Source organism: Toxorhynchites rutilus, chromosome 2, assembly GCF_029784135.1.
Source record: "Toxorhynchites rutilus septentrionalis strain SRP chromosome 2, ASM2978413v1, whole genome shotgun sequence".
Taxonomy (NCBI): Eukaryota; Metazoa; Arthropoda; class Insecta; order Diptera; family Culicidae; genus Toxorhynchites; species Toxorhynchites rutilus.
The window spans coordinates 39943541-40087719 of record NC_073745.1 but is presented as its reverse complement, the minus strand read 5'-3'; the positions used below and the strand labels follow the sequence as shown (position 1 = coordinate 40087719).

The 144179-nt window shown below is 39.8% G+C and overlaps 4 protein-coding genes across 5 annotated transcripts; 1 reads left to right on the top strand and 3 right to left on the bottom strand.

The window, feature by feature from the left end:
• The first annotated feature begins 8548 nt into the window (after window positions 1–8548).
• LOC129765684 (uncharacterized) lies at window positions 8549–12094 on the top strand. Its single transcript, XM_055766096.1, has one exon. The coding sequence runs from the start codon at window positions 8549–8551 to the stop codon at window positions 12092–12094; it is 3546 nt and encodes a 1181-aa protein (XP_055622071.1).
• A 40470-nt stretch (window positions 12095–52564) lies between these two features.
• On the bottom strand, window positions 52565–53235 carry LOC129765683 (ataxin-8-like). Its single transcript, XM_055766095.1, has 4 exons — window positions 53227–53235; window positions 53024–53170; window positions 52892–52945; window positions 52565–52738 (listed from the first exon to the last, which is right to left on the bottom strand). Exons 1-4 carry the CDS (start codon window positions 53233–53235, stop codon window positions 52565–52567), a joined length of 384 nt encoding a protein of 127 aa, XP_055622070.1.
• Window positions 52890–111954, bottom strand: LOC129771800 (uncharacterized). Of its 2 annotated transcripts, XR_008742477.1 has the most exons (3): window positions 105514–111954; window positions 53096–53366; window positions 52890–53023 (listed from the first exon to the last, which is right to left on the bottom strand). XR_008742477.1 is itself a non-coding variant. In XM_055775842.1 (1 exon), exon 1 carries the CDS (start codon window positions 110937–110939, stop codon window positions 105510–105512), a length of 5430 nt encoding a protein of 1809 aa, XP_055631817.1. In that variant the 5' UTR covers window positions 110940–111954. The 2 variants fall into 2 exon arrangements, 1 of the variants encoding a protein (XP_055631817.1); XM_055775842.1 differs by lacking the exons at window positions 52890–53023; window positions 53096–53366 and having other exon boundaries at window positions 105510–111954.
• Window positions 111955–138068: 26114 nt separating this feature from the next.
• On the bottom strand, window positions 138069–138968 carry LOC129765682 (THO complex subunit 4-like). The gene has a single exon (XM_055766094.1). It carries the CDS (start codon window positions 138966–138968, stop codon window positions 138069–138071), a length of 900 nt encoding a protein of 299 aa, XP_055622069.1.
• Between the last annotated feature and the right edge of the window lie 5211 nt (window positions 138969–144179).

Sequence of the window (144179 nt, the reverse complement as noted above, 5' to 3'; positions counted from 1 at the left end):
AAGATGGAAGTGAAAGAGTTTCACAACGTGAAAGTTAAGTGAATGTTTCATAAATCCGAAACTCAATCCGACCGCATCAATGAATAGCCTTCAAAAAGGAAAACCTCTTGAAGAATAGTATGATCATTGTAATAAAATTCTTTCATTAATTGCGAAGTCTTCAAATTCAAAATTTGAAATTTTCACATCCCAAAGTCACTAAGGTTATGATTTATATCTACAATAGAGAAGCTATTGATTCATTTATCCGTGGTTTAGATGGCGATATAGGCAGAGTTTTAAAAAACTGCCAAACAGAATCCTTGGCTCATGCTTGTTCATACTGTATCACATTTCAGAACACAGAGTAAAGAAAGAATATTACAGGTATCAAACTTCCGGATCCAACTATCAGACCAAGGACTTTCTAGTCTACCGCCCAAACCGACCGTCCGTCTACTTCCTTCGATAAATAGAAATTTACCATACATATAATCATATAATCAAAATTTTAGGAACCAATATTTTCAGAACCCGCCAGTTTCTCCTAGAGATCCAACAGCAATCCGCAATGATCCTAAGTTTTAAGGAAGAAATCAGTCACACCTACCACCAAGAAATCCAGCAACAGAAACGACCGGAACCAACGGATGTTGTCTCGCCCATTCCAACAAGACAGGTAAATTACGGTAATAGGCTCTCAAACTTTCATCAACACGCTGTCAAACGCCCAAGGTTCAACATCAACATCAAGACAACGAAGCAATACGAATATAGAGTCACGTTAGCATATCAGCCAAGTCAGCCCAGAAACGGACACCGCACGCGGCTACAGACTGCCAGATAAGCGCATCTTCACCAATGTGCACGATCAGCAGTTTTAGTCAATAAATAAGACCGATCGTGCTAGACCGAGTTAGTTAGTAAGAAGTACAGAGCGTAACCGGTAGTTGTAAAGTGAATAATTGTGAATAAAAGTGATTTAAAATAAACATTTCCCGTTTTTAAAAAGGCGATCACGGCCCGGGTAATGTGATTATAGTTAACAACAATATCAACACAACTTATTATCACTAGGTTACATCATTGCACACGCTAATTGCGAAACATTTTTCTTATCACACAAGTGTTGAAACCTTTACTAGAACACTTGTATTCCCAAGCGTCGAAGAACTGACCCAATAGTCGATTTCATATAACATATTAATATTTTGTTTACCATCCATTTCTACTGATTGGATCATTCGAATCGAAATACTAGAATGAAGAAGTTACTCTGTATCGAAGAAATAAAATAAATTGATTCGTGTGACAACGCTCATAAAAGCAACACGGTGTTTTACTGATATGAAAGAAAAGTTCAGAATGGTTGTCAGTTAAAACGGCCCAAATGTTTACTTTGTTCAAATGCCGTCTATTGCTGAAAGTGTCCTTGATTGCCCAATGTGTAAAACGTTCCAAGTGTTCAAACGAAATGTTCACATATATTAAACGATTCATTTGGCGTTCAAATGGCGACCGTGACAGGACTCGGTGAGATGAAATGGAGCAAACTTCAGAAAAACAGATATCCTTAAAAATAAAAAAATAAGAAGAAATATCTGAGTTAACGACGAAACTGCAAACCCAACTTGGAAACAAACGCCAACCGCCCCAAGCGTGTATCTCGCTTCATCAGCAGCATCAAACCTCCCACGAATAAACATCCCGTCAGCAACGCGGCCAGCCAGCCAGCCAGCCGTTCAACTATCAACGAATAACGCACAATCAGATATTCCGTCAACAAGGTGTCATATTCCGCCAGCTACCCAACTATCGATGGAATGCGCAGCGAGACCGTTGTATGCTTAGTTTAGTAAACAAGATTAGGGAAGTTATAAAAAGGCTTCAACAATTTGAATAAAGAGCATTATAGTAGTAAACGTCGAGGAACGTAGTCGAGTAGTTTTTTTAAAAACCCCGAAAGGCCATCGAAGGTCTTGATTGGCGCAGTCGTTCGGATTAATCTCGTGTTTTCGAATCGCAATCGAGCGCCCGCGAGTGAATATCGTGGACTTGAATTCGTTACAGAGAAAAATCCGCGAACCGAAAGATAACTTTAGTGAACCCCGAAGTGAAGTGTATTTCCAAAACGGACATTGAAACAGCAATATAAGTGTACTGGAGCTCTTGGATCCGAGCGAACATCGGAAATCAGGTAAGCTTTTCCTATTTTTTAGAAAACTAACACAAAATCAACTGTGAAAATATTAAAAATAAAAAAAAATTAATGAAAAAAGTGATTAAGCGTTGTTAACAAGTGTCAAAATATATATTCAAATTATACAAAGCGAGAAAAAAAAAATTATTGATTGTGTTCTAGTGCTAAGGAAAAATTAAAAATAATTAAAATGAGCCATCTTCACCAACAAGTTGCCGATTTGCAACAAGAGTTGGCAAATCGAGATGAATTAATTCATCAATTAAGAGTTGAAGCGCAAGGCGCTGCCGAAGCTGTTAACGCAGCTCGAGCAGCACAAGCCGAACACGCAGCGCAAGCAGAACAAGCTGAACAAGCAGCGCAAGCCGCGAACGAAGCCGCCGCCGCCCAGGCAGCAGCAGCAAACAATGTAATTAGAGGACAACAAATTGAAAGTGTCCTCAAATCCCTACAAACACCGCAAATTCTCCGGGACCTACCGTCTTTTGACGGCAATCCCGTAAAACTTCACTCCTTCATACGATCAATCGAAAATCTCATCCCAATAATTGATTCTGTGCGAGGAACAAATATGCACACTATTTGGACCCAAGCCATTAGATCAAAAATTGTCGGTGATGCCGATAACGTTTTAGAATTATACGGCACAAATTTAGAATGGAGAGAAATTAAATCGAATTTAATTACTCATTACAGCGACCGAAGAGATGAAATTTCTCTTACTAGAGATCTCTTTGGAATCAGTCAAATTGGATCAGTTGAGGATTTTTATGGGAAAATATCTCACATTGTATCATTGTTAGTAAATTTGCTGAATATAAACGAACTGAACGTGCAAGTAAAAACTGCCAAAAATTTATTTTACCAACAAATGGGTTTGAAAGTCTTTTTGTCAGGCTTGAAAGATCCATTAGGTCCAATTATACGTGCGCAAGCTCCCCGAAATATGAAAGAAGCTTTACGGCTATGCTTAGAAGAAAAGAATTATCATTTTGGGAAATATACTCCTAAACCTCAACCTCCACCAATTCCCTCGAAACCTAATTCACAATATCCACCAAACCATAATGCAAAATCTTTCCCTTCATATCCAATCCAATACAGAAAACCGTTCCCACAATTTCCCCCGAGACAAAACCATAACCCCTTCCAACAATACACACCGCGACCACAGCAGCAAAATTTCCAATACAAACCCAATCCATTTAACATTCAAAAACCCCAGAACACACTTCAATTTCCCCAAAATCAATTTGTAAACAAAAATGCATTTGCTCCAAGACATATACCACAACCAAGGCCAATACCTATGGAAGTTGATCCATCGATAAGATCGCGGCGAGTAAATTATATAAACAGGCCGAATTACCAAATTCCAGAAGAAAACGCTGAAAATAAAAATTATCCACTCGAGTTCAATGATCATGAATATGATCAGCAGCAATATTATTACGAACATACAGAAGAAGAAAATATGCCAGGGTCACAACAAAATCAAACTGATGATACTGCAGAAATGACGAACGAGCCGATAGCTGAACAACAAGACGATAACGAAACTGATGATTTGAATTTTCAGACCGTCGAATATTCACGGCCACCAACATAAATAATTTCATCCCATATATCGTACTTGAAACAACAAAAGGTCCCCTACGGTTCCTTATCGATACGGGAGCCAATAAAAATTACATCGATCCCAAGTACGTTAATATTGACAAATGCAAAATCACAGCACCAATGCGCATCCGAAATGTAAGCGGTACGCACAAAATAAATCGATATGCCAAACTTAATCCTTTCCCACAAATTAAGGGAATAGAAAAACAAACATTTTTCGTATTTCGGTTCCATTCATTTTTCGATGGACTAATTGGATATGAAACCTTGTGTAACAGGATCACTGGACCACCTACAACCCGATACACATGCCCTTATGGCAACAAAATTCTAGCAAGTGCGTCACGCTGTGCAACCAAAATAAACATGCGAACCATGTCGTAAATTCAGGCCAAGGTTCCGATGGTTATTTATTGCATAATATGACGCGCTGACCATTAACTTCCTTTGTTTACTTTTGCACTTCTTCGCTAGCTTCGCTAGCGTGAATTTAATGACAAACACATGCTTGCGCAAATGCGCAAACGTTTCCTATTTATGCTTTCGATTCCGGTTGACATCTTTTCGGACACATGTGTTATGTGTTTTACTACAATTCGCCTGACCACGCATAATAATAGAATTTAGGTTGTAGCTAGTTGTAAGAAATAAACGAATTGAATAAAAGGGAGTCTGACCCAGTTGGGCGGACTCAGTATGAACGCGTACGTGAAAGTCTTTTCATATAACCGAAAGAAACTACTGGGTGTCCACATGGCGATCCTGCGATCTCCTTTTTTCAAAGGAGATAAAGTACCTTAGGTGTTTAATTAAAGCAACCCATTTGATATACCGATGTGGATCCTGGGGGGGTAGGGACTCTCCATCTGCTATTGACGTCCAGTTACTCAGAGTGAACAAGGATGATTGTAAAACCTTGGTTGATAGGAACTTTATCGAGATACCTCAATTCGGAAACAGACGATTTGAATTTGGAGAACCAGGCAAGCAGACCATCAGCTTTACCAGCCATGGCTCTTATTCGGACTCAAAGGGATGTGTAGGAGGAGCTGATTTTGAAGTGAATGGAAAATCGTACGAGCAGTCAGTCCGCTTGACATCCTTGGAGGTGACATATACAACTGGAGATGCTATTGCCCAATTCGAAGAAAAGACTATTATGTTCCCAAATGGAATGCGATGTAGTTTACAAGCAGAGATGTGTGAGCTGGCAGATTGGGGGTATGTGTTCTGGTCGACAGAGAAACCAAAATGTCAATCCGAACAAGGACGTCAATCTGTCATTTTTAAAGGTGTGGCCGACCTTGTTACGACTGAGGTGGATGGGAAGAACGTATCTTACGTACAAATGTCTAATTCAGGCTATGATTTTCAAATAAAACTTGAAGATAGGGCAACAGTCATCTGCGGATACACATCAAGGTATACAGAACATCCTAGGTTATTTGTTACTGGAAGTACACGAAATCAGATTGGGTGACGACCCTATGAAAAAATTGACAATGCAAATTTCCGCTGATAATAGCGAGACCCGAAATTCCAAACGAAGTGGTTTCACACGCTCGAGTGCTTGGGTCAGCGATTAAGACCCTCCTCGATGCAATAAAATGCGCCACAATGTAGGGAACATTACGAGTTCCAAGAAAACGCGACAATTAAAAACAAGTATAATGTTCGGCAGCGATAAGATCGAGAATACCATATCGATGCACGACGTCGCATCATATTCCATAGACGGGGCATTCATCGTGGCGATGGTGATCGCCATCATTTACTACCATTGGAGGAGAAACACGAAACGACTGCGCGAACTGGAAGGGGCGCAGCGGAGGATCCGACTCGATAGTGTGAATGCTGTATAATCAAAATAATGCGAACGCTGTATAATCAAACGCACATTTTGTGCTGACATGGAGAAACAAGAAACACCCAAGTGACCTAAGCAATGTAAAATTTAAGGAAATACAGTTCAGTCTAAAACCGACCGTGAAGGAGTTAGTACTTAGTCCGAAAGCCGTATTGGGCCACTATGGCCCAATACTAACATCTTAATTTTAACGAACAACATTTGGTGACCCCGACGTGATCGCACTTCGAGCGATCACGGACTCGCGAAAGTAATCGATTCTGATAAGTGAAGTGACATTCTCTCCGCGCGCGAAAAAGTGATGCCATTGCATGGCTGTATAATCGGAAAGTGAAGTGACATTGTCTCAGCGCACGGAAGATGTTGCGCCATTAAGTGGCTGAAACCAAGAAAATGAATCTCCCATTCGCGGGAAGTATGGTGTGCCACTGCGTGGCTAAAAATTAACAAAGTGAACTTCCTACTCGCGGGAAGTATGCTGCGCCACTGCATAGTTATTACAATGCGCCACTGTGTGGCTGAAAATTGACAACGTGAATTTCCCATTCGCGGGAATCATAACATGACACTGCGTGACTGTGTGATCAATAAGTAAACTTCGCCCGTGAGCGAAGCACGGTGTGCAACTGCGTGGAAGATGTGTGATAAACACGAATTATTGTGACTGATGTGAAAAATTTGTAAAGATGAATTCTCGACATTCCAACGACCTACTGTATTCCATGTGCTACATGTATATGAGGGATACGGAGGAGAATTTGAAACAGGACCCGCGTCGTACGCGGGAAGAAGCTGCAGCGATAAAACTGATAATATCGCACATGTTCAACTTGGCGGCAGGAGCCGCGGTTATAAACAGATACGAAAGCAGATTTACCACTGAACTAAATAGATCGGCCGAAGCCATAGCCGACTATTTAGACTGGAGCATAATCAATGACCCAGCTAAGTATTTGAGTCAATCAAACAAGTAAAGCGGTTAGTAATTATCAAATCAAATAAACATGACGACAAACGAGGACGATGCCGTTGAAAGCTGGAAAAAGCAGCTAACGGCACTGGAGCAAAGCATTGCTCCGATTATCAAAGACGCATGCAAATTAGCAGAAGACGACGACGAAGTCGAAACATTACTAGTGCAACAAGAAGTACTAACAAGCTTGTACGATCAAGCTTGTGCAGTGATACTGAAAATTGAGGGCCAAACGGGGCCCTCCAAGAGACGGGATGCTCTCCTCCCCGCATATATCAAGTCCAGAGCCAGTTTGGCAAAGAGAATACGGCATGCGCAATCACAGACGAATGAACCGAGTCAGGATGAAGGTTCAAGGCAAGTACTGGATCAAACAATGATCACCGGCAATAGCAAGGCCGATTATTTACCCCGATTGGAGCTCCCGAAGTTCCGTGGGTCAGCCACCGAGTGGCTATCGTTTAAAGCCCGCTTTGAGAAGCGGATTGCGACCCTAAACGAGGATGCAAGCAAATACGCTTTCCTGGCGAAATGTTTAGAATACGAGCCCGCTCGTAACTCCTGCGAAGCACTCGAGAATTCAGGAGTGCCTTTCACTGAAGCCTGGGCCAAACTGGAAGCAAGATTCTACAAGAAACGAATCGCATATGAAGGTTACTTTTACACTCTGCTGAAAATTAAAAGGATACATAAGGCATCGCAAAGAGCGATACTAGGACTGATCGACGCTGTCGATACACTATTGTCCGCCACTCGACAAATAGCAAATGAACAACCTGGCGAACCAGATTGCATCGCCAATGGGTTACTAATATGCTTAGTGAAAGAACGATTGGATGAATCAACACTTTCTAAGATTGAAGAAAAGTTGGACCTCCAGCGCATTTATGTTTGGAGCGAATTCAAAATAGAATTAGAGCGGCTGGCTAACCAGATGACTTGCAAAGTGGCTGCCGAAACGGCACACTCTAGTCATCGACCCCAGCCGAAAGTCGTAGCAGCAATCGAAGGCAAAGCTGCGACCACCAAAGACAAAAGGGAAGCACAGCGGTGCTACGTTTGTCACAATGAAGGACACACAGCATTTACGTGTCCTAAATTCACGAAAATGAGCATCCCAGAACGATGGGAAACTATCAAAGCAGGGAGGCACTGCTTTAATTGCCTCATACCTGGGCACTCAACGAAGGAGTGCAAATCACAACGGAAATGCCAAATATGCAGCACGAAGCATCATACACTACTTCATCGTGGAGACTCTCCCAAGGGGGACGAGATCCAACAATTGCATCCCGAGAAGGATGTCAATCAAGCACAAGCAAGTTCAACGAAATGACTAGCTCAGGAAGAATACGTCTTTCTGGGCACAGCCATAATTCATGTTAAGGGTGAGCAGAAATGGCACCCTCTTCGATGTCTACTTGATTCAGGGAGTCAAGTAGAAACAATCACAGAAAAGGCTGCTCGAAGCCTAGGAATTCCGCAACACTCGGTAAACGTAACCATTAAAGGAGTTAGCGGACAAGCACATGTTAAAAGGGGTATCAAAACTGTGATAGCCTCTCACGCAAGCAACTACAATGAAAGTTTAGAATTGATCATAGTGCCAAAGATATTGGACGATCAACCAAGCACAGCTATTGATGAAAAGGGTATACGGATACCAGAACAATTGCACCTTGCCGATCCCCAGTTTTACAGATCGAATGAAATCGACATTCTCCTCGGAGCGAGAATATTTTTCAAAATTCTAATGCCAGGCCGGCTTAGCGTAGCCAACGGTCTTACGTATCAAGAGTCCAGCTTGGGCTGGATTGCATGTGGGACGCTACGTCACAGCAGCCCATCAACCACTGTATTGTCTGCTACAAGGTGTAGCAGAAATGAATTCGAATTCCCACAGGACGAAATGGCCAAACTCATAGAGAAGTTTTGGCGTCTTGAAGAAGCGTGCTTTCAAGACTGGGAACCAAAGCAACATGACGAATGCGAGGCGGAAAGTCACTTCCGCACAACGTTAGAGATCGCTCCCGACGGGAGATACATTACACGAATGCCCCTACGGGGGGAGCCGTCATCGTTAGGCGACTCTTATCAACAAGCATATAGAAGATTCACATCGCTTGAGCAAAGGCTCAAGCGGAATGCAGACCTGTACAAAGAGTACAGGGCATTCATGAATGAATATGAAACACTGGGACATATGGTACCAGTCACCACAGAAGACTTTCACAAAGTAAAGTATTTCATCCCTCACTCGTGTGTGGTGAAACCAGATTCAACATCCACCAAGGTTAGGGTGGTGTTCGACGCAAGTGCAAAGACGTCAACCGGAGTATCCCTGAACGATATACAAATCGTGGGACCAACCATTCAAAAGGACTTATTTGATCTGCTAATTGATTTCAAGACGCACAACGACGTGCTAGTAGCAGATATTGCAAAGATGTACAGACAAATTCACATCGCATACACAGACACTTGGTTACAATGTATTTTGTGGCGCGACAGCCCCAATGATCAATTGAAAGCGTATAGACTGACGACTGTCACATATGGTGAAGCGTCTTCATCATTCTTGGCCTGTAGGGCACTACACGAAGCAGCTGAAGATTATCGGTCGGTAAATCCGAGAATTGCCGACACCATTCAACGATCGTTCTATGTTGACAATCTAATGATTGGAGCGTCCAACGCAGATGAACTGACGGAGACGAAACGAGAAATAGAGCATGCATTGTCACTTCATGGATTTCCACTTCGAAAGTGGGCATCAAACAACGCAAGCGTACTGGAAGGAATTCCAGAGAAAGACTTGGAACCATTGATCCAAGTTGGTGACCAAGAGGTTATAAAGACATTGGGGATAGCCTGGAACCCCAAAACAGACGTGTTCCAGTTCATCAGTACGAAAAACATAGGTGAAACATACGAAGCGCTCACAAAGCGACAGATGGTCTCGAAGATTTTGAGACTGTATGACCCAATCGGATTGATACAACCTGTAATCATTACAGCTAAAATATTGATGCAAGAATTGTGGACTTATAACGTCAGCTGGGACGATGATGTTCCAGATCAAGCACTAAGCTCATGGAAGAAGTTCGAAGCTTCATTAGTGGAGCTCAGCAAGATAGAAATACCTCGGATGTCGACTCCGAGTCATACGATCGCACTAGATTTACACGGATTCAGTGACGCCTCCGAAAAGGCTTATGGATGCGTCATTTACTTACATGCAATCAACTTAAAAGGAGAAGAGAGTACGAATCTCTTATGTTCGAAATCGAGAGTGGCGCCTTTGAAGAAGGTCACTCTGCCCCGTCTGGAACTCTTGGCGGCGGCACTTCTAGCAGAACTAACTGCTAAAATAAAGAGCATTCTGGCCGGTCGAATCTCGTCGGAATATTACTACAGTGATTCACAAGTAGCGCTAAGTTGGATCAAATCTTCAAATACACGTTGGGGAACCTTCATTAGAAATAGAGTGCAGAAGATACACTCCACCACGAATCCAGAGCATTGGAAATATATATCTACGAAAGAAAATCCGGCTGATATGGTTTCGAGAGGAATTCCAGTCAGAAAATTACGCGAAGCAAAACTAGAATTTTGGTTACACGGACCGGAATGTATACGAAGAAGACAATATTATCTGCAGAGCGGCTACGAATACACTGCTGCTGCAGAACAGGAAGAGATTAAAGAACCAATAACACGATTGGTAGCAGCAACAGGAAAGGCATGCGAAGACTTAATCGCAAAATACCCGCACCATCACACTCATGACAAAACAGTAAGACACTTTGCATGGCTGTGTAGAGCCATAAACAATATGAAGAAGGTCAATAAAGACACAGGCATCAGAAACGAAAAGAGATCGGGCCCACTCACCACCACTGAATTGAATGAAGGACTAACACTCGTAGTCCGAATTATGCAAGCCACTATTTATCCAAATGAAGTAGCGGAATTACGAAAAACTGGGAAGGTGCCTACGAAAGGACCTTTCCAGCATCTCAACGCAATCGTCAGAAATGGAGTCATACATGTCACAGGGAGACTCCACAATGCAGAAATGCCCATCTCACAAAAGAATCCAATATTGATTCCCAAATCGCACCCATTTTCGAGGGTAATAATTCAAAAAATACATGAGGATAGATTTCACGCCGGAACAGATCTGGTAATAAACGAATTTCGACAAAGATTTTGGATGAGGGATCTCCGAAGGACCGTACAAGGAGTCATTCAACGATGCATCTTATGTGCCAAAGCGCGGCCCAGACGTTTACAGCAACGAATGGGACAACTGCCCTCGCCCAGGGTAAATGAATCAGTAGCGTTCACTCACACGGGAGTGGACTTATGTGGGCCATTCGAAGTATATCTCAATCAAAAATCGAAATGCAAGACCACAGCATATGCTTGCATCTTCATATGTTTTGCGACCAAAGCAGTTCACCTAGAAGTCGTCGAAGATCAGTCGACGGCAGCGTTCATATCAGCACTTCTCCGTTTCACATCAGTGAGGGGAATACCCGAGGTTATTTACTCCGACAATGGGCGGAACTTTGTCGGGGCCAGCAGAGAACTCAATCGTTTACGAAGAATATATAACAATGAAGTTTTTCAAAACAAATTAGTTGATATTGCGGCAACTCACAGAATAAGATTTTCATTCATTCCACCCCGAAGCCCCAGCTTTGGAGGACTTTGGGAAGCGAACATAAAGGTAGCCAAGCGGCTCTTTAGTGCAGCGGCCAGAGGAGCACAGCTAAACATCATGGAATTGCAGACACTGTTCTACCAAGTGGCCGCAATAATGAATTCGCGACCACTCACACCTGTTTACACGACGCCAGATTCACCGACCGCGATCACACCCGGTCATTTTTTGATAGCACGCCCAATGCTAGCCGTGCCCATCCCTACGCAGAGTGAGGATGGAAGCAATCTCACAACCAGATGGAAACGAGTACAATCGCAGCTCGAACAATTTTGGAGAAGATGGAGAGACGAGTATCTCCACCAGTTACGTGATTATGCAAAATGGACCAAGCAACAAGCCAACGTTAAGGTAGGCCAAATCGTATTGATCGGAGACGATCACCTTCCCGTAGCAAGGTGGCCTATGGGAATTGTCACACAAATACACCCTGGAGATGATGGAGTAGTCCGAGTGGCAGTAGTGCGAACCGCTACCGGAATTTACAAACGCAACGTGCGAACACTTGCTCCTCTACCAGTCGAGGAGCACACCATTCAACCCATTATAGAAGAGTATGACAACACAGCTGATAACGAACAGCAATCTCAAGCCGAAGCAATCGAACTAGAAGACGATCCCCCTCCCCAAGCACCCCAAATGATTTGGGACGGTAGACTACGCCCTCGTCCCAAAGGGGGGAGAAAATGGAAGTACACGAAATCAGATTGGGTGACGACCCTATGAAAAAATTGACAATGCAAATTTCCGCTGATAATAGCGAGACCCGAAATTCCAAACGAAGTGGTTTCACACGCTCGAGTGCTTGGGTCAGCGATTAAGACCCTCCTCGATGCAATAAAATGCGCCACAATGTAGGGAACATTACGAGTTCCAAGAAAACGCGACAATTAAAAACAAGTATAATGTTCGGCAGCGATAAGATCGAGAATACCATATCGATGCACGACGTCGCATCATATTCCATAGACGGGGCATTCATCGTGGCGATGGTGATCGCCATCATTTACTACCATTGGAGGAGAAACACGAAACGACTGCGCGAACTGGAAGGGGCGCAGCGGAGGATCCGACTCGATAGTGTGAATGCTGTATAATCAAAATAATGCGAACGCTGTATAATCAAACGCACATTTTGTGCTGACATGGAGAAACAAGAAACACCCAAGTGACCTAAGCAATGTAAAATTTAAGGAAATACAGTTCAGTCTAAAACCGACCGTGAAGGAGTTAGTACTTAGTCCGAAAGCCGTATTGGGCCACTATGGCCCAATACTAACATCTTAATTTTAACGAACAACAGTTACATTAATGCCATCAAATGTGATAAACTTCCCAGAACTAGACGCCGTTGCATCTCGGGATGTCAATATGCTCAACTATATTAACTCAAAAATTGTGTACTCCATGCAACATACGAAAGTTCAAGTAGAGAAATTATTCAGACTGTTTGAGAATGAACGGTGTAAAATCCAGAACAGGATCACGGAGAACATGATGACTTTGGCAATTTTATCTCCACGCGATTTTGCATTCCAATACTTTCATGAAGCGGGATATACAGCTGTTACGAGGGGAGAGGCTGTTCATGTCTCTAAATGTCAGCCAGTTGATGTTGTCCCCCTGAAACTCAAGGAAGGAGTGTGTTATGATGAATTGGTGGTCTCCTTTAAAAATCTTACATATTTCATGATGGGACGATCAAGGATCCTAACCAATGTTGGAACAATCGTGCAGTGCTCCGGGGATCTCGGATCGCTGTTTAATTTGAATGGTGTGTGGGTAACACAGACATCACTTGGTTTGACTAAAGTCCCTCCTCCAGCAATTATTAATCCTGATCCCCTAACTTACACCTTTGACACACTGGAGGACCTTGCATCCGGGGGATTATACACCTCGGAAACAATTCAAGAGTACCAGAAGATACTTACCTCGCCTCTAGAGGAGAAAATAGTCTCTTCTCGGATTCAAACTGCTATGAGGGGAGGGGGAGACTTGCCTGGAAACTATAGATTCACAAATGGCATCTTAGAAACTGAGATTGATACCCTGAGAGCCAAAGTGGGGGGAGTTTTCTCGGCCTTCTCAAGCAGAATGATGTCCATAGCTCTCAGCGGACTACCTCCCCAATGTGCATTTCTTTATATTGACGACATAATCGTTGTTGGATGTTCTGTAACTCATCACCTCAACAATTTAGAAAATGTATTTCAACAACTACAAAAGTATAACCTAAAATTAAATCCCCAAAAGTGCTTATTTTTTAGACCCGACGTGACATACCTAGGACACAATATTTCAGCTGTCGGCATACAGCCCGACCAAACAAAATTTTCAGCAATATTAAATTACCCCACACCTTCGACTCCCGATGAAGTCAGGCGTTTTGTAGCCTTCTGTAATTATTATCGAAGGTTTATACCGAATTTCGCAGAAATAGCACACCCATTGAACAAACTGCTAAGAAAAAACGTAAAATTTGACTGGACCCCCGAATGTCAAATAGCATTTAATAAATTAAAGAATGAACTCATTTCACCAACGTTACTTCAATTTCCTGATTTTACACGAGAATTCAAACTAATAACTGACGCCTCGCAAGTGGCATGTGGCGCAGTATTAACCCAAGAACAAGACGGAATAGAACTTCCAATAGCCTATGCGAGCAAAGCCTTCACGAAAGGTGAGGCAAATAAATCAACGATTGAACAGGAATTGACTGCAATTCACTGGGCAATAACGTATTTTAAACCCTATCTTTATGGTAGAAAATTCACTGTGAAGACAGATCATAGACCTTTAGTTTACCTATTTTCTATGAAAGACCCCTCATCAAAACTCACTAGAATGAGGCTGGATCTAGAGGAATTTAATTTCGACGTAGAATACTTACAAGGAAAACTAAATGTAACGGCTGATGCCCTATCAAGAATAAAAATTGACTCTGAAACACTGAAAACAGTGATGGCCATGCAAACTAGAGCCATGACTAGGAAAACACAAAGAATTGAAAATAACCCCGAAAAAGCGAATTTCACTGCACTCGACAACACCGAGTCTGATCAACTTAAAGTGTACGAGGCAGTCGAACCTAGAGAATGGGAGAGTCTACCCAAACTTCAATGCGGACGCGCATTTGAAAGTAATGAAATCACTTGTGAAAATGAAACTGAAATAATAAAATGCGCAATAACAAACAAAACAGGATATAGAGAAAAAATGTCGACATACACTGAAATTGCAAGCAATGACGAAAAATCCCTAGGAAACTTATTACAAAAAATTGAAAATATGACCAAGAAACTGAGAATAAGCGTGATAGCTCTAGCGTTATCGAGCGCAATATTCCAATTATGCAGCGTTCAACTCTTCAAGAAGACTTGTAACGACTCACTAAAAGACTTGCAAATAGTGCTCTACACACCCAAGCGTGTGATAGAAAGCAGTGAAGAAAAACTAAGTATCCTAAAAAATTTTCACAACACACCAATAGGCGGACACGTTGGTGCCAGCCGACTATACAAAAAACTCAGTAGACTCTATTCGTGGACAAAAATGAAACAAGAAATTTATGATTACGTCAGAAATTGCATACAGTGCAAACAGAACAAATACTTAACGACATCTAACGAAAATTATATACAAACCAAAACCCCTCAAAAACCCTTCGACCATATATCCATGGACACGATTGGCCCCTTCAATAAATCAAATTCCGGAAACAGATACGCCCTAACTATCCAATGTAACCTTTCCAAATATGTAATAATAAAACCAACCTCCGACAAACAAGCATCTACAATAGCAAGAGCTTTCGTCGAAAACTGCATCCTTGTTTACGGCACTCCTTCTGTTATCCAAACAGATCAAGGAACCGAATACAAGAATGAATTATTCGAGAACATATCTAGACTATTACAGATAAAACAAAATTTTTCGACACCCTATCACCCCCAATCCATAGGAGGACTAGAAAGGAATCACCGTTGTCTGAATGAATACGTAAGACAATTTGTCAACCCTACACAAAGTGATTGGGATGACTGGCTGCCTTACTACACATTCTGTTACAACACGACTCCTCACACAGACTTTTCCTACACACCTTTCGAACTCGTTTTTGGCAGAAACGCCATACTACCCTTCAATATCCAAAATCCTACACATATAGAACCAATATACAATCTCGAAGACTACCACAAAGAGCTACAGTTCAAACTAAAAGTTACAGCAAAGACTACTAAAGAGTTAATTGATAAAATAAAAAAGAAGCGTACTGATAAACAAAGTGAACTTGCCAAACCAATACAAATAAAAATAGGAGATTCAGTCCTGTTAACGAATGAGAACAGAAGAAAACTAGATAAAATATACCTTGGACCATTCCAAATAATATCAATTGAGCATCCCAATGTCACAATTGTAGACATTAAAACTAAAAACAAACAGACTATACATAAAAATCGCATAATAAAATGCAACTAATGAGCAACCCATCTCCATTAGGGGGAAGGGAATGCATAACTAAATTAAATTCCCAGACGATCACGAGTTTATAATATTACCTATTCAAATACCTATGTTGTATTGTATACTACAACAGTTTACCAAGTTAGTAATTAGTTAGTTAATTAACTCGAATACAAAAAAAAAAATGTACATATTCCAAATATTAAACAAACATGTTTATACATACAAAAACCAGAATAATTGTAAGGTCAGACGAATTCTAGGCGAAATTTACTGAACACGAATGATTCCATTAGATTACATCATTCTCAAAAAGAGGGAAAGTGTAACAGGATCACTGGACCACCTACAACCCGATACACATGCCCTTATGGCAACAAAATTCTAGCAAGTGCGTCACGCTGTGCAACCAAAATAAACATGCGAACCATGTCGTAAATTCAGGCCAAGGTTCCGATGGTTATTTATTGCATAATATGACGCGCTGACCATTAACTTCCTTTGTTTACTTTTGCACTTCTTCGCTAGCTTCGCTAGCGTGAATTTAATGACAAACACATGCTTGCGCAAATGCGCAAACGTTTCCTATTTATGCTTTCGATTCCGGTTGACATCTTTTCGGACACATGTGTTATGTGTTTTACTACAATTCGCCTGACCACGCATAATAATAGAATTTAGGTTGTAGCTAGTTGTAAGAAATAAACGAATTGAATAAAAGGGAGTCTGACCCAGTTGGGCGGACTCAGTATGAACGCGTACGTGAAAGTCTTTTCATATAACCGAAAGAAACTACTGGGTGTCCACACTTGGAAAATGTAAAAGCAAATATTCTGACCGAAACTAACGAACTACAATTTCCCGATGGAAAAATTAAAATGTTTCGAAAATATCCAGATATCAAGAAGGTCCATCTAAATTCAAATGAAACTAAAATAATTAATCTCACAATAGATACCGAAAACGGAGACTTTTTTCTCGAAAGTGATTATTTCATTCAACCATAAGCAGTAATTCATTCCGGATTATACAGTATATCAGACAAAAACGCTCGTGTTGTGATTACAAATTATTCAAACGAGCCATGCTCGATTAATCTAGACAAAACATTGTTGACACCAGAGATCAACAATTTTGAAACAGGGCACAGAAGTGCATGTCCATCAGGCGAAGTCATGAAAAAATCCCTTTTTGAGCAACTTAGAGTTTCGCACTTAAATGATGAGGAGCGAAACAAACTTTTAAAATTAATTCATAAAAATGAGGATGTATTTTTCATTGAAGGCGAGAATCTTACTTTTACTAGTGCCATTAAGCATGAAATAAAAACAAAGGATGATTTGCCTATACATTCTAAATCATACCGTTACCCATTTTGTCATAGGGAAGAGGTACAGCGACAGATTTGCAAAATGCTTGAGCAGGGCATCATCCAACATTCCAGTAGTCCGTGGACGTCACCTGTGTGGATAGTCCCGAAAAAAATGGATGCTTCCGGACACAAAAAGTGGCGCCTAGTAATAGATTACAGAAAATTGAATGAAAAAACGGTTGATGACCGTTATCCGATACCCAATATCACAGATGTTCTCGACAAGTTGGGACGTTGTATGTATTTCTCAACTTTAGATCTTGCTTCCGGCTTTCATCAAGTCGAAGTAGAGAAAAAGGATATTCCTAAAACTGCATTTAGTGTCGAAAACGGGCACTATGAGTTTTTGAGAATGCCGTTCGGGTTGAAAAATGCACCTTCCACGTTCCAGCGCGTAATGGACAACGTGCTAAGGGAACATATTGGTGTCATCTGCCTCGTATACATGGATGACATCATCGTTTTTTCAACTAGCCTCACAGAGCATCTTGACAATTTGGCGAAAATATTTGCAACTCTTCAGAGACATAATTTGAAAATACAATTGGACAAGAGTGAGTTCCTTCATAAGGAAGTTGCTTTCTTGGGCCATATTGTAACGTCCGATGGAGTTAAACCAAATCCGGATAAAATTGATATCATTCGGAAATGGCCTATCCCAAAAAATGAAAAGGAACTTCGAGGTTTCCTAGGTATACTAGGTTACTACAGAAAATTTATTCGAGATTTCGCTAAAATAGCAAAACCCCTCACAAATGCTTTAAGAAAAGGAGAATCGATTACACACTCAAAAGAATTTGTTACTACTTTTGAGAAATGTAAAACAATTCTCTCTGGAAGTGATATTTTACAATATCCTGATTTTTCAAAACCATTCATATTGACAACAGACGCTTCTAATTTCGCCATTGGAGCCGTTTTATCGCAAGGTCCTATTGGAAGCGATAAACCAGTAGCCTTTGCTTCCAGAACATTGAATAAGTCTGAAGAAAAGTACTCCACAATTGAAAAGGAGCTTCTAGCAGTGGTATGGGCGTGTAAATATTTCCGGCCATATCTTTATGGACGCAAATTCATTTTGTACACCGATCATAAACCCCTTACTTATGGTTTGAATTTAAAGGACACCAACAACAGATTAGTTCATTGGCGTCTCTCTTTAAGTGAATTTGATTACGAAATTAAGTATCGACCAGGAAAACAGAACACTGTTGCTGACAGTCTTTCTCGAATACGAAACGAATTGAATGTAAACGAAAATGATTCCTCTGATGACATAAGCATGCACTCAGCTGATACGGACGACTCTGAATTTATCAAATGTACAGAACTACCACTGAACACATTTAGTAACCAGATTGTTCTTAAAATTGGTCCAGATGAACCTGACAAATATGAACAAATTTTTCCAAAAGTATTCCGAAGAACAATAACTAAGGTTGGTTTTGGAGTCCCAATACTAATTAGGATATTCAAAGATTACATGGATCTAAGGCGCGTTAATTGCATACTTTGTCCAGAAAATTTGATAAACAGTATACAGATAGTATATAAAAATTATTTCAGCAGATGCAAATCATTCAAAATAGTTATTACCCAAAAATTTTTAATCGATTTAAAAACGCCGGAAGAACAAAATCTAGTGATTGAACAAACACACGAATCAGCTCACAGAGGTGTTTGGGAAAATAAAACACAAATTTCGAAACGTTATTTCTTTCCAAAAATGAAATTCAAAATTCAACAATTCATTAAAGTTTGTGAAGTATGCAATGTCAATAAATATGATAGACATCCATATAAAATTCATCTTGGTTCTACACCACACACTAAAAAACCCTTTGAAATAGTGCATATTGACATTTTTTTGAGTCAACCCTTTATATTCTTATCAGCAATTGACAAATTTTCCAGGTTTGGAACATTAATTCCTATAAAATCAAGAACAATTACAGATATAAGGAAAGCCTTGCTCAAATTGTTCTCCACATATGGTACACCTGGATTGATAGTAAGTAATAATGAACCGGCTTTACGTTCCGCAGAAATTAGAGGATTAGCTAGTAATTTGAATGTCCAGATGCATTTCGTGCCCGCGAATCATAGTGAAAGCAACGGACTGGTCGAAAGGTTTCACTCAACCATAGCTGAAATCTTTCGATGCATTAAACCTCAATACACAAATCTAAACAATAAAGAAATTTTCCTAATAGCTTGTACTCTTTACAACAATACAATACATTCAGCTACAAGATTGAAACCTAAAGAAATATTTTACGGTTTGAAAGATGGACACGAACGGCCTCTCGACATTGATTTAATGCTAGAAGAAAAGAACAAATTCTATGATGAGGTTATTTTGGCGAATGAAAGAACGCAAAATAAAAATCTAACCTACCATAATAAAGGTAGAGAAATACAACCTCCCATAGAAGAAAATAAAACAGTTTATAAACTGATTCAAGGAATTAAAGGAAAAACTAAAGAAAAATATCACCTGACCAAAGCTATTGAGGACAAAGGAAGAGTAATTCTCGATAGGTCTGGACGGGAAATTCATAAAGAGAATATTAAAAGAATATGAACTAATATCTTTTTCTATTTTCAGGATGGACGTTTCATTAATCATTATCCTACTGTTCCTTCCCTTTTCCCACAATAAATTTATCCAATTACACGATATCACAAATAATCCTGGAGCGCTAACTTTAAGCGCGGGAGAGGGCAGAATTCAAGAAGGATACAATAGATTACTTCACACAGTAGATTTGCAAGAATTAGGAGTCACAATTGAAATACTGGAAAATTTAATACTGAAGGTTAATAGTTCAACAGGTGATTTTTCTAGGCTTATTTATATCAAGTTTAAGGAAATTAATAATACATACAAAGCCCTTCTCCCAAACATTCAAAGAAACAAAAGATCAATCGAAACATTAGGCAGTGTTTTAAAATTTGTTACAGGCAATTTAGACGCTGAAGATTTACGACACATTAATTCAAACATAGATGCTATTAAAAGATCTGAAAACAAACTAATGGAACAAAATAATAAACAGATTGTAATGAACCAAGAATTCAAAAATCGTATACAAACATTGACAAATGTAATAAAACAGCATGAAAATGTCATATTAAAATTGAATACACAAAAAGGATATGTAATTACAGAAAACACCAAAATTTCCATACTTTTTCAGTTAGACATGGTGTTACAAACACTAAGAACAATAGAAAATACGATAGCACTTGCCAAATTAAATATTGTAACCAGACAGTTATTAACAATCAATGAACTTAAAATTGTAGCCGAACAATTAAAACAAGCAAATGTTAAATTAGACAGTTTAGAAGATGCATACAACTACCTCTCGATAACTGTGCTTTACCATGGACGCCATCTCATCATTAGCATCGACATCCCAAGGGTATCACCCATAATTTACGAAAGAATGATTATCGAAGAACTCCCAATCTTAAATAAAACCGTCAATATTGATCACCAAACAGTTCTAGTGCATTCCAACGAAACAATGGCAGTCTTAGCAGAGTTTGAACAAATAGCCAAAATCCATATTTATAAACGAAACCAATTGTTGAATATTACCAACGACTTGTGTGTTGCACCTTTAGTTCGAGGACGAAGTGGGAAATGCCCCTTCAAAGAAACACCACCCACAACAGAATATAAACTTCTGACTTATGGAACATTAGTAGTCAAAGCTACGCTAGAAAACGTTGTGATGAGCAGTACTTGTGGTATAAACCGAAAAGAACTCAAAGGCAACTACCTTATCATATTTCAAAATTGCTCTGTAATTATTCAGGACAGGCTATTCGAAAATCTAGAATTGCACTTCAACCACCCGATTATTTCACCTCTCGAAATAAATCAAATAGAAGAAACCTCATTAGAAAAATACTACAACACTTCATACTTACATGAAATGCACATTGAAAACAGAAAGCATTTGGATTCGCTGAAAATACACAATTTTTCATCGATTGGAGCAATGTTTGCCTTAACCATGATAATCATCCTTGTTACAATCTACAGAAGACGCAACGCGATAGCAACATTTTTTATAAGACGCACGGGACGTGCTTCTCTTGGGGATGGAGTAGTTAACGACGAAACTGCAAACCCAACTTGGAAACAAACGCCAACCGCCCCAAGCGTGTATCTCGCTTCATCAGCAGCATCAAACCTCCCACGAATAAACATCCCGTCAGCAACGCGGCCAGCCAGCCAGCCAGCCGTTCAACTATCAACGAATAACGCACAATCAGATATTCCGTCAACAAGGTGTCATATTCCGCCAGCTACCCAACTATCGATGGAATGCGCAGCGAGACCGTTGTATGCTTAGTTTAGTAAACAAGATTAGGGAAGTTATAAAAAGGCTTCAACAATTTGAATAAAGAGCATTATAGTAGTAAACGTCGAGGAACGTAGTCGAGTAGTTTTTTTAAAAACCCCGAAAGGCCATCGAAGGTCTTGATTTCTGTACTCCAAAAGTTTAGTATATAGTTACGGCACACCTGGATGCCTAATCATCACCCAAACTGCATGGTCAGCATTCCTCGCCACATCAGGCGACAAGCAATGCACCAATCAGCAGACGACACCCTACAAATTCGGAAATCACTTAAGTCAGCAATTAGTAGGGCATAAAAGACCTTCAATTGATATCAATTAGTCAGTTGTTATCCAAACACCGTGCGATAAACAAGTGTACCAGTTCTATAATTTAAATAAAGTTTTTTTTTAAAAGGTGGTCACGGCCTAACAAATGTGATTGGCGCAGCCATGCGGTGTTCGCGTAAAAGTTGATAGACAAACAGTGCTACCAGTGATTTACAAATCATAGGAAAATGTTCCCGCGTAAACATTCAGAAGTACTTACGAAGTGCCCTGGAGTTGTGGAGCCGCCACTAGCAACTGGACCGCGAACGGATCACCAGACACGACAAGCAAGGTGAGTGATATTTTTGTTTTCTGTTTCTGGTGTAGTAGACCAGTGAAGTGAAACGTGAGAATAAAAAACACTGACCGATCCAAGCGCAACGCGAACGACACACAGTTTTAATTGTATTTGCTGGAGGTAGAAACAGTTCCAAGTGAAGTTTTATTCTTCAACGAAATTTGCGACGATCCAAGAGAGACCGCAGTTTCACCCCCGAATTTACGAGATCCTAGAGAACGCGAATTCGAAATTCCATTTAAAATCATTCGTAGGGCAACCTCTGCACTGAAAAAAGCGAGGAAAGCTATTTTCAACGCAATAACGTAAGTGACACAGAGTCTAGTGATTGCACTGACGAGTCACAAGAATACAGCCACGTCCCTCTGCGGAAAGAATTACCATCTCTAGCCAATCTCTTTTTAGAAGAAGTGAAAAAATGGAACAAATATCAGCTCAGTTGCAACAGATTTCTCAACAATTGCAAAGTTTAACTACTACGAAAACTCATTGTGAACAGCAAATCAAACCAATTAGCCAACCTAACAACCCAGAAACAAGCGTTTCGGAAGATGAATTTATAAAATTGGGACCCGTGAATACACAACACATTATGGAATCTCTGTCAAGGATCCCGGATCCTGTAAAGTGCATTCCATCGTTTGATGGCAACCCCAAACAACTTAATAATTGGATAACGTCAGCGAAAAATTTATTAAAAAATTTTAAACCACTTGTCCCTGCCAATGTTTATGCGATTTACGAACAATCAGTCATCCACAAACTACAGGGCAAGGCGAAGGACGCCATTTGTATGGCACAATATCTCATAACATTTTCAGAAAAAAAGAAAAAAATGATATCAGCATATGCAAATAAAAACCGAAACCACACACGAACCTAACAAAATCAATTAGGAATAATATTACGGAGGAAACGCTCCATAAAAAGCGAGATCTAAATGAAAAATTATTCAAAACAATTGAAACGTTTTTGAGTAAAAATATTGATTATATTGACAATAATAAATTCAACAAAATGTGTAATCACGCTAGAAATTGAATTGGCATTTTGGAATTGAGTCGATAATAAAACAAAAGCTAGCAGAGAACCAAGTAAAAGGTAGGTTTAAATCTATTGACCTAAAAAATATAGTCACAACAACTTTGTCTGGAGCGCCTGCAAGAAGAAAATCAAATACAAAAACGAGTATGCAACAATCAAAAAGCAAAGTGACTTCCAATAATAACTTAACGTGTAGTTTTAGATTAGCGGTATTGGCTAAAAAGTTTTGCGTGAAAATGAAAAGAACCATGCCAACAGTCGAGATTGGCAGCTGGGGACAGCATTGGTTAACATCTATGACGGTTCACCAGAGAAACTCGATTCATTCCTAAATGCAGTCCTGCTATTTGCGGACACCGTTGACACAGACTCTACAAATGCAACAGCAGCGCAAAACGAAACGGCGCAAAAGACACTGATTCGTTTTGCGATCAAACAATCAAATATGGTCAACCTTATATACGATGCCAGAAAAAAATGCACACCCCTGGAAAAAAAACACATTAGATTAGTCGTGTATCTTTTGTTTTGTAAACATCCAACAGAAATAAAGTTGTCCAACAAAGCCAACTTCTTTGGCTATAAACGTAACAGATCTGAAGCAGTACCAGGTTGTTGTTACCTGTTAGGAAACGTTGAGATAGAAGGTTGGGTGAACACCCGAAACGCCAACTACACCATGATAGGCAATTTTAGTCCACGAGGAGGACGACGTGAAGCAGGAGATCTTCGCACCGTTAAACACGTCGAGGCGTATGGAGAAAAAATAGACTGCACGCTGAGACAACTTGCAGACGATGGAGTTATTTCCATCACGGGTACTAATCCCGTCGTTCTGCAAAAGTCGTTGCAAGATACCCTGAACAATCTGTTCACGTGGGCCCTCAAGCTGGGTATCGAATTCTCTACGGAGAAAACTGAAATGGTCGTTTTTTCTAGGAAGCACGAACCCGCCCAATTCCAGCTTCACTTATCCGGCAAAACGATCCAACACTCTATGTTTTTCAAATACCTGGGTGTATATTTTGATTCTAAGTGTACCTGGGGGAGACACATTGCGTATTTGAAACAGAAATGCCAGCAAAGAATCAATTTTCTCCAAACAATTACCGGAACATGGTGGGGTGCCCATCCAGGAGACCTCATTCAGTTGTACAAAACAACGATATTATCAGTGTTAGAATATGGCAGTTTTTGCTTCCGATCAGCTGCCAGGATTCATATTCTCAAGCTGGAGAGAATACAATATCGTTGCTTGCGTATAGCCATGGGGTGTTTGCATTCGACACATACGATGAGTCTCGAAGTTTTGGCAGGAGTACCCCCGCTTACTCTTCGGTTCACAGAATTATCCTACAGATTTCTCATCCGTTGCAAGATCATGAATCCATTGGTGATTGATAACTTCGAAAATCTACTCCAACTGACTCCTCAGTCAAGTTTTATGTCTATATACCATGAGTACCTTACCCACGACGTGCACCCTTCACCAGGCATCTCCAACCAAGTTTGCTTCCCATACTTCTGCAATTCCTCTGTCATTTTTGATCTGTCCATGCGACAAAAAATCCATGGAATCCCAGATCACCTACGCTCCGATTCTATTCCGCCGATATTTTCGGCAGAATATGGGAAAGTTAGATCTGATAAAATGTTCTTTACTGACGGTTCATTCATAAACGGGTCCACTGGCTTCGGCATCTTCAATGAAAATTCCAGTGCCTCTTTCAAACTCAAAGATCCTTGTTCCGTGTTTGTCGCTGAACTGGGTGCGATATATTACGCATTAGGGATCATTGAAACATTGCCCATCGACCATTATTTTATTTTTTCAGACAGTCTCAGCTCAATAGAGGCAATCTGCTCAATGAAGGTTGATAAACGCTCATCTTATTTCCTAACTAGAATAAGACAACTATTGAGTGTTTTGGTCGAAAAATTATTCAAGATTACCTTAGTATGGGTTCCCTCTCATTGCTCGATTCCGGGGAATGAGAAAGCGGACTCGCTAGCTAAGGTGGGCGCTTCAGAAGGCACACTTTTTGAAAGGCAAATTGCTTATAATGAATTTTTCCACATTCCTCGTCAGTATACGCTCGTAAGTTGGCAGCGCATGTGGAGTGGTGATGAGTTCGGTCGTTGGTTACACACGATTATCCCTAAGGTCTCGACGAGTGCATGGTTCAAGGGATTGAATGTAGGTCGTGATTTCATTCGCGTGATATCTCGGCTTATGTCCAATCACTACAACCTAAACGCGCATCTCTATCGCATTGGGCTCGCAGCAAACAATCTTTGTGATTGTGGCGATGGCTACCACGACATCGAGCATGTTGTCTGGTCGTGTATCCGGTTCCATGCTGCTCGCTCTCAGCTCTCTAGAGCACTGAGAGCACAAGGCAGACAATCGGATATCCCCGTCCGGGATATCTTAGGTAGCCGGGATCCTGATCTTCTGCTTCATCTATACCTGTTCCTCAGAAACGCCGATGTCAACGTTTAATGATGTTTCCTTCGTTGTGTCCCCGTTTCATATCCCTCCTATCCGATCGATAAACTTCTACTTAGTCGCGGCAATACATACACACACTCTTTACAGATGCACGGGCCGAAGGTTGTGCAGTCCACTGATTATTCAACAAGAGCCAAAGGTTGTACCGCTCATGACAACTCTACACGAGCTGATGATTGCGCCGCCATTCTATCCTGGATTCCTCGAGTCGAGAAAGACGCACCACGCTAGATATGGGGTACAGACTAGGGGGGCGTTGCTGATTAATGGTCAGCTGCATCCCAATAGGAAGTATCCCGTGTCGGGCACACGTACAGAGCATCGAAGACTGCGACATACCAATTATGAGAACACTTGTAATACTAACCTCGAGTCAACCGCGAGTAATCGGTTACATATTACTAACATAGTCTAAGCAAACATTGTCAAAATATTGAACTCCCGGCCCCGTTAGGCTGACGCCATATGAGCCTTAATAAAATATATATTTTGGATAAAAAAAAAAAGTTGAAAGTGAGAGTCGCGTTCAATTTCTTTTGTGTGCTGTGGTGGATGCCACCCGCTAGCTACGGCCCTGCAGCTAATCGGACGCTACGCGAAGGTTCAGCCTTTTGTGCTATCGCAAGCAAAAAGGAACTGTACCTCGATCGTACGATGTTCGTTTATGCTGACTTAGCGTATATTACGGGTTGATCGCCTCCCGTCACGCTGAAAGAGTAAGCTAAATAAAATAAATTACAATCGAACATTCAACTGAGGAGGTTGTGCTTTCAAATAGTAATATCACCTCCAATGCATGGCGATCCTGCCAGTGTTGTTCGTGTTGAAAGTGTTGTGCGCAGGAGTTCTACGGAAGTTCTATCGAATAGTTAGTTCGAAAACAAGTGTTGCTTCAACTCCATTCACTTGATAAACGGTGGAATGAAACACTTCGCTACAGGAGCGAAAAACTGATGCCGCCAGCAGCAGCAGATTCTTGCCATGGTGAAATAAGTAACAATTAATTGGTACGCTGTCGAAAGCCATACTCCCTTCAGTGGAGAACACAGTGGAGACAGGTGTCGCGTGTTGAAAAACAGCTCGTGAGCTCGTGACTATCCGGAATTTTTGAATGAATTGTGCATATTGTGCAGTGATTGAAGAACTTGTAACGTATATTGAACAAATAAAAACGAGAAGGCTGAAAATGGTGTGAGAATTTGTACGAACTGGAAACAACCAAAACCCACACACACAGTAAAGAGTGAAAATTAGATCGCGAGGTGAACATGAAACACAAGTGAACGAAACTAGCCCTCAATAAGGATAGTGCATTTAACAGCAGATTGACTATCAGCAGTGTGGAATGTTGCGTGTGTTCGGACTAAACACTGAATAAATAGTGATAGTGATAAACACTGAACAAATAGTGATAATCACTGAAAAAAAAACAAAATTATAATTAGAAGATCCTGCCGTGTTTCGTCATCATGGGGTGGTTCTCCGCCGATGAGACGGTGGTCACCGCGCCCGCTTCACAGGGCAGCTCATCGCAACATTGTAGCATGATTTCAAATCCGATTCCTAACCCATTTCAAAACCCATTCTAAATCCCATACCAAATTCCATTGTCAACTCATTCCCATAAGCAGTTAATTGTTTTCTAACAAATGACTCATGCGCAAGCACTTCAATGTTTACCATTCCCACAAGCATAACTGCATAACTTCGTTAATTACTTTTCTCCCACAAATATCCATCACCCATAAAAACTAGCCACATGCGCTAGCGGTATGAATGCATTCTTACATCATATCGCGCGCAGTTGATGGCGATAAACTTAAAACCAAAACAGATCTAGTTCTGTTCCGATGAAATATGCGACAGTTTACAAAGTCGTAACACTTTACGATTTCCCATGAAATCGATATGCACTAGGCGATATGCGCGCTTACGCGAGTTAGCAACGGAGGTACCCGGGCGGCGACAGCAACAATTTGCTGACAACAACATTGGCGGTCGTTGGCAATCGAGCCAGCAGAACGGGGTCATCGAAGTATGCTGACGACAACTTTGGATCAATAAACTTTGGCAGTTTTCGGCGTGGATAAGCAGAGGCACGAAACTGCAACTTTGCATTATGAACTGTAGAAAAATTTAAATAATCAAATAAAAGTTAGTTAGTGCTAGGCTATCGACAAGTGTGGTCGCGTTTTTTAAAAAGATTATCACGTCCGTGAAATCTTAACTGGAGGCTCCGGCGAGATCCTCTAAAGCGGGAATTGTATAAAGTGTTTAGTGTAGTGCAAAACTCTTAAGAAAAAATTAGTGCAACCAAAATCTTGATTAAAGTGTTTTTATTGGTTCAAAGAGCCAGGTTGTGTTCGAATATTACTGGTTCAAAGAGCCAGGTACTACACATCGCAAAAGCGAACTACAAGACACCGAGGACCTGATCCCGATCGGCACCGCTGGCCCGGAGTAGCGGAAGTAAAACGGATACCCAAACGTGCCTGCTTGTAGATCCCCCGTTTACAGAGGACAGCCACCGAAAAGTCCAACGTGTGATGTTGGCCATATTCAGGACTAGGTCCTTTATGTAAGTTATTCTTCTATTTTCTATTTTTTTAGAAACCTAAGTGTAGTGATTTTTCAAGAAAAAGTGAAATTTGTAATTCATTTCTCAACCAAAAATAGTGAACAGAGTGATTTAGTTCTTCAAGAGTGAAAACAAAAAAGCTAATTGCGTTTCCAAAAAATAGTTATTAAATCGTTTTGTAAAAATTAGTCGAAAAAAGAGTAGACTCAATTTTTATTTCGACAGAATAATGTCAAATCCAGGAGGTGTACCAATCCCTGCACCAGCTGTTGCACCTTTAACGATGCAACAGTTTATAGATTTAGGTAGGTTGCCAGATTTTATCCGTGATCTGCAACCATTCGACGGAAAGGCAACCGAGCTTTTAGCTTGGTTGATGGATGTCGAAGGCGTTTTTGGTATGTACCGAGACGCCGGGGCAACCGCAGGCCAAATAAATTTAATTGAACGTTCCGTGCGTAGAAAAATAAGAGGCGAAGCCGCCGATATTTTAAACGCAAATAATATTAAACACGATTGGGCTGACACTAAAAAGACCCTTCTGCTATATTATAGAGATAAACGTGATCTCAAAACGTTAGATTACGAACTGACCTCCATTAAGAAGTCAGGCAATGAAAGTTTGGGAAGTTATTATTCAAGAGTTAATGAACTCTTATCTTCGATTATAGCTCAAATTCAAACAGAAGAGAAATATTTTCTACACATTGATTCGCATATAGATTTTTTCAGAGAAAAATCTGTAGATGCATTTATTAGAGGGTTGGAGAAACCATTGTGCCAACTCCTCAAAACATTTAATCCACAAACCATGAACCAAGCATATCAATTCTGCTTGGATTATTATAATATGGATTCCCGATCAGCTCCATTTCGCAATGAACATCCCATACATATCCCCAAGCCGAGAGACTTTGATGTTTCAAAAATCCCCCCTAGACCACCTCCCAGGAAGTTTGCTCCAATTCCGACTCCCAGAAATTTTCAACCGTTCCAACACTTCCCATTTGACAGGCAAAATTTCCAAGGATTTAGACCTCAATTCCCAACTTCTCCTCAAAATCTTCAACCACCTCCTAGGCCCTGGTTTCCAAAACCACTACCTAGACCCGAACCAATGGAGGTTGATCACAGCATCCGATCTCGCAACATAAACTACGGTAACAGACCTCCTATAGACAACAAAAGACCGCACCCACATTCAAATCAGATACACAATTTCAAGCGTGTTGCACATCCGCTTGAATACACGGACGATCAACACTATTATGATTATGAACCTGAATATGACCATTATTACAATCATTATAAAATGGAAGAGGAACAAATTCTAACTGATGCTCATTGTTCTGGTGAGCCAAGTTCAGAGGAAACCGCAGCTGAGCAGGAAAGTGAACCTCAACCCTCTTCATCACAGACTAATTTTTTAGAATGGAAGCCGAGTTGGTAAAGCCAACTCTTCCGTATATTAATTTGAAAACTAACATTGGAGAATTCCCATTCTTGATAGATACTGGAGCGAACATTAATATAATTGAACCAAAATTAGCCTATTCGTATAAAATTTCTAAGCCATACAATTTTGAAGCAGATAACATTTCCAGTGCAAATGGTACGTTCAGAGCAACATCCGCAATTGATATAATATTCTTTTACCCGAAAATAAACCATTCCGCTCAATTTTTACTTCATAAATTTCACCCATTTTTTAAAGGTATTATTGGAACAGGTATTTTGAAATCTTTGAATGCAAAAATTGATCTTGGAAATAGTGTCATACATTTGAAAAAAGGTAACGAGACATTGGAAGCCCCACTTTTGCAGTACAGCTCAATAAATTCAACATCAAATCATTTATTCAGAACTGACCACTTGTCAGCAAATGAAAGCAGTAGACTTCTGAAAGTACTTGATGCACATAACGAAGTTTTTCATCAACCAAATTCCAAACTTACATGTGGAACAACCGTTGAATGTTTGATCAATACCACTGATAACATACCTGTTCATCAGAAGGTATACCCTTATCCTGCAGCCTATGCAGAAGAGGTTAAAAAACAAGTGGATAAATTATTAGCTGACGGTATAATTAGACCCTCCCGGTCAGCCTGGACATCTCCAGTATGGATCGTGCCGAAAAAGGCAGATGCTTCCGGTGAAAAAAAATTTAGAATGGTGATTGACTATCGGAAACTTAATGAAAAAACCGTTTCCGATCGTTATCCAATGCCTGAAATTGGTTATGTGATTGACCAATTGAAAGGACATAAATATTTCTCAACATTAGACTTGGCATCGGGTTTTCATCAAATAAGAATGAAAGAATCCGACATTGAAAAAACGGCATTTTCAATCAATAATGGCAAGTATGAATTTACTAGAATGCCATTTGGTTTAAAGAATGCGCCCGCAACCTTTCAAAGGGCAATCGATGATGTTTTAAGAGAACATATAGGAAAGATATGTTACGTCTACATCGATGATGTAATAGTTTTCGGTAGAGACTTAGAAGATCATCTTAAAAATCTTGATATTGTTTGCAAAACTCTGAATGAAGCAGGATTTAAAATCCAATTAGATAAATCTGAATTCCTCCATCAAGAGGTTGAATTTCTTGGCTACATAATAAGTTCTGAAGGAATTAAGCCGAATCAGAAAAAAATTGAAACTATCAATCTTTATCCAGAACCCAAAAACCTAAAAGAACTTCGTGGATTTTTAGGAATGATGGGTTATTATCGTAGATTTGTCAAAGATTTTGCAAAAATTGCAAAACCCTTGACAAACCTTCTAAGGGGGGAGAGTGTACCCTCATCTAACAAGAAAATTTCATTGAATGACAAGGAAAAGCAATGCTTTCACAAAATGAAAAGCTTACTTTCCTCTTCTGATATTCTCATTTACCCGGATTTCAATAAACCATTCATTCTCACGACTGACGCTTCTGATTTTGCAATCGGCGCAGTCTTGTCTCAAGGAGAGATGGGAAAGGATAAACCCATACATTTTGCTTCCAGGACCTTATCTAAAACAGAAGAGAATTGCTCAGTTCCAGAAAAAGAAATGTTAGCGATTTTCTGGGCACTTCAAACTTTTAGAAACTATCTTTACGGTGCAAAATTCAAGATTCTAACGGACCATCAGCCTCTCACTTTTGCTTTATCGCCTAAAAATACAAACGCAAAGCTTAAGAGATGGAAGGCTTATTTAGAAGAGCACGACTTCGAAATCATTTATAAACCGGGAAAAACAAACGTAGTCGCTGATGCTCTAAGCAGAATGGTATGTTCTATGACAGGAACTCAGCACTCTGCCGAGAATAGCGATGATTTTTACATTATTTCGACTGAAGCTCCGCTCAACTCCTTCAAGCATCAAGTAATACTGAAGAAAGGTCCAGATAAAACAACTGTCACGCATCCATTTCCAAACTATACTAGGGTAGATATATCATTATCCAATATTAATGAAGCTTCTATTTTACAGGTACTCAAAAATCACTTTAATATCTCCAAAGTAAACGGATTGTCAGCCGATGAACCCTTTATGGGACAAATACAGGAAGTTTACAAAAAACACTTTGGTAATAAGAGATCGTTAAAAATTCGTTTTTGTCAAAAAATACTTCAAGATGTTCAACAAGAAGACGACCAATGGGACGTTATCCGAAGCGAGCATTATCGTGCACATCGTGGTGCTGAAGAAAATAAGTTACAACTTTTGAGGAAGTTTTATTTTCCAAAAATTTTTCAAAAGTTAAAAGATTTTGTTACCAATTGTCAGATTTGTAACGAAAACAAATATGACCGAAAACCAATCAAATATCCACTTCAAGAAACCCCAATTCCAAATGCTCCTTTTAAAATCGCCCACATAGATATCCTATTCCTTGAAAACGGCCACTTCCTAACCTATGTCGACAAATTCTCTAAATTCGCCCAAATCAAACCCATAGATTCAAGAGCCGCAGTTGACATAGTTCCTGCAGTTAAAGAAATCCTTTTAAAATACAATCCTCCGGAAATATTAGTCATGGACGGTGAAAAATCCTTCATGACTGGAGATCTGGTAAACTTCTATAATACCCATCATATCGAACCGTATGTCACAGCTACAGGACGGAGCGAAATGAACGGAATTGTCGAACGTTTCCACTCCACTCTTTTAGAAATTTACAGAATAACCAAGCACGAGAATCCAGAAAAATCCGTTACTGACCTACTTTTCCTATCACTGAATAAATACAATTCCACCATCCATAGTTCCACTGAACATACCCCCTACGAAGTTATACTTCCTTCCTCAAGAACTCCAGAAATTATAGAAAAAGTTTACAAGAACATTTCAGAAAAACAAAAGAAAGATTTAAAATACCATAATAAGTTCAAGAAAGCCGTGGTGATAGAACCTAATCAAGAGATCTATGAAAATGCCAGACAGAGAATGAAACATAAAAAACGTTACAAGAAAAATAAAGTTAAACAAGTTAACAAAAGCACCGTAACTATGGACGATGGAAGAAGGATACATAAAGATGATGTTAAGATTAGGAAAATATAATCTTGTTTTATTATTTTTTCTCGTTACAGAATTCTAATGTTCTTAAAAATAGTAATAACTGAAAAGATAGACGTTAAGAGGATAGACCATCTTCCCATTATTGCTTTCAATTTAGGTACCGCTAGAATTCAACAAACATCTCACTATTATATGCACCATTTCAATGTCACCTCTCTGAAAACACATGTAGAAATTCTTAAGATACAATTCGAGCAATTGAAACCCAATCAGTTTACAAGCCTTACAAAACAAACATTCGAACAGATTCATCAAACTCTAGAAAATCTAGCCCCTTCTCGGCGGCAAAAACGTTGGAATAGTCTAGGAACAGCCTGGAAATTTATAGCCGGAAGTCCGGACGCAAACGACTTGAAAATTTTAAACTCCTCAATTAATGATCTTATCTCCAATAATAATCAACAAGTTAGAATAAATAGAGCACTTAATTTACAATTGAAAGAACTGGTATTCAAAACTAAAGACGCAATAGAACTGTCGAATTCAAAATCATTAGAAATATATTCAATGAACATTTTACTCAATTTGAAATATTTTGCAGAAAAACTAGAACAGATAGTTGATAGAATATCGTTAGCAAAAGCAGGAATCCTTAATGAGAAAATACTTAGTCAAGATGAAATTGAAATTTTATATCACGATGTATTCAAACAAAATATTACGGTTCATAATGCAGTGGAAGCCCTCAACTTTGCAGACACAACGATCGCAACGAACGGCAAGGAATTGACTCTCCTGATAAAAACCCCCATCTTAGATAAAAGGATATTCAATAAGATTCATGTTTTCCCTGTTACTAACAATCACAAGCAAATTCATCTGACAAACAGAAATTATTTAACTCACGAAACCGGCAACTATATGGTCAATACACTACAACCAACAATATACAAAACCTACGAAGTAGTATTCGACAACTCAAGATGCATACCAAATCTACTTTTTGGGAACCAAGCAACCTGTAACTACACCATGAATCCGCCAGAGGATCAAATCACCATAATCAATGACGAAAATATCATCTTAAACTCGGATAAAAACATTTCCTTCACTTCAACCTGCGGACTCAAAAATCGTACATTTACCGGAACATTTTTAATTACGTTCCACGATTGCGAAATCAACATCAACAACATATCCTATTCTAACGAAATACAGAACATGGTTGGAAGCCCAATCCAACTACCATTGGATGGAATTACAATACAAAAGCAACTTACAATAGCAAACCTAAGCTTGGAACATTTACACCACCTACACCTGGAGATGAGAAAGGAGATGGAATATATTCGATTGAACAACACAAGTATAGAATGGCCAGCTTGGTCCATTATGGGTGGAATCATTTCATTCCCCTGCATGATAATAGGTATCGTGATTCTTTTGAAAATCTTTTCCCACAGATCAGCTACAGTCAAAATAAAACAAATACCCAGTACTACACCAACACAGGAACCATTGAAGGACATTCAACCAAATCTCAGACCCATGACGATTAGAGATGTGATTCGGACGGAACCTCATCTCTAAAGGAGGGACGAGTTAGCAACGGAGGTACCCGGGCGGCGACAGCAACAATTTGCTGACAACAACATTGGCGGTCGTTGGCAATCGAGCCAGCAGAACGGGGTCATCGAAGTATGCTGACGACAACTTTGGATCAATAAACTTTGGCAGTTTTCGGCGTGGATAAGCAGAGGCACGAAACTGCAACTTTGCATTATGAACTGTAGAAAAATTTAAATAATCAAATAAAAGTTAGTTAGTGCTAGGCTATCGACAAGTGTGGTCGCGTTTTTTAAAAAGATTATCACGTCCGTGAAATCTTAACTCGCGCAGTAAGCATTTTTTATTCTTGACCCCAATCACATCGAACACTGCATTCGATTGATTGGCTATTTCTCTATGCCTTGGCTCCTCCCAACAAATTAAAGAACTCTACACAATTATTGGAAAAAGGTTACTTTAAGACTTTCATGTTTAATATTAAGTTAGTTCTAGAGACACACTTCGCGCGAACGGTCGCGTGGAGTTTTAACTAATAAAGGGCTAAGTCCTTTTCCTACTTAAATAAACGGAAGTGTTATTCTATAGAAACAAAAGAGAAGTGTTTTCAATAGTGGAAAGAAAAGTGACCAAATAGTAAATGGGTCCCAGGTGGAACCCCCAAAAATAGGAAAACATTCACTAATTGTGCGGGAGCTCTGATCGTGATGATGATCTTACTGATACTTTACTTCGCACTACGTGCATTCACCAAATATCATGCTGCTAAACTCAAGGAGATGCAGCAGCGAGAATCAAGTCTAAAAAACTTACGAGTGTGAGCAGGTCTATCGGTAAACTGGTGAACTTTATTCAACCTGTAAGCAAAAACAAGTATAATATAAAAACCTAATCAATGGCATGGACAAATTTTTGGACATCTCAGATAAAATCCATGCCATACACAATAAAGAAAAGTGCGAAATTTACAATAAAAACCAGAAAACAAAAAATTGCTTATTTGCTTGAGTCAAAGGAAAATTTGAAGAAAATATTACAAAGTGGAAAAATAACAAAGCAATATAAAGTTCTTTTTGTAGAAAGGTATAAAAACCTGTGAGGCATTATTTACAGTTCGATAAAGTTACTTAAAGGAGACGCTTTAGAAAAAACTAGATTGGAAGAACTAGAATCTCAGGATTCTGAAAATAGCGAAGATGACGACGACGAAGAGGCAGAATATGACGACAATAAGTTAGAAAAACAAAATTAAGAGGAAGAAGAACAAGAAATTGAATCATCTTCAGAATTTGAATTTGAGGAAACAGAACAAAACATGACGTCGAAACAATCAAAATTGTGAAGCCTTTCGACGGCTCAGCTGCAATGCTGCTGAGTCACATCGAAAGTGTAGAGCTTTTAATTGAAGACGCCGAAGGTGTATCCGAGGCGAGTATCTTAAAATTTTGGAAGACAACTTTAGTCGGAGCTGCGCATGGTGCGATCGACGGGGCAGAAACCGTCGCGCAAGCTTGCCAAATACTGAAGCAAAAATTTTCTGTAAAACTAACCCCGAGAGCAGAGGAAAATGAAATGCTCTCAAAGAAACAAAACGGTAAAACAATATCAGATTTTGGAACATAACTTGAAAAACTGGCCACCAAACTGGCCGCTGCACATGTGTCCCAAGGCACATTTGCAACGGAGGCTGCAGCCAGTAAAATAGTGGACGCGATTGCAGATAGAGCCTTCGTGGAAGGACTACACAATCCCAATACACAATTTTTAATAAGGGCTAGAAATCCTCACAATCTCAATAAGGCCATATCCGATGCATTAGAATGCAGTCCGGATCAAAAAACACAAAAATGACGCCTTATGGTGTAACTTTCATCAACACAATCATGGTATGCCCAGCCAATACCTAAATCGAAATGCGAACAACTGGAGAGGTCGTGGAAATAACCGAGGTCGTACTTTCTACAGAGGTCGAGGAAATTACCGGGGTAGAGGTAATGACCAACAATACGGTTATCACAATAACCATACCAGAATATATGTAACAATTATAACAACACTTCTAATAATAACAATAACTACAACAACAGTCGCCGAGGACGCAATAGCTCCCATACAGCGAATATGGCCGAGCAACAAAATATATAATAGATAGTGGGTTTTCTTTTAGACAAAAGGTGTTTACCTGAAAACACTATTATTGAAGAATCCCAAACGCTGGAAGTTAGTGGCGTGAACGGAATAACACATACACTTGGATATGTAGATACGTTTATAGGATTTAACTCCATTGAATATCCCATTAGATTTCACATAATGGAATGGCTACCAACTAACGTGAACGGATTAATTGGCACCAATTTTCTGAAAAAAATTGGAGTGATTATTGACTTCGCAAACATGAAAATGAAACTAAATTTGCCTAATGAAGAAATGAACTGTGTAATTCCAGCACGAACAGAGGTAATTAAGCTCATTGATACAAACATAACCGAAACATGTGTTGTACTAAACCAGGAAGTACAACCCCATGTGTATATAGCCAATTCTATTGTTCAACCCTCAAATGGGAAGATACCAATTCGAATAGTTAATATAAAAAATAAATCGGTTAAAGTTTCAAATTTACAACCAGTAATAAAACCAGCGAGTGATTACTTAGTTTTACATACAACGCATATGAAAGAGAAGAAAGACAGAATTCCACAACTATTAAAAGAGTTGGACTTATGTCACTTATCAACTTTAGAAAAAGAGCATATAATACAAATTTGTACCAAATATGCAGATGTATTCTGTTTGGAGAATGATAATTTGACAGTGACTAACATCTATAGTCCTGTACTAAAAATCAAAAAGGAAGTTCAACCAATTTACAGCAAACCGTACAGATTACCTAATGCACAAAAAGAAGAAGTGAAAAATATAACATGAATAAAACACCAAAAATATATAAAACAGGACAACTTATATTAGTTAAAAACGAAGCAAGAAGTAAACTAGATAGAATTTATATTGGACCATTCCCAATAGTAGAAGAAACCGAAAGTAATGTGAAAATTAGAGTAGGAGATACTGTAGATATAATACACAAAGATAGAGTCAAACCATACGTGAGACGTGTGGTGGATGAAGAGTAAAACTAGATTGGAAATTTCAAATAATAAATAATTTATTATCATATATTTCATAACGACTATTATAAATATTGTACATCTTAACAAAATCATATTAATTATTATTAATCGCATTATGTGTTATTATGCATGTTTATCCATAGCCTTAGTTTAACTAGACTATAAAAATTCATACATATAGATATAAATTTTTATAAAAATAAATGGGACGTGTGGTGGATGCCACCCGCTAACTACGGCCCTGCAGCTAATCGGACGCTACGCGAAGGTTCAGCCTTTTGAGCCTTTTTTGTGAACTGTACCTCGATCGTACGATGTTCGTTTATGCTGACTTAGCGTATACTACGGGTTGATCGCCACCCGTCACGCTGAAAGAGTAAGCTAAATAAAATTAATTACAATCGAACATTCAACTGAGGAGGTTGTGCTTTCAAATAGTAATATCACCTCCAATGCAGTGCTAATGTTTTGTGGAATTTTGTGAGTTTATGCAAACAATGGGAAACAGATGTGAAATTTTAAAATTGACAATTAGTTAGCAACAGCCAGAACATAAACATAAACAAGAAGATATCCGAGAACGGAGCTCATCAGCATAAATCAAATAACTCATCAAAACATCGATATGAGCCAGCCGACGGTCAGCACAATTTCAAGGACAGAGATCAGGCCACTCGAAAAAATAAACACAGCGCGCGGGCGGACTAGTTGACTTTAGAGCTTAAGAACAAATTGTATTTCAGTCTTCAGGTAATTTTTTAGTCTTTAGTGTGCCGAAAATCTTAACAGGCGCCCGAATTGGGACCCAGTAGTGAAAAATGTTAGTTGAGTGAAAATAGAGACAACTGAAGAAGACTCAGTGCGTTACAGTGACTGACAGTTTCAGTATTTTCACTCATAAGAACAATAACACTCGCGATTTAGACCGCGTTCAATTAACGCAGCCTTACGGACTGGCTCCCGAGTAGTGAATAGTACAGTGAAAACGTATAATTAGAACAAAAAGGAAAACAGCCACCGTATCGGGACTAATCGATAGGAACTGGGTTCCAGTGGATCCTGTCGTCTCAAAGTGCAATCCGGCACTCCAGAGCGTCCAGAGCCTTCCAGTGTCTACACCGTAAAAGGATTGTTGATTGGAGGAGCGTCTCCAGCAATTGTGTTGTGTTCTCATATGATGGTTGGATTTATTTTGTAAGTGTATTTAATCATATTGAAAATTGATTTCACAGTGAGTTTATTAAATAAAAAAATAATAAATAACCTAAAAAAGTGAATCAAAAATACTGAGTGAGTTGATAAATAAAATGTAAGTAAGAAAGGTACAGGAAAAGTGAGCCGATATTCAAGTAAAATTGTTTAAATTGAAAAAGTGAATTAATTGAACTGTGAAAAATCACGATCCGGAATCATTAGCAAATGCATACGTATATTGCATTACTTATCAAAACATTGAATATAGGAAAACAATGACAAGACTAAGACATGGAACAGTAGATTATCCCAGAGTACCACCAAGAATTCCTCCCAAAAATCAACAACAACACGTTATTTATTCCAAGACCTATGTATATTCAACATACTGCTCGTCAACAGCCAATGTATAATCCTGTTCACAATTTCAATCGACAATATCCACAACAAAATATGTGTGACCAATGATTCTAACAAATTTCAGCAACAAAAATTGAACACCCGTAGACATAACGTTGATAAAAATGATCCTAATAGTAGCTTTTACTATATTCTTTTCCAACCTATCACTTGGAGAGGCCCAAGCCCCTCGTAGTATAGACTTATATTATCCCGTGGGAGATAAGATTCAGTGGACCCCTTTGAATCCAAGCGTCATTAACTGCCATTACAGTCCTAGTGTACCAAAGCTGGAAAATGCAACTACAATCACCGGTTATCTTCCATCACTCCACAAGGATTATTTATCGTCTGGCTGGATCTGTGTAGGGTTAAAACTATCAACCACATGCACCAAAGGCTTTTTTGGAGGGATTGACACCATAAGACGGGAAGAATTCTTCCGAGTTAATGAGGCCTCATGTACAGAAAATATACAAAGGTATCTATCCGGGGATAAAAATGACCCGCAGTATCCCATGGAGACATGCTCTTGGCTCAAGACATCCACAGAGACCTCTGAATTCATCACAGTTACACCACGGAGACTCTTGTATGATCCATACAATCAAACTGTCGTATCGGAGTTATTTCCCTTAGGTTATTGCGACAGTTCTTTTTGCGAGATGGTGCATTTCGGTCACTACTGGATGTCTGACATCCACCGAATTGTATCAGTGCACAATTAGATAAAATACAATTCCTAGTGAAGTACAAAGGGTCCGGAGTCATGGATATCTGGAGCCCTGACCATAATATTCCAACAGGATCCAAGATATGTACGATGGAGTTTTGTCAACTTAGCGGAATTTTATTCCATGACAAAAGTTGGGTTGGAATCCTAGGTAAGGATATCCCATCATTACCTACTGTTGTAAACTGGATGGGCGGATTACCCAAATGCAACAAGAGCACGCACATTGTCGCATATGAGAGTGATTATACTGTCCACTTAGCTGAGAGATCTAAGTTACCACCCAGGCACGGTACACCAGCAGCAGGGAGCATTGCGACCCAGTGCACCGAGTCACAGGCACATTTTTCGCAACACTCGGCATAAAAGCAAACATTATAAAAACCATAGTGTAAGCATATTTAGGCAATCGTGTAAATCAATGAAATAATAAAGTCAGTTTACATTGTGACTCCGTTCAGGGTAGTTCAGCTTTTTTAAAAAGTCAACCGAACTTCCCCAAACGTAACTGGCGCCCGAAGTCGGGACCCTCCACCTGGTAACAGTATTGTACTCCTAGTAGTGAAGCCGCTCCGAGTTAACTTTCTAAAGTTACTCCTACTCCGGACCCAAGCTCCGTCCGTCGTCAACCGAGGGATTTGCGTGTAGGAGCACAGCGAACGAGCGCACCAGGAAAAAGAAGGACCCGAGTCAACCGGCATTAATAGGACTTCCAAGGACTAAGGCGTTGTCCCGCGGTACTCGAATGTACCTCCTAATAATCTTGTGAGTATAAACTCGAAAGAAATAGACTAAGCTAAAACCGTACCGCAAAGCGGATAGTACGGAACCCAATAAACTTATACTAATTCAGAGCGCCGAGGCCGGACCCACCGTAACCGGAGCGCTGTTATATCACAAAATAACGCGGAAACTAACATAATTCCTCCAAACAATAATTAATCTGAAGTGAAGTGTTGTGTGAAAGGTGAAAGTGTTTAGAATTAGCAAAAATTGATTCAATAATCGAGGCATTAGAAACACTTACGATCGATCCCGACATGGCCTTGAACCCGTCGAACCCGATCGTTTCTGTGCCACCTGTTTTGGAAAACGCCACACCACGTTTTACGATCGACACCAGAATGTCGTTCCACGAGCGTGGCAAAATTCCAGCTATCGTGGCAGACTTGCCCATTTACACAGGGAATCCGCGCAACCTCGCGCAATGGATTCTCGATGTAGAAGATATATTGGAATTATTCGAAGATGGTAGAGATACATTTCACTATCATCTGATAATAAAAACTATCCGACGTAAAATTAAAGATGAAGCAAGTGATGTACTCATCACAAACAATACTCCCGTTGAGTGGGAGGCAATAAAAAACACTTTGCGTCTGTATTACGCGGACAAAAGGGATTTGATGACACTGGATAGCCAGCTGAAAAATATGACAAAGGCAAAGAACGAATCAATCGAAACCTACTATAGCCGGATCACCGAGATGATAACTCTCATAAGTTCCGCAATAAACTTAGACGAACAATGGCGGGGACACGAAACCGCCCTAATAAAATTATATAATATGCTTTCCTTAGATACCTTTGTGAGAGGTCTGGGAGAACCGCTCTCACTTTTTTGCAAAAACTACAAACCAAGTAATTTAGCACAGGCCTACCATTATTGTGTAGAATACCTGAACCTAAGTGCAAGAAACGCTCCATTTAATACACAGACACCACTGCCATTACCCGCTCCTCGTAGCAATCTACCAACGAGAAATATTACGCCACCAGTGCCCCCGCGTTATTCGCAACCCAAATTTTCAAATTTCCACCCAGGAAAATTGCCAATATTACCACCTCGAAATACACCATTCCAAAGTCAAAAGTTCCAAAATACCAATTTCCAATCACAACCTAACGTATTTGCACCCAAAAGGACATTTATGCAACCTCAACCACGACCGGAACCGATGGATACGAGCTCTATTCGTACTAATCAAATTAACTACGGTAATCGACCTTTTGCACAACGTAGGCAAGCAAGCGATTCAATGCGTGTTCACGAACCTAACGCTAAACGAATGGCAAACATCTTAGAAGAATGCCCCGATCCGGAAGAATATGAAAAATGGTACACCGAACAATTGGAATTGAGTAAGGATGATTTCAATAACGAAAATTACGTGGAATCGTTAGAAAATTTAAATCTAAACGCTGAAAATTCTAACGAAGCTAACACCAATCAAATGCCCGACCAAGCTGAAGAAACTAATTTTTTAGAGGACACCGATTGGGTCACGAAATGGTTTTAGGAGAACCTGACGTTAAAACCCTCCCTTACGTTGAAATACCTACATCGAAAGGAGTCATTAAAATGCTCATCGATTGCGGTGCCAACGTAAATGTTATCTCAAAGAAATGGGCTAATTCATCCGGAATGCCAATAAATACCATGCGTGAACAAAACATTAAAGGTGTTATTGGTACTCAGAAAATAAAAGAATGCGTCAAATTAAAAATTTTCCACCCACTTTTGCATCGAAGTTTCAACTTTTTGGTATTCGATTTTCATCCTTTTTTTGACGGAATAATCGGAACCGAAATTCTTTTCGGCAATAGATTTAACCTTATTAGTGCGAAAAAAACCCTTAAAGTTAAATGCGATTCAGGAGATCTGAGAACCATCCCTCTAAAATTTTACAGCCCTACACCTACACGAAGACAAGCGATAAATAAAACAGAAACAACAAACATTTTAGGAAAAATTAGAAATTCCTTGATACCCATCATAAATAACATCAAAGAAGTGTTTCATAATCCCGATAACAAATTAACTTGTACCACCAACGTCGAATGCGAAATTCGAACTGTTGACGACATACCCATTTATCAGAAAGCATACCCGTATCCAATAGCATACAAATCAGAGGTCGAAAAACAAATAAGCAAACTTCTCAACGATGGTATAATAAGACCATCTAGATCCGCGTGGAATTCACCTGTTTGGATTGTCCCTAAAAAACTGGACGCCTCAGGGGAAAGAAAATTCCGGCTTGTCATAGATTATCGAAAATTGAACGATAAGACTATCTCGGACAAATACCCTATGCCAGAAATATCGAACACTATAGACCAATTAGGAGGAAATAAATATTTTACTACTCTCGATCTTGCATCCGGTTTCCATCAGATCAAGATGAAAGGAGAAGATATTGAAAAGACGGCATTTTCCGTCAATTATGGCAAATACGAATTTGTTCGTATGCCATTTGGCCTAAAAAATGCACCGGCCATCTTCCAGAGATCTATAGACGACGTATTACGACACCACATCGGGAAACGGTGCTTTGTTTATATAGACGATGTAATAGTCATGGGAAAGACACTCAAAGAACACCTCGAAAATCTAGAAATCATTTTGAAAACGTTACACGACGCCCATCTTAAAGTTCAGTTAGACAAGTCAGAATTCCTACACGAATCAGTGGAATTTTTAGGTTATATAATAACCAACGGAGGAATAAAACCCAACGAGAAGAAAATCGAAGCAATAAAAAAATATTCGGAACCCAGAAACCTGAAACAACTTAGAGGATTTCTGGGCATGATGGGATATTATCGGAGATTTATTAAGGATTTCGCTAAAATAGCCAAACCCTTAACTAAACTCTTGAGAGGAGAAGGAGATCAAAGAAGTGCTAAAAGTATAAATTTCAACACTGATGAAAGAAGATGTTTCGAAAGTATGAAACGGATACTGACCGGAAATGACATCCTAACTTATCCAGATTTCTCCGAACCTTTTTGCTTAACGACCGACGCGTCTAATTTCGCGATTGGTGCTGTTTTAAGTCAAGGAAACCCTGGAAAGGATAGACCGATACATTTTGCCTCTAGAACTTTAAACAAAACTGAAGAATCGTACAGTGCCATAGAAAAGGAACTGCTTGCGATTGTTTGGGCTTTGAAAGTATTTAGAGGATATCTCTACGGTCAGAAGGTTAAGATCTATACAGATCACCAACCTCTAACATACAATCTTTCTCCTAAAACTTCGAATAGAAAACTCATGAACTGGAAAAATTTCATTGAAGAACACGATTATGAAATCATGTACAAACCGGGAAAATCTAATGTAGTTGCAGACGCCTTGAGTCGCGTTCAGATAAATTCATTAACGCCCACTCAACACTCTGCAGAAGACGATGATTCCAACTACATCATTTCAACAGAAGCCCCTTTGAACAGCTTCCGTTCCCAATTAATAATTGAAATTTCAACAACTAACTCAGAAACAATAGTAACAAATCCATTTCCTGGCTATCGTAGAATTCTGATCAGAAGAACGAAATTGAACGAAGAAATTTTGACCACTATTCTAAAAGAATTTTGTGATCCAACTAAAACCAACGGATTGTATACTTCTGAAGAAATTCTGGGACAAATCCAGGAAGTGTTTAAAAAATATTTCAGCAGGCCCGGATTGCTCAAGATTCGTTTCACCCAAATTATATTACGAGATGTTACAGACGCAGATGAGCAAACAAGAATAATTCAAGAGACTCACAATAGAGCCCACCGCGGAATCCAAGAGAATAAATTTCAGATTTTACGTGAATTTTACTTCCCAAATATTATACAACATTTGAAGAAATTTATACGCGTTTGCGATGAATGTAACACTTCGAAATATGATCGACACCCGCTCATTATCCCTATACAAGAAACACCAATCCCTAATCATCCCTACCAAATCCTTCATATAGATATATTTCAAATAGAGTCCAACTACTTTTTATCTAGCATTGATAAATTTAGTAAGTATGGTCGCATGATTCCTATTAGATCCCGACATGCTGTTCATATTGAGAAAGCAATATGGGAAACAGTTACCTCCTTTATCGTACCAAGCTCCCTTGTAATGGATAACGAGCGCGCATTTCAATCACCCGATATCAAAGGGAAATTACTCGATTTGAATATCAAGGTTTATTTAACCCCAAATAGCAAATCAGAAGTAAATGGCCCTGTGGAGAGATTTCATTCCACCATCCTAGAACTGGTTCCCGGAATAAATCGCCACAGAAAACGACTGCAACAGAAACCACCGCTTATAAAATGTGTAGTAGGCTATAAATATTGTGGCGCGGTATTGTATTTCAAAACAAGAATTAACCGGGCAAACGTATCGCCCCAGGCAAACGTAACGCCCCGGGCAGACGTATACCGTCCGACGCTCGCTAGAGCTCGGTCGGACATTGCTAAAGGATCGTATCCTATGTTTCAAACTAACCGGGCAATCAGTGGATCCCAGGTTTGCGTGCGAGACACCGCCGCTTCCGACGGCGGGTCGGCGGTGGACTCGGATTGCGTCATCTTGGCGGCATGGGCCGCCTCGATTCCTTATCCTCGCCAAATGGGGACTTCGTCCCCATTACATTGTCCTCAGAATAAATTTCGAAAAACGAGAACAAGAGAATAAATTTATAATAGAAATGTGAGGCACATGATGTTTTTCCCGCGCCAAATATTTCTAGCCTACTACACTTTTTCTAAGCGGTTGTTTCTGTTGCAGTTGTTTACTGTGGCGATTTATTCCGGTCACCCCTAGAACTATACAGAATTCAAAAGCAAATCACCCCTCACTTGCCATCCCATAACATTATCCACATAGCAGTGGAAAAATACAATAACACAATCCACTCATCCACACTCAAAACCCCTAAGGAAATTTTATTCGGAAATCAAAGGAACCCCGACAGACAAATTAATCCTGACGAACTAGAACAAATACGACAGAAGACTTACGACGAAATAATAGTTAGACTAAAAGAAGCCCAACACAAACAACTTGAAAGAGCAAATAAAAATAGTAAAACTGCACCTGCACTAGAAACTGGGCAAATGGTATATGTAAAAGACAAAATCATTAAACCGAAGCACAAGAAAATATTCAAGAAAACTTTTGTTCAAAATAGCAATGAAGTAACGTTCAGGAACGAAGAAAATGCAAAACTACACAAATCTAATGTAAAAAATATCAACTTATTTCCAGGATCCCAGCAGTCTTAGGAACACTGCAAATACAAAGCCTTAACCAAGAACATGTAGCAATCATACACCTATCCCAGAGCAAAATTGTAACAGGGCAGTCTAAAGTTATAAACAAAATAAACACAACAAATATAGCATTAGCCGTACACGACATCAAAACCAAGATTCTGACTAGAGAAAATGACGACCCCGAAATGACAGCTTTAGTAAAATGGAAAATAGATGAACTAGAAACAAACCTCAACCAAATACAACCGGCACACCGACGACAAAAACGATGGGACGCACTCGGAAGAGCATGGAAGTGGATGTCAGGCTCACCAGACGCAGACGATTTACGACTTATCGACTCTGGAATTCACAAAATTACCGAAAATAGTAACCAACAAATTACTATCAATGACGATCTTTATGATGGGCTGAATAACATGACAGAAACCATTAATGATCTAATTAAGGAAGAAAATAAAACACACAGAGCAGTTAAGGCAGGAAATGATTTAATAAATATTATTCTCAATCTAGATATTATCAACCAGGAAGTATTAAAAATTCAAAATTCCATTACGCTATCAAAGTTGGGAATTGTTAATAATAGAATGCTTACATCAAAAGAGACAGATTTCATGATTCAAATTCTTAGCGATCAAGGTATACCAACCGAATTAATAGACGAGGCACTTGGGTTCGCAAGCGTCACCATAGGCACCAACGGACAAACTATACTCTACATCATCAACATTCCAAATCTTAGCAACTCAACATATCAGCACCTGAAAATTGCTCCTATAATAACAGATTCATTACGTATAAAACTGGAAGGAGATGAGTATCTCTACGGTAATGACAAACTTTTCCTGAAAACAGACCATTGTTCAAGATTAGGCAACTGGAGTCTTTGCGACCACAACAGTTTGAAAGATGTTTCCTTAGACGAATGCATATCCAATATAATAATTGGCCACGACAGCAAGTGCACGTATGAGAACGTCGCGCATTACCCAATAGTAACGGAAATGAGTCCCACAATACTACTATTAAATCAAGTGAACGATTCATTTCACAACACATGCGGAGTTTCCAATCGACGATTAATCGGATCATTCCTGATCACATACCAAAACTGCTCAGTTTCGATACGAAACATGACATTTACAAATCAAATCATAGAAACCGTTGAGCATCCAATCTTCTCGCTTTCAACAGGACTAAATGTTGTTAAGCGGAAAATAGAACAGCAAACCGACATTCATTCATTGAAAAGACTTCACCACAAAAACCTGGAACATCTGGAAAACCTGAAACTCACAACAGTTACACACCATTGGACAATAATCGGAGGATTTTCATTTACAACTTCTATGATCATAATCTTTATCATCTACATTCTTTTCAAGTTTAGAACCCAATCAGCTAAAGCAACAATCAACCCAGAAAAGTCAACCATAGATGATCATTTCGCTGACCCAGCACCAGTACATTTTTACCAACCACCATCGCTAAGAACCTGACCGTTGAACCAGGAGTTTCAACACTAGGGGAGGAGCAGTTACCACCCAGGCACGGTACACCAGCAGCAGGGAGCATTGCGACCCAGTGCACCGAGTCACAGGAACATTTTTCGCAACACTCGGCATAAAAGCAAACATTATAAAAACCATAGTGTAAGCATATTTAGGCAATCGTGTAAATCAATGAAATAATAAAGTCAGTTTACATTGTGACTCCGTTCAGGGTAGTTCAGCTTTTTTAAAAAGTTAACCGAACTTCCCCAAACGTAACTTGCATACATACTTTTTATCTTTTATTTTTTTTTATTCGCCCTCTGCGTACCTGTAGCGTACACATTATTACAAATTCATGACTTAATCATGAACCCATTAGCCATAATACCTTTAGGCATTTAGGCAATAAATTTTGGCCATTTCAGAGTCGTTTATCCCATAAATCTGAATGATATAGGAATAACTATTGAAAACCTCAGTCTAGAAATTCATAATAATTCCCACACTAATGCTGTGCACGAATTGATTCAAATAAAACGAGACAAATTACTGGAAACATATTCAAAAATTAATCCTTTCGAGAGAAGAAACAAAAGATGGGATACCGTAGGCACAGTTTGGAAATGGATAGCTGGAATCCCCGATGCTCCGTATAATCAACTCATGAATGAACTCACTCATCAATCAAAAAAACGAACAAATATTGATCAACAAAAAAATAGGAAAATATCGCTCGAAGTTACAAATGTTGCGAATCACGTCTTAACATTAAAATGTAAAAAGTGAAAAATCATTCGACAGAGATAAATCAACTTATTATCCTTTCTAATTTAGATTCACTTCAGAATCAAGTAGAAACAATCGAAGAGGTAGTACTTATGGCAAAACACGGCATCCCTAGCAGTAAATTACTATCAATCCAAGATTTCAATTCAATTGCAACATACCTCAAATCATTTGAAGAATTTTGGTCATAATCACAAGCCCAAGTTGCAATCAATAACCCACACATCATGTACATCCTGAAGGTTCCTCATGTAACTTCAAAAGAATTTGACTATAGTTGCATCGATTCCGTGATAAAAAATTAAAAACGGATAACAATCAAACAAAATTACATACTACAAAATTCAACACACATTTACGAAATCGAAGGATCTTGTGAGGAGAAAGGAAACCAATTTATCTGTGAAAACAATGATCTGGAATCTACAACGGATTAGTAAGAATATCATCAAACTGCAGCAATTCAAACTAATTCCTCAATGGATCATTTCTTTTACAATTTTACAACTTCAACCTATTCATCAATGTAGAAACATATACGAATTACTACTACTGGACTACTTGTACTTGAAATAAGTACCATTGATGAACCACCAGCAGAATATCTTCAAAATCTGACCCTTGCACTTCGAGAGAAATTGCAGAACAGTTCCTTGAAATGGAAAACTCACATTTTCGGATCATTCGGATTGACATTAATAATTATTATAACCATAGCCGTTGTCATTTTTTGTTACCGTTTTGAAAATTCAAATAGTAACATTTAGCTGAATATTGAAAACCCTAGAGCAACAAAGACGAAATTAATTTACGAATTTCGACATATGGCGCGCTTGTTGGCCTTCCACTAAAGAGTTATTTCAATACAATTCAGTGCAACAGTTCGATGCATTTTAAAGTAATATCTGAAATAATAAAAAGCAAATACATTTTCATAATTTGTTCGCCGGGGGAGAGCTTGTGTAAATGATTGTCTTCGGGCTTATTGATGGTTGATGATTTTCCGGTAGATTACTCAATTTTCGTGTATTCCTGCATTATATTCGGGTTGAAAGTGCCGTTAAAGCACAACACATTTTAAGCACGATGGGAATTTTCCAGCAGTGTTCTTCGATTTAAAATTGAAGAAAAAAAATCGTTTCATTGCGATTGCTACGGCCAACTCAATCGATTTCGAATTTTCTGTTACGCTCTGCGAAAGATACAGCGGATACTGATATGTAGTGTTGCTAAGAGATACATAAAAACTACTTCTATATTCGATAAGTTATTTAAGTTGACAACTCTTGGCGTAATCCTACGTCTCTTCCGTTATGTCGCCAACATTACCCACTTGTTTTCCCATTAACGAAAATTCCCCTTATTTTCTGAACACACATCGTTCCCCACAATTTGGTTCGTTCGCAATATTTTATCACAATCGATCAAAAATAAAATTTACCAAATTGAAATGTTCAAAACCTCGAGGCGACAAACTGCATTGCGCACTGGCCTTTGCTGCTAAAAAATTTTCAAGAATGACGTTGAGGAATATATTGCACCAACAGCATTCCAAAGGGCAATATACTCATACCTTGTCAACCTTATTAATAACAAAACGTGGTTCGTCTTTCGACAAACCAGCTTCCCTTCAAAACCAGATTTTTTTTACATTTCAACATTTCATGTGAATCAGCCAGCCAGCCGAGGTCAAACCAATGCAATGCAACGCTATTTCACGCCCTTCCCCCAACCAGATGTGCAGCCTCCGCCACAACACTGGCCGGGCCTGGGCCGGTCTTGATTGAAGTGACACAAACTCATCCAATTCTTCACGCAACAGTGATTTTAATGAGACAGTCAGCTAAACTCCGAGCATTAGAAGCAATTGCATGTCACGTCTCACATGTGTGTGTTCGTGTGCTCTCGCGTCTCAAACGTCAATTGATGGACACACGACAAAAATTCAGTTTGTCAACTTCCGCAGACAGCGCAATGTTCACGACGCGATCGTGTGCCCGCCTCCTCATACTCGATGGGCTGATGAGGGGGCAGTTTTAATTTTGATTTTTCCCTTTGACTGTCGGAACTATCGGGATTGACAAGAGCATTTAGCTGTGCATACCTTCAACCAATAGTTCTTCAACAGACCAGAGAACCACCGCCGAAGCCGAAGCGCTCGTCTGTTCGCGGGGGGTTTGCTCTTTGTTTTTAATTTAGAAGCAAATATCTAAATGCGCTGGCGTTGGTCGCGGATCCTTGTTTGGAGGTGCAGCGGTGCGATGCGCACCGGTGATAAATAGAATTGTGCCTGGCTTTCCTGCACTACCAAAAACTTTCAAACCTAGGTGGAAGTTACGGAGGCACCGCCGCCGTGTCTTCTCTGATTATGCGGGAAGTTGATTAGATGCAGCGTAGAGTGGCACCGAATAAAACCGGATGCCTGGGATGCTGTATATTCAATTCGACAGTAACATTAAATTTGAATTAATTATTCAATGTTTGATGTTTTAGGGAGTGGAACTGGTGGGCCAACGTTGGCGGTGCAAAAACAGCAAGGTTTTTGGTAGGCTTTTGTGCTATAATCATGGCGGTGGTTCGTTTCTGTGCGGTCTGTGCGTAATGTCTTCGGTAGCAGGAAGCCTTTCGGTAAGGGATGAACTCATGGCGCTGCAGCTTTGTGTCTGACGCTGGATAAGTTTGGATGCTACTCTGGGAGAGCTGTGGCTAGCACTCGAAAGCATCACTGTGCCATGGGTCACGGGTAACATGATGACACATCACACTGGAGATCTTGACGGCCCGACGAGATTCACGTGAGGTGGTTGCGAACAGCGCTGAGGTGGCGCGGACCGAGGATATGTAGGAATACGATTTCGATCTCGACCGGAACAACACTGCAGGATGTGCAGTATGCGATTTTCAGCAATATTTACTTGCAATATATTATGTTTACCATTAAAACCGTCACCCGTGGCCATGTATGACGATAAAACCACCCTGGGAAGCGCACCCAGCGCCGTTTCCACCACACCCACTAGTGGGGCTTTTCCGGAGGATGGTGGCTCCCACCCACCCAAAATGGTTCTTGTGTGCATTCGCCTTCCCCGACGCGTATAGTGGAAGCGAATAGTTCGTTGCATCTCCACTTCTTGCCTCGCGCTTTGGCTGTAGTTGTTCGCTGCGTTAACACATATTTGATGGGGTCTTGCAGCTACCGATTCCTGTGCGTATGTCTGGGACACACAGCATCAGCATCAGCACCAACAGCCACTCTTCCTAAGATGTGATCGTTGTATTGGAGTGCGTTTCGCACGTTACGAATAAAGTTTGTGAACCCAAGAGCCCCCTGCAGGCTATGCGTATGCGTGTGCGCCCCCACAAAAGAGGAGAAGCTGAGCCTCCTTTACAACCCAACTGTTGTTCTCCTCGAGCCCTAACCTGGGTTCAGGTGGTGTGGCAAGAGCCCTGCCTGTTACCGGGAATCGGTGGGCGGCGGGCGGAAGCGTGTGACGAAGAATTCGATTCCGGTGGCCTTTTACCCCCTTGGGTACTGCGTGTTGACTCGCGAACACATCGAGGAGAACACAAACAACCAGCGACCGAACCAGCACCACCATCGAGGATCTTTTTGAGATGTGTGTGAGCTCGGTTGGCTCCTGACGGGGTGGGTGCGCGCGCACATCTTCCGAACTCGGTTCGCCGCAGATGTGTACCTTCTTTCCATATTTTGGTGGAATATTTCTTAGTTTTATTGCTTTCAACACGATATAATATAACGCTTGGAGGGTGAGGAGCCACGCGCTGTCGGGGTGGAAGACTGGCCGCACGAAAACTGCCAACAGTCTTCGGGGCAGGAGCCACCGGTGCTGCCAGTGAGGACAAAATATGAAGAGAAGGCTATTAAAGTCATATGACAGAAAATCGATATTTCTAGAAGAGACTAGCGCTCTAAAATCCGTTGTATATATATGTTTGTATGTATGTCGAGGAAAAACGGTTCCGGGAATGGATTTTCGGGGCTTATGGAAACAAAGTGGGAAGAATTTTTGGAGCTTAGGAATGTGTGTTGAGTGCGTTTCCAGCTGGGGGGTGGCGGTTCCCAGAGCACATTCCCTTATCCACATACTGATACAAACCCCTTAAAAAGTTGTTAGGCTTCCAGGACGCATCGTGATTGGAATTTTTCTAACGAATCTTGCAGCAATGTGCCCACCCTTTTCGAACTGATTTTAACCCAATGAAAATAATTTCTCAAAACCACGCGAACACATATTGATCAAGTGGTCGTCTCAGTGCAACAGAGCGAATTATTCTACCGCGAAACTTTGGATCTTTCGTTACCTGTCTCCTCCGCTGGTGTTTTCCCATTTGCACTAATAGGAATTTTGGAAATGGCTGAAGTCAAACCCAAAAGGATTTCTTTGGGCAGCCGCTGCCGCTGCCGCCGCCGCCATCATGCTGCTGTTTTGCGCCGTCAGATGGTGCGCGTGATGATGGGAGGAAGCAACATTGTGATGGCTTTGTTGTTGCTGTTGCTGTTGCTGATGCTGTTGTATGTGTTGTTGTTGTTGTTGTTGTTGTTGTTGTTGTTGTTGTTGCTGCTGCTGGTGTTGCTGATGTTGCTGATGCGATTGTGTTTGTTGATGGAGATGGCTGGCGCCGAGGGCGGCTGCAGCTGCAGCCATTGTTTGTTGTTGCACCGCTTGTTGCTGTTGCTGGAGTTGTTGTTGCTGGTGATGGATGGATGACTGATGCTGTTGTGATTGTTGTTGTTGTTGTTGTTGCTGCTGCTGTTGCTGTTGCTGCAAATTCGGTAGGCTATTTCCGAACACCTGAAACTGAGCCTGTTGGAGTTGTTGTTGTTGCTGCTGTTGTTGTTGTTGCTGTTGTTGTGAATGACTCACCGATTGCTGCTGGCTACTGCTGCTGGTGCTGCTGCTGTTTTGATTGTTGGTGTTACTGCTGTGCGCTTGTGGGTGCTGTTGACTCAGAGGAGCTGTCTGCGATTGAGATCCAGCAACAGCGGGCTCTTTACGAGCCCCATAATGTCATTCTCCGGTTGCGGTGATAGTAGTCCATTGCCATGGGCTGCTGTAGCTGCTGCCACTCGCACCGACACCCGGGCTGGGATTGACCCCTGCTCCACTCATGATACTTCCTGGTGGTTTCTGAGCACTGTAAAGATAGAACGGAATAAGATAACGATTAGATGGCGTACTATCGTACTATTAGAGGCATAGTACTTCAAATTGAAATAAAATAACGGATATATAGCTGTTCGGATGTGGAGAAATTTCTGAGGCAGTGACTGATATTTGAACAGCCCAAAGCTAGAGGGTATTACGATCAAAATTTGGTTGACGCAAACTTGATGAATTTCTTTTAATTGCGCATTTAAAAAAACTGAATGTGGATTTCTGAGTTTAATGTGCAAACGAAGAGCGCAGTGTGTAAGTGTAGCCCAGAGAGTGAACTGGACGTAAATAAATATAAAGCTACAAAATAATAAAGTGTTGTGTTCATGAGATATTAGTTATCAACAATCCATGGAAATACCACATTGGTGATCCTGCCACGATATTGACAGGGGCAATTTCTGAATAGACATGTGCAATGTAGGAGACGACGGGATGAGACGGCCACCCTAAGCATAGAGTTCAATCAAACACAATGTATACAAAATAGAAAATTGAAAATCTTTAGGACATTTTCCGCAATCACGTTGATTTTCAGAAAGTTACATGATAAATCAAAAAAAGGTATGAAAAAGGTGCTACTAAAGGGTGTGTCACATCAAATTGCATCACGGAAAAAACGCTGTAGAAATTGATTTTTTAGGAATTATATCTTCAGCTTTCGCTTATAATCAGATAAGAGTGTATAGATCACGTTGGCCATGCTTCACTGTCAATTTTTCGTAAATTTGGAAAAATGTCGTCGAACGAAAAAGAGCGTCGTGAATTAATCCTGCGCACTCATTTCGAGAATCCGGAGTTGTCACATCGGGACATCGGTAAGATGCTGGGAATCGTCCAATCCACGGTCAGCAGAGCACTAAAACGATACTTCGAGAACCTAACCATCGACCGGAAGGTGAAGAACGGCAAAAATGGATGCTCCGTCAGTGAAAAAGATCACAAGCGCGTAGTTAAGCAGTTTAGACGTGATTCGAGAAGTTCGGTCCGGGATGTCGCCAATAAGCTGAATTTGTCAAGTTCATTCGTCCAGCGGACCAAGCAGCGAGAGGGCCTGCGTACATACTGTGTGGTTTTGGCCACCAAAAGTCCAGCCACTTCGGAGATGTTTTATCCTTGTCCGCAGAGCACACGTCTTGCCTTTACCGCTGCCAGAATCCCGTGGGGCCAGATCTCGTGCTGCGTAATTAGGTCGGGCGATGCAGGGTTGGAGCAAACCTTATAGCCGGCGAAATATGGGCGGCAGGGCTGCATCGCATAGGCACGGTATGTATAAAAGGGACAACGCAACGCATTGCAAGTGAAATACATTGGATGTAATAGGAGGATCACATTCACGTCCCACACATCACCCCTCTTCCGAAAAAAAAAACCGAAACTCAGGGATAAATTGTTCATTGTGTTGTCGAATACATGATCAAATATATACTTTACATGCTAGATCTTAAATGCTTCATTTCCAACTACTGTTATGAAATTTTTCGAGAGTTCAGGTGTTCTCTTCGTTCGTTTTGGCGTTTAACAACTATAGGCTGTGAAATTTCATACCGGGGGATGCTGTAGAGCAGTGTGATCGTTTCTTTTGCTTTCCTAATATTTTGTAGGGATAGTTCCTTCGGAGTGCCTCCCATTGTATGCTTTATTTGTCTGCGACACATGTTTTTTCAAGAACTGACCGCTTTCATCGCTCAAAACCAGCATGCCATTCCGTTTTTCCCTCGCGGTATACTTACGATGGTCGAAACGTGATTCCTCTTTTGCACGAGTTTGACGTTCAACGACTGTCTCGCCTAATTTAATACGATATTGACGAGCTCCCCACGCAGCAGAGTTATATGCATGAACTGCTGCGTTCAATTCCTCTCGGTAGCTTATTCCATTTGCAAACTGTGATCATGTCTTTTTTTCACCGGCTTCATGCAGTTTCTGGTGATTGCGCAAAAAAAAATTAAAGACTTCATCTATCCCTTCGCATCTTTCGTCATACTGGTTCGCCAAACTCGCTCTCAAAATATTTTCAAAACCTATTACGTTTCTCGCGTAGTAATCTCGATCAACCATCGTATATAATTACCACATCTATTAATCTCAATCCGGTTGTCTCAATCCGCTATAATTCGTTCTAAGCATCGCGGTCGCCTCTATTCGCTAATTGAATAAAAACGCGGTCGTCTCGACCCACTAAAAACACTCAAATGTTCAAAGCACAGTCGTCTCGATCCGTTACAAATACGCCACTCGTCTCGATTCGCTATAAGCGCGGTCGTCACGATCCGCTTTTAATAACATCAAGCGCGGTCGTCGCGATCCGCTTTTATTAACATCTAGCGCGGTCGTCGCGATCCGCTTTTAATAACAACAAGCGCGGTCGTCACGATCCGCTTTCAATTACATCTAGCGCGGTCATCTCGATCCGCTTTTAATAACAACAAGCGCGGTCGTTGCGATCCGCTTTTAATTAGATTTAGCGCGGTCGTCACGATCCGCTTTCAATAACACCATGCGCGGTCGTCGCGATCCGCTTTTAATTACACCAAGCGCGGTCGTCACGATCCGCTTTTAATTACATCTAGTGCGGTCGTCGCGATCCGCTTTGAATAACAGTTAGCGCGGTCGTCATGATCCGCATTTAATAACACCAAGTGCGGTCGTCACGATCCGCTTTTAATTACCACGATTCCGATCCCAATGTACATCACTACACATATCAAACATAAAAATTACATCACTACACATTTCAAACAAAAAATGTACATCACTATCTATTTCAAACGAAAAATGTACATCACTACACATTTTTTCCTCATTTAACAAACAAACAAAATGTGAGAAAAAAAAGCACTCGTGTTGAGCTACCGGCGATATTACAACAATCACAATAACTAAGCCGGGATGACAGCCATAATTTTTCTCACTTCCACGTATTTGTTTTTACGATTTTTTTTTGCGATTTCGCTCCACACCACGCTAAAATAATCGGCCAAACGGTTGATTAGCCGCGACGAACACAAGTAGCCGTACTGCAAAAAATTCCAGCTCCTGGCAGGATCGCCAATGTGTGGTTTTGGCCACCATAAGTCCAGCCACTTCGGAGATGTTTTATCCTTGTCCGCAGAGCACACGTCTTGCCTTTACCGCTGCCAGAATCCCGTGGGGCCAGATCTCGTGCTGCGTAATTAGTTCGGGCGATGCAGGGTTGGAGCAAACCTTATAGCCGGCGAAATATGGGCGGCAGGGCTGCATCGCATAGGCACGGTATGTATAAAAGGGACAACGCAACGCATTGCAAGTGAAATACATTGGATGTAATAGGAGGATCACATTCACGTCCCACACACATACAAGGTTAAGAAGGCTCCTAACCGCGACGAAAGACAAAACATGGTGGGGAAGACGCGAGCCCGGAAGCTGTACACCGAAATGCTGACGAAGCCGCATTGTCTGGTAATGGACGACGAAACCTACGTCAAAGCGGACTTTCGTCAGATGCCGGGCCTGTTGTTCTTCTCCGCAGAATTCAGAGTTCCGGAGGAGATTTGCAAGCAGAAACTATCCAAGTTTGCCAAGTACATGGTGTGGCAAGCGATTTGCTCTTGCGGACAGCGGAACGCCCCCTTCGTGATGACCGGCACGGTAAACGGGCAGGTTTATCTTAAGGAGTGCCTACAGAAGCGCTTACTACCACTATTGAAGCAGCACGAGGGCCCGACCATCTTCTGGCCGGATCTCGCTTCATGCCACTATTCAAAGGACGTGTTGGAGTGGTACGAAGCCAACGGGGTCACCTTCGTGCCAAAGGATATGAACCCGCCCAACGCGCCGGAGCTTCGCCCAATAGAGAAATATTGGGCGATTATGAAGCAGGCCCTCCGGAAGAACCCAAAAGTTGTCAAATCGGAGGCGGACTTCAAGAGAAAATGGATTTCTGTTCAAAAAAAACTACAACCTAACGTTGTACAGAACCTTATGGACGGGGTAAAGAGGAAGGTGCGAGCATACGGGCTTGGGCTCGAAGTATGAATAAAAAGAAAATGCCAAAAGTTGTTTAATAGTTTTTATTTTACTGTCTAAAATGTTCAAAAGGATCGGTCTACTGGGCGAATTTCTACAGCGTTTTTTCCGTGATGCAATTTGATGTGACACACCCTTTAACATAATGCCAGCCAAGGTTGGCCAACACTAGGGGTAAGACAGCCATATGAACAACCTCGTGTTTCTAGCCGTTAGAGAGGATTATCATTTCCGGGAAAATTCAGCTACAGATCAAGGAATATGTACTTTAGTTCAACCGTGACAAGAGTGAGAGGAGTTATTTTCCCTGAATTTTCCCTGATTTACCTGAATTAAAAAAACATTATATGTGGCATCTAATAATTCATCAAAGTTTTATATATAGATAGCCATCAAATATTACCCCAGAAAAATCTAATGCCCAGCATTATACAGAACTACTATGATGTTAAATATTGAATAGAATCAATCAAAAGAGCAACTTAATATCGGTATATAAAAAATGGTGCATTTATCAGATTACTGTGAAGCCGCTACTAAAGAGCATCTCACATGTTCCAAGTTCACCAGAAAAAAAAGTTTTGAGGAATTCCTCAATTAGAAACGAGAGATAGTTAATGAGAGCGGCACACGGAAATGACTATTTATTTACTTTAGCTTAACGTTTTTACAACATGGCCTGATTCACAATATCTTGTGTATCATTCATTGCTTGTTGTTTTTGTGGTGCGGCTTGCAAGGTCTGCGACCAACCGCATTTATCTCGCAGGAGGACCATCGTGATACTGGAGTTTTACGGCCCGAGTATACCCTGGACTGTGCAAAGACACTTATGACGGCGTCAATTCGCTGTTTATGCTTATCAAAATTCAATTCGCTATGGTTATATTTCGGTTTGTGAGTTAACAGAGAAGCGATATTAGGTATGTACGGGAAAGTTAATTGGCTTTGAGTAGGCAATTTAAATTATTGAAATAATTGTATTAGTGGGGTAAAACGGACAGTTCCCAGTGGGAGTGAGATGGACTGTGAAAAATCTGTTTAGCCTATTTCTAAGGAATACCTTGCGTCTATAAATGGAAATTAAATCGCCAAATGTGGACTGTTTAGAAGCTAACTGGAACCGAAAGCAAAATAGTTGAGGGTCTGTCCGTTTACACTGCTGAAAAGCACGATATCACTTCTAGGTGGATTAATTCAATTTTTTTATCATGTCCGTTAAATTTGTGATGAGCTCAGACCTTGGTTGAATAAAATTACTCCTCTCGCGATCGATAAACCTCTACGTTTAATGTATTACAAACCTGTCCATATTACCCCCACTATATGTTCATACTACCCGCACCGAAAAAAAATCTGTATTTTTCGGTCTGTTTTAATTTCAGTAAAAACAACGAAAACCCCTTTTTTTTGTAAAATATTTGGTCAATTAGCATCAATGCATCAATGCATCAATGCATCAATGTTTTGTGTCGACTCCATTCATAATCTACCGTACGAAAGTCGCTGTTAGCTGATCCGCGATGATTAAAGTACAGTGTCGACGTCTGGTGGCGATATCTGCTTAGGGAGGCAAATTATTCTCTTTCAGTTTAGCAGGTCCGAAGGCAGTTTTACATTGTTCGAATTTTGAATGAAAACTTCATATTATTTAATTACTTGAAACACGACGTCCTGACCCTTTCTTAACAATTTGTCGATACATTTCTCGATGTTTTTACAAAAACATTTCATTCACAGTATCAAACATATTTTTCGTTGATTATTTTTTTCTCAATTCGCAAAAAAACCTGCTACCATTTTACATAGAACACATATTCGACACGGAAAGGTTGTATTTTGTTCATAATTTTTATTTTAAAAGTTTATACATTCCACCTGAATACACATTATTGTCATTGTCACTTCCTAAACTCAGATAACGAAACTCAGGGTCGTCAACGCGAATAGTTGGAAACGCTGGAGCTACTTACACAAATCAATATAACCATTCCTGGCAACAAAGAACCCAGTGACATAATATGTAACAAGTTACATCGAAAAGTAACAAACGACGAGACACATTGCTCTGTTTCCTAAAATCAAAACAAATTGAAAACAAGAATCTTCTTAAGCCCGAAGGGTATGTATTTCTATAAAAAATCAACAAATCAACAGATCTACAGATATTCTCAAAGATCTGGCATCTTTGGGCGTCACATCTCCAGAACCGTCGCTGTGAATTATTGTCGTAACAAATCGTAAGAAAATACACCACCAACAAGAACTTAGACTCCAATTGAACCAAAGCTTTGCGCCGTTATATTTCCAACTTTGATGGATGGCTTATTTCTACCCGCTCTCCACTCCTAGTGCTCCTCAGCAACCCAGTTTCCCCAGCACTCTGTGTGCATCTGCTGTACGGAGAGTGCAGCGGAGTAACGCTGTTTGCTTTACTCCTAACGGAATATATAGAGTTTCAAGGGGGCCACATGTACGCTGCTAACATGGCACTATAAAAACCAAAACAGCGAAAACCACTAAAGTATTTTTTTTTACTGTCTCGCTCGCTCCAAGCGGCACGAACGCGCTTTGGAAGCTGGAGCGGAGTTCGTCGCCGAAGCGGGTACAAACTTGAGCTGCTTCGAGGTCTGCCGTGTTACTAAGCGCGCGCCTTCCTCCGAAAACACGATAAACTTGGCTGGCTGTAATGCCAGGGCAGAGAAACCGAAGAGCTGCTGCAGCTTACCCAGTGATTGATGGATGGATGGTTGGATGGATGGAAGCAATATAGATTGTAAATAAACACACATATACCCAAGTATATACAGCTCCAAGGTGCAATCGTAACGATTGAACACAAAATGGCGATTGTTACTGCATTCTAATATTTGCAGGCAAGCAAACGAAGGGTCTGGTTTCGATGCAACGACTTTTGAACCGTTGTGTTGGGTGCTCAAACAGACTCCAATTTCAGAAAAAGAGTGCGTGTTGAATTAATGAAAGCCGATCATTGATTGACCTTAAATTGAATTGACTTGCAGAAACTAATACTTGAGAAGGTTATTCATCTCTCTCGTTTCAGGAGATGTATTTGGAGGAGATCATATGTTTATATTGAAAATGTACTAACCGATTCATTGCTCTCATTTGCTATAAAATTTAGGTGCAATAGGTGTTTGTTAGTAGTACGAATAAACTACGATAGTGAACTGTTCAAATTTATTCATAAAATCAAATCCAAAAGATATTCAGGGGCCAAATATTAGGTTGTCCGGAATTTGCAGATGAACACTTTCACGCCTAAGGTGAATATTTTTCCCTTTTACAAAAATCGTCATCGATTGTTCAATTATTATTGAATCGATATTTTTTTTACTGAATGTTAAGGCACCACACAATTTGACCAATGAACATTTAATGGTTCGTGTCTTAATCTGCAAATCGCTTCATAAACGTAAAGAAAACATGCGTATATTTGGCCTCAAAATACACCCAAATTTCATTGCAAGCCAATTTTCTTACTACGAGAGTCGTTCAAAAAATAAGTTTCAGTGCCTCAGAAATAGCGGAAAATTAAAGTTAGAACAAAAAACAAGGTGATTTTCGTAATCTACGTTTTATTTTCTATTTTTCTACATAATCGCCGTAACGTTCGAGGTATTTTTCATAGCGTGGCACGAGTTTTTTTTTATTCCGAGCGCGAAGTGCGTAGCGTCCAACTTTTCGAAGTACGATGTAACTGCGTCACGAATTTCTGCAGTGGTATCGAATCGTTGATCGCCGAACGCCAAGAAAAGTTTATATGGCGAGAAAAGTTCGAAAAGTGAAGAAAAATTTGAAAAAGTGATTTCCCATATGCTCTACATATAGTGTTAGGTGTTGTTAGTCTAATTAAAATTCGCATTGGGTTGAATAAACACTCAGAACCCCAATGCGAAGAAAACTATCTTTTCCATTTCAAATATGTTAAAGTAACATGTTTTTACCGATGAGAAAAATTGATAATTGTGTGGTATTGATAATTACCTTTATATTACATTGATTAGTTTGTTTTCTTTATTTCATCCATACAAAACACATGAGGCATCTCGTCTAGAGTCACAGAGGGTGGTTTCATCATATCTCATTTCACTTCGGAATCTTCTATCTGATACTATCTAACGACTAATTACCATCCTTCTGTCATCATCGATCGGTTGTAAACACTGGTGGAGTGAGCAAACAGTACAGAACAACCACACAAGACCGCAATTTTCAGGGCCACCAAATCATTATCAAAGAGTTTAATTCTTCAAACATATCCGAAACAAACAGATAGCCTAACGGAATCCTACGTCAACTATGCGGTCGTGTGTCAGACACAACCGTCCTGTGCCTCTTTTATTACATTTTTTGTTCGTCTTCCAAGCAAAAAAATGCAGGACATATTTCCTGTTTAATGGTATACAATACATGTCGCAATAACGATTTTGAGTAGTATGCGTTTGAAAACTCTTAATGAATCGTTACATTCATCAAGAAAAAACTTATTGTTTGTTCCCAGCTTTTCAAAAAACAACATCAAGCTCAATTGTCCCATGTTGATATTCTAGGCATAACTGTCCAACCATGTATTTTTTGTAAATCCATAATGAATGAATCGGTTCAAGTTCAAGAATTTTATGTCACGCATTCAGCAGGGCTAATGTACTCAATTCTGGTTTGGAAGAACGAACTAAACATCAAACAAATAAAAAAATTAACAGAACACGTGTACACCTTGTTAGTGAATGTTCAATAACAATGAAATTTATATTCTGCAAAGGTGTTGCAGATCACTCCTTTCGTCATAAAACGATGTTTTTATGCATAACCTTTCGGAAAAATAACAAAAAACTTATTATTTGTTCCCAGTATTTCAAAAAACAAAACAACATCAAGTTCAATTGTCCAATTTTGGTATTCTAGGCATAACTGTACTGCCATGTATTTTTGAACCGTAATCAAGCTCGATTGACTCAAGTGAGGGGAACTCTTCACATTTCATTAAACAATAGTTTACTGCTTATAAAAAGTCACAGGAGGATTGTGTCCGAGACACGACCACATAGTGGACGTAGGATCCCGTTAGGCTATCTGTTGATTTAGGATATGTTTAAAGAATTACATCGTTAAATTCTTTGGTGGCCCTCAGAAGGGCCGTTTTGTTTTTTGTTTGGTTGTTGGATATTGTTTGTTCACTCCACCAGTGTTTACCGAGCGATGGCAAACAGTCGTTAGATGTTGCGTATCAGATAAAAGATACCGAAGTGGAACGAGATATGATGAAAACCGCCCTCTGTGTGGAGAAGGTAATTTTTTTATAATTTTTACTTTCTTTGGTTTTGGTGTCTCTGTTAGGGAACACATTTCGGTAGGAACAAAAGTTCCCCCTACTTTCATGTATTTGCAGTGCCTATTTCCCCCAGGCGGCTTGGTTTTGATGTCTCTGTTAGGGAATACATTTCGGTAGGATCAAAAGCTCCCCCTTCTTTCATGTATTTGCAATATCGATTTCCCTCGGGCACCTTGATTTTGATGTCTCTGTTAGGGACCCGATAGCTAGTTTCATGACGTATATTATTTTCATCAATATAAAAAATTGTTATGGAGTGCCGAAATCGATGACGCAAAAATTTCATCAACCCATCATGAAATTACTGAGCAATAAGAGTTCGAAATTGGACAATTGTCACGATGTGCTCGATTTTCGATTTTCAATTTGTACCCCAATATGTTCCCGAAAGACGTAATCCTACGTCAAAAACCCGGTGTATTGCCAAATTGAAATGTTTAAAGCTTCTGGTGAACAAATATGCTAGAAAACTTTGATTGCGTTTACCTCAGTTGCTGATTTTGGAACATGGGATAACTATGCGTAGAATGGCATGTGATGCTTTCAAGACGGTCTATATTATTTTATAGAGTCTGAACGCCATATTTAACAAACAAGATTGCCGTGTTCTTCTCTGTATCAAATATGTATGGTATACATTATACATTGCACATCCCATTTCGCCAAATAAATTTACTGACAAGAAACAATAAGTTTATGTATGAATCAGCCAAAATAGGAGAAAATATATTGGACGCACAAAATAAACGAATTTTCTGTATCAACATCGAATAGTTGACATTGTTGGAAGATTTGTCGCAAAGATAGTTGACATTTTTAAATGCGATTAGTATACCGTGCGGGACCAAATTCCGTACACATAAGAAATGAATCAAAATCCGCACATACCATACAAACAGAGATGCCAACCTTCCTGATTTTTCAGAACTTCTCAGACTTTTTAGCACGCTCTCTGATATCTTGACGAACACTCAATTTATCCTGATTTTTCTGAAATGATCCTGATTTTTGCACTCTTCACATTATTCGTAATAAATTTACTGGTTTCTATGCGAAAGTTTTCTGTTTATCTTACATTGAGTTAATCTGTGTACTTAATTTTTTTTTATCTCTACCCTCAATTGTTTCGAGGCTTCCCAAAGCAGTGCTAGAAAATTTCATGAAACCAGATTGTCTGACGAATTTATGAAATTACACCGAGATTATGTTTGAGGAACAACATTGCTTTATTGAAGATAATGTGTATGTTCGTCTGATTTAAAGTAGAACAAACTTTAGTGATGTGCACCCGTGGCCGAGTGGTTAGCGTCTCACATTATCATGCCGGGTGTTCGGGTTCGATTCCCGTTCTGGCCGGGGGATTTTTCGGAAATTTCCTTCGACTTGTACTGTGGTCACGCGTATTCAAGAGCTTGCCCCTCGGAATACATTCAAGGCGTGTTATTTGGCTTAAGAAATGTCAACTTATTATTAGCAAATGACGCTGGTTAGTAAATACGTTGAGACGGCAAAAGTTCCACAGGGAACGTGAACGCCATTAAAGAAGAAGAAACTTTAATGATGGGACTATGGTAAATATATCTATAACTGTACTAAATATCATAAAAAATAGGAAACATTCAACGTCTTCCACTGCTGATATTCTTTCATCATTTGTTGAGTACAGAATCATTCCAAGGCGTGGATGATTTTTTTTTATCCCATTTATTTATTTAAGGCTCATTAGCATTTTAGCTGTAACAGAGCCGAATTTTAATCGTGTACATGTCACATGGTTATCATATCTATAATTAGCACATTACACAGTTCCCATTCGCCAGTATTCCTTCTATACCATTACATATGGTACATTCACACAGTAGCCATTTAGGCGTAAGGGTATTCTTTCTGTTCTTCCATTATCCAGTTGGACCACCGGACAGCGGAGACAGTTGTTTTGATCATTGTTGAATTATTTATAGAACAGTAGTCCGATGTGTCTGGCAGAGCAGAGCAGTTGTATGGATGAATCGATCTTATTTCGACCGTGGATCGATCTCCATCGCTGATGATTGTTGCGTGGACGTAGCTATTCTGTAACAACACAAAGATGGTCAATGAGGGCCCTGAGTTTTGAACTCACGATCGATCGCTTACTAAGCGAACGCGCAACCAATGTGGCTACGGAGACCCCCTTAAAGCGTGGATGATGAAGTGAAAATTTGAATATTGATTTCTCTGCATTTGACTGTAGAGATGCTGTAGGTTTTTCGGAAAAAATATAAATGATCAAAAAGTTAGGCGAAACACTAGCATTCCCGCTTATGCAAGGATTCATACCATGCTTATTAATCCTGTTACATATCCGGTCTTCGCCCGAAGAAAGGTATACTCTGTTTTTGGTGGGATTTGGATTGGTTTCTGTATTATAAGCTACTACCAAGCAACCTGTTTCTCACATGTATAGCTCACAGCAGCTTTCGACAAGGAAGCAAACATGTTCTGGGAGGATAGAATATGTAAGCTGTGTGAAAGATGGCGAAAGATTGTGAAACAGAACTATGGATATAAAATTAAATTATAATGCTTTGGTTGAAAACGATGTTCTTGTTTTCCCAGAAATCGACATTAACTTTTCGGACAACCCAATATGATCCATCCTGATTTATCCTGATTTTCATTTTCATTCTTCCTGATTTTTTAAAATTATAATTGGCAACCCTGCACACAAAACGCGTCCTCCACGGTATGAATATTTGAAAAAAATAAAGTAAATTCATGGGCTGCATTGTCCATGAGTCAAGTCAATGAGAATTAAGCAAGAATGTGTAAGTGAAAAAAGCATCAGTGAAAAAATTTAACACATCGAAAGAGATATCAGCTACATGACCCCTGAATGGTATCATTTCAGTATGGGATTAACTAGCAGTTAAATCATAATGGGACAAATCGACTTGACACGTTCGTCGCCCAAAACGACTTTTCTGAGTTTCTTGCGGAGCTATGTTCTTCTCCAATGGCACTAACGTTCCCAAGGCTTGCCTTCTCAACGTAGTACTACTTGCGTCATTTTTATTAGTAAATAGTTGAGATTTCGATGACGAACAATACGCCTTGAATGTATTCTGAAGTGGCAAGCTCAAGAATACGCGTGACTACAGTGCAAGTCAGAAGGGTTTCTTTAACGAAAAATCTCTTGCATAAACATTAGACCAACGAGACCCCGTCACAGATACTCAATTCATTTTGAACATCATTTCTCATTTTGATTTAATATTTATGAACATGCGACGAAACAAACAGAGGGGGCGCGCTCGAAGGACATTTATGTTTATCATATGGTGATTTGACATGGTCAAGAAACGCCAATTCAAGATATCGTAAGCTGTGTCAACAATTTATGGTCGACATATACGCGAAGGTACAGATTGAACGACTGCAATTCTTACTACACAATCAACAAAAGCGGTGCGTGGAATAATACATTCACTTGCGAGACACTATCATGAACAACGCCGACACAGCATTAGTTATAGCCAGGCCAAAGCGCAATGCATTGTCATGACATTGCTCGTGTGTTCAAACACAAAATGAAGTTCGATCGTATTCGTCCCCACATATTGTTGGTTGTATTCTGTTGAATGGAAAAAGCGCAATTTTGCATTCTGTTCAAGCTCAAGTGCAATCGAGTTGAGCAAATGTGACAACCTTGCCACGCAATTCGACGTAAACAACATTGGTCTCCATGTTCCATTTCTATGAAGCAAAAATAGTAATGGTTTTTCGGATGGAATAAACACGCAAAATTTAGCATTCAAACACATTCAAAACAAATTTAGCATCCAAACGAAATCGAATAATAATTTTCATTCAAATTTCAACAATTAAGAATTATTACCGGAATTATGCCGATCAGATGGAGAGTAAATTGAACCACAAATACGGATGACTTATTTTGACCATTGTTTCGCGACAAGGCGAACGAATTTAAGAGTGTAAAAGTCGATTTTGATCGAATTGTAAAATACGATCACTCATATGCATATATGAATATTGAGTTCTACAAATCGGTGAAGAGTAATAAAAACATCCATGAATAAAGGAAGTAATATGGCTGTGTTTCAAACTTAGATTACCGATGTGAATACTCCTCGATTGAATGTCAACGATAAAATAACGCGATTCCAAACAGGCCGATTAATCAGCTCCATTGAAGTTAGCTGGCGTATCGCTGTTTTCCAATTTATGAACGAGACCAAGCTGTTATAAACTAAGCCATGTTGAAAATCACATGCACGTATTTTCTAACAAGAAGACAGCAATAAATATTGATTTTCTATATTTCATTTTTTCTACTTTACGACAGACTTATATTACTTTTTTCAGTTGACGTTTAACTTTTAAGAGATCAAACATGTCAGTTACGTTAATGAAATACACCAAGAAACATCATATAACCTTTCGTTCAAATCATTTAATTCGTTTTTTTATCGGTCACATTCATTTAAAGATCGTTAAAATATTCAAACACACTTACAATACATTAGTGTGTTTTATTCAACACCCAAAATATTCACTAGAAATAATTTATTTGGCAGAACAACGTTTGCCTGGTCAGCTAGTAAATTAATAAAAAGTATAACATTATGATAATATGGTTATAATTTTCTTATTTTTCTACGTATCCTATAGTTACACTTAGGTGCCTATTCCATCAAATTGCTTTCAAAAATCCTATTTAATTTGAACGAGGAATAATAATAATTTGTTTTGACTGCATCAGCTCTGAAATCCCTCATCAATTTTGACAACAGTTTATATTCGACTTTAAACTGATGTTTAACTGGGCTATAGCCCAGTTGGAGAGCGCCATGTTAGCGAACAAGTGCGTATTCTACAATGAAATTAACGATTCCAAACCGAGTAAACGAAAAATTTAGACATCTCTGATTGTATCCAAAATTCTAACCTCAAAAAAGTTCCCCTGTGTCTTGAGCTAACCACCTCCACCGACCAGAGCACAACCTGTGGCTGAGGTTGCCAGATAGAGAGACAGAGAGCGCTAACGGCACAACAGAAATCAGCCCATGGTTGTGGCCTCGGCTTGCCGACGGAGGGATGGGAATTGTTGTGGCTGGCTGTGGTGGTGACAGACCGTGGCCAAACTGAATGAGGCCGACCAGTTATATCGCGTGCTGTGAAACGAGGGAAAAGTCATTGACACTTTGGGGGCAGTTTTTCATCGGCCGATGGGTCGAGAAGTGCATGAGAGGGGATGGTTTCTTTCACTTACGTGGCCTAGAAAATTTCTTTTATTTTTAGGATACCTTTGTATTTGCATGAATCGTCTATTGCCGATAATATAGGCAAGTAGCAAATTAAACAATTCTTCCGCTTTTATCATTTGTGAATTAATCGTGAATTAACCGCCGGTTGGTTTATTTTTCAGTTCCGACATTGGACGCATCGAATTAAGCTTTCATCCGATTAAACGACAAATAATTGGCTTGGCCTTGGGTGGCACACACACGCACACACACACACACACACACACACACACACACACACACACACACACACTATAGGATGCGTTTATATTTTAAATTTTGAATGCGTATTTTTCACACCAGCTGATGTGCTTTTGCTTCCCGTCAATGCGATTATTATTGGCTCATACAGCTGAGCCCCACCAAATTGAGGGTATATAAATACACATTGTGTGTCTTACCCCCGTGGTGTCCTCGCATTCATGTGTAGTGGTCCAACGATAGAAGAATGCGAAGAATGTCGATCGGATAGAGGACGGCATATCGATACAAATTAGGGAACAATCGTGGCTTATACCGGTTTTTTCGCTCAGGTGTGCATTGAAGGTAGAGTAAGGTTTTTATAGCATCTTTGCTGAGAATGGAAGCGTTTGAATACCGATGCTCAAGTAAATGCTAATTGGTTGAACTGGAAACTGGCATATATTAATTCATTACTTTAAGGGGGGTGGCTCCGATCACGATCTTCAACTTTTGTTACGAGCAGAAAGACACACACTCGTGACTATTTAGCTAATATAAAACCAATACAGTGGCGGAAAGGTTCCGATAAGTGCAGTTGTGAAACGAGGTCAAATGTACTCAACCACACAATCGAGCATCGGAGTCGTATCTTTCCACCAGTCGTGATAGTTCAGCAATGTAGGCGAATGGGATAGTGCAGTGTACGACGACTCAACGCTCAACGAGATTGTGCATGGAAAAGCAAACGCAAAGTAAATGCATCTTTCTTTTCGTTTGAAGAGAAAGTTGCAGTTTCCATAAACCACACTACCCGTACAATTAAAGTCATCAAGCACAAATTGTTCAGTGTAAATGCGTTTTCGCGTGAAACAAAATTCGTTTTCAACTGAACCTTTTTAATTTTATTTGTAGCATAATTGATTTCAACATAACATTTAAACATAAACATAACATTGAATGTAAAGGGTGATTTTTTAAACGTTTGGTTCTTGATTTTCAGAAAAATCATAGGAAAAAATTTTAAAAAATTGTAAGGGGTTGTATCTAGGACACGACCGCATATTTTCGACGAAGAACTACGAATTACATTATGCAATCCACTTGTTTACCACTTCGAATATTATTTTAGAATGCATCGAAATAATTGTAATAGATTATGTTCTTCGTTGCAAATAGACTACCAAAATATGCGAACGGAAGAATTGTGAAACGATCATTGTATTTCACGTTTCCCTCTGAAATTATTGCACATCTCATGTTTACGTAGTTCTCGAACCGCCAAAATTAACTCTAGTATCTGAAATGACGATTTTCCCAGGCTTGTCAGTTTTGAAGTACGTTTTAGGGAAACATATTCCGGTCTGCATAACGACAAGCGAGTACAAAAGTACTCAACACCAAAAAATACCCTCCATTTGCATGTATTTGCGAAGCGGATTCCTCCAGGCACATTAATTTTGAAGTCCGTGTTAGGGAGACACAGCTCGGTGGGAACGAAAATACCCCCGACTGGCATGTTTTGAAAAAAGCGAATTCCCCCAGGCACATTGATTTAGAAGTCCGTGTTAGGGAAACACAGCTCGGTGGGAACAAAAGTACCCGCGACTTGCATGTATATTTCCAAAGTGGACTTCCACCGGTACATCGAATTTGAAGTCTGTGTTGGGAAAACCGTGAATCGGGCCAATCAAAACTTGGCAGTTAGGGCGTTTAGATAACGCTTGACATTTTACAGTTATTCAATTGTTCATCTCATGAAAAATAACATTTTAATAACTGTGATAGACGCGTAGAAATATTTCCTATCAATTGATACAAAAATCTTTCCGAAATGATCGAGTTATAAGCATTCGAAATACGGGTAGGGTTAGCACACAAATCGGCAGAACAAATGTATGAGAAAAAGGAAGTTCTTCCAGTATTCATGAATTTTAACCCTTTAGAGATTAGCGAATTGTAATGTGTAGCTTATCAAATAAATCTTAGAGAATTCCTGATTCGATTGGTATGCAAATCATGAGATTTCACTCTCAGTGAAAATAGTTATTAACGTTAACTTTATTTCATAAACACGTGACCTATTTTTTGATTTGGCACCCTTCCTAAAAGACGTAGTTCTACGTCAAAATATTGGTCACGACTATGTGCTGGGTTAATCGACATAAACAAGAGGTTTGACATACCACACAAAAAATAGCCCAACTACGTCAAATCGCGCGATCTAGACGTCAAAAATGAGAGATGAATAGCTCAAATTCATTGCGCAATAGGTCCATCAATTCGTGTGCTGTGTGACATGTAGCAATGTCTTGTTAAAACTACACGTCAACCAGAATTAGCTCGTGTAAGTGAGTAACAAAATAAGAAAAAAAATGAGTTAATAGTAGCAAACAGTCATGATTTTCGTGACCTACAGGGTTTTCCAACTTTAAATTCCGAAAGTAAATTGAAATAAAACACACTTAGAATTCGAATTTCGATGAAACTTTTATTTCAAATTAAAGTTTGGTTTATGCCATTATGTGTGAAATACAACATCATTCAAATGTCCACCTAGGGCTTCCTCGCACAACTTGATCCGGAACAGGTAATTTGAATAGAATTTTCGGCACATATGGGGCGGTATCTTGTTCATAACTTCACGAATGTTGTCTTTCAAATGTTCAAGAGTTTGCGGAGAGTTGGCATAGACACGGTCTTTCGCATAAACCCACAAAAAAAAGGCTAGCGGGTTCAAATCGCATGATCGACCAATTGGCATCACCAAAACGCGAAATTATGTGTCCCTCAGATTTCGTTCGTAATATGGCCATGTTCGGTCGTGTTGTGTGGCACGTGGCGCCATCCTGCTGAAACCACATGTCATCCGTATCCATATTTTCAATTTGTGGCAAAAAAAAAATCGGTTAACATGCGGCCATAGCGCTCACCATTCACAGTTACCGTCTCGCCGTCCTCATTTTCAAAGAAATACGACCCGATGACTCCACCAGACCATAATGCGCACCAAACAGTGAGTTCTGGTGGATGCAATGGCCTCTCAACAATCACGTGTGGATTTTCTGAGCCCCATATACGGAAATTTTGGGTGTTCACATAGCCACCGAGCTCGAAATGTGCCTCATTGCTGAAGAAAATTTGATGCGAAAATTCAGCATTTTGCAGCTGTTGTTCGTTCACCCAATCGACGTATGCCCGACGCATTCCATGGTCACCATGCTCTAATTTTTGTACCAGTTGGACTTTTTATGGATGTAGGTGCAAGTCCAAATGCAAAATTCGCCACAATGATGTGTTTGATAAGCCCAATTGCTGAGCACGCCGTGGAATCGAAACATTCGGGTCATCCTCCACACTGGCAGCAATATTTTCGGCCGAATGCACATTACGATGATGCACAGGTTTCACAATATCCGCTACGGATCCAGTTTGTTCGAATTTACGCACTACATTAGCGATTATGTGCTCTGTAGACCGTCCATGACGACCAAAATCCGTCCGTAATGCTCGAAAAACATTTGCCGGTTTTTCATCATTTTTATAGTATAACTAGCTGACCCGGCAAACTTCGTCCCGCCCAAAATTTGTTTTTTGACATCCGGCGATCCTTTTTTTGGCATAAATAGAAGAAAATATAGGAGTGCGTTTCATCACATTAAAATCCATTTCCAGTTTCGAACAAAGATCAATTTCGCTAGCGCAAACATCAAATGGACTAACAGCACTTGTCACTATGTAATTGTAGAACATATGGGAATTCAATTTTCCGAATTTTCCTTTTTTCCTTCCGAGTTTTCCGAAAATTTTCAATTGCCATGTTTGGAGGGGTGTCATACCATCATAGAAACATTTCTCATACCCAAAAACCCTCACATCCCAAATTGTGCTTGATTAGTTCTCGAGTTATGCAAAAGTTTGTGTTTCATTTGTATGGCAGCCCCCCCTTAGAGAAGGGGGTGGAGAGTCTAACCACCATAGAAACATTTATTGCACTCTGAAATCTTCACATGCCTAATTTGGTTTAATTTGCTTGATTAATTCTCGAGTAATGCAGAAATTTGTGTTTCATTTGTATGGCAGCCTCCCTTAGAGAGGGGGGTGGAGACTCTTACCACCATAGAAACATTTATTGCACCCTAATACCTCAATATGCCCAATTTAGTTTCATTTTCTTGAATAATTCTCGAGTAATGCAGAATTTTGTGTTTCATTTGTATGGCAGCCCCCCCTTAGAGAGGGGGGAGGCTGCCATACAAATCACGAAAACCTTCCCCAGCCCCAAAAACCCCTACATATCAATTTTCATGTTGATCGGTTCAGTAGTTTCCGAGTCTAAAGGGTGTGTCACATCAAATTGCATCACGGAAAAACGCTGTAGAAATTTAATTTTTAGGAATTATATCTTCAGCTTTGGTTTTATAATCAGATAAGAGTGTATAGATCACGTTGGCCATGCTTCACTGTCAATTTTTCGTAAATTTGGAAAAATGTCGTCGAACGAAAAAGAGCGTCGTGAATTAATCTTGTACACTCATTTCGAGAATCCGGAGTTGTCACATCGGGCCATCGGTAAGATGCTGGGAATCGTCCAATCCACGGTCAGCAGAGTACTAAAACGATACTTCGAGAACCTAACCATCGACCGGAAGGTGAAGAACGGCAAAAATGGATGCTCCGTCAGTGAAAAAGATCACAAGCGCGTAGTTAAGCAGTTTAGACGTGATCCGAGAAGTTCGGTCCGGGATGTCGCCAATAAGCTGAATTTGTCAAGTTCATTCGTCCAGCGGACCAAGCAGCGGGAGGGTCTGCGTACATACTAGGTTCAGAAGGCTACTAACCGCGACGAAAGGCAAAACATGGTGGGGAAGACGCGAGCCCGGAAGCTGTACACCGAAATGCTGACGAAGCCGCATTGCCTGGTAATGGACGACGAAACCTACGTCAAAGCGGACTTTTGTCAGCTGTTGGGCCTGTTGTTCTTCTCTGCAGAGGACAAATTCAGCGTTCCGGAGGAGATTCGCAAGCAGAAACTATCCAAGTTTGCCAAAAAGTACATGGTGTGGCAAGCGATCTGCTCTTACGGAAAGCGGAGCGCCCCCTTCGTGATGACCGGCACGGTAAACGGGCAGGTTTACCTTAAGGAGTGCCTACAGAAGCGCTTACTACCACTATTGAAGCAGCACGAGGGCCCGACCATCTTCTGGCCGGATCTCGCTTCGTGCCACTATTCAAAGGACGTGTTGGAGTGGTACGAAGCCAACGGGGTCACCTTCGTGCCAAAGGAAATGAACCCGCCCAACGCGCCGGAGCTTCGCCCAATAGAGAAATATTGGGCGATTATGAAGCAGGCCCTCCGGAACAACCCAAAAGTTGTCAAATCGGAGGCGGACTTCAAGAGAAAATGGATTTCTGTTCAAAAAAAACTACAACCTGACGTTGTACAGAACCTTATGGACGGGGTAAAGAGGAAGGTGCGAGCATACGGGCTTGGGCTCGAAGTATGATTAAAAAGAAAATGCCAAAAGTTGTTTAATAGTTTTTATTTTACTGTCTAAAATTTTCAAAAGGATCGGTCTACTGGGCGAATTTCTACAGCGTTTTTTCCGTGAAGCAATTTGATGTGACACACCCTTTATAAGAATCAGACAGACAGACAGAAATTCATTTTTATATATATATAGACTAGCTAACCCGGCAAACTTCGTCCCGCCCATTTACTTGATTAATTCTCGAGTAATGCAGAAATTTGTGTTTTATTTGTATGGCAGCCATCCCTAAGAGAGGGGGGAGGGGTATCTAACCACCATTGAAACATTCATTGCACCCTAAAGTTTCCATATGCCTAATTTGGTTTAATTTGCTTGATTAATTCTCGGGAAATGCAAAAATTTGTGTTTCATTTGTACGGCAGCCCCCTCTAAGAGAGGGGGAAGGAGTATCTCAACACCATAGAAACATTTATTGTATCCTAAAACCTTCACATTCCAAATTTGGTTTCATTTGCTTGATTAATTCTCGAGTAATGCAGAAATTTGTGTTTCATTTGTATGGCAGCCCCCCCTTTGAGTGGGGGAAGGACTGTCTAACCATCATAGAAACATTTATTGCACCCTAAAACTTTCACATGCCAACTTTGGTTTCGTTTGATTGATTAATTTCCGAGTAATGCAAAAAATTGTGTTTCATTTGTATGGCAGCCCCCTCTAAGAGAGGGGGAAGGAGTATCTTATCACCATAGAAACATTTATTGCATCCTAAAACCTCCACATGCCAAATTTGGTTTCATTTGTATGGCAGCCCCCCCTTTGAGTGGGGGAAGGACTGTCTAACCATCATAGAAACATTTATTGCACCCTAAAACTTTCACATGCCAACTTTGGTTTCGTTTGCTTGGTTAATTTCCGAGTAATGCAGAAATTTGTGTTTCATTTGTATGGCAGCCCCCCCTTAGAGAGGGGGGAGGGGTTTCAAAATATCACGAAAACCTTCCCCGGCCCCAAAAACCCCTACATACCAATTTTCATGTCGATCGGTTCAGTAGTTTCCGAGTCTATAAGAATCAGACAGACAGACAGACATCACTCCATTTTTATATATATAATAATATAATAGATAATAGATTTAACAAAATTAACACGTTGTGCGATGCTAAAACGATCCATATTGTAAAATGGCGATTAGAGAGCGAATGTTAGATTTCTGCGCATCAAAAGATTCTCCCCTCTGGCCTTCAGTTAACACGGGGAAGTAACTCGTATTAAAACGCAATATATAGCATATTATAGACAATTCATAGTTATAGAAAATTTGATCGAATATTTTATTACATCTTGTTCAGATAGAGTGGACCAAGCGCCAGAGAGTGAAAAATTGTGCGTACCAGATTTTTCATGGTCGATTTCAAACTCAACCGTGGTCTTTCATTGACTGCAGGTATTTTTTTTAAATCTCGCTAACCTGTGTGTCGTTGAAATATATATTTTTTTAATCAAGAATTGTACATGAAAATACATACAAATCGATTTGGTAAGTAGATTTCTGTTTCAATCCATAAAACCCGTTTGTTTTATTTCATAAGTTTTGCTGAGGGGAATTCTATTCAATAAATTATATGATTTTATCATATCACAAAGCATGGGCCAAGTTTATAATAATTTCTTTCTGTTCAGTCAGAGTGGACCAAGTACACATAGCCAGCATCAAACTTCAAGTTCGATTATTTCGCAATCATAATTCATCAAACAACACCGACCAGCCCTTACCCTTACCATTTCCAATAAGCCGTTCATACATCGGAAGATGGACACTTTCACAGAGAAAAGGTTTTTCTGAGAACTTTTTCATGATTTCTTTGAAGAAAATACAACCAATCCTAATTATGTTTAAAGTCAAGATAGCGATATGGTGTATTTGACAAAGTTTTAAAGAAAACATGAAAAGTTGTTGTCGAAGAAACTTTTTCCCTGTAAAGGTGTCCATTTTCCGATATATGATTGACTTGTTGGAAATTGTAAGGGATATTTACATCTCCTTTTCCAGAATTCTAAAAACACTCGTTTTCGAGAAAAATAAATTTTAATTTTCAAATTATTTATTTTTCAATTATTTTCTTTTAAAAAGAAATCGAAAATTGTCTTATATTTTCAAATGAAAACCTAAATAATTTCACACATTTCATTATTTAACCAATATTTTGTAGATCTTATAGTTTTTAAATTAAGATTTATCGAAAAACCTACAAAATTTTAGTCGAAGAATAAAATGTTGGAAATTATTTATTTTTTCATTAAAAAATATCAAACAAATTTTTGAAAATTAAAATTCATTTTTCTTGCGAATATGTTTTTTAAATTCTGAAAAAATGTGCGGGGGATAGGGACCGCATCAAAAATCGTGTAAAACTTCACCAGTAGCTTTAAAAAATCACTCATTTTTTTATATTGTGCTAACGTAAGAACTGTTGTACATCGTCATGTTGGACATCGTCCCGTAGATGGACAGTATCGAGCCCGAAACCGGTCGACTAAAAAAGGTAAATTTAATGTCCTTTTTACGTTTGTAAGAACTATAAGTGTTGTGTCCTGTCGCGTCCCGCGTGTAGTGTATTTAAAAAATCGTGTTCGGTATACATTTTGAAAAAAAACTTTTCTGTTGCGGTAAATAGGGAACGCATAAAAAAGGTTTCCCCCAAGAAAATAACTCAAATCCACGTCGTTCAATTTCCTTTTGTTTCCCTGCTTTGCGACAGGACAGTTTGCCATTTCGATAGCGGGTGGCTGTTTTGTGCTTTTAGTTGCATGTCGAAACGTGTTGCTGTTAGAAATCATTTCATGCAAACACTTAGAAAAACTTAGAGCATTTGATGGGAGGAATGGAATGATTTCAGAAGTGCATTATTGAGACGCAAATATGCTTTTTTCGCACTGAAATGCATATAAACAATGGAAAAAAAACTAAATGGACGATAACTTCGTCACATATGCTTCTTTTCATATGTCGCACAAAAAAAATCGCACAAAAAAAAACCGCACAAAAACAGGTTTTACCGTAGATATGAATAGCCCATACAATTTTATTCAAATCACCCACACATATGAAGATGGGCAGAATATATTTTTTTTCAACGAAATTTATTTGAAAAACAAATTGGTATTTGTTTTTCCCGATTACCGTATACGTACAACCAAAAAAGTGTTTCATATCTAAAGACAATTTTTCGATAAAACAAAAAATTACACATTTTCAAAATGGCATTGATTTATATTGGGTTGGGGAAAAAGAAATGTCGTATATTGTCAATATATGGCAACACCTAAACATATTTTGTGTTGTACTTATCGCATCGAGCCATGCTATTCGACTATTTAAAGACGACAATCTGTGCTACAAGTGTCGTTTTGACAGTGTTGTGATTGTTCTTTTCAGTCTCAAGTTATAGCGCGTCAAAGATGGAGTCCACCAAGCAAGAAATTCGCCATATTTTACGTTTTTACTACCTGCGAGGTAAAACTGCAACGAAGGCGGCCGAAAAAAATCGTGTAGTTTATGGACCCGATACTGTAACGATTCGCACAGCACAGCGTTGGTTTGATCGATTTCGTTCTGGTGTAGTGGTTGTCGAAGATACACCCCGTACTGGTAGGCCAATCGTCGTGGAAACCGATAAAATCGTTGAAATCATTCAAGTAGACCGGCATGTGAGCACTCGCTCGATTGCCCAGGAACTGGATATAGACCATAAAACCGTTTGGAACCATTTGCAAAAGATTGGATTCCAAAAAAAAGCTGGATATATGGGTGCCACACGAGTTGACGCAAAAAAATCTTTTAGACCGAATCAACGCCTACGATGCACTGCTGAAACGGAACGAACTCGACCCAAGATGGTGACTGGTCATGAAAAGTGGATCACGTACGACAACCTAAAGCGAAAAAAGTCGTGGTCGAAGCGCGGTGAGCCGGCCCAAACCATCCCCAAGCCCGGATTGACCCGGAGAAGCGGCCAGAAATGTTCAATAGGAATAGTGTTGTTTTCCACCAGGATAACGCTCGGCCTCACACATCTTTGATGACCCACCAGAAGCTACGGGAGCTCGGATGGGATGTCCTATAGCACCCACCGTATAGTCCGGACCTGGCTCCAAGTGATACTAAGTTGGCCTCAAAAGAGGCTTGCGAAAACTGGCTGTCTGAGTTTTTTGCAAATAAGGAGGGTGGATAATGAAGTTGCCTTCTAAATAGCAACAAGTTTGCGAACAAAACGGCGCGTATTTGACTTAAATTGGATAATTTTAAGTATGTTAAATAAAGTGAATCGTGGGACATATGCTGAAGTTGCTAATTGTAGATAATGGAAACCCAACGTGCCCCACGATTTTATTTTAGTCTTATCAATGCCCTAGACTAATGAAGGAGAGGTGTGATAACTGCTGACTGCTACTTGCCTAATTATTTTCTAGCTTTTAGTACATTATTATGTTTAATCACAATTAAACCGTTTAACTTAAAAAGTTTTTTTACTTATTTTATTTTCTAGTTTTATCATCTGTTATCTGTTTCATTAGAATATTTCTGTATTATCTGTTTCATTAGAATATTTCTCTACAATAAAACCATTGCACTGTATTCTATCAGTCAAATAATTTCATTTGATACCGATGTTGAGTGGATTGCAGAAAATACATAGTGTGTTCTCCAAGTCAAATTCGTTCTTTTGATACACCTATCTCAATCATTCAAGATAAGCAGTTTTAAATGACAACAGAGATAAAGGTGTTTTATAAATTCGGTCAGTTCCTATTGGTCAAATTTCTATTAATTTGGGACAACCCTACAGACATACAAACAGTTCAAGCTAAATAAAACCGTTTAATAAAGTAATTTGCTATTTTGTGATTGCGACCATCTTGGGTTTGGATTTTTCATGATCTGCTGTGATCTACTATTCAAGCCCTTTCGTTTGATACCCATATTCATTGGGATTTGAGAAAATATGTAGCCCGCCATTTGGTAGTGGCAGCCATCTTGGATTTGCATTTTCATAAATAATTGTGTTCTACTAGTCAAGCCCTTTCTTTTGATACCCATATTTATGGGATTTTTCATAAATAACCGTATTCTTCTAGTCAAGCCCTTTCATTTGATACCCATAATAAGAGGGTTTTGAGAAAATATGCAGTTCGCCATTTTGTAGTTGAAGCCATCTTGGATTTGCATTTTTCGTAAATTACTGTGTTCTACTAGTCAAGCCCTTTCATTTGATACTCATATTAACGGGGTTTTGACATAATATGTAGTCCATCATTTTGTAGTGGCAGCCATTCTGGATTTGCATTTTTCATAAATAACCGTGTTCTACTAGTCAAGCCCTTTCATTTGACACCCATTGTTTATTCGATAGTTCGAGAGCGGAGGCTCTGGTTGGATGGTGCACCGTTTCACTGGGAGAAACGAGCCTTGGACGCTATAACTTGCAAATTTCTCAGCGGAAACACTCTTGAGAATCAGCTTGAGCACAAAGAATAACACTATGCGACAGGTTTACAGCATAAAAACATCCGATGTTCTTTATTTCACGTTGCGACCGGATTCTGAATCGATTACTTACATATTATGGAGGAAAAACACGTTTGAACACGTTTGGTTTGTATCTTGCATCTCCTGCGGTTTTGCTTCTCTCTTAACTCTATTTGTTGCACACTCTTTGACGGATGGAAAAATACTCCCTGCTTCTCGCTGCTGGTCCGCTGACAGGAAATCAAAAGAAGGCGGAGGGGATGAATTTGCGACGCAATATTCCTCTCTTCTCTTCAGGGACTGAACATACTCCCCGACCGGAAGATGCTGTGTTGATGGCATCTGCACTTGCATTTCGTTAAATCCGGAGGATCTCTGGATTCCTTAAGCTCGTGGTGATATACGAGCGGGCGTTGTTCGTTGTAATGCACCTCTGGTTGATGATCAGGTATAGTTTTCAGCATTAAAAATCTCTGAGGAGCTATAAAGCGCTTGGTGACATCATCTTCCAATTTCAATGGGAATTCGATTCTAGGTCGGTCACTTGCTTTGCGGCCACGAATGTTCGATGATTGTCTCTGGCACTTGTTGTTCTTGGTAGATGGAAAATATTTTTCAAACTTCACGGCACGTGATCCAGTGAGATCGAGGATAGCAGTGTGTGCTTTCAACACTCCATCGGAGTTTGGATCTAGAGTGAATTTTCCTCCTACTAACCATCCTAGATGAGAGTCACGAAGGCTCGGTAGATCATCGGAAAGCTTCAAAATTCCCGGCTTCATCAGTTCGTAGAAATATTCCATGCCAATTAACATGTCAATTTTACCGGGCTTATAAAAGGATGGATCGGCTAACGTGAAACCTGGAGGAATTTCCCAAGTCTGAGCAGGTATCTGTGCACTTGGAATATGACCAGTTATTGTTGGTGTGATGAGACAATCGAGGGTAAACGCCCAATCGCTGCATCTCGAACGAACATGAACTACACTCTTGTGTTTTATGAGAGATCTAACACTGCTGATGCCGGTTATGGGAATGTTTACTTCTTCCATATTTAGATTCAACTCATTTGCAAAGGATTTGGAGATGAAATTTACCTGTGATCCGCAATCCAGTAGGGCTCTACAAGAATGTGGCTTTTGATATTGATCTAGCACATTGACCACAGCGGTTAGTAGAAGAACCTGAGTGGTTGACTTCGATGGTATGGAATGAGCTGTCGTCACCGATGGTTGGTTATTCGACGTACTCTCTATCGCTGTGTTCAAAGTTTCTGAAACTGGAGATGAAGTGGACGATATTACACGGGATCTCCTCAATGGCTCGGCATTTTGATTGTAGTGCAACAAGCTGTGATGCCTTCGTTGACACTTGGGACACGATTTCGATGATTGGCAGTCAATCACACAATGACCACGTCTCAAACAGTTGAAACAAACGTTTTTCTGCTTCACCATTGCGTTACGTTCACTTACTGTCAATTGATTAAATTCTGGACACTTGAAGTTAGGATGGTTTCTTTCACAAAACTCGCAATGTAAACCTGTGGATGTTTCAGCTGCGTTGATCCTTTGGACATTTCGGATTGCAGTGGGAAGTGGTCTCATGATCGATAGTGTTTGCTCGTTCTCTATATAGCTGGCTGCTATATGGCATCTCTCCAGGATTGAGACACGCTCCTTCAAAAAGCTGATGGATTCACGATAGGATGGAAGTTCACCTCGTTTCACTGTGGTTTCCCAATGCTTCATTGTTTCTTCGTCCAGGGCTTGTGTGAGGAGATGGATCACCATTTGTTCCGAAATTCCAGATAGATCTTGGCCTAAGAACTTCAAATTTTCGACGTGACTGGATACACCTTCTACTAAAGCTCTCAACTCATTATGACTTTCTTTGGACAAACGCTGAACACCTAATAAGCCCTCATTGATGGCAATCATTGACAATCATTCTCCTTTTGTCTTCAAAACGTTCCTCTAAGATTTTCCAGGCTTGTTCATAGTTACCGTCACTAATGGTTCTGGCATCTATTAAACCAGCAGCATCTCCTATCAGCGCCTTCTCCAGGTGGTACAATTTTATTCGCGGCGGTTCGTTGGATCGGTCCACAACATCATGAAACATCACCTTAAATTTTTCCCACTGGGTGTAACTACCATCAAACGTCGGTATGGCACGTGGAAGTGGCTGGTGGATGACGAGCGGTCGCTGATTGAGTGTTGCTGGTGTTGGTACTGCAATAGAGAAATTCTCTAAACACTCCTCGAGGAAGACACAAAGTTCGTCGTGTAACGCCTCAAATTCGAAATACTCATTATCCTGTTCTTCTCGTTTCTCTGGGACAACACGGTTCATAATTTGTTGATGATGATCATTATACTCCTTATAAGTAGCTTCTACTTTTCTTCGATACACTTTCACTTGCGGTAGAGTAATCTCGATATCGTTTTCTTCAGATTGCTGGATGGAATTTCGCAATCTTGTCAACTTGGCTTTCGATACACCCCGCAGGTGTATTAATACACTCAGATCGTCTGAATCAGCACGATTTACAACACACGTGCTGGATTTTTTGGTTGGTGTTCGCTCCAGGGACATTTTCACTTCACTTTCTTCACCAATATTCTGCTACAAAATTCACAGATTTGGATCGATGTCGATAACCTTCTTTAAAAGTTCTTTTTTAGTTCCCAATCACACATTCACACTTTGCCTCGATAAGCGATCGCTTCGCCTTTTCGTTTTCACACTTCCCCCGCAAGCGCATATGCGGCGGATCCGGTTCGAAGGACTAATGTTTGTTCGATAGTTCGAGAGCGGAGGCTCTGGTTGGATGGTGCACCGTTTCACTGGGAGAAACGAGCCTTGGACGCTATAACTTGCAAATTTCTCAGCGGAAACACTCTTGAGAATCAGCTTGAGCACAAAGAATAACACTATGCGACAGGTTTACAGCATAAAAACATCCGATGTTCTTTATTTCACGTTGCGACCGGATTCTGAATCGATTACTTACATATTATGGAGGAAAAACACGTTTGAACACGTTTGGTTTGTATCTTGCATCTCCTGCGGTTTTGCTTCTCTCTTAGCTCTATTTGTTGCACACTCTTTGACGGATGGAAAAATACTCCCTGCTTCTCGCTGCTGGTCCGCTGACAGGAAATCAAAAAAAGGCGGAGGGGATGAATTTGCGACGCAATATTCCTCTCTTCTCTTCAGGGACTGAACACCCATATGAATGAGGTTTTGAGAAAATATATAGTCTGCCATTTTGTAGTGGCAGCCATCTTGGATTTGTATTTTTCATAACTAACAGCCATCTTGGATTTGCATTTTCCATAAATAACTGTGTTCTACTATTTAGTCAAACACTTTCATTTGATACCCATATTAATGAGGTTTTGAGAAAATATATAGTCTGCCATTTTGTAGTTCTGGTGTAGTGGCTGTCGAAGATACACCCCGTACCAATGTCCTGGAAAAAAGTTAATGAAGAAGGTCGAGTTTAGAGCGACATAGCATGCGCTGCCATAACTATTTCGCAAATAGTAACGTCAGTCGTTGTGTTTATCTTTGATTGCCCACCGCATTCATATAAAAATTGTATTTTCATGAAGTAATTTATCAATTAAAAACGTTCATTTTTGTAGAGCTCCCGCTGAATATGAGACTATTGTGATAGCGTGAAGTGAATTTTTGTGAAATCACGTCGAAAAAGACGGATAAAAGTGATATTCCATGTGCCATTTTCAACCCCCCCCCCCATGTTCATAGAAACAAACGAAGTTTCATTATTTTACAGTTATGATGTTGATGTTTCGAAGGCTCTCAGTGTCGCTGTGTATGTTGTGAGATAATAATCGCCAATTAATAAAAATTTCACCGAAAACGTTACCGCTTTCGAGAACTAAGCATATGACTGCTCTCTGGACCTTTTTACCAAATGAATAATCGAAATAAGCCACGATATAATTGTCATTTGTTAAAAAACAACCAGTTGAATGATTTCATGAGAATTTTGGCTCAAATTATCATGCAACCGCAAGTACTTTCAACATTGTTTTGTTTCTTCCATATACATTCCATATTGAATGCAAATAATTACGACACGATATTTGGTAGACCAATCGTCGTGGGAACCGATAAAATTGTTGAAATCATCCAAGTAGACCGGCATGTGAGCACTCGCTCGATTGGCCAGGAACTGGGTATAGACCATAAAACCGTTCGGAACCATTTGCAGAAGATTGGATTCCAAAAAAAGATGGATGTATGGGTGCCACACGAGTTGACGCAAAAAAATCTTTTAGACCGAATCAACGCCTGCGAAGCACTGCTGAAACGAAACGAACTCTACCTATTTTTGAAGAAGATGGTGACTGGTGATGAAAAGTGAATCACGTACGACAAACTAAAGCGAAAAAAGTCGTGGTCGAAGCGCGGTGAGCCGGCCCAAACCACCGCCAAACCTGGATTGACGGCCAGGAAGGTTCTGCTGTGTGTTTGGTGGGATTGGGAGGGAATCATCCACTATGAGCTGCTCAACTATGGCCAGACCCTCAACTCGGTTCAGTAGAACAACAGTAGAGTGACCAGCTTGACCGTTTGAAGCAGGCGATTGACCAGAAGCGGCCAGAAATTATCAATAGGAATGGTGTTGTTTTCCACTAGGACAACGCTCGGCCTCACACATCTTTGATGACCCGCCAGAAGCTACGGGAGTTCGGATGGGATGTCCTATTGCACCCAACGTATAGTCCGGATCTGGCTTCAAGTGATTATCATCTCTTCCGGTCCATGCAAAACGCTCTTGGTGATACTAAGTTGGCCTCAAAAGAGGCTTGCGAAAATGGCTGTCTGAGTTTTTTGCAAATAAGGAGGGGCGGTTTTATAAGGGGGGATAATGAAGTTGCCATCTAAATGGCAACAAGTTTGTGAACAAAACGGCGCATATTTGACTTAAATTGGATAATTTTAAGTATGTTAAATAAAGCGTCAAATTTTGATCAGAAATACATCTCTTTTTCCCCATCCCTATATAATAAAATTCAATGATTTTCATAATGAAATGGCAATGAAAACTGCACAACTTTAATATTGACACACAGCTCGAGTCACGTGTGCTCTGCCAGTGCGCTGAAGAATGGTGGATCTGCAAGTGACCGGAAAGAGTTCAGGTGAAAACGGGGATCTGGCAACCAAATACAGGGTCTTTCAGATTAAACGCTCACCCAAAAAAATCGAATAGTTCCTTATAAATCTTGTTTTTCTCCCCGTCGATGGTAACACTGCGTTCCGAAGCCTTAATGAAATATTGTTCTCTTGTGGTAAGAATTTCAAAATTTCTCGTCGTCGATTACTTCCTCTGGGGGTACGTGAAGAACCGATGCTATGTTAATAAGCAACAAAACTTGAAGGAACTTAAAGAAGAAATAACTCGGATTTTGAACAGCATAGAAGTCGTAATGTTAGAGATGTGCATGAAGAATTTTGTTCACCGTTTAAAACGCGTTAACGAAAAAAAGGGTGGTCACATCGAAAATGTCCTAAAATAAGTTTTATTTTCGGTTTTGAAGAATAAAAATTGGTTCACTTTTGTAGAAGTTATTAAAATTTGTTGCGTTAGCGTTTAATCTGAAGGACCCTGTAAGTGATGAAGCATTTATATTTCCTCATTTTGGAACGGTCAGTCCCAGTGATCAACGTTTTTCTAACGAAACGCTCAACTTCAGTCCTCAGGGACCGGGATAACATGGGGCTCTCAGTGTTAATTAGTTGCTCAACTCAAATTCAACAACAAAATCATAAACTACTCATGAACCTATTGTCTTGGAACGAACAACGAAAAAAATATATAATTCTAAAAAAATGGTATGATAAAAATCGGTTTTGTAAACTGCCCAACGGCATGTTCAAAAGTAACTCCAGTTTTCGTAGTGTGAATGCAGAGATATAAATAAGGACCGCCATTAATTTTGGATCAGATGACTCCCCAACAACATCCGAGGTTCTAATGTTTTTTATTCACAGAGCATTGATTGATAGGAGGCAAAAACTTAGTAGCGAAGGCTATTGGTTCAAATTCCAACTAACGGAATGTGAGATAACCACTGGAAAATTTTTTCCAAATCATCTTGCACCGTTTAAGCTCCTCGGGAGTGCACAAAAACCGATGAAAGTATCCCAATCGAGTGGTAACAATCCATCCAGTCAAGCCTGAGAAATTTAATTTTCGCCATCTGAGTGGCACTGGATTCTCTGCCGCAAACACACACCCTCCTACCGTTCCGGCCAACGAAAGAGACGAGAACCTCTCGGCAAAAAAGACACCCGGTCGAGACGACGAGACTCTCCACATTATCACACTCAGTCACTTTGGCCGTTTATTCTTTCCCGTATCACAGCTTCCCACCGTATACACACACCAGCTGAACGGCGCAGGCAGGCAGCCAGCCAACCAGTCTAATGCCCTCTGGTTTTGGGGTAAAGTGTAGCGCACTTGGCGGGTCCTGAGATTTACCCATCCACAATCGGTGTGAGAGGCTGACTTTGGTTTGTATCACCCATTGACGGTATCATCTTCTATGGCGCGCACAGAGGCGACCTTCAAACCTGGCACTCGGGCAACAGGGATGATGCAGAGGAAGGAGTCGTCGACGCTAGAATCAACTTTCCCCCATTCATGTGATACTTTTGGCTTCCCACCACTTGCTTGCCCGATGCTGGTACTGCTGGTATTGCTATCCGTGGTCAATCGAGGACGTGCAAAAAGCCACCTCGAAGACTCATTGGCGAGAGACTTGATGTTCGCAACCGACGTGACGTTTCGAGTTTGACTTAGCGGTACCGGTTCAAAATAAGAAGCGCTCGCACAAGGAGAAAACTGGTGGCTCGTCGTTCCCCGTCAGACGGAGAATAAATCATTCACACATGCTGGTTGCATGTATGGGAATTCAATTAACACAAAAAGGAGAAATACACAAGGGTCAATTCGGATGAAATGTTTTCTCGTGGGAACCATGTAGATTGTTGAAGATTACAATTCAAGAGGAGCACAAACCACCGTGATGATTTGTGTCTATTGTGGTTCTTGTTCTTTGAAAATACCGTCAATCGGGGTTACATAAGGATAACCAAAAGTGATAGTTTTCAGTTGATTAGCTTAGGCTTCATGCACAAATACGTAATTTGTGCACGACACATTAAGAATTTGCTTTTATAGTAGGGATATAAAATTTAATCGTGTAGATATAGTCATCAATGATAAAAAAAATCGGATTCGGATGTCTTGCTTTCATAATGTAAATAAACACATCAGGAGTCTGTTTCAAAATCGAAATTTCAGAAATAATATTAGTCGTGTAAATTATAACTTGTAGATTCCTGTAGCCATTTGTTTTAGGCGTAAGAGTATTCCTATCTATCGATAAACGTTTGTTTGATCTATTATACAGTAGCCATATAGGCGTAAGAGTATTCCTGGTCTATCGATACACATGTCGCCTTTTTCGGCATACTTCTAATTCTAATATTCCTATTGTTCGAATGTTCACAGTTGGACTGTTCACAGCGGGACTGTTGATATGGGGCTTCCATTGTTGTGTTATCAATCCATTCACAGCCAAGAACGAGTATACTCGTCTTTGGCAGGGTGACACGCATTGCCAAGACAAATATATTATAACATGCAGGCTTTTGAATTACCTATTTTTTTTGTAGACACAAACATAAATATAAATATGTAAAAAACTTGAAAAAAATACTACAAAAAATTTACTTTATTTCTTATAAAGAATGGTCCAGAAATAACAGCGTTTGGGTAAACAATGATACTCACAATATAAATGGCAATGCGAATGACTTCATTTAATTTAGGCTTGACAGCGAATCGGTTAATAGTGACAATTATCGTTGCAGCAGACCGTAATGTGAGCGGTAAGGGGCTAGGATTACCGTCACATGATGATTGTTGCGTTGACGTAGTAGCTAGAATAACACACAAAGATGGTCAGTTGACGTTCCTGAGTTATGAGCTCATGATCGTTCGCTTAGTAGCGGACACGCAACCAATTAGGCTACGAAGAATTAGAATGATAGAATACTTAGAAGAATATTAAAGATTAATAAGAAAATTCGAAAAAATATTGTTTCGCAGTGAAAATCATCAATCAGTCCTCAATCAACATGAAATAAAGTTAACGTTGATAACTATTTTTCCTGCCAACGGATTTTGACGATTTGCATACCAATCGAATCGGAAATTCTTTAATATTTGTTTGATATGGTATACATTACAATCTGTAAATGGTTTAAAAAATGGATGCATTCCCATTTTCTCATACATTTAGTCTGTTTCTTTGGGTACTTACCCAACCGTGCTGTCAATAACGGGCAACTTATGTAGCTGCGAGAATAGAAACAACGAAGGAGGATAACGAAAAGAGAATACTTGCGACTTAAAGTCCACTCTTGCACAGTAAGTATGCTGACGCTACTGTATAAATATTGCATCTCTTCTGGGAACATATCTACTTCCCGTTTGGTATTTGTAAAGTGAACACAAGGGTGCCAGTGAATGTATGGGAAAAATCGACCCTAACATTTCAAAAAGTTAACTCATAAAAAATGTTCACCGCCTTGAAAAAACACCCTATGCCAAATATTAGCTCAATCGGACTTAAGGGAGAGTGGCGCGAAGCGGTCAAAGTTTGAGTTATTTGAAAATCGAAAAATCACCCAAGGGGGGAGTGAAGGAAATCGGGGTTGTCGAAAAAAAAAATTTGATACCTTAAAACGTCGAGATCTAGTGTCATCTCGAAAAAAATTTTTTTGTCAAAAATCGACACTTTGGGATTTAGTTTTTTTTTCGGAATACGAAACGAACCGTGTGGTTTTGGATACCAATAAAAATAGTTATCTCGATTTTTCATTCGGAACTTGCTGCGAAATGTTGATTTGCACGATAATATACCCTATGCAAAATATTAGCTCATTCGAACTTCATTTATTAGTGTTTTTCGAAAACCCCGATTATCTTGGATGATTTTTCGAATTTCAAAAAACTCAAACTTTGACCGCTTCGCGCCACTCTCCCTTAAGTTCGATGGAGCTTATATTTTGCATAGGGTGTTTTTTCGAGGTGGTGAACATTTTTATGAGGTAACTTTTTGAAATTAGAGATAACCATTTTCATTTGCAACCTAGTGTACACGAAGGTATAGTCCTATGTCCTAAGCGGTCGTGTCTTGGATACGACCCTATTTTTTTCCAAAAAAAAAACAATAAATTATCTGCATTTTAATATAAAACATTTTTGCACCCTTCACCAACATCGAGATACAATTGGTTTTGTGATTCTGGATTCTAATAGAATTATGCTTCAGTAGAAAGGAATCCATTATTTCTAAATGAAGTGCAAGGCTTTATTTAATATAGATAGACTCATCTGATTTAGGTTAAATATGCACTTTTTTCGATAACTTGTTGCCATTTACTCATGGTATTCATGGAGGAAGCTGGTCACTCATCTTGAAGGATATAAAAGGACCCTACAAAGAGAGATGGGCTCTCTTATTGCTGGAACGATAATAGATACCAGAATGCTGCGCGCGTACCAACTGGCTGATTAGCCAGAATATCATCAGCCTTCTTCCGTCCTGACCATGATACGACGTATTATGGCTTGCCCAGACACCAGAGCTCAGCCCGAATCAACCAACCCGGAGACGCTACATAGTTTTAAATACATACATATACACTGAATAAATATTGTAAGTAGAAATCTCATCGTGTTCATCATTTTATGGTACAGCTCATTGTTCCTTCTGTGTGGAATGACTCATGAATTAGTCGGTGGTTCCCAAGGCTCCGGATCTGAACGTTGCCTTATAGAGGGCACTTGGGTCGGGTGACTAGAGCCTTCGCAAAGTCCGAACAATAATAGAATTTTTGGCTACATCTCATGCGCTTTCGGGTAAGGGGGTGACAACATTACTTACTTTTGATTTCATGAACCAGCAAATTCACCAAGAGATGCCTACGGGAAGGACTACAGTGTACGAAACAGTTCGAACAATAGATCATAGCTAGAAGGAAGACTGAACCATTGGTCTTAGAATAATCATAATACCTACCAATGTATTATGGAAAATAAAACTCATATTTTAACCCAACAAGATTTTTGTACCTGGATTTTTACGTGTTCAATCTCTAGATGAATTAATATTAAGGATCAGAAATGCAGCTGCACTACTTTTGCATACAAGATGGTTGAAATTTAATGATTATTTAAACAATCTCCTCGCTGCTTATTATTATCAATACATTTCTTTGATTTCTAATTCATAATTTATTTCAATCATTTTCAATATTTTCCATTTAGACTTTTGACTACAAATTTTCCCTCCATAAAGTTCCAACGATGTCGGCTGGGATTGAACACAGGTTAATTGGGTTGTGAAGAAGCCACAAATCTACTATACTATGTCGCTATACTATAAAAATGCATTTTGATTGAGAATTTCCGTTAGGTGTTATTCTAAATCATATATGAATATGATTAAACCCAAAAAAAATACAATCTGCCATATAGTGACGACATTTTGGACAAAAGTTCGTAACGTGACGAAGATGTTGAGCCACTTGTTGGCAAAGTGAAGGCCAAACAATAGTTCCGGGATCGCATTGTGCCACATTGCTATCATGGATGCATGGATGCTGCTTCATTTGAACCATCTGTATGAATGCACCAGTTGGCTGGAAACCGAGAGACGACAGTGGGACGCGGCAAGTGGAACAGAGAAAAGTTACTGAATGGAATTAAAAACAGAATGCTACACAGCATCATCATCAGCAGCAGCAGCAGCAGAAGAAGCGTTCGCAGACGAAAATTTGCACTCAGAACGCAATATGCTGTAAATGGAGCCGTTGATTTCGTTGCTCTGTTCGCTTTCGTTGAATGTAATTTTAGTGAGCTCAAGCGCAATTTTCGTTGTATTCTCATTGCTGTTTTTATTTCGCATTTATTGGCCGAGAATATCGTTGCTCGGTGGGGTGCTGTTTACTTAAGTTTAAAGGAGCCGAATTCTTAAATATATTTTTAAAACTATATATATATATATATATAAACAATTTTCTCATGGATGTATGGTTAGTAAGGTGGAAAACCGATTACTCGCGGTGTACTCGAGTTTAGAAGGGTGACATATTTTTAGGAGAAGGATGGGATATAAGGAAATTGTAACAATGTTGATGAACACTCAATTCTTAAATCTATTCGTATATCTATAGTTTATTTGGGTGCTGATATTGTACAGGACTTTTTTTTGTCATGCTATTGCAGGCAGGGAGTGTGATCGCATTTTCTCAGCTGCGTTCTTCGCCGCAATCCTATTTTGGGTGTGATCTTAATAAGCAAATGCCACCTATTGAAAATACGAGGCTGTCCATGAGGGCCTCCCTGAAGTCGGGATTGTTTTTTATTCGTGAGTTGATTATATAATATAACCTAAGGAAGGAAAGGCCATTTTAAGAAAATCGTATTTCAGGTTTTTTGAGTGCGAAAACCTACGATTGCTTATTTTTACATATTTTCTTACAAAAAGTCCACTCATATTTTGAATATATTTTTGAAAGAATTTCTTTTTTTTAAATAATATCGATTTATAAAAAAGTACTAAAAAGGTTTTGACGGTTCCAGTTTGAACTAATCGCTTTATATGCACAAGGATTGAATGAATTCTGAGAGGGTGTTACCAATCACAGAGACAAGTTGCCGCGAAAACTTTCTACTGAGCAAAAAAAAAGCATTTCGACGAATTGTCTCCAGTTACTAAAACAACAGCTACGCCCACCTTCAATCATTTGTTGTGTCTTCGACTGGCGTTGTCGGAGGTGGGTAAAACAACACTCACAGTGTTGAAGTTCGAGGGAAACAAGGGAGGAAGGTTGAGCGAACCGCGATGGAACTCGAGAAGATCAAAAATATCATTATTTTCACCCATTCGACCGTATGCGCGATGGAGCGACATACAGCTATGTATAGATATACGAACCAGGCAAGCAATTTTGAACAACGATTGCAAAAAAGATTGATTTTTTCGTGTCTTTTTTTCCATTTTTCAATTTATGAATTCACCTGTTCGTGTAGTCTGTTATATTAGTCTCTATAAGAAGACTAAAACTTTCTTTCAAACTGCACAGGCATTTTAGCCTTTCCCTTGTACTTCCAATCCAATATGCAAAACAAATCAGCATTTGTAGCAAATTAGAAAAAAAAAACATTAATTGGACCCAGTGTGTAAGCAAGAAAGTTTTTCTGGAGAAACGCATTTTCGCACAACGAACCTCAGAGATGCATGCACTACACATCGTGTATTGCGCCGATTGCGACTTGTTATGGAAAAGAAAGTAAATGTTAATTACCAATTTGCGATATGAACGGAATGAAAGGAGCGTCACAAAGATATTGCGTGTAGGTGAGCTGTGGGTAAGACGGTCATTCGAATAGTTGACGAGATTGAATTCCATGCTTAATTTTATATCTGTCAACAAACCCCATTTTCGGTTCAGGTTTCGGTAAAATCCATTTATTTTTAATCATATAATTTGTGTTCCTGACATACGATTTAATCTCCTCAGTAGAGGCAAACAATAATGTTTTCCTTAAAAGCGATATTCAACTCTTTTTTTATCATTTTTTCATCGATTCAACTTACAAAATAGCTCATTTCATTCAAAGACATTTTAATTCATGTTAGTAAATCGGGACAATTAAAAACATAAAAAGTAATTGCAATCACTTCTCGGAATTAAAAACTTCCACTGTTGTCAAAACACAAAAATTATTTTAATTAAATGGCTCCCATTCACAATCTTGACTACTAATGTGGCGACATTGAAATTTTAAGTCAGATATACAAAAAAAAAAGTCATCTCTGGTCGTGGTAAGGTATTTGAGACATATCCTTCCCATCAACTCAGGGGAGATATAAACTGTACAAAACTGAAGCTATTCGAAATATTTTATTCCAGATTGTATATAGTATGGTTGTTTGAAAATTTTGTGAGAACAGTTTCTGTTTCTGTAAATGAATATAGCTTTTCTATTGTAAAATCACGGATCTCTCACTGGAACTCTTACGCACTTTCGTTTAGCTTTGAGAACAACATGCATTATTGAAAGAACGAGTGAATTACTCTTGAAAAATTGTAATTTTCCACTTTTTCCAGCAAATTTCAGCATCATAACACTTAGGTTTTGTAAAAATTAAAACAGATTTCCAACTCTCCCACGATTTTCGCACTCTCGAAGCCGTTTAATCGCAAATGACGCTCGAGTTCAAAAAAGTTTTCCAAACTGCCTTTGGATTTGCAATGAGATCTTTATTTATAGAACAATTAATCATCAAAGACGAAGGGGAAATTTTTCATTCAAACAACAATATATCTGTATTGAAGGGTCCTACAGGAACGTTATAGATAAGGCTAATTGAATTTGCTATTGAATTAGTTGGCGAAAAATTGTGTTAGTCCAGAAAATCAGAATCCAGAAAGAAATTGATTTTTTATTTCTTACCAATAGATTTGTCCACTGCATCTATTCACGCCTACATAAATATTTTCTCGTAAAATATTCCAAAGAGTTTTAGCTTTAAAATGATGTTCATTCCATCTTTATGCATTCATTCTATGTACAAAAATATTGCAATAGGAGTACCGGTAAGTCTTGGTTTTTTGTTTTAAATTAATTCTTTATTCTTCAAAAATGGTTACAAATTTATTATTCAAAGTATTGCCCATCGCTAGTCCTAACTTTTTCCCCATCTTTCTGGAAATTCACGGATCCCTTTGCGGAAATAATCGGCCGGTTTGACGGTTTCATCAAAATTGTAGAAGTGCTGGTCAACCAGGCCATGTTGCATCGATCGAAAAAGGTAGTAATCGGATGGGGCAATGTCTGGAGAATACGGTGGCTGGGGTAGGACTTTCCATTTTAGCGCTTCCAAGTATGTTTTGACCGGTTTCGCGACATGAGGTCGAGCATTGTCGTACAGCGAAATAACTTTATCGTGTCTTTGCTCGTATTGTGGCCGTCCGGAACGTTTTTCGTCTTCCAAGTCAAAATTACCACTTTTAAACCGTGCAAGCCACGGCTGACACGTTCGCTCAGTTGGAACGTGGTCACCATAGACTTCCACCAAAATGTGATGACTTTTCGCAGCTTTTATCTTCATATTGAAGTAATGAAGTAACACTCCCCGCAAAAACACTCTCGTTGGTACGAAATTCGGCATATTCGAAGTGGTAAAAAACTATGTTGTTCACGCTTAAATTTTTTGACATATACTGAAAAAAACGCGCATTCTAATGAATATCTGGAAATTTAATTCACTGGAATAATAATTAAGTTACGCCATCTGTTGTAAAACGAAGAAACTTACCGGTACACCTATTATTTTATTTGTAACTAGCTAACCCGGCAAACTTAGCTAGTTACAATAATAATGCGAGTAATGCAGAGTAATGCAGAAATTTGTGTTTTATTTGTATGGCAGCCACCCCTAAGAGAGGGGGGAGGGGTATCTAACCACCATAGAAACATTCATTGCACCCTAAAGTTTCCATATGCCTAATTTGGTTTAATTTGCTTGATTAATTCTCGGGTAATGCAAAAATTTGTGTTTCATTTGTATGGCAGCCCCCCCTTTGGGTGGGGGAAGGACTGTCTAACCATCATAGAAACATGTGTTGCACCCTAAAACTTTCACATGCCAACTTTGGTTTCGTTTGCTTGGTTAATTTCCGAGTAATGCAGAAATTTGTGTTTCATTTGTATGGCAGCCCCCCCTTAGAGAGGGGGGAGGGGTCTCAAAATATCACGAAAACCTTCCCCGGCCCCAAAAACCCCTACATACCAATTTTCATGTCGATCGGTTCAGTAGTTTCCGAGTCTATAAGAATCAGACAGACAGACATCACTCCATTTTTATATATATATAGATAGATGAAAAAATCGGCAATTATTTTTCGGGTAACTTAATAATATTCGTTGAGACAAAACGGTGATCGAACAGCCGAAAGTTTTCAATGGTTCAAGGACATATTATTGTGCATTTAAGTTCTTGCGGATTTTTTTATGAACAGACACCTTTATTGTAGAAAAAGGGTTACATATGAGTCTTTCCTAATATTGTCCATCGCTAGTCAGGTACAATTTTTTCCCATCTTGCTGGTAGAAATACAAAACCGTTTCGGTAAAAGTCTTCGTCTTTAGTCTGGAGAATATGGTGGGATAGGACTTTCATTTAAGTGTTCCAATTTAGATGAAAATGGATTTATCAACGTGAAGCCGAACGTTGTCATGCTGTAGAATCTCTTTTTCGTGCTTCCGCTCGTATTGTGGCCGTTTTTCGCGCAGCGCTCGGCTCAATCGCATCATATGAATTCGAGACCGTTCCCTAGTGATGTTTTCTTTGATTGGGATATGACGTTCTGTAATCCTGGACAATGGAGTACAGAATGTTTGTCATAATGTTTGCCATGAAACGACTTTAAAAACACGAGAACCTTAGAAAACATCATTTACCAATGGAAAAGCAATGAGTCACCTATCATAAGTGTCGAATTTTTGAGAGATAATCATATAAATTAATAAATGTTTTGTCACAAGACTTTTGTGAGCATCAATTTTACAAGAAATTCAACATTTGTTGGTCAATAATTTAATGGATAAGGAATGAATACACGGGACATCTGCGAAAGATTCCTATTAGTTCGAGTCAGAGAATCACAGCAAACGTTAGCAAATTTCAAAGTAAGGTTTTTGGGGGCGTGAGAGATGTTATGTTGCTAAGAGATACTGAAAAACTGCTTAGATATTCAATAAGTTCAGTGTTTCAGTGTCGTTCTGACAGCGAGCAATCACCAATATATATTAATACAGCCATTCCATGCCAAACCGAACCACTATACTGCCATGATCTCGCAAAGTGACGCAAGCGCCAAAATTGACATTTTACTTTTTATGTTATAGATCAATGAAATACCAAATCCTTTCAAACCACTGCGAAGTTTTATAGAAATGTGGAAAAATGACCCCATAAAAGCTTGAAAACGGAATGGCGTAAGCGCCATTTCCACTGTGATGTGGCGCAAACGACATTTCCCTTATGATGTGACGTAATTTGAATCTGATGCGATGTGATTTTTGATCCGTTCTAATGGCATAGAGTGAACGAGAAGGGACAAAAAATTTCAAATAACAACATCAATCAAAGGGGGTCTTCGTAGCCACTTGGTTACGCGTTCGCTTACTAAGCGATCGATCGTGAGTTCAAACTCAGGGCCCTCAATTGACCATCTTTGTGTTGTTATAGAATAACTACGTCCACGCAACCATCATCAGCGATGGAAATCGATCCACGGTGGAACAAAGATCGATTTATCCATACAACTGCTCTGCTCTGCAAGAAACATCGGGCTGCTGTTCTATAAATAACCCAACAATGATCAATATCAACTGTCTCCGCTGTTCGGTCTGCTGAACAATGGAAGAACAGAAAGAATACCCTTACGCCTAAAAAAGGCTACTACTGTGTAATTTACCATAATGTAATGGAACAGAAAACATAACGCCTAAATGGCTACTACTAACTACTGTGTAATTTACAATTTATAGAAACATAAACATATGTACATGTACACGAATCAACCCGGCTCTGTTACAGATAAAATACTAATGAGCCTGATAAATAAATAAATGGGTTAAAAAAAAACATCAATCAAGGGACAAAACACTCTCCTAAAATCTCCATCTAAACGCATCTTATAACAAAACTCAAAACATCCTCGCGTAAACTGTATTTGCTTTACATCGGATAATTTCGGACGGCATTATCTTATTCAACACGGATGTTTTCAATTGCATTTTGGATTGGAAAATAAGGTGCTGTCCATTGTTATTACAATCGGGTTCTCAACTACGTTAGCCCGCTTGATGCATGCTACAAAGATGGAAAATGTGTAGAACTCTTCTCCTTGATGCTACCCCATGCTTCGCCCAACGGTGGCATGTTGTAAAAAATATTTGGAAACAGATTCTCCCATACTTTGATGGATGAACGCCAATCGGTTGTGGAAACAGCGATTCAAATTTGATGTTTCCACAACCAACTGGCGTTGGTAACATAGCTTAAATATAAATGTATTTTTTTGAAAAATCGAGCCTATGGCAATGTTTTTCCATCCATTGCACACAATTTGCACAGATCAGATTTTCGTAATGTACGCGTATGCTGATTATACATGTAATTTTACGAAAAGTCTCGTAGTGAAAATTCTTCCCTCTGGCGCTTGCGTCATTTTGCGAGATTACGGTATACAGGTCGGACTCGATTATCCGGGTTTCGATTATCCGGAGTATTTTATTTTTGATTTTCGGAAATTTTGATTTGATTAGTAGAATGCAGTTATTTATGAAAAATGCAAATCCAAGATGGCGGCCATTACAAAATTGCGGATTACATATTTTCTCAGAACCCCATCACAATGGGTATCAAACGAAAGGGCTTGACTAGTAGAACACAGTTATTTATGAAAAATGCAAATCCAAGATGGCGGTCACTACAAAATGGCGGATTGCATATTTTCTCAGAATTCCATCAATATGAGTATCAAATGAAAGGGCTTGACTAGTAGAATACATTTATTTACGAAAAATGCAAATCTAAGATGGCGGACACTACAAAATGGCGGATTACATATTTTCTCAGAACCCCTTCAATATGGGTATCTAATGAAAGAACTTGACTAGTAGAATACGGTTATTTATGAAAAATTCAAATCCAAAATGGCCACCACCACAAAATGGAGCCATATATTTTTTTTTCACAACCTCATCAATATGGGTATCAAATGAAAGGGCTTGACTAGTAGAATGCAGTTATTTACGAAAAATGCAAATCTAAGAAGGCGGCCACTACAAAATGGTGGACTACCTATTTTCTCAGAACCCCATCAATATGGGTATCAAATGAAAAGGCTTGACTAGTAGAACACAGTTATTTATGAAAAATGCCCACAAATGTATCAAAAGAAAGTTCTCGACTAGTAGAACGTAGCAGATAATGAAAAGTTCAATTTCAAGATGGCCGCGGTCCCCAAACAACTCATTATTTTTTGAATGGTTTCATTCAGCTTGACCTGTTTCTAGGTATGTTTGATTGTTTGTTGGGTCCCACATTACTAGAAAATTGACCCCGGTCTGTTGAATGATTGATCTGAAATTTGGAACATACATTTAATTCTACTGTCATTATAAAACTGCGTATTCTGGCTGAATAGCTTGATTTGAAGAATACACTACACTATGAACTACATAAATTCGAAAAGGTCGCCGCCACAGAATGGTCGATGTATTTTTTGCAATCCCCTCAATATTGGTATCAAATGAAATGCTTTGACTAATAGAATACTGTACAGGTCGGACTCGATTATATACAGATTCGATTATATACAGGGTGTGGCAGCATAACTTCCTTTTTTAAAATGCGCGCCACTCATGTCATAGTGGAGCGCTTGTGGTCTCGTTCAAGAGGGGATACTGTAAAGTTTTGTCCCGACTCGGTTCAGTCGTCATAATACGTTGGAATAGTGAGGAGCGTGCCTTTACCGTTGAGGTTAACTTTTCAAGCGGATGTTCGGTTATTGCAACACAGCGTGCATTTCGGAATCGCTTTAATTTAGCCCCGTTGGCTCCCGTCTCAGACCGCAAATCAATTGTTACATGGGTCAGTACATTCAGACAAACTGCAAGTACGACAAAAGGAAGAACTGGAGTCCCTCGGCCCGTGAGAACATTGAAGGAGTGAGAGCGTCAATGTTGCGATCGCCACGGCGTTCTGCGCGCAAACACGCATCTGTCCTTGGACTGTCCGATCGTTCTGTGAGAAGAATTCTTCGTGATGATCTTCATTTTCATCCCTATAAGATGGCGATAGTGCAGGAACTTTCAGAACGTGACTTCAATTCTCGGATGAACGCGTGTGAGCTTCTTCTTGATGTCGTTCCCGATAGTGCTATTGTTTTTTTTAGCGATGAGCCCATTTTCATTTGTGTGGGTCGCTTAACAAACAAAACATGCACTACTGGGCTGACACCAACCCTCGAGAATTGCATCAAAAGCTTTGCATTCACCCAATGTCACAGTGTGGTGTGCAATTTCCTCAGCTGGAATTATTGGTCCCTGGTTTTTGGAGGAAAATGAGGTTACAGTGACAGTGAATTCGGACCGGTATGTAAACATGCTACAATTTTTTTTCCCACGGCTAGAAAATGTGGATTTGGGGGACACTTGGTTCCAACAAGACGGTGCAACAGCACACACTTCAAGAGCATCGATGGCTGTTTCGAGGGAACACTTTCCAGAGCGCCTTATCTCAATTAGAGGCGATTTGGAATGGCCGGTACGCTCTCCCGATCTGTCCCCCTATGATTTTTTTCTATGGGGTTTTTTGAAATCCCGTGTTTATGTGAACCGTCCAAGAACCCTACAAGATTTGAAGACCAACATCCAAGAAGAAATTGCCAACATAACACCTGCTATGCTAACAAGAGTCATGACAAACGCCAGAAATCGGTTCACGGTTACGGTTAGAATGGGGGACATCACCTAACAGATTTGAACTTCAAAACAATGTAAATAAAAACTTTAGACAAATAAATATTTTCCGATGCATACAATAGTTTTTATTGAGTTTTGAAAAATAGAAGTTATGCTGCCGCACCCTGTACAATTTTGGACTCGATTATATTCAGTTTGGAATTTTTTTTTTTTAATATTTCAAGTATGGCTTAATTCATGAAAAAATGTAACCTTTCAACGTTAAGGTGAAGTTTAAGTGGCTATTACTTGTACAGTGGGGTAAAAATCGTGATTTTTGAAGATTTGGCTTGAATTTTCACTAGGAATTGTTTATATCGATATTAGATAGAAGAGATAGAAGTTGTGCGCCAAAGAACAAATTGTGGAGCGGTTAAAGAACTTCATTTTAATTGAGAGAAACAATCTAGTTTAATATAAATTTTTAGGATAAAATTAATAATAACACATTAAAAATTATTAACTTTTAAGTGTTTCACTTCCAAAATGTTATTAAAATTCACTATTTTAGTTGTTCCACTACTATATCCTGTACTAAATTTTCTCATCTTTCAAATGAAAGCATCAGAATCGTCTTCCGTAGCGTACTTTTTAATGTAGAGCCAGTTTGAAGCAACAGAGTCCGAAACAAAAAAAAAGTTCTGTAACTCTGACATTGTTGAAATTCGAACATATGCTTAGAAGGATTTTTTTCATCAAACATGATCGTCTATCACCTTCTGAGAGAATCTGGATAAATTATTTTTTTTTATGTTAGAAAAGCATGACAACGCTCTGACATTAAGGGGATGAATCAACAAACAAATTCCTCTTTTATTTTCAAAAAACGAAAAATACACGCAAAAAAACAAATAAAGAAAAAAAAATGTTTTGACTCGATTATCCGGAGGATTCGATTATCCGGAGTGAAAAAAAAATCAATACCCCGGATAATCGAGTCCGACCTGTATCACTAAAATTTTCGTGGAAAGTGGAAATTTCGTTCTTTGTCGCAGACCAATTGTCCCGTATGTGTTTTTTTTTTTTTTTGTTAGAGTGACCATTTCCATTTTAGGGTGGTCCGATAAATCAATTTTTTCCACTTTTTTAAAAAAATTACTTTTTTTCTTAAATTCATAACTTTTAACAATTACATCTGATTCTTTTTTGAAGAAATACTAGAGTTGCACAAAATTTGAATTTTGGTTTCGTTAATATTGATTGTATTTGTTTTTTATTGTTTTCATGGTCTCGGGACCAAAGGCGCTATATTTTTATATTTTTTTTTTTGAAAGCTGAGAATTTTTTACATATCTCGAAACCACAGAGGCGTTTTTTTTTTGTTTTTAAGTTATGACTTTTCGAAGTAAACCGTAATTATTCATTGTATTTATTATTTATAGCTTACATGGTTTCGGGACCAAGGGCGCTATATTTTTTAATATTTTTTCACATAACATATCCAAAATTCAGAGAGGCGTTTTTTTTTGGTTAACTATACTTATTCCTATTTTCTGCTCATAATATATATATATATATATATATATATATATATATATATATATATATATATATATAAAATATATAAAGCTAATTGGCTTTAATTTGATATGTCGATCATCTAAATCGGCTCAGTAGTTCAAAAGTTATGATTTTTTTCAAAAAGCCATTTTTGAAAAATAATGGAAAATATTGTTTTTTCGAACCACCTAAAATGGAAATGGTCATCTTAACAAACATATAAAAAAATACAAACATACATTCATCGACCCATGTCAGTGCTACCAAGTATCTAGACTAAAACGTTCATTGTTAAATTTGTCAAAGGAAAGGTGTCACAAAGCTGAACGTTTAGTTGTATGGTAACATTATTCCTGTCCATTCTAGAGTTTTAGCATCATTTTGTGCATGTTGTGTTTTCACTGCTTTATTCGGCTTACTAAAAACTACCGGATCCCTTAATGTAGGTTTCACTTGAATATTCTCCACATGTATAAAAATAATGCTAAGTTACCATCAGGATTTTTCGCAATCTGATAGCAAATTTACTTCAAGTTAGTTTAGAATTGGTAGAAAGAGAATATTTTGTTTAAGAAATGATTAAAAATTATTGTTGTGATATAAATTGAGATTTTTTTTATTTCTTTATTCATCTAATAATCACCTAATAAGTTTGAACAACACAAATTTAAGTATCTACATCTTGAAGCACAAGCTGTTTTCTTCTTTTGTTGCGATGCAATGAACAGGGAGTAGTAATTATAAGAGCAACGTTTCAATGACTATGTGCATTAGAGAAAAAACTAAATACAAAAAAAAAGCTTTCGAAACAGTTTATGAACTATGGAGAAACGTTGTTGGGTCAATTAATAACAAACATCACTCATACACCTTTTATCTTCCGAAAGTGATTGTCGTACCACTTCTTTCTGCTGGGAAAGAGATATTAACCCTCAAATCCTCGTACTCCGAACATCATTTTCGAAATTTTAAACTCCAGTACAGTGACTGAAATGATGTGGTGTAAAAATACAGAAGCACTCTTCACCAAACGGTATGAACATCAATGCGCCGCCTCGAACAAAACTGCACTACTGTATGCGATATCTATCTTCCATCCTGACTAAACTAAACTCTCGTCTGCCGTCTATTCGCTACCTGGATAACTGATAAATCGTAAATGCTGCGAAATTGCGAATAGCTTATTTATTCTCAATAAATTGAAAACGGGCGGTGCTCAAATTGCAGTATTTTCTTCTATTTATATTTCATAAAAACATGCACTTTTTGCTGGTTTTGCAGATTTTTGCTGATAGCGCAATTATTGAAAGGCCTTACGTCAAATGAAATTTTCGTATTCGTATTTTTTTTCGTTTTCATTTGTGTTACACATGCAAAATGTTTAGTTGATTGGCCACTATTTGATCACTAATTTTTTTTTAAATTTAGTAGAGATGCTGTTGAGTCGTTGTGTAGAGATGCTGTTGAGTCGTTTTTCAGCAGTCTTAGGTTTGTGCTAAGTAGCGTATTGATTGAGCTTGCACGAGTTTGTGACTTACATAGAGCAAATCCAGTCAAATTAGCCGTAAACAGCCGATTTTGGTCCCTATCAGATTATGTTTTAACCGGGTCATAAGGTTTTCTCATCCAAAATTACAGATTTCATCAGACGGTACTATGAGAAAAATTCATTTAAAAATATCATTAAAAGAAAGTGTTTAATATCAAACTACAGTCGAATTCGTGTTTAAGGACATCGAAGGGAAGTCATAATAAGCGAAGGCCATGCACAGTGTTTTGTGAAACAAAGCATTTTTATGTGAATACATATGTACTTATACATGTAAAGAATTTATTATATCCAACTTTTTTTCAAAGATTTTCATATAAAAACTAAACTTCGTTGTGTAATTATGTAATAATTTGAGTATTATTTTATATATTTTTTCCCAAAAAGTGTGTCATTTTCCAATAATTTGTCGAACATCATGTTTTAATCAGATAACTGACATTGTTATGATTTTATTGATAAAGGTAATTGAATACGCTCATATGAAAGATAGTCGCTTATCAAACTGGTCATATGATAATAAAAATTGTAATTCTTGGTAGTCGTCAAATGAATCACAAATAATCGACGATGGTCGAGGCAGAGGCTGGTCAATTTGCCAATGAAATGATTTATATCTGAAACCTATATCAGTGCGATAAATAAAATAGGAAAATAAGAATTGGAAATCCTATTAATTTTCCCCCGTTTAATGACAGTATATTTATTTGACATAGTACATAACTATTCTACATTCAAAAATACCACAACATCGTTTTATGACCTGTTTTCCTGTTCTTTTATGGAATCGTCAATCATTTTATTTTCGGTTTTCGAAAAATAATTTCATTTTCCTACTCCTGGTAAATTTTCTAATAAACCGAATTATATGATTACTCACATATAAATATCAGCCAACCTAAAGGGCGAACACGAAATTATTGCGACACATTCAACAGGGTATAACTTTTTTACCATTGGGTAAAAATCAACCGAATTTTGCACACTTTCCCATTGATGTGTATTGTCTACATGCTGTCAAACTCGAAGTCGTGTTTTTCGATTCAACGAAAATGGAGGTGAACCAACGCGAGTCGAGAGAACAAATTCTTTCCAAACTCCTGGAATTTCCTGACCTGTCGCACCGGCAGTTGGGAAAAACGTTGAACATTCACCATTCAACCGTTCCAGAGTGTTGAAGCGGTTCCAGGAGCGGTTGACGTTGGACCACGGCAAAAGAGCTGGAAGAAAACCGGGACCAGAGTACAAAAAGACGGAGGGAAAGGTGAAGCGGATGATTAAAGCAAATCCCAACGTCTCAAGCCGTGATTTGGCTAAAAAGATCGACATGTCGCAGAGCTACGTCCAGAATACAAAGAAGAGAGCTGTACTGCATACATACAAGGTACAGAACTTCCCAAATCGCGATGAGCGCCAACAATCGACGGCTAAAACTCGGGCACGGAAGCTCTACGAGAAGATGCTGACAAAATATGGCTGCTGTGTGATGGACGACGAAACGTATATAAAAGCCGATTTTAAGCAAATTCCGGAGTTAGAGTTTTTCACCGGCAAGAGCAAATTCAATGTGGACGACAAATTTAAGAAGAAGAAAATGTCGAAGTTCGCCTCCAAATATCTCGTTTGGCAGGCCATCTGCTCTTGCGGACTGAGGAGTGAGCCTTTCGTGACAAAGGGCACAGTAAATGGCGAGATCTACAAATCTGAGTGCCTCGAGAAGCGCCTTTTGCCGTTCTTGCAGCAGCACGACGAAGCTCCGCTATTCTGGCCAGATTTGGCTGCATGCCACTATTCTAAAAGTATCCTGGAGTGGTATGAGACCAATTCTGTCCATTTTGTCCCAAAGGACATGAAACCGCCAAACTGTCCGGAGCTGCGCCCGGTGGAGCAGTACTGGGCAATAATGAAGCGGGAACTTCGGAAGAGCAAGAAGACAGTCAAAGACGAGAATGACATGTTAAGAAAATGAAAAAAAAACTGAGAAACTGGTACCGGATGACACTGTAAAGACTTTGATGGAGGGCATCAAGCGAAAATGCGTTCAATTTTACACTCAAGGCTCCATCGATTAACTTTTCTTTTGATTTTTGAAGTAAATATATGTGTAAAACTACCCTAAAATTTTGGTTTGATTCTAAACATTATAAGAAAATTGGCATGACATTTTCGGTGTCGCAATAATTTCATGTTCGCCCTTTACCTTCCCATATTCTCTTCTTCTTCTTCTTTGTTTTTAAGAGGCTTTAAACTTTGCTCCCATATTCTCGATGCATCTTTTTCATACGAACACAACATTTCAAAATACAGGTTGAAAAAATTCGAGAAGTTGTATCCGAGACACGACCGCTCAGGACGAAGGACTACGTAATATTTTTTTTAATATGTTGGTTTATCATTTCGGATATTATCGGCGAATACGTCGGAATTTTATGAATAACTCTTTAGTAAGAAGTTCTGGGGAACCTGAAAAGGTTTAATGGCTTGCGTGGTTTTGTAGAATGATTTCGAGAAGCAATGATTCGTTGTTGCCTTTGCGAGAACAATACACTAATTGGTCCTATGTCGCAATTTGTTTCTTTATTTCAATGCAGGCATTACACTGAAAATTTAACGAAAGGCATCTTCCGTGCATTGTCATTCAACAAGCATCAAAAATGCACACACTATCCCCCTTCGTTGTTTCTATTCTAGCGGCTGCATAAGTTGCCCGTTATTAACAGCTCTGTTCGGGAAAGCACACAAATGTACAGAGCAAATGTATGAGGAACTGAGAATGCTTCGAATTTTCATCAATTTAAACTATATACAGACTATGGGATTGTTATGCATAGCACATCAAACAAATCTTAGAAAATTTCCGATTCGATTGGTATGCAAATCGTTAAAATCCGTCCGCAGCAAAAATAGTTATTAACGTTAACTTTATTTCATAAAAACGTGACCTGTTTTCTGATTTGGCACCCTTAATGTAAGACGTAGTCCTACGTCAAAAAATGTCATTGAAATTTTCATCGTACAAAGTGCTACATTTTGGTGGGTGTATGAGCTGCATTGCAGTTCTATGCAATCCGCCAATTCTCCATAAATAAATCACACAAACTCATTCCGAATTCACGAAAACAAACTGTGTAATCCTTGGTACTATGGTACGAGGCAATTTGAAGCATCCATTTTATTTCAATAGATCTCCCAACAGTTGCTAGTAATGCCCGTTATCAATCATTCAAGCAGAAAATGGAATTTCAGAGCCAAACAAAAACGAATATTAATACTTCTTGTTAATGAATGTTTTGTCTCGTTCAGCTGCAACCATCATAAATCAAAGTAGAGCTACGTATAACAGAATCTAGTCTCTGTCTCTCTAGCATCGGAAGAGAACAACCGCAGTTCAACAAATTATTCTTCGCAGTCATAAATCAATTGTCAGCGTCGAGAAATCGTACATCCGGTCCTCGATTTTACATTGTTTTGTATATGCCTTTATGATACATATTTTTTTGGGCGCACTTATATTGCAGTTATAAGAATCAAATTTCAACTCACCTTCCAAACAGCGGATGCCACAGTGGTGAGGTTAGGTCAGTCGTATCATCCAGACCGCTGGTAGTGCTGCCCACTTCGGGCAACTCATCAGTGTTCAGAAGCCGCCGCTGGATGGCAGCGGGATCTAGCAGGTGTAATCCAGGTTTCACTTTGAGTTTTCCCTGCTGTTGTTGCTGCTGCTGCTGTTGCTGTTGTTGTTGCGTTTGCTGCTGATGGTGCAGCAGCTGTTGCTGCTGTTGTTGAAGTAATTGTTGTTGCTGTTGTTTGTGTTGCTGTTGTTGCTGCTGTTGCTGTTGATGCTGCAAAAACATTTGCTGCTGTAGTTGGTCATGCTGACCGGAAGTATACAAGTCCATGCCGGGAAGAGCCATCAGATTCGCTAGTTTATTGCTGGCGCTTTGCTTCTGTAGCTGCTGTTGCTTCTCGGGTTGGAGAAGATTCATGAGAGATTTACAGGTAACTCGAGGCTTTTGCTCCTCTTGGTGGTGTGCCAAGTGTTCACGGGAATGATGCTGCTGGTGCTGCTCTTTGTGCAGCTTACGATTGAAATGCTGTTGCTGCTGCTGCTGCTCGTGGAAATCTTGGAAGGAAGATGGAAGGTTGAAGAAGGGATTGTTGGGGAACATGGAGTTGGCGTTTTGTTTGTTCTTTTGCGCAACCGATACCTGCTGGGGTCGGTTTTGCTGGCGCATTTGGGCGTTCGCCGCAGCGGCAGCCTGCGACATCATACTAGGCATGTTCTTGAATCCGGCCGTGCTGAATTGCTGCTGCAGCGCGGATGGAGATTGGATGGTTGAGGTTCGTGTGTTGCTGTTGAAGCGATTATTTGGCATCGATGGGGTGATGAACTGCGGTATGGAGAGAGGATTCAATTGGTTCATAACGGAGTTCGTTTTCTTGGCTGGTTGGTTCTGCTGCTGGAACATGCTTGCTGCGGCGGCGACTGCCGCTACGGATCGTTGCTGCTCAGCAGTCTTCGGTCCGATGATGGGCTTACGATCAACGTGAGCCGCTGCCGCATTCGCGGCTTTCTTCTGCACCTCTTGCTTCCGCTGAAGGCTTGCACTGTTCACCTGGTTCAGAGCGTCCTGCCACATCGCAAACTCGAGCTGACGTTTGTAATCCGCAGCATTTGAAGGCAGTCCACAGAAATCCTGGAATCGTGGGCCCATAAATGGAAGCATATCAGCCAGCGTGGGGTTGGAGTTCGGAATGTTCATCATTGCCTTTAACAGCTCCGGGCCGAATTGACCCATTTGACCCAGATAGGGAAGCCATAGCATCTGATTGAATGCGGCTGCCGTCGCGGCGTCAATATCACCGGCGAGACCAGACGCCAACATGGAACTCATCACAGGATTCTGCTTCGCCGCTTGACTAGTGAGTGTCTGCTTTAGTGTCTCCAGCGGGCTTGGCGCGGCCTTTTTGTTACTGTCGTTCTTCGATTTCAACTTCAGCAGCTCATCCTGCGTTTCAAGTATTTTCTCCAGCTGGGAGAGGGAGATCACCAGAATGTCTGGATCTTGAAGAATGTTCGGGAAAGCGAATGCCTCAGGTAGACGCAGTTCGGGGCGGGTGGTTAAAAGTAGGGGTATCTCACGGGCTGGCGAAGCCAGCACCGCATTGAGACGATCCTTTGGCACTAATAGCGGATCAGGTACCTTCCACGCTGGATTTCCGACCAGCAAGCGTAGCTGCGTGAGGGGATCCGGATCGTTACCGGAGGTGAGCATTTCCACCAACCGCGCGGAATCGTTCACATTGGTGACCCCAGTGGAACCACTTCCATTGCCACTGGCGGTGGTTGTGCTGTTTCCCACAGAAGAACTGGACGTCGATTCGCTTGTACTTGGTGCTTTATTCTCTGGGTCAGTTTTGATCCTTTTGTTTTTGGGCTCATCCTCGGAGGATGTCTGACGTTTCGCCTCCTCCGAACAGCTCACCGTAGGGCTAGCAGATTTTCGACACTTGCCAAGATCCAGGGGTTCTTTTTGCTGCATTGTGTTGCGAGTTTTTGGCGCCGCGGAAGACGCTTGCGAGATGAGCGATTCGATGACCGCATTGGAAATAGATTTAGGCTGTAGGAAGATATCGGGCGAGGGCGGAACCGCGGGTAAACCACTAGGTTGGGGGGATTGGATGGCATCGGAACTGTGAGAAATGGGTCGCGGCGAGGGAGAGAGGGTAACGATGGAATCTGTGCTTTTTTCACCGCGCTTTCGACAGCTGAGATCCTTCGGTAATTCCTCTTGGCACGAATCGGGCGATATCACGATTGGAGCGTTGGATACTTTGTTGCCCTTCTCGACGGCACGGTTGAAGTACGAGTTTGCGTGTTCACTACTGTCGGTGAGGTCCTTTATTGTGATGGATAGCTCGTCGAGAGTTGGATTTTGAGAGGAGAACGGATTGGGCAGATTGTCATCCATCTGCAAGGAATGATGTGTGGTATCGAACAAATCACCAGTAAGTCCCTCGATTTCACCAGCCTCGTTAAAGGACAAACACTTGGGCGATGTGCTTAGCGATTCACCCAAACGCGAGATTATATCCGCAACAGGTTCTGGCTCTAGCAGGACATCGTCGTCATCATTGTAATCGTCTGATATGGAATAGATGGTATTCTTGAGATCATCGGTTCCCGAGATATGATTGTCTTCACACCGTTGCTCCACCAGCGAGTCGAGCAGTTCGGCACCAGTCATTGTATTTTCACCACAGTTGGCATGTATTAAATCTTCCGGATTGGCGGACTGTATTTCGCGGATACCCTCGATCAGGTCACTACAATCGTTAAACTCACTCAGATGATGATGCTTCGGATCATCATCTTCCAGCTCACTGTCACTACTGATTGTGATATGCGGTTGCACTTCCGCGTTCTGGATGCAATCCGATTCCGTCTTACAATTTTCGTATACTGCACTATCCAGGCACATATTTCCATTTCGTCCTTTTGTTTGCTGCTGCTGCTGGTGGTGCTGCTGTTGCCGTGTTGGCTCCGACTCTAGAACGCACACTTCGTCTCCATCGTCGTCAATTTCATGCACAGTCGGTGCATTTGAAGTTGTTAATGTGTGCAGCGATTCGCCACCTTGTTCCCCAACTTCTTTCGCACTCACACTACTAGCACTAGTTGTTGGCATGGTGGCATTGGTGGCAGCAGAGGGCACTACACTGCCAGCGGTAGCGCAATCAACGTCAGTCGCTGCACCAATAGTGCCATGGTGTTTGCTGGTATCGGTGGAGCTCGAAGAGGAACTCCTGGCGGCAACGGCTGCTGCGGCTGCTGCGGCCGCCGCCACCGCCTGTAGCGACTCCAGGTGGTAGGAGATTGTTTTCTCAATGCACTCGTTCGCGTGGTTTTCCTGATGATTAAACCCAAGTTCATTTAATGCAATCAAATTATTGAGCGCCGCCGTTGTTGTGTGCTGCTCGATATGGCCACTGACATGCGCGCTGCTGCGAGCACGTTGAAGCTCCTGCACCGAGATGATGGTTGATGGTATCTGTGCCTCGATGTTATCGAGCTCCTCCCCCCAACTGCCACCGCCATTCGCCGCGTGGTGCATCATTTCCTGGGGCTCGTCTGTTTGTATCAGTTCGACGTCGTTATCACTACCATCGTCTTTATTGCTATTTATGTCACTAGAGATGCTAATACTATGGGTACCGAATCCTTCCAGGCTGGTAGCGATATTTAAACTATTATTGTTCGTGTTACATTCACTATTACTACTGATATTGTTGCTATCAACGGATAAATTATTTTGATTACTAATTTCCTCAACATTAACATCCGGTTGGCTCAAATCCTTGAAGTTCACGCTTATGTCCTGCTCCTCCGAAAGCGTAATCTCGATAACATCATCGTCGAGGTCATCATCAATTTCGTGCTCCACGTTTTCGGTTTCATCTACATTATGCACATCTAAGCTGTGCCCATTCTCGATCTGCTGCTGCTGCAGCTCGCCGCCACCCTCAACCTCCTCCCCATCCAAAGCCTTTGGATTCTTCTCCTTTTTGTGCTTCTTCTTTTTCTTGTGTGATTTTTTGTACTTTGGTAATTCAGCATCTGGTGCCTCGTTCGATTGTTTCACCGGCTGCTCCGCTTTGACGTCGGGCTTGGGCAGCAGTGAAAACACCACCGACGAGCTGGTGTCCGTCCGCGGGAATGATCTCCAAAGGCCATTGGAGGTTTTGGTTATTCGTATACGATTGCGTTTGTCATAATCCTCACATCGTACCTCAACGATCCGAGTGTCCTCCTGTTTCACGAAGAGGAAGATTGGATTCAAACGAGGAACTATGCTCTCCTCGGAAGTGTTGGCTTCTTTAGACTTTTTAATATTGCTACTGCTTCTGCTGCTGATTGTGGTGCTGTTGGTGGTGATGGCGGCGCAGTTAGTTTTACTTTTGGCTGGAGTACTTCGGCTGCTACTTCTGGTGGCTGTTGAGCCTGTTGCTGCGGCAGCCGCCGCCGCCGCCACCGCAATTGGATTCTTTTTCTTCAATGTTTTGGATTTATTTTTACTCCGACAGCGGGCATTGAAGTAGAACTCAGGTATGCACATCGTATCGATAATCCGATTAGTGAACTGTCTCCGCCGACTGGACTTGCGATGGGTCTCAATCGTTTCCTCGCATTTGATTCGCACATCAATCGGAACGCACGACCTTTCCTGTGGTTCCTGTTTGATAGTGCGCTTTGGAGCATTCTTTTTGTTGCTGGGTGAATCGGTGCCGGCATGGTTGTTAGTTCTTTGCTCAGCATCGGCACGATTAGTGGCTAACATTGCCGCCGTCTTATTGCTTTTCACGGTTGTTACACCTCCAGCAGCAATAACGGTGGCCAGTGACGTTTTGCTGATGGTATTGGTGGATGCGATGCACGTCGTGCTACGCTTTGCGGTGGGGGTCGTGTTGCGCCGCCGTAATATCAGCCTAGTCGTATCGACGTCATCGTTTTCCCCTGCAACAATATTGTAATGTTGTCTCTTTCCACCCGAGCGACGACTTTTATCGTCTAGCACGACGTCGCTATCGTTTTTCGTACTGTTCTTGTTATTGTCTTTCGGGGTGTCTTCGTCCCGCGGCTGCTGTTGTTGTTGTTGTTTCTGTTTTTTATCAGAATTGTTTTGAGGCCAAGGAACCGCTTTCAGCTTGATGACGGGCTTCAGGTTCACTCTAGTACCATTGATTATTATTTCCGTTTGCGATGCAACAGATTTGTCCAGGTTTCTGTTAATTTTAGTCAGACAGTTATTGTTATTGTTGCGGGTATTCCTGGCGGTGGCCTTTTCTTGCTTCACCGCTAGCAAGTCAGAACATGGGGGCAGAGGCTGAGCAGAGGGAGATCTCGGGCGAGACCCGGACGTGCCGTTGAATCCGAGCGACCTCCATTGCACGTTAAAATCTGTACTCATATCCAGCACATATCATCGACGTTGAATTATTTCACTTAACTGGAACCGTGTTTTCCTCCCGTTTTGGGTGACGGAATTTCACTTACTCGCTTTCTCTCGCGAACTGGACACTATTTCAAACATTTTGTATAGCTGCTTCGGCCTGATTCCAGGCTCCGAACATATACAATTTCTTTGGCTTCACATGAGCTCACACTTGCATTGACCACTGTTTGCGACCTTTCGGTCGACTCACCAAGATTCACTTCTCGCGTAATTTCTTCCTCTCACACTACGTTCACGTTTTTAATTCCCGTCGTGGAAATAATCGATACTTTTTTTCTTTATTTTCATTCGATCAAAAGCGGCGAGCTGTCAAAATCTTATTCGATTTTTTGCCTTTCCCGTATAAACACTCATCGTGTGCACCCACACCACCACGGGACGGGAGACCTTCTGCACGTACACTTGCTCACTTCGGACACTGTTGGGCACACTTACACTGCGGCATGGTCGCGATCCTCTGCTATGTGCGACGGTCACACAGTTGTGCAGCGATGTTCGCGCACTTGTATGTGTGTGAAGGAATGAAGTGAACAACATACAAGAAGCGAGAAAACTACATATAATAAAAATATAGCTAAATTATAAATTTTCCTCCACTGAAGCACTCCCGTAATCCATATTTTTTTCACGCGCTCGCTTGCGCTATCTGTCAGCGCTGCTGTCAAAATCTACACCGCAAACTCTGGCAGCGGATTCACACCAACTGCTACCAGCGTATACACACTGTATACATTTTTTCCTGCTGCCAGACACATCAATAGGTCACCACTCCGTTGCGGAGGGACGGAGCGGAGACAATCCAAATAATAATGGCTGATTAGGTCACACACCGACGAATATCACAATGCCTCGGCTGGCAAGCGCGTACTTTACATAACATAAGTTAACTGTTTCATTGCCCGCACAACACTGACGAACGCAAACACGAACGTCGCGACGAACACCGCCGAGTAGCGCGATAGAAAGCGAAATTTTCTGATTCGATGAGTTTTTCGAAAATGCTTCACGATTCCACCGACTCACAACTACATCGCTCGCGGCGGATGACGTCACGAAAACATCGCGCCCGGAGAGTGCCACTAGGACTCGGCTCAAAACATACGAATGCACGTGCTGCCGTCGACTCTGTGGCTGTGTGTGGCGCTATTTTGCTTCTTCGTCACAGTTCTTGTCGTTTTTGTTTTGGTTGCCTCTCGCCGTTGCCACATGCATGGTGGTTGTGAGGGCTTCATCTTTTTTTCGAAACGCCTATAGATTCTTCGATTCCCTTCTATTACACTCGATTCCAACCCCGCTGCTTCATACCGAGCGCATCTCCCAGGTGGTAGAGGGCACACGACACACGGACCAGGATGCGTAAGGACACTAATCGTACGCACTGACCTTGAGTGGGTCCTTGCGTGTTCCACACTCATGACCGATCATCACAAGTTTCGAACACAAATTCGCACGCTGTTTTGAGTTCGAATATATCCACTTCCACTACACGTCGTAAACGTCCGTCGTACTCTCCGCGAGTTTACTGCCCATTCACAACTTACAATTCACTGGCAAACGTAGCGAAGCTCCGCGTATATTTGTTCAATCTTTCTTCCCCGAGTTGGTGTTTGTTCTATGCTAGAACTTTCGTCGTCCATCGCAGTCCGTGCGGTTGGAGAAATTGTGTGCAAAAAAAAACATGTTCCCATTGCCATTTATATTCTTCGGTGAAGAATCGCTTGCGAACAATGCGATTGGCTATAAAAGGAATTGCTCAAAACACGCAAAAAGGACGAATACGGTAGCGAAATCGACGATATGTGTTCGTTCTGAGTGAGTGATAAAACACACATCAAATCTTGCGCGCACACACATACACACCCATACCAAACGGACGGACGAACGGACAGAGCGTTCGCCCTGACGAATCAGACGGACCGTGAGTGAGTGGACAGTGCGGTGCGATCTTGTGCTGAAATGCGATTATTATTATATTAGAGGGCGTAGCACCTACACATGCAGGCAACGAACTCAAACATCCGTCCAGCGGAGAGAGAGAAGAAAAAAAAATGCTTACTAAGGTCTTTGATCTGCGGCCCAAGAACGAACCGTACGACGGAAACAGAAAATGCTTCCGGTTTTCTTCGCCGTTCGGTGCAGATGTGTCGCTTATTATTCGAATTATTTTGGAATTATTTCGAAACTTTTCCGGCTTCTTTTGAAAGATAAAATCACTCAATCACTTAATCTTTTCAACAGCGTTGATAAATCAAGAAGAACAGAGAAAAGTAGAATGTAAAATGATAATATACAGGGTGATCAACAGCAACATACTTATACAAAATTTTAGAAAAAAAGCAGGAAGTGGGATATGGATCTATGGTATAACCGCAAGGGTGACGTAGGACTATCGTTGATTTAGATATCATTTGTTTGAAGTTGAATCTAAATCCATTCTGAATGAATAAATAAATGAATATTTGGGGGACTTCGAAAACGAAAGCGTTACGTTGGAGGCTCAAGGTTTCATGCATCCAATATTGGATACAAAAAACCTTGTTCTGAAGAATGGTCTTCAGAAGCTTTCCTGCTAACTGCACTTGATTGACAAATCATAAAACCAAATGTATGTGAACGCAGTATTATATGGATAGAAAACATTAAAATAAACTCGCTTGAATGTAATTTTCAATTCCAAGGGGAACTGGCAGATTATTTTTCAGCAACGATCACCACTTTCCAGGTTTCTTCTCGATAACCAGCAAACGAAAAGAGTTGCTCGCGTGTATGTGTGTGTGTGGCGGCTGCTTCGATGTCTTCCCGGGGAACCGTTTTTCGATGCTGATACTCTCTTAGTCACCTTCTCTTCTCCTTCTGATCGATCGGCTTTTCTGCGCTCCCTCACAGTTAAAACAAACTAATTGCATTTCAGGTCAGGTCAGGCCAGGTAATGAATAGCTCGTTCAGTAACGATGTTGTCTTGTCGATGTCCTCACGAAAAATGAATGCGTTTCACCACCAGGATATTGCTTAAGTATGCTTTTCGTGCGTGATTGAATCGAGAGGTGTGGTTTACGATGGCAATTTGGAAGGCAAACTAGAAGGAAATGAACTCTCTGAGTATGAAAATTTCGGCGACTGAGCAATAATCGATTTCAGCAACGATTAGATCTTTCCGGAATTTTCTCGATGGTGAATGGCATCCAAACGGAAATACTCTTTTCAGTTTGGCCTGTAAAAAACTTTTCTGAACTCAATCCATCAAATTTGGAGCCCTGAAAAGATATTATTATATTCGTAGCTTACCCTGAGAGAGAAACGAATAACATCGAAGTAAGTATACAGAAAGCTTATATAATAGAGAGGGTGGGGTTTCCATTCTATACTTTTATGGTTTATAAACCATCCTGTTATAACATGATGCTTCCTTTGCTTTCGTTCTTTTCTTACTCTACTCTCGCCACGTGAGGATTCGTTTCATCGGGACAGCTCGTTAGTCTTTCGGTGGTAAGGCACCACGAAAGCAGCTCGGATAAGCGCACCAGCTGCAGGAAGTGTGAAGAAGCCACATCGCTATCGACCGAGAACTTTGCGTGAAATTCGTCGCTATCAGAAGTCGACCGAATTGCTGATCCGCAAGCTACCTTTGCAGCCTTTGGTTCGTGGAATTGCTCAGGACTTCAAAACCGACTTGCGCTTCCAAAGTTCCGCGGTTACGACGCTGCAGGCCTATTCGAAGATACCAATTTGTGTGCTATCCATGCAAAACGCGTCACATCATGCCCAAGGACATCCAGCTGGCCCATCGTATCCGAGGAGAGCGTGCTATATTAGCTTAGCATATAATCAACGGCCCTTTTCAGGGCTCCAAATTTGATGGATTAGAATTCAGAAAAGTTTTTTACAGGCCGAACTGAAAGGAGCATTTAGCGAAAATCGTGGTGTCGATGATAATTCGATACCGATAGGTGCCATGGATATGGATTTGATAGTGAAGAATATGAAATACATGACATAATGTAGTGAATATTTCCCCATATCGAAGATATCACTTTGATGAAACTGCATTATAAAATTATTTGTGTACGAATGCCGCAATCGATAGTCGACTCTAGTTTGCGCTGAGTAATTTCCTCAGAGGACTCGATTCCTTCTTTGAGCACTAATAATCTATTTCTGTCAAAACGAAGTGGTATGAATCACATTATTCGTAAGATAAAATGAAGATGTTTTCTGCCAATTTCCTTCAACCTCCAAACATTTCTTTCTCCCGTTTGTCGTTATTGCGTTCGCTAATCCTTTCTCGCAACACCCATTTCTCTTTTGAGAAATTCTTTAGTAAACATCGTTTGCCTGTGTGCGTAGAGCGGGAATTCCTAAAGATTCATTGCACCTCTAATAAATTGCCGAAAGACGTGGTACGTTGATTGCACTTGATTGAAAAATCCAAAACAAAATGTATTTGGTCGCAGCGTTATATGAGTAGGAAGCAAATAATCGCTCGAAAGTTACATGATTTTCGCGATGTGAAACATTTTCCGTTTTTCATGTTATGCATCCAATAATGGATACGAAAATTTTCTACTGATGGGGAAAATTATATTCAGAAGCTTTCCTGTTAATTGCGATTGATTGAAAAATCACAAAACCAAATGTATTTGGTTGCAGTGTTGTATGGATAGAAAACATTGAAATAAACTCTTTTGCATGAATGTATTTTTCAATTCCCAGGGGAACTGGTAGATTATTTTTCAGCAACGATGATAGCAACGAAGTTTCCGCGCGTGTATGTGTGTTTGGCGGCTGCTCCGATGTTTCAGGCGGAACCGTGGCATCACTCTCCTCTTGATGGATTCCCTTCTGGCCTTAGGTGCACAAACAGGCTCTTGGTGACACCGATCATCAGCGCTTTCATGATAAACGAAGTTAGCTTTATCACAACAGCGACAACATGCTACAATCGCTGTTCAATTATAATTGAGTGGGTTTCCGAGCGGCACTCGCTTATATACACTGGAGAAAAAGTTTAGTAAAGGCAGCTACCAAATCTTTAGTAGTCAAAATATTGGTAAAATATACAAATTTTTTGTATATATTACCAAAATCTTGTAAAATCAATGTCAGATGCAATGAACATCACTACTAAAGCTTCGTACATTTTACTTCATACCATTAGTATCCTTGTTTTTTGTCATACCTAGCATCTGTGATGTGCGCACTTTGCAATCGCCATTTCCTTTTTGGAAACGGAGGTAAGTATTTTGCTCTCGCTTTAAGTTTACCTGTAAATAATCTCTTTTCTGGTTCTGTTTTAGCTTCTTACCCTACAAAAATCAGCCGAAGTGGCAACGACAAGAAATAATGGTACAATAAAAGGCATTACCAATCAGTAAATATATTTCAAAATATATTATTGCAAGAATAACAATTATTTTCTCCATAGATGTTGTAATTCCAATCAGTTCTGTGGAGAAATTTAACGTTGCTTTCAAGGCAGGCCAGGCGATCATGGTTTTAAAATCGCTGAAAGGAATATACGTGGTTGCGAAAGGTGCAATGGTATATGTCGCTACAGGCGGAAAAAGAGCAAGTTGTTCTTCTACAGCGACGAAAGCGTCTCCTGTTGCTGCAACAAGAGGATTCTAGTCTATCTAACTCATGCAAATCTATGTTTGCTGTATGTAGAATAAGTTATAAGTAATATGTACTAATTATGTAGAATAATACCATATATAATAAAATATAATAGAATAAAAATTTTAAAAAAATATCCATATCCCTGATGTGTCCCAAACAAAATTTTTACTGATATTGTACTAATGGGGGGTCAAAAAATCTGGCAATATTGAACCGATTAATCGGATTTTTTGAGTCAATATTGATCCAACATTGGACCAACAAACCGTAGTTCAGCGAGACATTTGCGCTTGCTAATTTTTTTTCGTAGAATGTACCAATGATTAGTAGGGTAGAAAATGAATAGAGAATTGGTAACATGTACTAAAAAATTGGTTATATTTACTAAATATTCCTCTCAGTGTACCGATTGGTGATTTCAATAGCCTGTTTTGAAAGCAATTTTAAGGCTATTGAAACAAGTTTTTGGATGAAAAAGTAACAAGTATATAACGCGTAGACATTTTATCTTTCGAATGAAATGTTTATCATACCATTTCGTTCAGTTGTTTAGGAGCTATTAACGCTCATAATCTCGGTCTCCGGCGTAACGCTTTCGTTTAAGAAACTTTGATTTTACACCCCGGTATAGAAATGAAAGACGTAGTCCTACGTCAAAAATTTTAGAATCATAATGAATGTTTTTACGAATGTATTAAACACTAAGTTGGCAGAACATTTTTATTGGTGCGCCATTTCAGCTGATGCCATTTGTTTTGTATTTAGTTTTATTTGCCATTCAATTATGAATATATTGACACCTTAACAAAACTTGCATATTGTGCAATTTTTGGAAGAAACCATGGTTCTGTTCGAAAAACTTATCGCCGTCTTCGTCTGGTCGCCATACTCATCGATCAGATCAACTTTTTCGTGCAACTACAGATTGTTGGTGCATGAGCCACAATAAAGTTCTCTGAATTAAACGTTTTACGAACGAATATTTTCGCGAAATTGACCCGTGAACATGTTTCCAATTTAACACCGTTGAATTACTTCCGAGGAACTATGTGAAGTCTCTGGTTTATGCCGATAAGCCGCAGACGATTCTTGGCTTCAACACATTACAACATTAGTGACGTTATCATTGGTATTCAAGGCTGAAGAAATTGGCAGAGACGGCCGTAGTCTCTGCTTGAGGCACTCGATGGTTCATGGTCCTAGAAGTAACGAAGGTTTCGCTTTTTAGCCCACAACTGCAGATTACTTGCCAGACAAGGAACTTTTTGGGGAATTTCGACTTCTTCGTGATTTTACATTTTCAGAGACACTCTTTCGGTCAACCGAGGCATAAAAATTTTGTCCGAAAGTTTGATTGAAAACTGCTAGATAGTTGGATTAGTTATGCAATCATATTTTGTTAACAATTTTCGTACAATTCCCTCGAGCGCTTCTTTACCTCCAAATTCTGCTTTACATTTTGATCCGGCACAATCCAGCCCTCTTCTCCGGGTTTTAAACTAAACATTTGCTTTTTCCGTCGCCTCCCTCGATGACAGTTTCGGGTTGCGCTTGGAAAGGCTCACTACTTTTGAACGAGTTTCGGGATTCACTGGCTTTGCCGGTTTGTCACTTCCGGGTTTCTGGGCGATCAGTCAGACTTTTATCTACCGTTTCAGAACATCACACACCGAAGTTTGCGGTAATTTCAAAATTTTTGCTAACTCTCGATCAGGGTTTCCGTTCGAGCATGCAATATCGAATCGCGAAGCGCTAGATCCGGTGAAGCCATGATGTAAACAAATAAACTGTTTCTGACGATTCCCGGAATAAAGCGCAGGAGAAAACGACTGCAACAGAAACCACCACTCATAAAAAGTGTAGTAGGCTACATTGTGGCGCGGTATTGTATTTTAAAACAAGAATTAACCGGGCAAACGTATCGCCCCAGGCAAACGTAACGCCCCGGGCAGACGTATACCGTCCGACGCTCGCTAGAGCTCGGTCGGACATTGCTAAAGGATCGTATCCTATGTTTCAAACTAACCGGACAATCAGTGGATCCCAGGTTTGCGTGCGAGACACCGCCACTTCCGACTACACTTTTTCTAAGTGGTTGTTTCTGTTGCAGTTGTTTACTGTAGCGATTTATTCCGGTCACGGTTTCTGACAACTATTGCCTACTGCGATTTTTTTCGTGTTCAATCTTTTAGATGCGAAACAACATTGCGCGATCAGAAAGTGAATGTTTGGGACTGTGTTTGCTTAAAAGCTTCTGTTTAACCATTCGTCTTTAGTGCTGACCAAACAGCCTATGGCGCTTGATATTAGTGGATGTTAACATCCACTGTTAATGGTTGTTAACATACTTTATGTTAACAGACTTTTTAGTTCGGACAGTGCGACTTGTCTGCAGATCCAACCATAGACTTTTTGACTTAGGACTACGTCTTACATTAAGGGTGCCAAATCAGAAAACTGGTCACGATTTTATGATATAAAGTTAACGTTAATAGCTATTTTTGCTGCGAACGGATTTTAAGGATTTACATACCAATCGAATCGGAAACTTTCTAAGATTTGTTTGATATGCTGTTCATTACAATCCCATAGTCTGTATAGGTTTAAATTGATGGTAATAGGAAGCCTTCCCAGTTCCCAATACATTTGTTCTGTCCATTTGTGTGCTTTCCGGAACAGAGCTGTCAATAACCCTTGCATAGGAAGTAAGCTGTCGCTAGCGTATAAGTATTGCATCTCCTCTGAGGAAAATTCTTAGAATCCTTCTGTGCCCGAAACAACGAAGGTCACTTATTCTGATCGTTTTGTGTTTTATGTTTCCTCTCGAGCTGTGAACGCTAGCGATTATTTCACTTGAAGTTTATCGCTACAACTGTGTGCATGTGTTAGACCACGCAAGCCAGTAAACCTTTTCAGGGTCCCCGGAACTTTTTACTAAAGAGTTATTTATGAACTTTCGACGTATTCGCAAATAATATCGAAGTGATAAACCAACAAATTAAAAAAAAAAAAAAAAAAGATTGCGTAGTCCTACGTCCTAAGCGGTCGTGTCTCGGATACAACCCCTCGATTTTGCTTCGTTAGATCCCGAGACGTGATGATAAAAACATACAGTAACGGACAGGACCCCTAGTTTTTTTTTAAACGGTTTTATTTAGCTTGCCCTGTAATCTGTCTGTATGTTTGTATGTTTGTATGTTTGTATGTTTGTATGTTTGTATGTTTGTATGTTTGTATGTTTGTATGTTTGTATGTTTGTATGTTTGTATGTTTGTATGTTTGTATGTTTGTATGTTTGTATGTTTGTATGCTTGTATGTTTGTATGTTTGTATGTTTGTATGTTTGTATGTTTGTATGTTTGTATGTTTGTATGTTTGTATGTTTGTATGTTTGTATGTTTGTATGTTTGTATGTTTGTATGTTTGTATGTTTGTATGTTTGTATGTTTGTATGTTTGTATGTTTGTATGTTTGTATGTTTGTATGTTTGTATGTTTGTATGTTTGTATGTTTGTATGTTTGTATGTTTGTATGTTTGTATGTTTGTATGTTTGTATGTTTGTATGTTTGTATGTTTGTATGTTTGTATGTTTGTATGTTTGTATGTTTGTATGTTTGTATGTTTGTATGTTTGTATGTTTGTATGTTTGTATGTTTGTATGTTTGTATGTTTGTATGTTTGTATGTTTGTATGTTTGTATGTTTGTATGTTTGTATGTTTGTATGTTTGTATGTTTGTATGTTTGTATGTTTGTATGTTTGTATGTTTGTATGTTTGTATGTTTGTATGTTTGTATGTTTGTATGTTTGTATGTTTGTATGTTTGTATGTTTGTATGTTTGTATGTTTGTATGTTTGTATGTTTGTATGTTTGTATGTTTGTATGTTTGTATGTTTGTATGTTTGTATGTTTGTATGTTTGTATGTTTGTATGTTTGTATGTTTGTATGTTTGTATGTTTGTATGTTTGTATGTTTGTATGTTTGTATGTTTGTATGTTTGTATGTTTGTATGTTTGTATGTTTGTATGTTTGTATGTTTGTATGTTTGTATGTTTGTATGTTTGTATGTTTGTATGTTTGTATGTTTGTATGTTTGTATGTTTGTATGTTTGTATGTTTGTATGTTTGTATGTTTGTATGTTTGTATGTTTGTATGTTTGTATGTTTGTATGTTTGTATGTTTGTATGTTTGTATGTTTGTATGTTTGTATGTTTGTATGTTTGTATGTTTGTATGTTTGTATGTTTGTATGTTTGTATGTTTGTATGTGATGCTAGTCTGCTTTTGGTATTGTATCTACGAAAACATTAAGGATTTGACTCAGTAACATTGAGTGTATATCTCCAAATATATTAGGAAATGACAAAACGGGTCAAAAATATTGTTGATTATCACATGAAGTTTACTTAGGCTAGTTAGGTTTATTTTCATTGGATCCCACATAAGCTGATGTAATTCAAAAAGAAGCTCGTGTCATTTGGCATAAACAAATGAATCAAACAACGAATGATGTTTGATACTGTAGCTAATGATGAATTGTTAATCTGAGCGTATGAGCCGGAAACTTAATATCAGTCAATGCAGAACAAAAACATATTTTTGAGTTTAAGCAAAAGTGGAATGGTCGGCAGCGGAACATCACGATTGTGGCTGTTGGATTGCATGGTGGATTGAAGTTATCAATTTGAAGCATTGAAGCAACCAAAAATTTGTAAAAAAAAAATCTGCTGAACCAAACATTTGTCATTAGCTGAAACAAAAATTTCTACTAGGGGAAAAGGGGGGAATTTGGACCACCTAAGCAAATTGCCTAATATTTCCAAACCAATACGGTCTAAATAAAAAATGTCACATTGTAAACTGAGCTACACTTGTTTTCTCTCAATAAATAATGTTTAATCATTATATGAAGCTTCAATCTACCAATTATATCATAAAATTAAAGAGATGATTTTTGGGCACTAAAATTTTATGCGGAGTGATTTGGACCGTCTGTGGGGTGATTTGGTCCAGTGCGTGTTTCATCGAAAAAAACATACTTATGTTTACGTAAAGTATTTTGGGATAATGTTACAATCAGTAACAATGTTTTGGGATCGATACCAGGTGTCTTGGCCAGATTCCAGATCAGAAAAATTGGATTGACACCATCTCGAATTCTGCATGGATCTTTTCACTGTTGTTCGAGCATTTTCAAACACTTTTGATGCTTGGTCAATGAAAATCCGTTCTCCATGACCTGCGTTGCTCTTTCAAGCTCCTCCGTCTTCCAACGTTGTCTGTCCATCCTCTTTTTTTGTAATTCAGCGGCATCTGGAATCAATTAGACCAAAGAAAAGTATCAAACCTGTAGGACCAATTCACCCCACAGAAACGTGTCCATGTCACCCCACACAACATGCAAAAAATCAAATGCAATTAATTTCATTTGTTGTTATCAAACTTACAGTTTCGTTGCATAAAATTGTTCCTCTTCTGTAGGTGAACAGAACTTTACTGCACAATACACGAAAAGTTTGTTTAATTAGCGGGAAAAACCTTAAAACCACTATCGGAAAACTCACATTTTTTGACGATCAAAGTGCTTGTTGTGTTTATACTACCGTTTCCATCTACTTGTGAAGTTTTACCAAAGTTTTTTTACTTTAGGTACATACGGTTCAACAATAGAAGGAAATGACATTATAAAAAATTCAAGTTGGGCCGTAATTTTTGAGATAAAGGGGTGGTCCAAATCACCTCATATGACCAAATCACCCCGTGTTACCCTACATGATTTTCTAATCAATTTTTTGCGCATCCTTCAACATTCTGATTACTTTATCTGCTATTCAGCAACACATCTGCAACATGTGCTCATCTGCAACGCTGCTTATTTTTGGCTTCAATGTTGTGCCTTGGTTTTGCAGATACGTCCTGTCGAATATATAGGGGAAGACGGGGTAAGACCGCCCGGCGGGGTAAGACGGACCACTTCTAGTTTTATAAGAAACTAGCTGACCCGGCAAACTTCGTCCCGCCCAAAATTTGTTTTTTGTTATCAATACCTTCAAACATTAACGTTTTCTTACTATGAGCAAGTTCATGGGTCCAATCGCAGAACTGTTCATCGATTGATCTTCTAATCGACCCCGTTGAATTTACCTTTCACTATAAAATTCCTAGTATTTCTAGTATTTACCAAAACTCATCATTATAATATCAGATCATTTTCTGACACAATTCTGGTTCAAGATTTTTCAACCACTTGCAAATAACATGTTTCTCCGTTACATGGAATAAATGTTTGATACAGAAAATATGGTAGAATAAAGACAGCCCTAAATCGGACAATTCCTTCCTCGAGTTTTGCTCTGATCAACATTCAGCAATCCCTTTTTATTGGTTTATTGGATAGAAGAAGATAACGATATTTCGTTAGCGCAAACATCAAATGGACTAACAACGCTTGTCACTACGCAATTGTAGAATATAAGGGAATGAAATTTTCCGAATTTTCCCTTTTCCTTCAGACTTTTCCGAAAATTTTCAATTGTCATGTTTGATTGGAATATTTTTGGTTGAAATATGTGTAACATTTTTATGGGACCCTCTCTCCATTCCAGAGGAGGGAGGGGTGTCATACCATCATAGAAACATTTCTTGTACCAAAAATCCTCACATCCCAAATTGTGCTTGATTAGTTCTCGAGTTCTCTCACAAATTGTGCTTGATTAGTTCTCGAGTTATAACCACCCCCCCCTCCCTCTTAGAAAGATAGGAGGAGTGTTGAACCATCTTAGAAATGTTTCTTGCCCCCTAAAACCTCCACATGCCAAATTTGATTCCGTTTGCTTTATTAGTTCTTGAATTATGCAGAAATGTATGCTTCATTTGTATGGCAGTCCCTATTCACCATAGAAACGTTTCGTGTCCCCTAAAACCTTCGCATGCCAAATTTGGCTCCATTTACTTGAATAGTTTTCGAGTTATGCAGAAATTAGTCTTTCATTTGTATGGCAGCTCCCCCTTAGAGAGGGAGTCTAAACACCATAGAAACATTTATTGCACCCTAAAACCTCCATATGCTTAATTTGGTTTCATTTGCTTGATTAATTCTCAATTAATGCAGAAATTTGTGTTTCATTTGTGTTTTATTTGGTTCTGGCTGCGTGAAAAGGTATGCAAATATAATAAGAAATGCATGTGAAGTGCAAAATAATGCAAAAGGTTGTAACGATTCTGAGAGAGCAGAATCGGTGATGTGATTATTAGCACGTCACTTGCTTGGACTGTTGTATCCTGTTGCTAGGAACACGAGGATAACGAGGAAGTAATCATGACGGTGATGGTAAGCCAAATCCCACTGTTCCCGATCCATCTCCTTATCCTTACATTCCCTAACTTGAAGTTCACAGTCCTATCCCTACATCAGCTGTCATTTGTGGAATGGCTCTCCTCGGCGGAAGCCCGTAAACGACAGCCATGACAGGGCGAAGAGTCCTGATGGAGGATACGCGACGAGTGACTAGTTCTTCTGGATTGAGCCGTGAGCGAGTCAACACGTTAATCGACAACCTTCAATCTAAGATTGTCGAAATTTGCCTTCCTTATTATAGTTCCGCGAGTTTGATTCGGGAACAAAGGAGAAGCATCTGAGACATCGCTGAGACAGACGAGCCAACCGGAAGAGGTCGTGGGTGGACCGCGAGGATAACCGCAAAGGAGCCATCGAGCCCCCACAAGTGGAAGCAGCTTTCCCCAAGACGTATCCTGAACCGACGGGAGCGGTCCTTCTTACCCCGCCAGCAAAATAAAAAGTTATTTTTTATCATTTCAAAAATGAATGAAAAAACGCCAAAAAAGTTATGCAATCAACAGTTACACATTTTTCAGTAGTAGCACAACAAATAATGCTTATTCTGAAGGACGTTTAAATGAAAATTGGTTTTCTTAGGGGGGCGGTCTTACTCCGTCTTCCCCTACCGGGAATTGTTATTGTAAATCTTCCCGCTGAACATATTCAAATTTTTATTTTTCTTAAGTTGGTACTACTGTCAGAGATCTTAATCTCAATTTTGAGCGCGATCTATCTTTTTGTTTGTTTACAGCGTCAGTGAGAACAAGTTAACTTTTTTTTGGTCGGCGTTTTTTTTATATGGCAGCCATTCCATGCCAAACCTATATAGTGGTTCTCAGATTTTCGTGAAAAGTGGTTGTTTTGTTCTTTATCGCAAAACATTATACCCGTATTTTTTTATTTTTTCAGTAGAGTGACCATTTCCATTTTAGGGTCCGAAAAATCAACTTTTTCCTCTTTTTTCCAAAAATGACTTTTGACGTAGGATTACGTCTTTCGGGAACATATTGGGGTACAAATTGAAAAACGAATATCGATCGCATCGTGAAAAATGTCCAATTTCAAACGCTTATTGCTCAGTCATTTCATGACGGATTGATGAGATTTTTCCATCAAAACATTGCGGCACTCTATAACAATTTTCCACCTTGAATAAAATAATATATCTCATGTAATTAACTATCGAACAATTGAAAAATCTCAACCCTTATCCAAACGGTACTGATTGGTCGAAATTGACGTCATATCTTTTTCGCCTGCTTCGCTTCTTTCGTTCCCCGATAAGTCAAATATTTGCATGGCGAGCGAGTGGGGGGCGCCTATTTCTCACATACCAACTGATATAAAAGGACGGTAGCATTTTTGGATCTCATTCTCGTTCTACGCTCAGATCGGCAAACATCTGGGCTTCTAGTGTGCAGTGTTCTACAAATCAACCAACACCATACGGTGCGGCAAAGGAGAGGAAGCCATCGGCAACCAGCGATGGATGCGGTGCGGCAAAGGGAGCAAAGAAGAGGAAGCAGCGGAGAGCATCGAATTAAATCTAGTGTGCATTGCTGGTGCGCTCCTCTTCACATCAACAATTGAATGCGGCAAAGGAGGCAGAGGAGCGAAGTGCATTGCATCGCATCGTATCACACCCGCTATCCGTGGTGCCAATCAAACCCACGCAAATCGACGCACAGAAGCCGATGGCGCCAAAGTCAAGGAAAGCATCAGCGAATCCGTAAAAGCTACCGCTCCCAGAACTAAACTGCTACATCCGACTGAAACGCAGCAGATTCCGTACAACCCATTAAACCATTCCAGTCCTTCTCAGGACTATCAATTTGTTTTGAAACAAAAGAGTTTATTTTACTGTTTTCCACTTACCACAAAAACTATATAAAACCGATCAAAAATACTGTTTATTTTTACATTTTCTACTAACAACTAACATGGAACGTATCACGTCAAAAACATACGTTTCATCAACCACCTTTTACTGGATTTGGCAAAAGAAGCGAAGGACATACGCATGCACGTATATAACGGAACGCTCCAGTCATACACAGCCCGTTAGGGACGAATGACCTTTGGGTTAAAGTCCCTTCAAAAACAAGAACGAACGATACACAGCCCATATAGGACAAATGTATGAAGGAATTCTATAAAATAATATTTTTGCGGTGTCTTTGCGCCAACTACACGGGCGAGTAGCACCATAGTAGCAAAAAATGTCGAAGCTCGTGACATCTGGTAGCAATATTTTTCTTCTATTGAATTATAGAGACTTTAAACTTTACGTTCATTCGTCTCTAGTCCTGAGAAGGGCCCTTGCGAAGAAAACTAGTTCATACTCTTTCTCGACCTATCTTTAGAAAGACATTTTCATTGTCGCTCAGCACTCCTGAGCAAACGAGTCTGCTTTCGGTGGCACCAAGCGACGCCATGAGCAATATTCTTTTAGGGAGGCAGATTAATCTCCCATCGAACTAGAAGGCCCGAAGGCATATTGCCTGATGTTTCTACCAAAACACATCATTCAAACACTTTTTTTTCATGTGCAATTTTCATATAAGATTTTTTGACGTTGGATTACGTCTTTCGGGAACATATTGGGGTACAAATTGAAAATCGAAAATCGATTACATCGTGATTTTTTTGTCCAATTTCAAATGCTTATTGCTCAGTCATTTCATGATGGATTGATGACATTTTTGCGTCAATCGATTTCGGTACTCCATAACAATTTTTTATATTGAAGAAAGTAATCTCATCCCCTATCCTAACGGAAATACCCTCTTCTGACTGGCCGAAATTGACGACACATGCGACGAGTCCCTAACAGAGACATCAAAACCAAGCTGCCTGGGGGAAATCGGTATTGCAAATATATTAAAGTAGGGGGATCATTTGTTCCTATCGAAATGTGTTCCCTAACAGAGACATCAAAATCAAGGTGCTCGGGGAAATCGGCATTGCAAATATATGCAAGTCGGGGGTTGCTCCATGAAATTTCATATCAATGACCGATCGTTTATTGTGAAAAGTTTAGCACAAGTGTAAGTGTAAAATTGTATATGGTAGCAGTTGTGCTAAGAATGACTTGATATATGAAACGATTTATTTTAATTTCCTGAAAATAAAAACCAAGATGTGTTCCCGTTCGAGAACGGGTCGTTTAGTTTAAGCTGTCTGTTTTTTTGTTCATTCTCACCCGAGGGAGGTTTATACGGCGAGAAAAATTGGAAAAGTGAAGAAATATTCGAAAAAGTGATTTCCCATATCCTCTATATATAGTATTAGATGTTGTTAGTCCAATTAAAATTGAATTGGGTTGAATAAACACTCAGAAAGTAAAAATTATAAAAAAAAGAATACCTTTTCCATTTCAAATATGTTTTCTCTATATTAAAGTAACATGTTTTTACTGATGAGGAAAAACTATAATTGTGTTCGGTATTGGTAATTGTCTTATATTACATTGGTGAGTTTTTTTTCTTTATTTCATGCATACATATCACAGGAGGCATCTCGTCTAGGATCACAGAGGGCGGTTTTCATCATATATCGTTCCACTTCGGTATCTTTCATCTGATACGCACCATCCAACGACTGTTTACCATCCTTCTGCCATCATCACTCGATAAACACTGGTGGAGTTAACATACAATACCCAACAACCAAACAAAACGGCCCTTTTCAGGGCCACCATATCATTATCAAAGAGTTTAACGATGTAATTCTTAAAACATATCCAAAATCAACAGATAGTCTAACGGAATCCTACGTCAACTATGCGGTCGTGTCTCGGACACAACCCTTTTGTGACTTTTTTCAAAAATTCATAACTTTTGAACTACTAGACCGATTCAGATGTTAAAGCCAATAACCTTGTTTTTTGGAAAAATACTAAACCTGCAAAAGTTCGAATTCTGTACTCGCTATTATTGATTGTGTCCGTTTTTATTGTTTTCATAGTCTCGGAACCAAGGGCACTATATATTTTTATTATTTTTCTGAAAAGCTAAGGATTTTTCACATAACATATGTCGAAACCAAACAGGCGTTTTTTTCGTTTTTGTGTTATGATTTTTCAAAGTTAACCGATGGTTCGAAAAATAAATTTTTTTTCCAACACGAGAATTCATAACTTTTGATCTACTGGACCGATTCAGATGATCGACACATAAAATAAAAGCCAATTAGCTAGCCTTTTTGAAAAATATTAGACTTGGGAAAAAAAAATCGATTTTGATTTCGTAATTATTTCTTGTACACAATTCAAAGAGCTAAAGGAGGAATGTGAAAGGCTTCCTCTCGATTTCTCAACACATAACTCGGACAAGTATAACGAAGTTTATAGCCTATCCGAACTTGATTGGGCACTCAGTAGAATGAAAGGGCAGGCATGCGGTGTGGACGATATTGGCTACCCCATGTTAAAGCACCTCCCAAACGCGGCGAAATGCTTGCTGCTGCAAGTGTATAACGACATATGGATGGGTGGCACCATCCCTAGTGTGTGGAAGACTGGGATCGTAATACCTTTACCCAAGTCCAAAGAGAAAACATCCAGTGTCAGTGGCTATAGACCCATAACGCTACTCAGCTGCGTGGGGAAAGTGATGGAGAAGATGGTTCACAGAAGACTGACTGAGGCGCTGGAAAGAGAGAAGCTCTTGGACGAACGGCAGTTTGGATTCCGCTCTGGTAGGGGAGTCGAAAGAACTTGAAGTATGCCTCCATAAGCATTTCAAACCCTCACATGTTAGCACCTGTGCCCTCTTAGACATTACTAAGGCTTACGACCAGGTGTGGCGGCGCCATATTCTGGCAACGCTTGCGAACTGGGGTTTTGCGGGAAGAATGATGGCATACCTTGCTAGCTTTCTAACCGACAGAACTTTGAAAGTAGCAGTTGGGGATTACTTCTCCAGTGAGAAAATTGCCGAAAACGGAGTTCCCCAAGGTGCAATCCTATCGGTCACTCTTTTCCTAGTAGCTATGCATTCGATTTTCGATTTCATCCCTGATGGAGTGAAGGTTATCCTTCATGCGGATGACATACTTCTAATATCATCAGGCTTAGTGCAAAGATCCAGGAATCGAGCAGTCAAGAGTGTATCGATGTGGGCTGATGAAGTTGGGTTCACGATTTCTAGTGAGAAATCAAGTATTTTGTCAATAAAACGACGGGCCAAGGGTGCACAAAGAGCTCCCATCTTTATGAATGGCAGAGCCATCCCGGAGGGATTCAACTCTACACTCCTCGGAGTCACGATTGATAGAAACTTGAATTTCAAGCTGAATGCAAAACTGGTCAAGAAAAAGATCGCGGATCACCTGAACGTTCTAAAAACGATTAAAGGAAGGCTGAAAGGCAGCCCACGGGACTCCCTTTTGAATATTTTCAAAAGCTGGATAATCCCACGATTTGTGTACGGTATCATCCTCGCTATTAAAGCGGATAAATATTTTAAAATGCTGGAATCAGCCTATAACAGCGGGATTCGCATAATCACGGGTGAGTTCTACAGTAGTCCTATTAAAAGTCTACTTGCTGAGATAGGGGAACCACCTTTCGAGATGGTATGTGTGCAGAGGATGATCCATGCGCTAGTCAGGTAGGAGGAGTGCCCAGCCAACCTATCGTTTGATACCCCATACGGGGTTAGGACCAGGCAAAAATATCAAACCCTAACGGGGGAGATACTGCCTCGCCCCATGCGGTTAAGTCGATGCCTGGGATGCCGTTACCTAGGCGTTATGAGGTATTTAAGAGAGAAAATTCGTCACAAATGAACAGAATTGTGGAGAAATGACATAATTTCCCACCACGATAGCGTACCAGCTCATCGATCGATCTTCGATGTTCGTTGGAAAAAATGTATTGCTTCAGAAGGGGCCTATTTCGAAGGCGATCATATTCATTTAGATGATAAATAGAACATTTTCTTTAGAAACACAAATTCCCGGTTTATATTTGACAGAATGTACAGTGACTTAAATCCGTAATCGTACTCCACCATGCAAATCTCTTTTCCCTTCTTTTGAAAGTCGAAAACAAGCTTTCGGAACATTATATTAGGCTCATTCTTCGCCGATTGCCCGAAGTAACCAGACGAAGGAAAGTCGCATCCAAGTTCCGTTATCGGTTACCGCGTGATTGTTGTTTTTTCTGCCGCTGAAGAGTTCATTTCGCTATCTGGATAGTGAGTGAAGTACCCTGCCTGAAAGTGGATAGAGGCTTTCATCCTCGGAAAGCCAAGCATTGGTTTTTTTTATTTTGTCGCTGCTTCCCCGACATTGGAGATTTCGCCGAGTCATCGTGCCAACAGTGACAGTGCGGGTAAGCTTTTACCGACGACTGTGTGTAGTGGTGTCGTAGGCACATTCCCACCACCAACGAGCTTTCATCACGCTCCCGTTCATCTGCACAGGAGTGCGTTCATAGGTGAATAACATTAAATATACTGAGAGAAAATATTTAATAATTATAAGTTTTTTTTTTGTTTTTGTGAATTATTTTATTGTGAAATATTGTTTAAAAAAATACTTAGGATATAAGTGCAAATTTTAAAATGGCAGAGAGTGGGGGACCTTCGGATATGGAGGTCTCTGACTCTAGTTCCCCCCTAACTGATAAAAAAAAGTCACTCAAACGAGTTCCAAATACGGAAGATACTTCTTCTGGGGACGAGTCAGCTAACCCTACCAAGCCTCCCTCCAAAAAACTAGCAAATCTCCCATCTGCCCTTAACGATCCCACTGTACCTTCAATCTCGTCTTCTCCCTCTGTTCTTCCCGCTCCTTCTCAACCTTCGCCTTCCCACTCTACTGTCCCCGAACCCTCTCACTCCACGTCCTCGCCTTCCCCCCCCCCTGTTATTCCCACTCCCCGTGTAAAGGTCTATCCAGAAGGTGCGCCAGGAACTGGTCCCTGGGTTGTTTTCTTCAGGCCTAAGCCAAATGGGAAGGCGTTGAGAGTCATGCAGATCGCGAAAGATCTGGCAAGGTATACCTCCGTTTCGGAAATCTCGAACAAATTGCGAGTTGTCGTGACTGATCGAAAAGATGCAAACAAGATTGTTGTCGATCAGCATTTTACAATTGAGTATCAGGTTTACATTCCCTCTCACATAGTCTAAATTGAGGGTGTGATAACCGAAACGGGCTTGACGTGCGAATACATCACGAGTGAAGGTACTGGCCGTTTTAAAAAACTGCCCTCGACGACTGTTAAGATCTTGGGTTGTCGCCAGCTCGGAACAGTCTCCCATGAAGGAAATGAAACTAAATTTACGCCGTCCAACTCGTTTCAAGTCACCTTCGCTGGTTCAGCTCTCCCTGACTACGTAATGGTAGATAAATTGAGGTTAGCCGTGCGACTTTTTATTCCAAAGCCAATGACTTGTCTAAAGTGCAAGTGAGTTATAGTGTCGCAAATATGGAGCAAAATAAAGAGAAAATGCGACATATTTTGCAGTACTACCATGACAAAGGAAAAATGCATCTCAAGCTGCCAATAAAATTTGTGCAGTTTATGGACCCGATACAGTTTCCATTTCCACCGCACAACGATGGTTTCAACGTTTTCGTTCTGGTGTAGAGGTCGTCGAAGATGCGCCACGCTCCGGAAGGCCTGTCGTCGAAAATTGCGACAAAATCGCTGAATTAGCCGAGAAAAACCGGCATAGTAGCACCCGTAGCATCGGCCAAGAGCTGAGGATAAGTCATTAAACCGTTATTAACTATTTGAAGCTTGGATTCACAACGAAGCTCGATGTATGGGTGCCACAAACGTTGACGCAAAAAAACATCTTTGACCGTATCGATGCATGTGAATCGCTGCTGAGTCGCAACAAAATCGACCCGTTTCTGAAGCGGATGGTGACTGGCGATGAAAGGTGGGTCACTTACGACAACGTGAAGCGCAAACGGTCGTGGTCGAAGCCCGCTGAAGCGGCTCAGACGGTGGCCAAGCCCTCATTAACGGCCAGGAAGGTTCTGCTGTGTGTTTGGTGGGATTTTCAAGGAATAATCTATTGTGAGCTGCTTCCCTATGGCCAAACGCTTAATTCGGACCTGTACTGCCAACAACTGGACCGCTTGAAGGTAGCACTCATGAAGAAAAGGCCATCTTTGATAAACAGAGGCCACATTGTCTTCCATCAGGACAACGCCAGGCCATACACTTCTTTGGTGACGCGCCAGAAGCTCCGGGAGCTCGGATGGGTGGTTCTTTTGCATCCGCCGTATAGTCCGGACCTTGCACCAAGTGACTACCACCTGTTTTTGTCCATGGCGAACGAGCTAGGTAGTCAGAAGTTAGCCTCAAAAGAGGCCTGTGAAAATTGACTATCCGAGTTTTTTGCCAATAAGGAAGCGAGCTTCTATAACAAGGGTATTATGAAGTTGGCATCTCGTTGGGAACAAGTCATCGAACAAAACGGCGCATATTTGACTTAAAACAGATGATTGTAACTAGTTTTATGAACAAATGAAAATTCAAAAAAAATACCGCAGGACTTTTTTGACAGCCTAATATTTAGATAAAGTTATAGTGTCATATGAGAGTTAAAAGGGTTGCTATCAGTTTTCAGAATAAAAGTTTTTATGTCTCTGAAAATGGCGAATGTATTTGCTAACGTATGAAAATTGACTCAAACTCATAATCGTACGCTGGTTGAAATCTCTACTCGTTTTTGAACACGTTGGCCATTTTCCGAATTCCATCATTAGTATGGTATCCGTTGTTAATTGCAACTATCTTTAGCTGTCTTTGATTTTATCTACGAGTTTTATTGTATATTTGAAAGGAATATTTATCAGTTTTTTCATCAAGTGGTTTTTAAAATCGTTATTTTAAAAAATTTCATGGTTTCTAAATTTCATATACAGATAAGTTCCTCAGTTTTTTACTGGGATTGATGTCGGAAGATTTTGGAGGAATATCAATAACTTTTGAGTAATTGTAATGTAACCATGTGCGAATCTTATGTCTTGAGCTCTGGGTCTTTGTCTTGACAAAACTGGTATCCACGATTCCATCACATTTTGTTGACACTTTGCCTCATATTTTCTTTCAGGATGTTCAAGTAAACATTGTGATTCAATACACAGTCGATGAAAACCAAATTGCTCATACATACATCCTCATACCATCCCTCCACCACCACCCTGTTGAAACGTTGCTTTCAGATTTTTTTATGTTTAATTCATCGTTGGCTTCCTTCATACGAAACGATAACCATCGGAGCCAGAAATAACAAATTAGGACCCATCTACGGAAATAACATCTTACCAGTAAGACATTGATGTGTTTCATGCTGTTTGGAATAATCAAATTGGAGCAGAGCTGCATTTTTTCATCAATGTCACTGACAACCGACGAGGCACGTTAGTCACTTCCTACTAACAAAAATCTCGGTCAAATGGTGACAGACAGAGTACGATACAACAATTCGCCTGTTACTGACCTTTGTCAATACGCTTTGACCGATCAAGTAGGCGGTAAAATTGTCCACAGTGAATTGATGATTGTCGCAGATTGCATTTTATTGTCATCGAGCAAAGCTTCGATTTACATTCCGTTTGCCGTTGTTTCTTGTATTTACTGAAGTAAATACTATGCCGAACACGCGATAACGAGTGGGTGATTGCAAACCATTTAGGCAACGGAATATATAATTGACCAAAGCTTGAGCAATCTCTACATGCTGAAATAATGAAGAAATTTCTCATTTCGTTGTAATTTCTTCCCGATATCGAATTTCACGTATTTGAAAGTCCGTTTAGACTCACTTATATCATTTTCATCTTGATTATTCAGAATGCCAGAAAAGAATTTCATTTTAGCCAAATGAATATCAGGTGTTGTTTACTTTTAACCAGAGGTAGCTGTGTGCGGCTGGTTTTTATGTAGGTCGGATTGTACTGATGCTTAAATCCTTCCAAATCAACACAGGCAACAAGAAGATTATGATATCTTGTAATCCATTTGACCATCGAGTCTAGGAGCAATTGTTATTCAATTGCAATACGGTGTTTAGGGATCGTTAGCAATGCCATTGTTACCGTCTCGCCAAACAAAATCCTGCGCGATTTCTTGCAAAGATCGTTTCATCGAGCTCTGGCGTTTTTGTTCTCTAAATGATCCAGCCTGACTATTTTTATTTTTTTTTTGAATTTTGGCTCAAAATCAATGCCAGAACGAATATCTTTTCGAATGTGAGAAATATCAATTTGTTGCTTTTGATATTCAAAGTATAAATAACAGCGAAGTTATGAACCCCACTCAATGCCGCATTCATTCATTATAGCAAATTTGTTCATGCATCAGCGATATGAACAAAATGAACTCGTTTGTTATTGTCATCAATATAATGAGGGCAGTGTGTTTCGAGCTGAAAAAAAGTCATTTACACTGAAATAAAATCATATTCGTTACTCGTGAATATTTGTTGATATTCTAAGACACTGGTCAAAACACTCTGACAAACTATTCAGCATCAAAGAGTGAGGAATTTGTTTTGTCGGTTTATGTTTTGTTGCACGTCGTTTGGTGGTAATGTTGCAATGCTCGTCATAGTAGCCCAAATATATGCAGTGACTGTGACAAAATTGCAGCTCTGAATTGGAGTTACTGATTTTTTTTTTGCTGAGATACTGTTTGTTCCTCTGTGCTCGGACATTCAAGTTGCCCTTCCTAGGCACATTGCAAACTTTTTGTTTGCTCAATTTGGTTCTTATCGATGGATCACAATATTTACTTGAACATCCTGAAGGGGAATATGAAGCAAAATGTCAACAAAATGTGATGGAATCAAGGATTCAAGTTTTGCCAAGACAATGACCTAGAGCTAAAAACGTATAAAGTTCGCACATGGTTACATTATAATTTCTCAAAAGTTATTGATATTCCTCCACAATCTTCTGACACCAATCCCAGCAAAAAAAAAACTGAGGAAGTTATTTGTGAAGGAAATTTAGAAACCATGAAATTTCTTAAAATAACGATTTTAAAAACCGCTTGATGAAAAAACTGATAAATATTCCTTTCGAATACATCAAAAAACTCGTAGATAAAACCAAAGACAGCTAAAGATAGTTGCAATGAACAAGGGATACCATACTAATGATGGAATTCGGAAATTGGCCAACGTCTTCAAAATCGAGTAGAGATTTCAACCAGCGTACGATTATGAGTTTGAGTCAATTTTCATACATTAGCGCATACATCCGCTATTTTTAAAGACATAAAAACCATTAGTCTGAAAACAGATAGCAAACCTTTTCACTCTCAAATGACACTATAACTTTATCTGAATAGAATGTTCCGAAAGCTTGGTTTCGACTTTCAAAAGAAGGGAAAAGAGATCTGCATGGTGGTGTACGATTACGGATTTGAGTCACTGTGTATGGCTATGAGCATTCGGTTTTCCGAGCGGTTTGACTTATGTTATCTTTATTGTGATGAATGCATTCATTTTTCAGCTTCCGAATGTTTGTGGTGTCATAATTGGCAGCTTTCTTGCAGAACCTGGTTTCCTTTCTATTTCAAGAGTGCTGGAGATTGAAAAAATCGGTCGTTTGGAGATGCCATCTGCTATAAAATGATTAAAAATGGATGATGTATCCGCCATAATGGGTACTTCGATTTTTCACGCCATGAAAATTAGTTTGTTGTGCACTGTTTTTTCCCTAAAAAGATTTGGTCAAAATTACAATTGTACTACGATAGTAGAATACTCTGTACCGTTTCATTGGCGGTTGATAGTCCCTGAGAATCGGTTATGTGACTCGTTTAGTTGGAAAAAACAGACTCTTTTATTTCAGAACGAAGCCCTAATTTCTTAATGGCCTCTTCAATAGGAATGAATTGCTATTTCTAATTGGTACATTTACACAGTACACACGAGTTAAATTATCCTAGGACACGTAATCGTACAAGTTCACTTCATGGACAAAGAACTCCTAACTAATACATGGTGTATCCAATCTTCACAAACACTGCAAACTTTCGACAAGCTACAAGCCATTATTCATTGCTGGGTCATCGGTTTATAACAAACGCTATTGTATTACGTTTGTGTAATTGAGTAGATGAGTTTGGACCAGCCCATATGTTTCGATTAGTCATCAAATATTACTGCTTCAGAGGCGTTTGCATCCAAAAATGCACTGTTGCATCATGAACAATAAAGAAGAAAAACAACAGCTCGTGATGCCGCATAATGACGGAATATTAGGAAAAAAATATAATGCAGAAGAAATATAAAATGTGATGAAATTATTAAACGAAACCGAACGTAATCCAACGGGTTTTAAAGCAGATATTTTGCGCCCAAATTGATGATAATGGAATAGTCAACATTAACAACATTTGCGTTCGTATAAAAGTGGGTGGATCATTACGCTAATAACGAAGTAACGAAGATTAATCGCCGCTATGCGGGCAAAACAAACGAGTTAGACGAGTAATTTGCTTACAATCCCGGGTATCGATTCACAACAGAAGCTCTCTGAAACCGATACAATTTACGGAACTGGCTGCCATCAATCCAACCACAAAGGTCACAACACTTAAATGAGTCCGGAAGTGGTTACCCCGGTTCGCTAGCTGTCACTCGCATCCATATCATATCTAATCCGACAAAATTCAGCTCAAACATCGTGCATTTATGTTCGGTAGTCATATACATTTCTCTTCACATCCCTCCCCCTCGAGCAGGTACACTCGCGGCCGGATGAAACAAAACTAAGACCAATCGAAGTAAGATCCGGACCGAGCGCGAGTTCTCGCATATAGACGATAAATTGTGCCATTCCAGATGGAGGAAAACCTTGGTTTCCACCTTAATGATGCTCTGGTGGGAATGGTTTCACCTTTTCCCCCCTTGCCGGGGGAGGATCATTTTGCCATCAAACTGTCACTCGTCATTCTGCCGCTAACGTGATGATCATGACGATCAGTTTTGATGATGCCTGCGACCGTATGTTTTATTTTTTTTTGTCGCTCAATTCGCTAGGGTACATGTGTACATAATGTGAAATTTTGCCTCAACCAGAGAAACTGCCAGCCAGAAAAGCATTGCCAAAGCACATAAAAGCGATATGAAAGTCTCATTTAGTTCACGCTGTGTGTGTCGGGTGTATGTGTGACTGTGTGTGGGTCTGTGTATGTGTGTGTGGTGATACTGTTCAGCCCCCCGTTATGTACTTTCTCTGCTAAGCAGACTGGAATGATGGCGAGTATTGTGTATATCGAATCAAAAAGTGCTAAAGGAACTCAAAACGCTGCAGAAATTTGATTCCGACTCAAAAATGTATGCATAAATAGTAGATTTATATGTTTGTTTCATATCACATAACATAAACCGTACAACACATAGCGACAAGGAAGGATTTCATGCACTATCTTCCGAAGCTGAAGTTATGATAACAGCATGTTAGTGTCTTTCATGTATAAATCGATCAGGTCGGTTTGATCGTGGTACGATAATGAAACACTTGACATAACTGATTTTACTATTTTCGCAAGAGCACCACCATCATTATCAATTTCGAGTAAAAAATATCAAAGATCTTGGCCGCACTTTGTTCTTATATACTTGAATTACTAAAATCAATTGCATGCCTCTAGAAAAACCAGAGAAACATCACAGAATGAATGAATATTACGTTTAAATTAAAGAAATCAGGACAATATAAACTATGAATAATATATTTTTAGCAGTCTAAATAAAAAGATTGATTTATTTTGCTTTCATTTATCATTACAGACTTAAAAGAAAAAGAAAAAGCATTTGCCATCTATGAAGTGGTCAAACGAACAGCTTGTATATGTGAAGCTAGTATTATGATGAAAGAAAAAAAAACAAAATTTAAGAATGAAAATTAACATTAATGTATTCATATTTTTTGTTGTATAATAACGCTTTTTCTGAGTGATACAAATCCATGAAAATTAGTGGCTTTGGACTTCACAAAACTATAAACTATAAACTCAAGTGCACCTTAAGACAGTTCAAGGAATAAGAGATTGAAGATCAAAGAACTAAGAATTGCGATGATTTAATTTTTATTTTATGTTTTTAAATTTTGGTTAACTAGAACATTTAGTACGAAGAATGTTTGCTATTTACTTCGGCGACTGTCATTTCTATCGCGGCGATTCTGTTTCGATCTTCGTGGACCTCGATTCTCACTATGATCCATCTGGTTGACAGTTGTTCCGAGATTATCCTGTAGTCTTTCCTGCTCACGTGCTCGTTCCACCCAAGACGGATAAATATTCGTAGGAACATTTCGCATGCTAGAATCACTTCTACGACGGTTCAGTTGATTCTGTTGAGGTCTCTGTGATGGCTCTCCAACTTCCTCATTCCTCATCGAAACGAACTCTATATTCATCGGTCGACCATCGAGCCGGATTCCGTTGTACTGTTCCCTCGCCTTGATGGCGTCGAATCGATGCTCGAATACTACATCCGCCACCCCCAAGGATGTACCGTTTCGATTGTAATGTACGGTTACGTATTTCAGCGGACCACATTCAGAAAACAGTTCGTTCATATCAGAATCGGACACACCTTGATCGAGATTCGACACCATCAGCTTTGTGCTTCCTTCTTGGTATCCCGCGGTGAACAATTCTGGTTTCGGAGAGGCGCTCAGGTTGACTTGTGGTTTCTTCGATGGTTGAATTCTTTTACGTTTAGCTGCATTCTGTACATGATTGGTATCCCTCAGGGGACGCTCGTTTTTCTGTGCAGCACCACGGCCAGGCGGTCCTCTAACGATGTAACTACGCTCATCTGACGATTTGCTAACTCTGTTCCGAATAGTCTTATGTCGAATTTTGCCGCCGCCATTTTGAGTACGACTTCGTTGTCCTTTGGTATTCTTCTGCTCACCGCGATTAATAGACGTTCCGTCAACACCGATTGAATTTCGAGTTTTTTTGGAAGCAGCATTGGTTTTCTGCGTTCTTTGCAATTTGATGATTTCATCCAAACTCATTTCGATTCCGTCCATTCTGGAATTGTTTTCTTCTAATTTAGAAAAAACTGTGTTGATGGAATCTATATTGCTTGAATTAGTTGGCTCCTGTCGACAGGCGAACGACTGGGAATAGTGTATGCAAAACTCTGACCGATACGCTGTATATAAAGGGGCTTATGAAATTTACCTATGAAGTCCACGGGTATTTAATGACACGACTACCTGATGGGTGAAATTTCTAACCAATTTTTACACGGTTCAATAAAAAAGATCTACTTTAGAAAAAATTTGTTCTAGTTTTGCTCAAACCTCGTATACTTGGATGCATAATGTCTTGGGATGCATAATTCAGAATTTTTGTGCTTGTGTTTTTGCCAATTCTCCCACCCTTAAAAACATTTTAGCTCTAAGGGTATATAATTTTCAGAAAGCTGAGACATTTATAAATGAAATATCGAAATCTCAGGAACGCTCACTCTCTTCCTTCAAGATTTATACTTTTCTCCATTTTTAATGCTGATTTTGAAAAAGTAAAGTAATGTATTTGCCCTATAATGGTTTGATCGCTTTTCATTTTTTTTACATCCAACGAGTGATGAACTTTCAAAGAAAAACTATATAAACTGCATCTCTTATATCTACTTTTATTTTAAAAATTCTTCGAGAAACGGTTTCTTATATTTCTGAGATGACATAGCAAAAAGACCCTCTCTTTCTATATGATTGTTGGAGAACTGAGATTTGTTTATACAGGGTTTTCCATTTCGGGCTTCCGAAAGTATACAGCCCTGCGCTGACAACCGTTTGACATAGCTGTCAACCAAAGCGTCATATCGTTAGTTGAATGTCTGCCATTTTACAATATGGATCGTTTTAGCATCGCACAACGTGTTAATTTTGTTAAATTTTACCATAAAAATGATGAAAAACCGGCAAATGTTCTTCGAGCATTACGGACGGATTTTGGTCATCATGGACGGCCTACAGAGCACACAATCGTTAATGTAGTGCGTAAATTCGAACAAACTGGATCCGCAGCGGATATTGTGAAACCTGTGCATCATCGTAATGTGCGTTCGGCCGAAAATATTGCTGCTGTTGCTGCCAGTGTGGAGGATGACCCGAATGTTTCGATTCCACGGCGTGCTCAGCAATTGGGCTTGTCAAACACATCATTGTGGCGAATTTTGCATTTGGACTTGCACCTACATCCATATAAAGTCCAACTAGTACAAAAATTAGAGCGTGGTGACCGTGGAATGCGTCGGGCATACGTCGATTGGTTGAACGAACAACAGCAGCAAAATGCTGAATTTTCGCATCAAATTTTCTTCAGCGATGAGGCACATTTCGAGCTCGGTGGCTATGTGAACACCCAAAATTTCCGTATATGGGGCTCAGAAAATCCACACGTGATTGTTGAGAGGCCATTGCATCCGCCAAAAGTCACTGTTTGGTGCGCATTATGGTCTGGTGGAGTCATCGGGCCGTATTTCTTTGAAAATGAGGACGGCGAGACGGTAACTGTGAATGGTGAGCGCTATGGCCGCATGTTAACCGATTTTTTTTGCCACAAATTGAAGATATGGATACGGATGACATGTGGTTTCAGCAGGTCGGCGCCACGTGCCACACAACACGACCGAACATGACCATATTGCGAACGAAATTTGAGGGACGCATAATTTCGCGTTTTGGTGATGCCAATTGGCCGTCCAGATCATGCGATTTGAAGCCGCTAGACTTTTTTTTTGTGGGGTTATGCGAAAGACCGTGTCTATGCCAACTCTCCGCAAACTCTTGAACATTTGAAAGACAACATTCGTGAAGTTACGACCGAGATACCGCCCCATATGTGCCGAAAAGTCCTCGAAATTTACCTGTTCCGGATCAAGGTGTGCGAGGAAGCTCTAGGTGCACATTTGAATGATGTTGTATTTCATACATAATGGCATAAACCAAACTTTAATTTGAAATTGAAGTTTCATCGAAATTCGAATTCTAAGTGTGTTTTATTTCAATTTACTTTCGGAATTGAAAGTTGGAAAACCCTGTAGAACACTACAAACACAACAAATACAGTCACAGTCATCCATACTCTTTCTGTTGGTTCGCTCACGCAAAAAAATCGAACAGTTCCTTATAAAAAGATTTTTTTCGCTCCGTCGATGGTAACACTGCATTCCCCACTTCGGGACGATAATATTCGGCTACTCTTTCAGTCTGATCGGATGGTTTTTAGTGTCAAGATGTACAATTTACAAGAACCGAAGCCTTAATGAAACTTTGTCCTCTTATGGTAAGAATTTCAACATTTCTCGTCGTCGATTACTTCCTCTGGGGGTACGTGAAGGACCGTTACTATGTTGATAAGTCCCAAAATTTGGAGGAACTTAAAGAAGAAATAACTCGCGTTATCGAAAAAGAGGTGGTCGCACCGAAAATGTTCTAAAATAAGCTTTATTTTTGGTTTTTAAAAAATCAAAATCGGTTCACTTTTATAGAAGTTTCAAAAATTTGTTGCGTGAGCGTTTAATCTGAAAGACCCTGTAAAATAATCGAAAACGACTCTTGTTTTTGTTGTGGTGCTATCTAAGCGATGAATTGCATGATGGGGTAGATAAAACTGTGCACGGCGTGCACGGGGTCTCAAATCCATGTGAACAAGAACAATAATCTCCCATGAACTTGGGTTTTTTTTCATAAAGATCTGTATCGGCAGCAAGTTCCTTTTTAGTGACTACAAATCGACATTGTGGGAATCGGGAAGAATGGAAAAAGGGTGGCTGTAAACTCTTTCATAACGGAAGACAATCTCTATAACGTCCATCACTGTCTCTGGATGCAGTTTGCTGGAAATCATCTTCACAAAACTACTCCTTGGAAATGTAAACTTTAACATGGTTAATGTTCTCGATCATTCAGAGGGTTGTGTCCCATTCACCCGAAACACGTTTACACGAAGCACATTTACCCGAATGTAACGCATACCCGAATGACGTTCACCCGAATGTAACAAATACCCGAATGCAACATATACCCGAATGGACATTTACCCGAATGAACATTTACCCGAATGCAACGTTTACCCGAATGCGACATTTACCCGAATGGTATGTTTACCCGAATGAAGAAGGAAAAATTCCGACAAATCAAAAAGTTTATGAGTTTTGTCGAATCTGATGTTAGGATGTTACGAAGTGAACTGATAAATTGTAATGGGGAAATTCGAAAAAGATGTTGAAGACTTCGCTGTGTTATTTTTAGAAATTAGTGTAGGCACAATTGACATGCTGTCTTTGTTCCTTTCCGTATTGCTCTTTAAGACCAAGAGATCATTCAGAAATGAACATGGGTTATGAAATATTCCGAAAATTAAACAGGTAACTTAAACATAAGTTTTTTTTAATGAAAATGTGAAAAGAATAGATAAGAAAAAATGGTACTTACGTATTTGCCGCCGCGGCGCAATTTTTATCATGTGCGTATTATTTCGTGATGAAATTTTTTGAGATCAATGTAATGGGGGCGAAGTCCCCATTTAACGAGGAATCGAGACGGCACCAAGCAGCCGAGGTGACGCAATCCGAGTAGGCCGCCGACCCGCCGTCGGAAGCGTCGGTCTCTCGCATGCAAACCTGTGTTCCACCGATTGCCCGTTTTGTTTGAAACATAGGAAACGATCCTTTAGTCAGGTCTGCATACGTTTACCAGGTGCATTACGTTTGCCCGGTTAATTATGCATGTCATGCATTTTGATTGCCCGGTTGCAAACGTGATGCACCAGATAAACGTATGGCGTCCGACGCTCGTAAACGGGCTGCGTCATCCATAAGAATGGATGGACTTATTAATACGTTATAAAACTGAATTTTTTCACTTTTCATTATTTTGAAAAGGATTTTAATCGATGCCAGTATTTCTCGAATTGTACTTCCCACGAAAAATACTTTTTGTATGGAAATGAAAGTATGAGACAAATATGATCTTTATATAACACTGATCAGAATTAAATATACAAATACAAATACAAATATAGTAAAATTTGTGTATTATTTGAATATATCCTTCTTTTGGGTAAGTGTCGATTTCGGGTAGATGTTACATTCGGGTAATTGTTACATTAGGGTAACCCTTGCATTCGGGTAAATGTTACATTCGGGTGAATGTAACATTCGGGTAATTGTTGCATTCGGGTAAATGACGCATTCGGGTAAGTGTCAATTCGGGTAGCTGTCGCTTTCGGATATTTGTTACATTCGGGTGAGTGGAATTCGGGTGAATGTCTTTCGGGTAACTGTCATTCGGGTGAGTGGGTTTCGGTGTGACACAATCCATTCAGAGCCCCTCTAGTTGACTGTTGAGATCCTGAATGTTCGTCAACTGAATTTAAGTGCGTAAATTGTAATATCGTAGTGTGATGAGGATAGATATATTGTACTTGGATCTAGCTGGGCTTCCTACGAATTATGTGGCAATACGACAACTTGTAGAAAATTTCGTCTACGATTAGTTTTTCTTTCAGAAAGTCATATTTTTGATGAGAATTCATTTGATCAATATAACATCCCGAGCTACAAAAATACTTTTTATTTGTCTCATTCCTGGCACACTGGAGTAGTTGCTATCTACGCAAAATAATCGAATAAATTCAACATTCGGTTGAAGGAATCAATTGAAAATAATTGATTTAAAGCAATCTATATCTATAAAAATAATTAATAAAATTGAGACAAATTTGGCATGTGAAGGTTTTAGGGGGCATGAAATATTTCTACGGTGAATAGACACTCATCCCTCCTTTCTGTGAAGGGGCTGCCATACAAATGAGGTATAAATTTCTCCATAATTCAACAACTACTCAAGCAATAGAGCCGAATTTGGCATGTGAAGGTTTTGGGGGACAAGAAACGTTTCTATGATGAATAGGCACTCCTCTCCCCTCTCTAATAGGGGTAGGGGGTGATCTGCCATACAAACGAAGCATAAATTTCTGTATAACTCAAGAACTAATCAAGCCAACAGAGCCAAATTTGGCATGTAGAGGTTTTAGGGGGCAATAAATGTTCTATGGTGATTTGACACTCCTCTGAATAATGCTGAATATTCAGGCTGAATAATTCCAGAACTAATCAAGCAAATGGAATAACACTTGAAATATAAAGGTTTTAGGAATAGATGAACGTTTCTATGTGTCCCCCCTCTCTAAGGGGAGAAGCTACCATACAAATGAAACACAAATTT

What these genes read in the sequence shown, in the direction of transcription:
- LOC129765684 (XM_055766096.1), top strand. Translation starts at nt 8,549, where the DNA reads ATGGCCAAACTCATAGAGAAGTTTTGGCGTCTTGAAGAAGCGTGCTTT.
- LOC129765683 (XM_055766095.1), bottom strand. An exon ending in TCCAACAGGCTCAGTTTCAG is followed by an intron (nt 52,946 to 53,023) that starts GTGTTCGGAAAT and finishes CAATCACAACAG; the next exon opens with CATCAGTCATCCATCCATCA. An exon ending in TCCAGCAACAGCAACAAGCG is followed by an intron (nt 52,739 to 52,891) that starts GTGCAACAACAA and finishes CACATACAACAG; the next exon opens with CATCAGCAACAGCAACAGCA.
- LOC129771800 (XM_055775842.1), bottom strand. Translation starts at nt 110,939, where the DNA reads ATGAGTACAGATTTTAACGTGCAATGGAGGTCGCTCGGATTCAACGGC.
- LOC129765682 (XM_055766094.1), bottom strand. Translation starts at nt 138,968, where the DNA reads ATGGACGGAATCGAAATGAGTTTGGATGAAATCATCAAATTGCAAAGA.